At 32.7% G+C, this 144,179-nt stretch overlaps 1 protein-coding gene and 3 non-coding genes across 4 annotated transcripts; all 4 read right to left on the reverse strand.

Annotated features, from left to right (window-relative positions):
* Nucleotides 1-12,251: 12,251 nt before the first annotated feature.
* LOC149422464 (uncharacterized) lies at nucleotides 12,252-97,209 on the reverse strand. Its single transcript, XM_089633820.1, has 3 exons — nucleotides 96,563-97,209; nucleotides 28,392-28,469; nucleotides 12,252-14,412 (listed from the first exon to the last, which is right to left on the reverse strand). Exons 2-3 carry the CDS (start codon nucleotides 28,467-28,469, stop codon nucleotides 13,402-13,404), a joined length of 1,089 nt encoding a protein of 362 aa, XP_089489946.1. The 5' UTR covers nucleotides 96,563-97,209; the 3' UTR covers nucleotides 12,252-13,401.
* Nucleotides 92,602-92,720, reverse strand: LOC149422465 (5S ribosomal RNA). Its single transcript, XR_016302442.1, has one exon. It is a non-coding gene; the product is annotated as a 5S ribosomal RNA (ribosomal RNA).
* Nucleotides 93,044-93,162, reverse strand: LOC149422466 (5S ribosomal RNA). The gene has a single exon (XR_016302443.1). It is a non-coding gene; the product is annotated as a 5S ribosomal RNA (ribosomal RNA).
* Nucleotides 93,486-93,604, reverse strand: LOC149422467 (5S ribosomal RNA). The gene has a single exon (XR_016302444.1). It is a non-coding gene; the product is annotated as a 5S ribosomal RNA (ribosomal RNA).
* Nucleotides 97,210-144,179: the final 46,970 nt, after the last annotated feature.

Here is a 144,179-nt window from a genome sequence, read left to right on the forward strand (position 1 = left end):
CATTTCTAAAAACTTAATTAGTTATTAAAACAACTAAATAGAAAAACAAAAATTATTGTTTTCGTAATTTTTATGGATTAATCATGGTGTGCTGATTGAAATAAATTTTAAAATGCGCAAGTTAATTTATGGTGTGTCGATTAAAATGAATTTGAACATGCGCAAGTTAATTTCTACCAAGAATAAAGAGTTGGTTAATTATGAACTGTCGACCGATTTTAGTTCAGAGCATTTTTCCGGACAATATTGTTTTTGCGGGATTAAGGTTTGGTGTGAGATAAAGAGACTAATGAGGCCAAGGACTAAGGACCACCCAGCATCCTTGCATCGCCCACACCTCCTATCGTCGGATTCAAACACTACAAGGGGGAACATAATTAGCATTTCGTGTGAATTTTGATGTACTTGCCTTGCACCGTCCCTAATTTTATAACACACAAAAACCAACCCATACAAAAATCTACATAAGTCTAAACTCTTTTGAGAAATGTTTATAAAGTGGGAATTAAATGCAATTAATACATCTGTGATTGCCATTTGATATCTGACTATGTGACACCTGTGGGTGACTCTCATGGAAAGCTTTTAAAAGGTTACGTACCTTTTACTAATACTAACTAATTGTTTTTACGGTAGTTGAGGAGTTAAGTTCATGTGCCACGTTTTGTCCATAACTAATTTAGTACTTTTGAAAGACGAGTGCGATAACAAAACGACTTTCTAATAAATATGTTGGAATTCGAAAACAATGGATATACGCAAGGATGAGTATAAAGTCCACTTTAAATTTTATGGGAGATAATTGGGGTCTAGACCTAAGCGACCTCACAAGACTATGCGATCCGCAAAGACCAACTGCAAGGGTCAGAAGATGACTTTATTATGATTACATTTTATTAGATAACGTTAGAGGTACGCTTAGCATTTATTTTATAGCTGGAACACTTAAAATAACGTTTGATGTTGGATATCGGTGGTAAATTCACCCTGGTTACGAGATGTTTAAGAATCAACATAAAAATAACCTGACTAAATGTTGCTGAAATATTGCCGTAAGTTTTTGGATCATATCACTACATTGCGTATTTTGAATCCGTTTGATAAGGAATATAATTCAATAATAATTAGAGTTAGAGGTAATCGTGAATCAGTAATCAGTGGAAGTACTCGGTCCACATGGGGAATGAAGATATGAAGAACGATTACAGCGAGTTTCAGCCGACACTAAGCATGAATCTAAGACTCTTTGCACAATATGATTTATTAAGCAAAAAACTGAAGAGAATAAAACAACAGTCAAATGGGATGAGTTTGATGAGAAAGTATGGGAGTTTTTTTTTAATCTTTTCGGGTTTCCCGACGCGACGGGCGCTTTCAGTTTTAATATCGTCACTTATTTTAGAATCGCGTGATTAAACTAATATTTCTCTGTGACGCAGTTATTTCGTACAGAAATTCAAAAGATTTATTTTCTCGAAATTGAGGAACTCCTTAATTCTAACTTGAAGATACAGTTTTGATAAGTATACTTGGGATAAGGCAATTAAAGACAAGTATCTACATTTCATTTTTAATCTTTGTAAATGTACTGACATGACGGTCTCCGTACGGTGGTAATAGTTGAGCATTAGACGGGTCATACAAAATGGATTCATAGCAAAACACAGTGAAATACAATCGCATAGAATAGGCGATAAAGATACAAATTCAATTCAATGAAAATGTGATTGGTTGTAATGATAAACCAATGATAATGAACCAAATTTTAATAACGAACTAAACCAATACTTAACCAAAATTCAGAAGTGCCTTTTATTAAGTACAATATATAAATTGATTCAGCACTAAATTTAAACTCGTTCTAACGATTTCACCAACACACATGAGACTAGCACAGTGGCTTTTGAATATTTCAACGTAACAGTTAAATTATAAAGATTTTTTACTACCGTTTCATCTTCGCATCTAATTAGAGGCACAATAATCAGCTACGGTGTTTGGAAATCATACACAAAAACATCCTAAACTTCAATTGATGTGTGTTCATGCCAACTACTGCTCTTCTCCAATCACTGTTTACTGCACTACTTTTAGATTCTGTTCTGTATCTTTTACCATTCACATAGTCCCATAGAGGGGGATCATTTTTTAATTTAACCAACGAGATGAAGATTGTACGATAAACGATGAAGAATATTTTATTCCCGCAAAAACATGATGTCAGTATGGAGGTATCCTTTAACAGACGACTTTTTTGTGAAAATATAGCAAAATTCAAACCAAAAACATCGTTTGAAAAATCGTAAAAATTGATCTATATTTTAGACCAGCTTCAAGATGGGTTCGTTTTAAACATCAATCGGTTCGTTGAGTTAAGGTTGGCGCAATTATTCAGATTCTTTATGTAACACCCTCACCGTGCTCGAATTTCGACAGTCCTCATACGCCATAAGATATTTTGTATTTGTGTGAGTGTGTATGAGGCCTGAATATGTTGGATTGGAGCATGTCACTTGTTAAGGGGATCAGAGCGTCCAACCCATCACGGAGAGTGACCAACAAATTTCGGCTGACCAATTACCTCTCGGAATTCAATCTGTACTCTGCGCGAAGAATGGACCAGCGAACGCAGATGATACAAAGCCACAAATATAATGCTCCCAAAATTAACGCGAGATTCAACTACCGCTTTGAATATGGACCACTCCAATTTGAACTGTCCATGCAAAGCTGCCCAAAACAATTACCTCGTTAACTTGTGAATAATGGCGTTATCCGCTTATTATAGAGTGTAGGTGCTTCTTTTCGAGTTTGATAATGAGTATGCATTCAATTTTGTATTGATTATCTAAAGCAAAATTTCGTATGCATCGAACACGGTTCAAAACTTCCATTTCGTTGGCAATTTTAGTGGTGTAAGAAAGAGTTTATTGACTTTAATATTATTATTTTACTGGTGTAAGAAGTTGTCTATTCAAATTATTATTATTATTTTACTGGTATAAGGAGTTTAATCAATTTAACCCTTAAATGCATACTGTTGCAAAACGGCAACATACCGTTCAAACCACCTTTAACTCTTTGGTGTATACTTAATGCATGCCGTTTTAGAATTATCAAGTTCACGGTAATATATTTTATCGAGTGGCATCACCTTTTTTTTCTTTCGCGAATGTCAAATGTCACTTTTTCTTTAACAAAGTGAAGATTCTTGAAAATCGGTTGGAGGTTAGAATTACAGTTTGGTTTTGCTGTTATTATTTTGATTTTCTTAGGTAAGTAGATACAATAATAAAATACTTATATGTAATAACTCGTATTTTTCCGGTACACTTATTAGTTTTGAGAAATTTTTTTAGGTTTTTTATTTTTTTTTCATACGTAAATTGTTAATATTATTTTTTATTAAATACATGGTGTTGTAAATCTGCAACAATTTTTTTTTAATCAAATATCATTAAAAAATTACAAAAAAAATAAATTCTTTATATTTCCTTGCATATGCATGTAAATATCTACAAAATATATTTTTTTCCAGAAAAATTAATAAATCATGCATTTAAGGGTTAATATTTTTATTTTAGTAATGTAAGAAAGATCCTAGTCACTTATTTTAGTGGTGTAAGGAGTTTAGTCACTTTAATATTATTATTTTAGTGGTGTAAGAAGGAATCTAGTCACTTCAATATTATTATGCTGGACTGTATAATAGGCTGTATCTTTAAATTTGTATAATATATAAATATTTCTGAGAAAAATGCTTATTGCTTGTTATCGTATTAACGTGATGCGATACGTAGTTACGTATCAAGGAAAAATTTCACGTCAGCTTATTGATAGAGTAATGACATGACCTTTTTGGTACGAGAGGCGGTTAGCAGTAATTTATTGGGCTTTTGAGAAAGGCTCCTATAAATGCATGCTCCATTTTCAGGCTCAAAGCGGACGAACTTAAGCTAAGTTGAACAGTTAATCATTCTGCCAGCGCGTTTTATGCATGGTCAATTAAGGCACCCAAACTTCGCAAAGGAAATTCGCTCTTAACAAGCACGCCGCGTCGAGCCGAGTCAAGGGCTAGCGATCAAAAGGAGAAGTATTATTGCAGGAGAGTAGATATCATCGAAGATCTGATTAGCGAAAATTATATGTGGAATGAAAGAATGACATAAAACGCGACGGGCGTCCACCGTGGGATCAGAAATACGCGGATAATCTTTTCGGTAATCTAAATTGTACAAAACCGCGATCATGCGTTTGAGACAAAATGCCATGTCGTTGGCAGAGTCATTTAATCCGAGGGGGACAAGGAAATAAAACGTGAAATGTTTTAGCCATAATGGTTTCGGAGACATGTTATAGCCAAGGACAATATTCCAAATTGATTCAGACTACAAATATGCATACGGCTTATTAAAATGAATATAAAGCTCCACGTACGAAACATGTTTGTCTTAGTAAAAATGTGCAATGCGCATAAATGAACAAGTAATACCTAATTGAATATTTCTCAAGTTTCTTACTAAGCATTCGTAAACATGGCCGAATGCAGATGGGCAAGTTGTTTATTAAATTAATGTATTGCTTCTTAGTAATCTATGTTAATCTATTTTAATCGCAAAAAATAATGGAGTTCCGGTTTCTCACGTTATTATTGATTAGAGACAAATAGCTTACATAGTTTTTAATTGCGAATGTTATTCCTGTTGTAATTTGTGGCGACTAAAAACAGTAGGTGGAGTAAGCTGCGATATTTGATATCTGTTCCTTTTAATAAATAACCGTAACGTGGGATTTGAAAACGCCGAGTTACTATAGCCATCAAATTTTTATGATTTAAATTAAATATTGCCATAATTAATGACTTACACATTGCGGTGTGGTTTAGAGAAATGGCCAAAGCTTAAAAGCAAATGTGTATTAACGAGATGAAGATTGACTTGATTGAGCCATTCTCTCGGATTTAGAATACTCATCTCAAATACTTTCTTCTCGAGTGTTTATGAACAATTTGTTTCACAAGAGATGAGAGAAAATAATGAACGAAAACATGCAATAATGGTGTTTGTCTATAATCTTGTCCGTAATAATCGTAACTGTTATACTAATGGTCAGAATTCTTTTCAAAAAATACATGTGTGTAAAGGTAGCTCTTCGAATTCGAAACTGTTTAACTGTATGCTGTGGGAAGTACTGGGACTAGGTATCTGACATAGTGATGAACGTAATACGAATATCACTTACTAACAAATTTAAATGGTTGTACCTTTCAGAAATCGAAGTATTTAAAAAAAATGCCTTTTTCTTGTAAGTGGAAAGTTTCGATTGCTAAAACAGTGTAGGTAAAACCATCGACTTAAAAAAGGTTTTCTTTAAAATTGCAGACATTATTAACCCGATAATCTACTGTAAGTGCTAACTAGATATTTTGAGTCATTAATCAAATGTAATATTGCGAGAAACTAAATATTGCACATTTAATCCACTACTGTACACTATTGGCAAAGAGTGATGATTACCATAAAGCAAACGTTAATTATTTTTATATTAAAGTGTAATCAATTATAATTACTTTGTTTTCAAAACCAAATTATTTCACCGTTTTAAAATATTATAAATTCATCGAACATCTTTTATACGAACATCAACACAACTATGTTATTCTTGATCTAATATACATAAAAATATATCGTTAATCACTCTTCATTAAAAACGTGCACACTATTTAGACGAATATTCCAACATGGGTTGATAAACTAATTATTTAATTTAAGGTTATTAATTTCAATACAAACTAATAATATTTCGTTTTGTTTAAACAATTTGCAATGCGATTGTTATACGCCTATTGTGTTGGAATATGAACAATGTAATCGTTACGAGAATTCCGTACATTTTTCAAGTTCTTGCAAATGAGATATCGTGAAATTCCCAGGTAAAAGGAGATTGGCCTCATTACTTTAGTTATACATTATATTTGGACGTGTAAATAACACTTACAATCAGCCGGACCAGAAAAGCATTTATCATAAAGCTTGTAGTTAAAGTAGCAGCTTCGTTAGCTTACTCATTAGGCTTTATTGTCAAATTGTTATCCGGTGCTTTTTATGCATTTATCTCATCTTCAGAGGAAGGCTCTCAGGCATTAATGTCGGTTAGAAAACGGCTACCGTTATAAGTATGCTTATCCGGTCTAAATTCGTTGGACACAATTTGTAAGTTTGGATTAGGAAAAATATATGAATAATGCGAATAACGTGTTAAGACGGAAACCAGACCATCCTTATGTAAATAGATGGTCATCTCTGGACTAACGCTTTCATTATAGGCAAATTTGAAGAGTATTTTTGATGATATGGCACTTATAGCGGAAGAATGGAGAAATTAACGTCCGCACAGTATTCTATGAAGTGAAAATGGATGGGAGACAACGAAGATAAACCAGATCGAACGGCTAAGTGCATTAAAAAAACTTGAGTCGGGTCTTAACAAAAACCGGAAGGAAATTTGAAAAAAAAAGTAATTTTTAAAAATAAAAAATTTCTAATAAATTTATTAAATGATTTAATTGTTTCAAATATTTTGATAAGGACGTTTTAGAACTTTGTTAAAATGAAGGTGAGGTTAATACCTGAAAATATAATATTTCAAGAAAAAAAATATTGCTCGTTTGTTCTGTACAATTATTAGTGGTTTTAATCATCTTATTTCTGAGCGTTATCTAACGATATAGAACTTATAACAATGTGGGTCTATCATCGTCTACCGTCGCGTCGTGAATAACAATAATTATTATCATTGAACCGGGCACTTTATAGAATGCATCGTATAATTATTTGATTCGATTCCACAAAATAATTATCTAACGATAAAAAGCAAGATGATTTAAATGCAATACAATACGTTCAGTTCTCGATAATTTTCTAATAATTGAAGCAGATATAATCATCACACCACCGGATATAAAATGCATTCGTATAGTTATCCGTTTATTCATATTTTAGGGCCGCTCGGGAAAAAACTTTGTTTTTGAAATCTGTACAATTTGATGACGACTAACATATCTTTCATTCAGTTCTTATTATTTTTTTTTATTGTTTTATTTAATTTATTGATTGAGCAAGTCCTGTTTAAACTCAAGGGATTTTCATTTCGTTTGTCTGTAAATATGTTTACGTGTTCCGTGACTGTTCAATAATTTCTAGATGGTAGCCTTGTTGGATAGTCTGCTTTTACTCCGCCAGAGTTCACTTAAGCTGTTAAGGTGTCAAATCAGAATAATCAACATTAACAAGCAGGTATTATCCTGATACTATTAGAGATGTAATCACATCGCTCCTTAATTCAAATTGCAGGACTACGTTAGAAAAAAGCAGTAATAATAGTGAACTAGTTGTATGAGATGCAGTTGGTCCATGGAAGTAAATGTTGTGTCATCAATTATTGAGAGATGCATGAGGCTAATGCTCGGAGCTATTAGGCTTCGGGATGCAATGATTCTGTAGGCTATTTATCGCATTTATCGTACTGTTTCCATCCAGTTTAGGAGTGTAAGAGAACGGGCATTTTAAAACATCTCTAATGATATTAGTACATAATAACACGGCCAACAAAGCGCGGTACTCTTTGATTATAATGTTTGAATGCGTATTCAGGAAGGCTTAGCGGGTCACGCCGCTTCCTCTCAATCTATCTGATTTCGAAAAACATCTCTGATTTGATTGATTATTTAATCGGGTGATGAGAGAACTGAAAACATTACGCATGCGCTTTGGGAGAAGGCTACTTTAAGGCTACTTTAATGCTGCTTATGTTGCTGGAGATGTTTGCTAGGGAGATTCGACGAAGTCCATTTACTTCTGTAAGAGACCTAATCATCAGTGTCAAAAGACCTTTTCTTATATGTGAATATGCCAGATAAATTTGCAAATAGAATATTGCATTGTGAAGGTGTCCTCTTTTATAATTACTAATACTAATTTCGGTAGTGATTCTGTCTGTAACTCGAGTTAAAACTTGGATTTGATTTGTATTTAAGTGCAATTTAAAAAATTGGAACTGATTGTGGGCACAATTCGGACCAGCGATAAAGTAGGTACCAAAATTATTATATTTTTAAATTATTTCACGTGAAATGTGTTTAACTTATTTTTTTTAATTTTTTTATAGACGTAGTAATTTTTCAAGTTTGCTAATGATGTGAACAGGTGAATTTGAAAAGCAAATGAGAGTGTCTCTTGAGAATGTTTGTTTTTGAAGTTTTGAAAAAATGATCCTGTTTTATAATTAGGTACCATCCCTTATTTACTTTTTATATTGTAATAGTTCCACTTGCTTCAGACAGTTGGATTTATTATGCCGTATCGCATTTAAAAAAGATACATAACCACATAATTAAATTTTTATAGCAGATGAATTAATGTCGCAAGTTTAATGCCGACTTATGTAATATTATTAAAGTCAAATCAAAGTTTAAAATCCGCTTAAAAATCGATGCTAACGACTCATTAATTTTATTGGACATAAAAATGAACCCTTAAAGATCAAAGATAGTGACATTTTTTACAACCTGAAAATGTGATAAATTATTTTTTTTTAAATCAAAGAAAGTTTTGAAAAACAACAATAAAAAAATTATCCCAAAAAAAATTTTTTTTAGAAGATAGTTTGTAACACGTTTAGGCTCAATAAAAATTAATGATTTATAACATTTTACAAATCTGTAAAAGGCATTAAATTTTTTATGATTTCAGTTGAATTATCAAATGACGATCTGCCATTGGCACGCCTTAACAGGTAGGTTATAAGCCTTAATGATGTATACATATTTATATACCAACGTGTTAATTGCTATTGACATATGATATTCGGTCATTTAACATCCAACATATGTAAAACAGAATATTTAAGTTTTGTAGGTAGGTACTGAAATAGTTTTAAAAAACGTACTTAAGCAGTTTGAATAAATTAAAACAATTATTAATTTAAGTACCTACCTAACCCACGGCGAAGCAAATACCTACATTTGAATTTAGTTTGCTTAAATGTCTTAAAGCGTTGGTAAGCTGGTAATGAGAACTTGTGATTTTATCATAGATAATTTTTATGGTTTTTTACGATGTCGTTTAACCCTTTCAGACCGTGTGTTTATTTGAAAATATATAGATTTCAGATTTATTCCCTCGCTATCTAGAGCGAATAAAAATTGCCTTTTTTTCTTTCTCCAATTGGTGGTATAACTGGCTTTGACAAATATTTTTTAAATTTGATTTTCGCTATTAGTTCCATCGGTAGCCGTTTTTATATTTTGATATGCGATTTTTGAAACACGCCCTTGTGACGTGATGTTCTTTCAAATGATAAAAAAACACACATTCACACCAAATTTTTTAAAATAACTTCAGTAAGTTGTTTTCAAGAATCAAATATTTTTTTCCCCTGCCATTTTTAATTAAGATCTGAAAAGGTAAATTTTTTTTTATCTAGCCTTAGGTATGTTGCCATATAAGGTTTTACTGTACCTATAAACAGCCTTACTAAAAAACTTGATGTAAATATTCAGCGGCGGGTAATGCAAGAACAGTGAAAAACTTGACTTATTACCATGGCGTTTGTTTGGTTAAAACGGTCTTAAACCAGGCTCAAGGCCAGCTTTATCACACCAACGTTGAACGGGTGTGCAAGAATTTAATTAGTAAAACGGATGGTACATAATACAATGAAAACAATTATTTTGCTGTTAGGATTAATTTATAATACCCAGGTACAATACTCATGTTGACTTTGCAATCAGAAAAAAATAAATTAAGTGAAAAAAAGCCGTACGCAGGCCCTAGCGGTAATGGATTAATCCACTAGTTGATAAGTATCATTTTATTATCAATTGACTTAAGAAAGAGCAAGCAAAGTATATTGTATGTGTTCCATTAATGTGCAGTTTGCATATTTATATTTCAAGATACTAATTGTGCATCGTTTACGATTGCTAACGCAGCCATACCAGTTTAGATAATAGCATATGAATAAATCGGATATTTAATGGTACAAAGCATGTGTGCTACGGTACAGCTTACACAGCTTTATCGAACATGTCGTATGAGTCCCGTCTATTTCGTAAGAGTGTACAAAGATACTATGTACCAATATAATTTTGTAAGAAAATTACAATTTCCTTGTAGATAATTTTTTTAAATTAGCAATCCAGTATGATAAAAAGTGTTGATTTGAACAGAAAATAAAAATTAGGGATGAACGCAAATAATTACACAATTGTGTCGAGTATTTGTAAAAAGATTTTAATTTTTGTCTGTTGCAATAATTAGATTAAATTAAACAAATATCTGCATTGTTTTGATTCTTAAATGTCTTTACATTGTTGATAGCAAATTAATAAACGTGTTTTAGATGTCATAATCACTTCATTTTTAATTGTTTCATATAAAAAGAATTCGTAAAAAAAATCACAAACTCTGACCAATCATTAGCAAACATGTAAGGAATGATGGTCGATGACTTCATAAAATAAATTGTATATTATTTGGACGCATCTATGGTAAACTTTTAAATGAACATACAAAGCGTTGTTTTGGCTTTTTCTAACACTGCTGAAATCACACATTGCACCGTAAAATAAAAGGAAATATAAGCAATTTCATAGTTATTTCGCCGTAAATGGCCAAAAAAGACTCTACTTCTATCGATGTACTGTGCACTAAAAGGCACAAAAATGCCAGAAGGGTTCGGTTTACATAGAACCCTTCGTTCTATCCAGGAGTTTCAGGACAAAAGATTTAAAAAAATTGTGGTTTGAAAGAAGTAATCGATATTTTAATTTAGAGGTTTAAATATACACATCTTGGAAAATATTGCAGTCGAAAATAGCTAATATTACATAGTATTATTCACTAAAAGTTGATTGGCGGGTACTATTAAATAAAATCATTTCTTCAAAATTGATGTTCTTAGACATTGAAACTTGCAACATTGAATATGAAAAGGCTCTCTGGTTCTACAAAAAAAAACAAGCTTTGCATACAACCATGTTTGGGTTAGAAAACACACTGCACCACAATTATTGTATTCCTAATTCGTAATCCGTCTTTGAATTCATAATATTTTATAGTTTTCGATGATAATGTATTTTATATTTATGACAGCGTTAACATTTAAACAGAATAAAGTCATTTTTCCAAAACAACGGTGATGGGTGTTTTGCTGAAGCTCAGGGCCTCGATTCTCGACGAAGTCATTCCACTCGTTGTTTGAGTGGAATGACTTTAGACGTTTTGCGTATGGAAGTATTTTCCATCGACGAGACTCAAAAATAAGGACTTCGACCAATGTATATACTTTCGACGGCGATTGTGACCGGCCTGGATTGGAGAATCGATACCCAGGTGCATAAAATTACGATTGCTGATTTGTGTTCCAAATTATGGCACCAAAGTTTTTATTAGTGTTTTGGTTTAGTGTGAAATATATTTATGTGTTGACTAATGATTTTATGCGCATTATTGCAATGCGAAATCATGATCTTATTTTACTGCTGGTCTCGAATAATCGAATTCACATTTATAAATTTGCAATAAACGATAATCGTAACTGGCGCTTGACTCGGAATATTGTTCTGCCCTGCTATCCCATTAACCCGTAGATACTTTAACCCTTCAATTGCTGATGTAACTATAATTTAGATAGAAATCGAGATATAATCGATTGGTAAAACTGATCTAATTTTGGAAACGATGTTATAATGCACCACGTTAAATGATTGCAAAAAATCAATCCGTTTGAAGAAGGTGCCAACACCTTTAAGTTACGAAAATTGTGGTGTAATGTTTCATGGGACTAATATATTATTATGTATCAGTTGTGGTCCGTGACTTTTCAAATAACAAATAATGTTTAATCAATTAATAATGTCGTATTTTTAAATCTAACCATTCTATCTCACTGATAAGTCACGAACCGCCACTGTTATAAATATGTACTTTAAAAAAAAATCCGTTTGATGGTAGGAAGGTTTATGTAAGCGCATTTCCCTAGAAAATGAGTGTTATTGAATTGAAGTAACATTTTTAATTAAGGTTTTTGCTATGTTAGCTACTCAATGAAATACTTATAGTTGATTTGTTAGTTAAATTTGTAACCGCTGTTTTCAAAGGGTTAAGGCAGTTCAATTCAGTTCTCATGACTTTTGACCTCTGTTATTTGAAAATTATAATCATTTTGCGGGCGATTAGAGTCACTCCGCCAGGCAGAAGATTAGGTGACGTTTTGACAACGCGGTTGAGAATCGCCGAGGAGAAATTACATTACACAGACTAAACCTTATATTACGGTCGCTTGTTGGGAACATTGCCATCAATCACACTTTGTTAAGGCTTTGTACACAGTCATTTCTGCCAATTATTGTAAACCCTTTATTAGCTGTTCATTTTTAAACAGGAAGTTATTGAATGGACGAATCTAAAAGGAACATGTGCATTGAGGAGCTAACCCAAAAAAAACATTGTGAAACCAAGTAGGAAACATTCAATTGTTCACGATGAGATGCAATTTGACTAAACCTTTTAATCGGGTCCCATAACGAACGCAATCAACAATAAGATGCCAAAAATGCACAGTATCTATGCACTGTAAAAAATATGACAGCATCTCAAATCTGACAAATAAAACATTTTAAAAAAGAGTTGCAACAAAAGGCATCTGATATTAATCGTATGTGATATTAGCTGAGAAGAGCATTTTGTAATTTATAAGACCGAAGTTTTTGCACGGTTATTTTTTTAATTTTTCTGCATTGACGTGTAACTGCGATCTATGCTATTTGCAATGATTGTACAAGATAACTATCAATATTGACACTATACAAATAAGAGAATAGATGCTGAATGCTGACAGAGCGTAAGGTCAGACCTTACATGCATCGATCTACAAGGTGGATTAGAATGCAAGCAAAAGATGCTGACTAAATATCAGACACAACTTGTCACTCACTTCCCCCCCTGACCTTGCAGCTAGCGGGTTCAAGGAAAATATCAAAACTTTACCTGCATTGGCGTAGGCACAAGGATGTTTTTAAACTTGAAGGCAGGTAGTAACTATGAATTTATTGTATAAAATATATTATTTAAAAGTTCCTCGTTGCGCAAGATAACATGCTTGTACCTTTGAATGCCACATTAAGACATACAATATTTAGTCGATTCAATTTGAATCAAATGAATGTGAATACATTATAGTGAGTACAGTAAAATTTGAACGAATGCATAAACACATTTGATACCGATCTTACACAAATTATCATTTCCTTTACATTTAGAACACCAGTTGACGATACCTATTATTTAGTATGATTGTCTTTGAACTTTGAACATTGTACTCAGTTCGCGGTGTTAACCGTCAAACCTTGGTGGTAAGGTCCAGGGGAGCGGTCCGGTGGAGTTTTAATCTCTTCACGTCGTGTCTCGCTGAGAACAGTTCTCCCGCCCCCGTGTCATCGTGTGATCCCCCGTGTCCATCACTATCACCGTCTCCTTCTTCATCCTCGGGAGTAGCTCTTCTCTCATCGCTGGAGAAACTTCCAGACTTCATGGAGAGATCCATTGGGTTTTCTTGAATGGGTGACGATGAACTCTTCCGTGATACTGTGAGACCGCTGGCAAAATTTAACGAAGTTAACGTTAAAGGTATCGGTCTTGGTAAGTCATCAGTGGCTCTCGGGGAATCTAATTCTTCGGGGTCTAAGGATTCATTGTCTTCGTTATCGACTGGCGGGGATTTAACGCTACCACTTGAAGGGGACGATCTTTGGGACTTTAACACAGCGTCCAGATAAAATCTTTTCGTGAAGGACTCTACACTACTTTCGTTATTATTGTTATTCGTATAGCGGTTGTTATTGTTGGTGGCGGGTTTGAGTAAGCCTCTAGGAGGATAGAGAGCTGGGTGAAATCCCCCGGGAAACAACATGTGGGGAGGTGGCAAGAGAGAATGGGAAGGTGGGAAGCCAGGTAATGGGAGACCGTGGAAGGGGAGAGGCATGAACAGATCAGCAGCTGCGAGCGCTCTTCTACGGTTTTCATCATCGTTGTGGTGTGGGCTTTCTGGAGACATTCCTTTGTGGTATTCATCTAAGAGCAGATCTCTGGACTGGGCTCCTTGCTGCGGAGGGCCCTGGCCACCTCTCATCTGACTGGCTGCCTGTTGTTGCTCCTGGAGAAGGCAGTGTATCTTGAACCAATTAGACCGGCGGCCATAGCGGGAGCCGCTCTTGGACATGCCCACCAGCAGGCACTTGCGCAGGCGGCACGCTTTGCACGCGGTGCGGTTCTTCTTGTTGATGATGCACTCGCCGTTGTTCTTGCACTCCGAGATGGAGCTCAGGTTGTTGTAGGACCGGCCGAAGAAAGACTGAAACAAAATTAAATTCATTAAAATGTTGCTGTAATAATTCGTATCATTCATCCTTCTAGGCTCTCGAAATAATTAATAAAATCTGAGACGTGCAAAGTGCAGTTAGTCATTTTTTTCCTTGAAAATACGACCAAAGCGTTCAATCTTTTTGTCAATATTAAAAAGAGATTCGGTGTTTTTATTCTCATTTCGAAGTGTTTAGTTTTTAAAATACTACCTGGAAATCATTACTTAAAAAACTTATAATAATATTAATAAAATCGATATCGTAGAAAAGCAAAATGGGACGTATAAAATTTGACTTGCATACTGATTTATTTCATTTCGTATCAAACTGCATGTTATTAGCTGCGATGAGAATGTAAGTCACGATTTTAAAACGATCCCCAATGATTAATGTCGGGTTCAGTTTTTCGTTCGCCTAATAATGAAGTAATTTGTAGAGTAATTAAATCTCGAATCGTGTTATTCCATCAATTTTAAAAATACGTATTAAAATATTTTAAATTGATAGTTATTAATCAACGTCTTGACATGCATTAAAGCTTTTTACGTCCGCGCGTTTGATATATTTGGAAGTGTTCTTAAATAAGGTTTCGAGAGTAATCATTAAACCAAATACAGGTGATTAATGGTACGGGCAAATGCGAGCATTACTCTTAAAACAAATATCACGACTTGTAAATACTCAAATATATCTCACAGTGAGATTAAAACGTTTCACACTAATTATAATTACTAAAGTAATCAAGTACAATGTTCAAATAATAAAATTGAATAATTTCGAAGGTGACCCCTGCTTGAGATTTGTGGAGGAGGATTTTTTGCAATCAAGCTAGGGTCCGAGAGTCTTTTTAGACTATTATTGTTTTTTTAAGCGCCTTTAAGCAGATTTACTATGTGTTGATATGCAAATTCTTCAGGTAAAATGTTATAAGTGTTCATATTTACTTTTTATGCCCATTCTTTTTTTGTATAGAATTCCATCTGCCTAGAGTCAGTGCGAACTAAGGAATCTTTAATTGGGGAATGTTGCTATCTTAAATGAAGTAGGGGAAGGAAAAGAAGAGGAAAGAGGGAAGGTTGGATAATACCTACCTGGCTATAAAGATCTTAGAACAAACATAACTGGGGCCGCTTCAATTTTATTTCTGAATGGTTTTCTATCATCAAAGCGACACTGAAATTGTCTTTCACTTTGGAATGAAGTTCAAATAAAACTACTTACTAGGTAAATCATTTTGAAATGAACCGGATTTAAATTATTTACCCTGTCCGGGTTTCTGAACCCCCGACCTCAAGTCCGAAGTGAAAAACTTATTGCTCATTACTAAGTTGGATAATCTCTGGCGCCAGTTAAAATTTTACAGTGTTAAATATGGTAACTGCGGTTTACACGTCACGAACTGTTTAAAACTGGTGATATGATGAATACGCAAGCACGTCAGAATGGTGAAGATTTCCTCTTACATACCAGGAACGCAAAGGGGTTGAGAGGGGTGAGGGGAATGTTGCTAATGCGAACAAACAAATTACACTCCAGCGTAGATTACACACTCCACAATTAAAACAGGCGTTAACATGCCTCACTCTACTCAAATAGAACGTGTTTAGCAAACACACTATCCGCAAACACGGGCAATCTAAATAACTCAAAGCTCGCTTGGTTATCCCACTCTAGGGCAATTATCGCATCCACTTCAGACCACGCTTTCAATACTCTTCTGGCAGATTTCGCTGAAGAAAATACAGGCAAAATTAATCCTTGAATGATTTTTGTTGATTGAGTTAACGAGCGTGTTTTACCTGAACGTTTATTCTGATCACCTGTTTTCACCTTGTGAATATTTCGAAGCGCCTATAACTATACTTGTTAAGTTAAATATCACGCTTGGTAAAATTAAGAAAACATCTGTTTAAAAGGTGGGAAAAAAGGGACGTGCCGTGAATTTCATAATTTATTCGCAACGAAAGTACAATTTGCGGGTATATTCCCAATGATTTAAAAGTATTTGAGTTATTTTATGAAAGCGTGAAGGCACAGGCAAAGTAACTTCGATTTTAGACAATATTTGAGAGCGCTGCGATCGATTAAAGTGTTTTAAATGGCCTCACCGAGATAGAAAAACTCATAGGAAAACTATGTATGTATATTAAAAAAAGCTCAATTGTCCAAGTGCGTGTGTTTTATATTAATCAAGCGGTGCGGTGTTCAGGAATACGTTGTTGCTACGTTATGAAAGGAGATGATTCTAGATAATATTCCAAAACAATTTTATGATTTTGTAATTTTTATAATCTATTGCTTCGCAAAGAACACAAATTTTTACATTTCTCAAATGTATTAAAATACCCTCTTATTAGATAATAAATCAAAATAAAATTAAATAATCATCGCAGATAAAAATTATAAATAAAAAAAGAAAAACAATTCAGATATATGGTGCTGTTTTTTCCTTTGGACGTTGAAAAAACTGACAAACTTGAATGAGAAGAAAATTGAATGCTAAGAACAAATTTCAAAGACAAAGTGAGTACCTTGGTGTTACCATAGTACAGTATATTTCTTGATGATTTTGCCGCACTACATATTATTTTGCACTTAACCAAAATCTTATACCTACCAATTGACCATCAATCTTAATTTTGATAAAATCAATACATTACGGTTTCAAAGAATTTTTTTACTTCCCTATTTATTGCTCTTTTCTGGAATTTTAATAATTGGATCAACAAAAAAAACCCACTTTTAATCTCGATGTAAAACCAATATAAGAATAACGACTGTTTGGCTTTGACGAAGTTTTCCATGGTAATTAATATTATCTAATGTTGAAAATAAATTCTCAAATCCAGAACGAGAGTAGAGTTGTTTTTTAATAGAATCAGTAAATGTATGTAAAGTATATGACGAGTACATAAAAAAAAATTGGGGCTTACATTTTTTAATTAGCATTAAATAGCATTATTAATGGGTACAAGTAGTATTTTTATGTACCTAAGTGACGAAAATTGAAAAAGTTACGATAATCCACTGGATCATACCATATCTGAACTCCTATTTAAGAACTATAATGATGGTTTAAATGATATTATAAATAGATGACGCAGCGAAGCAATTATTTGTTTTGGTCTTGAACCCAGCAAAACAAGGGGTACGTTTGTAACTTTAAATGGTTCGATGTTACTAAATCTGAAATGGACAAAGAGCGAACAGATCTTTTGTGTCTTGATTTGAGATCTCTCAATGTTGAAATGACATAATTGAACTTTACATCCGTTTGGTAGGTAAATTAATTTACTTTAATTCTTATCGATACACAAATATTTAAATGAGTTTTTCAAACAATGCCGAGCGCAATTTTCCATTTCCCTCTGTTGCAACCCGGCGGGCAGGTTGCCCAAGCCGTAATAATCTCATTTCGCCAGAAACAATACGACAGTGGGTACATTGGCGCAGGAAATCGCCTTCATACTCTGAATCCGATCTTACATAAATAGTTTTTATGCCGTTTGACAATCCAATACGGGGCTCGATTCAATAATGGCATGTCTGGCGTACTTGATACTTCTTCTACTAGCGGTTGCAATTGCCGATGGGATGTCCAGGCGAAATGACATGAATTAAATATTGCACGGAGAGGCAGACCGCCATTACGGCGAGGGCATTATTTTCCTAACGAAACATTAAGTAGCTTGATGGCTGATAGCTACTGGCTTACACAATGTGTCGTCCTCGATTGAGACGATGCAGGTAGAATTGATGGACCCGCGATTCTCAACTATTCCTCCTATTGCAATAAATTAAACAATTTTAATTTTTCCTACATGTTTGACATTTTCAAAATTGTAAATGATATTTTTATTCATAATAAGTTTTATTTTATTTTAGTTATCTGTACATTCAAGTTCATAAATGACTAATTTATTATAACTTTCATAGATTCAATAAGATTTTTTCGTATTTAAGAATGCATTTAAATTATTTGTAATTCAGTTAAAAACGGGATTGCAGATTGCAGGCCCTTAAGGAATGAATTTATAGGGTTCCTTACAAACTTTTAGTAAAAGAGGAATATATTATCAAATTATTATTTACATAGTCTGAAAACTCCATCATCCGCAAAAAATAATCGAATTCCGATTATTGAACAGTATTGAATGTATTACCTAGACACGTACACAGCACATAAATTCTATATTAAAGCATTAATATCAAGATGATTGAAATCATTAACACCATTAATGTTTATTACAGCATATTATTTGAGCTAATCGTTGTTCTTAAGGTCAGAGAATTACTAATATTGTCTTCGTGTTCCGAAGGAATCTTATCAAAATCATTATGTATAATTGAACAATTGAGTGAAATGTGTTCATACAATATCATTAAAGAACAAATAAAAGTGCTTAGTTGTCATTATCCAATCAGCAAGTTCAAGTAGCCAGTACCAACAAACATCGTAGGCAGCAGGGAGCATTGATCAAAATTGTGTTATCATTTTAAACTACTCGGTAAATACGCGCTGCTGGGGGTAGATAAACTCACAAGGAAAACTTATACAGTTCACTTTGAATATTAGAGATGGCAGCACTTCCGTGAGTGTGCAAGTTTGTACCACAAACGTTAGTGCAAGAATCAAATAGATATTTTAAATTAAAAATAAAGTTTGAGAAACCAGTAAGTACAATAAGTACTTTAGCGCAACTAAATCGTCTGGTCCGAGTTGGAGCAAGTTGGCAGCAACGTTTCGATACGCGTGCCTTGCGCAACAGTATTTTGATGTCACAAACGATTATGAACTCGCATGTGTGACAATATACGTCACACTATTATAAACACATTTTTGAATGGGTTAACAGACGAATTTAACCATGACACTATTGAGATTTGATTGCGGATTTCCAAAATGTATCTTGATAGTCTTCATAATTATTTGTTTTTGCTGTTGGTATAACTGATAAAAATAAATTTATTTGGTATAAAAAATATTATATTCATGTAACCACTCGTATACGAGTTTCTGCTTTTCCGTGTGTTCTATATCTTTTATAATTTTTATCACGGTTCAGAATTTATTTCCCTTAATGAAAAGATTGAGGGAAAACGTGGAATTGGAAGACGACAGATGTCCTTGAAGTGATTTTCCACAAAAAAGGCGCTTTACAATTATTATTGACAAATCGAAGGTTCTTGACGAGTATTGAAGACACTGTTGTGAGGTGGTAGAAACTCTCAATATATCCATGGCGAAAAACCAATGTTCTGAAGAGCTATATACTTCCCAACCTTCACCTCCTTCTTCCACTCAGCCTCACTACATACCCAAATGCCATATACTTAATGGCCCTGGGCAGTTGGGCCTCTATGGTATTCACATAAAAAATTCAATTCCACGAGTGGAGAAGGCACGATTGACAACTTAGTCTGCCTCGCAAAAAATGTGTGAAAAAAACACGACAATATTTTCCAACCATATCAAAGGGATGTTCCTTATTTTAAATAAATTAGCGAACGAAAATTTTGAAATTCAAATCAATTTAGAACGAACAACGAAATCGTAAGTAAGTTTGTCAGTTTATTACCGGTAATCGGGAAAATCCATCGATTAATCGACAGTGAAACCATTTCGCTGCCAACTGGTGAAGAACGGTTACAGGTAGGTAACTGTTACCGTGACTATTGGAGCCAGTTGGAGTATATGTCACGTCAAATAAAAATAAAATTACCATCACTGGGTATGTTAATATCCCACTTCTTACGTATAGATATTTATGAGCCTGGCTGGCTGACCTATTCACCATATATGATTTAGTATCACGTCATGTGCATATTATTGTAAATCATAATGCGATCGCTTTTATGATAAATATGTAATTACAATTTCCACATTATTCTACCATATAAATAAAGTGAACGTGGATTGCAGAAGATGTCCTCTATAATTAGTTACAGAAGCGAACTAATAACAATTGAAAAAAACGTACTTGAATAAAATATGGTATTGAACGTTAAATTCTATGTCACAGTTTATTCTTGTTTTTGTTTAATCCTAGGATTGTAAATATTGTTTTTATTACAGCCAACTCTATTTAGAGAAGAAGTCAATACCTCGCCATACGTAGGTACTTAATATTTTTTTTTTTTTTTTTTTAAAGAAAGACAAACATTCCCGGGTTACGAATAACCCAACAATGTTTGAAAATCTCCTACTACCACCACAGAAAGCCGAAAATGTTGCTTGTGTTGTGATGGAGGACTTAGCCAGCCGAGGAATCGAACACGCGACGCTCGGGTGAGACCCAAGCGCTATGCCCACTCAACCACTGACCGGTCACTTAGATAAATTATTCAGAGATGATCTTTTTTAAATTGTATGTTTGTATTTACTCACCTTCGCAATTTAACTGACCTTTATGTTTCTATAAACCATTTGTATGAACCCAATAAAGTAAGCAGCCGAACGGATGTTAACCTGCATTAAGACAGTTCTTCTAGGAGCAGTTGAGACATAATTAAGAAATTAAACAATTTAGCTAATTACCTAAAATTCCGAAGGTTGTGCAGCCCTGAAAACCCAACTACTTAACAACATAACGGAATATTCCAAGGTCGTGAAAATTGCTTCAAAATTTTTATTTAAACAAGTTAGCGTGAATCACCATTGTTACGGAGGTTGCATAACGCATAATGGTCTGGTACATATCTTAAAAGCCTTATGAAACTTATTGTAAAGGCACTTTGATAATGGGGATATACGGTGTTCACGTTCCCATAAAGTTGTTTGTTCACAGTGGTTGCATTTAATGGTACCCATTTAATTTGAGATACCCGAGTTGCGATGGCGCCGGAAAGATACGGTGGCACATTTAATTCACTCTTATTTTCTGAAAACAGAACGTATATCATTTTCAGCGTTACATTGTTTTTTTGGCAGTCATTGTTATTGAAAATCTCATTGAAAAACATATCCTAGGAGAATACTGTCGTGTTGAATATGGCTAAGAAAACATTAACATTGAATAAATAATAATCTACTGATTGCATCTTTGTAAATGCGACGTAAGACTCTGATAACGGGGGTTTGCTCGACGCTCACATTTTAATTATTTATGATGAACGTATTACTAAAATCTCAAAAGTTTCTAAAGGGATCCCTATGGATTTAAATTATGTATATTTAAGATCCATAAAAACAGGACCTTAGCTTTCAAATATTTGATGTAAAACGGTTTGAAAATTCTATAAACCGTTTTTCAACTATAAAATTAGCGGTAAGCAACAAATTTTATTATTATAGACGACGAACTAGTAACTTCCCTCTAGATCCCTCTAGATACATATTATATTAATTAGAAATAATTCAAATAAATCCCACGATAAGATCGATTTCTAGGCTTGCTAGGGCAAAGTCGGCCGTAGGTCCGTTCATTAGGTCGGGCGGCGCGCCGAATATTATTTTTCACGACTTCATCACTTGTCGTTAAGATTCCCATTCTATTTTAGAGATTTGATAGGACGAATTCAACCGCAGGTTTGTCCAATACATCAGGGCCGCGCGTCGCAAGTTCTTGTGCACGGCTACTTCACTTACGTCGTTAAGATTCTGGCTTCATTTTAGGGCATTTTCTCGTCTGAATCATAGCATTAAACAAAAGAAAACATTTTCAGATTACCTATCTACTTTATAAGACAGAGTAAAGTCTATGTATATATTTATAGCTCAAAGACCGTAATCTAAATAATTCCGACTTGTGAACAATGTGCGAATCGTCTGTCCTTGAAATGGTAGCGGAAAATGCGATCATATCTCTTCGTGCTGCGTACGCAACAGAAATAAACAATCTAGAGCAGAAAATAGATAAGTGCTGAGTATAGACAAGCAGAGACTAAATGCAGGAAATAGGTTGTGAAACCGTCCTGCTTCAAGGAGCCTGAAATCGACAATGGAAATGGTTCAGAGCGCCTGTGAATCACAACGATCCATTCAGATCTATTTAATAATAACGAGATTTGTAATATTTAAATAAGTAACATTTAATGTTTTTTAAATACCCTGTTCGTTGGGACGACGTTAAAAATTTACGAATGCTACAAATTTTGACGCCCTCCATAGTTGAGGGGTGAACCTAATTGAGAAAAATTAAAAAAAAAACATGTCTAGTATTTCGATTCGAATCTTACGTGACGCCGAATGGTTTAACGTTTCTGTTAACAGGGTAAAACATGCCCCTTTGATAGCCATACTCCACTATTAGAGTGATTATTCTTATGTATGATTATTCCTATAAAAACCCACATAAGAATAATGACGTGTTAGTCATCTAGAATACATTTAAGAAAGTGGGTTCACGTGGGGGGGAAAAGATTTGTGGAATCAAACCTGAAATCTTAACCGATAAGGTTGATGTCATACGTATTTTCTTAATTCATCAAAAAAATGTTTACTTCAATTGTAAATATCTATATCTACGACTACTTATCCAAATTTGCCTCTCGTGTGTTAAGAAATAATTATTTCAATATTTTTCAGATTTCAATATTGAACTATTGCGATAATTAATCTTTCCGGGTCACTGGCTAGGGTTATTGCTAAATGTGAAACTTTTCACCTTAATTTAATTTATTCAAGGAATTATAATGAAATCATATACCTACCAAAATGGATAAGATGAAGTGATTACGCTAAATAATATTTAGCAAGATGTTCTCAAATTATTAAGACTTTCAAATTTTAATACCTCAATCATCGGTCTTAAAATCGGACTACCGAGACATTTAATCAAGAAAATTTTATTCCTACCTATTCCCGCAACCCTTCAGTACTTTCATCACTTTTGTACACTTTGCAATGTTTTCTGTGTATTTCAAATGTGCTATATACATATTACTTTTTAATTTTCCATAAAAAAATACTGTTTTAGAAACTGGTTACAATTATATTTCCGGTGTATATGCATTTAAAATAAACATTACTATTTCTAAATAATAAAATTTAAACATTAAACGTGAAAATGTTTTCAAAAACGCCAACCACATTTTTACTTATTTTTTTACTCCAATCATAGAAAAAATGAGAGAACTCGATATTTCGTAAAAAAACGGACCTTTTTTGGAGGAATTTGTAAAAAAACTGTACCCTCTTTTTATCTCGTTCATCAAATAAAAAAATAAGAAATAATTTTAAAGTTAAAACGATTGTTACGATAGCGGCGCGAATTATTAATGTAAGTATTTCCGCATAATAGAATATAAAAATACTTTTGTAAAATATGTACGCCCGAACATATATAACCCTCAAACGCTGGAGGGGTTGATTTTATAGTTTAGACGTCCATTTATTTTTTCGTAATAGTAGTTCCGGTAGTAGATAATAGAAAGTATTTTTATCACTTTTATGCATATCTCAAAGATCTATAGCTCATGATGTAGATGATTTTGCTTTAACGTTTTAATATTAACTTTTGCGTTCAACCTGAAATTTAATAAAAAAAACTGTTATATTTTTTGACGCAAGATTTCACTATTCTAGAGTTATTATTTTTTCGGTCGGTGGCTGAGTTGATATCGCGTTTGGATCCCACCCAGGCGTAGTGTGTTCAATTCCTCGGCTGGCTAAATCCTCCATCACAACACAAGCAACATTTTCCGCTTATTGTGGTGGTAGTAGGAGATTTTCAAATATTGTCAGGTTATTCGTAACCCGGTAATGTTTGACTTATTTAAAAAAAAAAAACACACGTTCGTCTCAGATATTCGAACGGATTTATAAATAGTTATTTTGGATGCGATTTTCCAAAGTTCATTAGAAAATTTCAAGAAAAATGATATCCGATAGTAATTTACATCATCAGAATGATTTCATTATATACCAAAATGTAATAACTAGCGATTTGAAAATGATGGGTTATAAATTTAAACAAATTAAAAATCAATTACTCATTTACAATACGCAAATTTTCAGTTCGATAATTTTCAAACGTAAAAAATTGGGATTGCGTTACGGTTATTTGCGTCGGAATTGCAACAGCTCAGATTATGCGGCCGTATAAAAGGAAACTTTTTGCAAGTGGAAAAACAAAACGACAGTGTAAATTCAGGAGATTTCCGACGCCAGTGCCCATTGTCTGCCCATTGAACAATACGATTAAGACCAAACAGCCACCAGACCTCGACGTCTCCCGTCCAACCGACCAAATACGCGGTCTATTAATTTCTTGAGCGAGTTGTGGCACTATTGCATCCTGCGAGCTCATTTCCATAGCATCAATAAAATTTTATAATTATTTCCTAATTTATTAAGACAAAAATTAGGACAAAAAATGGATTTAGCTTACTCATGCTAGCGATAATAAATTTATTAAATTGTTATTAAAAATATTTAGTGACTCACCGATGCGAAAATGCAGTAGGTGTTTTATAAAAAAATATATTTTATTGCTTCTGAAAATCTAGCTTTGCCTGCACTACGAAAAAATGTTTGTCGTTGTGTTTTAGATTGGTATTTTAAAAGATCGGTAAAGATTTTGTCTTATTTAGAAAATATGGCCAGAGAAAGGAAAGGAATTTATTTATTGTTTTTTTGTTTAATTCGTAGAACTCTATTTCATTTAATTTTTTTTATTTTCTTAATTATATTAATTTATTGCGACAATTATTTTATTAGTAAATCGGTAATAAATCATTTAAAATTGGGAGGGCGTAAAATAGAATCGTATAAATAAGTCGTCTAAACGTGGCTAAAACCATAGTTTGAAAATGGCCTTGAAAGCCGAAACAGCTGTAAAAATAACAAAAACCAAAAATTACTTGCTGAACTTAAAAATTATATTATTAAATTTTATTTTAAGTAAGGAACTTCTTAATAATTTTTTGAAGCAGATTATTAACAGTAAATAAAGTAGGTAATTTTGGCGTAGTGGCGTGTGTACATTTGCGTAGTACATTCGCTACTACGAGATGGAAACTACATCAAAGACGTAATGCTTGCAATGTTGCAATAAGAACGTATGAATCGGTGGGTGGAACCTTAAAGGGTTCTATAATCATTTGTGTGAAGAGAGAGACCATCTTCGAATGGACAATGGACATGTACAAATACATCTTATTTAAACAGTGTTCTTTGTAGGAGGAGGATAGAGTATTATTCTTATTTTTTAGTATTATATCGTGTGGCGTTTTCTTCGTCTTTAGCCATCGTTTCGAACAGAGTTGCAGTATCCATGATCAGGGCAGGGCAGTAAATCTCAAATCATATCTGAATGATAGAAGGATGTTTCATGCATCGTATTTTTATGAAAGAGCAGTATTATTGAGTGGGATATTTAGAGATTCATTCGACTTTCCGATGGTAATAATTTTATAGTAAGCCAAATACACATTTTTCTTAAATTTTCTAGTATTATAATATTAAAATCAATATTAAAGTAAAAGCGTATAAATAAAGTTTTATTAGAACCATAATGTATTTTCTCCACATTTTGTATTAAAAACTTCCGACAGATGAAGCAAAATAATAAACACGCTAATGGCAGATAATAACCAGAAGCTGACAACATACCGACAAGTAAATTAAAATTTAACTCCAGGTCGCTATTTAATAGAGTCACGAGATTAAATTTGCAATTTAAATGTCTTAAATTATTCAGTAATCATCAGCAAAAATCATTTTAGTTTCAATCACATTTAATTATTCAGCTAATAAAAAAACAGAAATGAATATTCAAAGATACGTATTACGGATGCAGCTAATGTACCAATCAATATAACGGATCTTGGTTTTGAGATGTAAGCGCTTAGCTCACCTTGATGACATATCTAAAATTTTGAAAATATACGCCAATTAATACAGTGGAAATATTTCTACACCTTTAGCAGATGCATGCAGATGCCACCAAAGGGAAACTCATATAAGAGGGTTGTTCAATTTATATCATCTTGTTTGTAGAAGTTAGCTCATGTTTTCATTACTTCCTGTGAAATTGTTCGAATTTCAAAATTCTCCAATGAAAATATACTTGATATAATTCGCCTAAGAGTCTAAATCTCTTATTTCCTGGGCACAGAAGATAAAAGTCTTGTATTATTTAGCGGTAACCGGGCAACTCAGGACAATGGTAATTCAACACAATTAAATACACATTTGAAAAGCGATGTTGAATCATGAAAAATGATGAGGAAATTAGGTTAAATAGGTAAGGTTAATAAACAGTTTTTTTTTCGTCACTTTTGATGACTTTATATCACTTTAAAAAAGAGTATTGATTGCCACTCTTCTGAGTTGACATATAACCAATTTAGCGACATAATTCTTCTATAATATCATAATAATAATAATAATAATAATTTTTATCCATTATTTTTTACTTAGGTTTATAAATATAAAACAAAAGTCAGTAATTGGAACCAACACATGCCTTGCCTGTTTGTGGGCAAAATAACCAAAAATAGCATATTATAAGAACAAAAATTAATAATTAAGATATTTTATACCAGTTAGTACTTATACTTAGAGTTAAACTTTAAGTCTATGTATAGGTGAAAGTAAACTACGGTAAAATAGTAAAAAATACATGAATTTATAAGAATATAATGACTTGTAGAATTCATGATTTAATGTTTTAAAATTACAACAACAATGTCCTGTGTAATGGAATTTGAGGTTATTTGTTAAACGCATAAAGTGCATTTGAAAATCAACTGTTTACTGCTGCAGTTACTTGTGTTTTTGTTACCGACCTATTGTAACGAAACGGTCCGCTTCCATTGCTCCATCTTGGAATAATTTCACTTTTGAACCCGCAACCATTACCAAAAGTATTTTATCACTAATGACCGACAGTTTAAAAGCAACGGACGTTACGGTGTTACTCTTCGCGGTCAACGGAGACAGTGTGACGCAACCTTTTTCTCAAAATACCCCTCGAAAATTCGTTACATTTGTTTTCATCGAAGAATCCTTTCTTTCAGCCCTGTAAGTCAACTAAATCTGATTGTTTCTATTTACGTAAATATCTAGTTTCTGACACATGGAAGGTAGTGGTGGAAATATTTAAAAAAAATTTACTATCTCCTTTTTATCTTAATTGTCATATTTGGCTGCTGTCGTTTAGACATAAGAATATGATTAACTTAATAATGATCTAGCAACGTTTAAAAACAAACCTGGCAAGATCTGCAGCTGTCTTTACTGTTAGTGTATTGGCATTGGTTTTTATATTATCTCGTGGATATCGTTAGAATTGTTGGTCATCTAAAGTAAAATTAATGCGAGTGGAAAGTGCGTTTATTGAAAACGTGAACCGCTGTAAAATGTGGGAGCAATAAACTTTACAAATATATTAGTTATTATGAAGCATATTGAAATGAGATTCTCGAACATTTGTAGCGAGTTCATTTAACTAAAATAACGAAATCATATTCATTTCAAATGTAATCAAAACACATTTCAAGGCTTTGGACCGATTCTTAGCACCACTGGATTCTAGCGAGATTGAGTCGTTAATTCGTTATTTGCGTGTAAACGCAAGAGGAAGACAGATTGCTTACTATTTATAGTCAATAAAGATCATCATTCGACTCTTGACATTCTGTTAGACGTTTCTTCATTTACACAAACTAGCAACTAGTACACAACGTTTTATTCCGCCGTACATCTCTTCAAATAATTATAACAAATATGTCAAGGATTCACGCGCATTAAAAAATATTCGACAAAATTTAGTGCATACTAAAATGATAATCACATGAGCAAATCAGGCTTAATTTGTAGAATGAAACTGAAAAAATGCATTGAGAAATCATCAAAGCAGCAAAGAGCAGAAAATTAAAATTTTAAATACATTTTTACTCTCTAATTTGAGAAAACTACAACATCGGCTCAAGCATTATACAGTTGCTTGCATAATTAATAGCCAGGGCGTCGATGGATTTTTATGTAAGAGAATGAACTGATCCGCCTTTTGAAAATTTTTACCTTGCATCCTTCACAGGTAAAAGCTCCGAAATGAAAACCCGCCGCTGGTTCTCCGCACACTTTACATTGTTGGTTCATCTGAAAAAATAAAATACACAATTTAGAACATTTTATAAATTGCTAGTTCATCTGAAAAAAAAACATAATTAATAGCATTTTAAAATAAAATAAAATCCGAAAACATTGAATGTTGCTAAAACAAATGATCTCCGTGTACTACATATTGTATTATATTCTATTTGTAAGTATTTGCTAATCTGTAAGCATAGCGTAACTATTCATAGATGTATGCCGATTCAAGCGGACATGCTTTTCATGAAGAAACAATTAACCTTAATCGAAGAAACAAACGTCTCCCTGCGAAGCATAAACAAGAGCATTATCTCGCAATTGTAGGATTAAGTCATAAATATCTCTGTTTGATAAAGAGGCATCCGATGAATAATCATGGGAACCTGAATGCACCGTGAATATGGACTCTGTTCCATTCGCCCGCTCATTAAAATTATTAAGCGCTCTAAGCGTACCCTTCAAACGTTAGATGCAATGTTGGTAAGCCTGTAATTGTGGGGATATGATGAATGCGGTCAGCCTCCCCTACTTAGCGAGCGGCCACGATGAATACATCATCATCTCTGATGGTTGACGTTGACTAATCTGGTTCACTTGCTGAATGGAGGCATCAATGGCTGTGTCTTGATTGTTTTGGCTTCCGAGATTCCGTCGCCCGTCGCCCGTGAATTACATGCAGCCCGAGCTAAATGACACAGCTGCCTTATAAACAGATCAGCACTGGACGTGACTTTAATATCGAGGAATGTATACAACTTCCAGCTTCCAGGCTGAATGCAACTTTATTCCCTGCCAGCTGACTGCCTTATGGAAACGCTGATCTGAGAAATTGCTTAATTTATTTATTTCATTTTCCTTAGAAGCCACGTTTTAATAAAATAATATATTCAGAAAATTTGCAACGCAAATACACCACCAAAGCCATACCTCACATTATGTTTATCCAAGAATAAAATTAAAATTGATTTAATAGAGAATACTGATTATTATTTATCAGCTTTAATATGATTGATTATTCTTGTTTTGTGGCAAAGCAACAGATACATTATTTGAATAAGACTTAGTTATATATATATACATGCTGATTATTAACACATTAACTATGGTATGTACCTACAATTTAAAAAATACACTATCCACAATAGTTATTAATACTTCTTTTCAATTTATTAATTGAATTTAAACTACTGTGTCAGAAAATTGATGTATTCAATAATTCCCACAGCGCAAAGATATTCTAAATTGATTTGGAAAAACAGCAACATCCGCTTGTAAGTTGACTTAGAAATTTGAATCCTTTTATAAATCTTAAAAAAGAAGATGTTGATAAATGTCATTGTAAAATATGTCGTTGTAATATATTTTTCAAGGCAACCACGAACTCTTGACTTGAAGATTTCGATGGTACAGCATAAATTATGCACGACAATTCTCCTCCCAATTATTTTGACAACCGTCCCACGCGGAGTGGGTTGGAGTGATTGCTGAAAGAGTCACCGACTTCTCTGTCATCTTCAGCATACTCTGAGACCAATAACATTAGCGGAGGCTACCAGAGAAGCCGAGAAGACGGAAGTCTCACACTTCTCAACTGTCACATAAATAAGATCAAGCTGATATATTGCTTTGATTAGAAACACTCACGCGAAGAAATAACACCTTTCTATTTTCGATAAAACACAGATTGTTTTCTTATTTTTTTTTTTCGAATATGGAGCGATCAAACCTACTTGACAATCAATCTGTTTTTTTTTTAAGTAACGTATTTCTCTATTTTGGAAAAGATCTCTTCTTTTTAATAAACCCACACAATTATACAATTCCCAGATAAGAAACGAATGGTTTATATATAATATCTAACACACTCACACTTCTACATATATACGCACCCACTATATATTTACTATCAGCAGTGGAAAATTTATATTTAGCGAAATTGATAATTTACCCCATGAAAAAGTACTAATATAAATTATTTTATGTTAATTGAAATAATGTTAACTGTTATATACATATTGTAAATTTCATAGAATTTCTGGATTCGTTTTCATGAAAATGCCTTGATTTTGCATTTGGATTAAAAAAAAGTACAAAAAAAAATAATATCGTAGGTAATAAAAAGAAAATCAATTTTAACAATCTAATAACTATTGATTTTTAGAGCCGTTTTGTAGTCAGGAAACAGATATGATAAATTAATAAGCACCGTCGTATTTAGTGTCAGTACAAATTGGCATGAATGGTAAACAGCTGAGCAGTTGTCAACAAGGTTTCTGAAGGAACTAAGGAATCAATGGTACAAAAAAAGTGAAGCAAAACTAATGATTGTTTCTGAATTAGAAAAAAATATTACATTCTCGATAAAATTTGGTTGAATTTCTTTTCTGAAATTCTTAACTACCTAGCAGATATTAATTACCAAATTTCGTCAAAGTTTCAATCCTTTTTTTAAGATTTTTTTCTTATTTAAAATCTTGTCTACCGTTTTGAGAATAAATGAAATTTCAAAGTTCTGTGGCTTATGATGTAATTGACATTCTAAACTATAAATGGTAGTGTTGACTCTCGACTGAGAAAACTGCATACATTTTACGACGCCAGAGCTCACCATTAGAGAGTTTTTATGGGACGCGTTATCAAATAAATACCTATCTGTTTTTAAAGATAAAATCTCGCCTGTCTAATAAAAAATACATAAAATTTACAGTAAGTACACAATAACTAACTGTCTATGAAGTTAACACAATGAAATTTGAACAATTCGTGGCACCTGCTTTGATAATGTACCGTAGTCTTAAAAACGCCTGTAGTTTCAATCTGTTAAGAGGTAAATTATACGCTTCATAATAAAATCAGGTAGTCAATATTCGACATTAAATTGGTCACGTAATTATAGGATATTACTCAGGTTGATGAGTAAATTTGATGAAGTTGAATGAAAAATAAAGGCTCTATTGACCGGCTCCGATTGATAGAGCCTTCAGGTCAATTGTAATTAAATAATCGAAGGTGTTGTGAAAAGAAAACTACTTGTCAAATCAACAAAGGTGATGATTTTCTCAAACCGTTGATCAGATTTCGACCGTATATTTTTTTATAGTTACGTTAGTAATTATTATTTCTAAACATTTATTTTTAGATTGCAGGTTACAGCTTTTTATGCCGGATCGATTTTGGATGTTGCTTAATTAATTTTTACTATGCTGCATGCTGATTTTAATAAATAAGATTATATTTCTGATTTAATACATAATAAAATAAACATGATAAATATTAGAGAAACTAGCTTAATTTGATTAAATTACTTTTTTGTATATTTGTGTTAATACCGCAAAAGAGTTCCATTTGTCAAGAGGTGGACTATGGTGTCCCCAATCCCCGAAATCCTTAAATTAAATTAATTGTGTTTTTTTTTAGAATTAGGCAATTCACCCAATAAAGAGTGTTGTGTGCCGTTAAATTTAAGAAAGATGGTTATGATTTTATGTAAATGTTTGTTGTATAAAGGTGTAAGAAATACTTCATTGTTTGAAATGATATTTACCTACCTAATAAAATCAAATCAATTGAATAGAGTTTTTACAGATGCAATGAAATACTTTATTGTTTGAAATGATATTTACCTACCTAATTAAATCAAATCAATTGAATAAAGTTTTTACAGATGCAATGAAATACTTCATTGTTTGAAATGATATTTACCTACCTAATTAAATCAAATCAATTGAATAGAGTTTTGACAGATTCAATGAAATACTTCATTGTTTGAAGTGATATTTACATACCTAATTAAATCAAATCAATTGAATACAATTTTTACTGGTCAATCGGATAAACAAGTTTTGGAAACAACATTTATGAATTATTCAGCTTATAAGGTTTGTTATGTCGTCATGATAACGTCCAATTTCCAATGCATAAAAAAAGCCGCCATTTTTCCTCCTTATTTTAAAAATCTCAAATTACACGTCTCCATTTTCTTTGTTCGCACGTGTCAACACTGAACGCGTTGAAATCAGATGATGAGATTCTGCTTAGAGTGGGAACACAGAACGCAGCAATGCAATAATGGAGATAAAATAATGCATTATACATTATACTTTATAGTATAGGTAACCGATGAATAAATGATGCAAGAAAAGAAAACGCCAATACTTGATTTGTTTTAATCTTGTATAATTTTTTTTTGTAAATAGATTTTTAATTTTGCGATTACTTCTTTTTTTAAGGAAAGACAAACATAATCGGGTTATGATGTTAGGAATAACCTGACAATATTAGAAAATATCCAAAAATATACTATCATCAAAATAAGCGAAAAAATGTTGCTTGCGTCGTGATGGATGACTTAGCCAACCGAGGAACTCAACTCACGACGCCGGGTGGAAACCAGTTGCGAAGCGAATTGTTCGAATGTGTATCATCTCTTCATCTCATCTCTCGACACACCTTCTTCCTTTTTATTAGTCTTTGTTATCATTCCTAACACCTACATCATTACTCATAATCTTCACAGACGAAATAAACAAGAGATTTTAAGAACATACCTACGTAATAGGTATATTAAACTTGTAGTAAAATGTGAATATCCAAATAAATAAATACAAACTTGTCCTTTTAGACAAACTTGTCGTAATTGACAAACTTCACCTAATAGACAAATTTGATGTTGTGAGCTAATAATTATTAAAACAATGTATTTTTTGTAATGTTTTCGCACTGCCGCCATTGAATCTGGTGATTTACGGAAACGCACCAATAAACCAGGTACTATTCCTCTTGTTGGGAACATAATAAGTTATGCACTTCGAGTACCCAGGGCCCAGTACCACCTCGCCCGCCTGTGTTATTAGCGATTGGTCGCGCGTGGTTATGAAATGTTATATTATTATTATTCCGTCCCCCGCTCTCTGGACCGAAGGCAGAATGTCAAATTACATCGAGAGTGATCTTTATTGATGATTATAATTTGCCGCCAACTGCCTGAGAACGGAATTCGGGGGGCTAAACGAAACTCTGCTCGTTTCTTGAGATGAATCAGAAGAAAAAAAGTGCCAAAAAAAATCACCCGTAAATAATTTTAGTGCTCGAAATAAAACAACTTTATTATGCTTTACAAAACAATTCCACTTTTACAACAAAACCTTAGAAAAATGTGTCATTTTTCGTCATATACCTGCATGAAAATAACATTCATTAAAATCCTTGTTTTGTTTGGCAATTGAAGCAATAGTATGATATTTTACCAAAGTGAATATTTTTATAGGTTGCGTGAATACCTCTGAAGAGTCGCAATTGTCCAAAGCCAGTGCAACTATGAAACTCCCTTTTAGGGTGTAGGGTATTTAGGGTGAAGATGAAACGAGTAAGGAAGGTAAGACGGGTATATAAAGGTTGGGAAGTACCTAGCTATTAAGTTCTAGTTACCAAACATGGATAAAACCATTCAACAATGTTTCGATTCTGAATGGTAAAAACTAATGCTCCAGGTTAAACTAACACTATATAACCTCTTTCAAGGCGATCATGCGCGTGATGTCCGCTAATGATTACATTAATGGGATAAGTTAAATGTTTTTTTAAAAAGATTATTACAAAATATCTTTCCAGGGAAGCTGTTAGTGACCTTTAACCTTAAGATACAGTATTCCTTGAACACGAGAAACTTAAGTGATCAAAAGCTAAAGTTGAAGAAATGCGTATTGGTAAATTTGGCATGTATTCAATGACCTTACCAAATTAATATAACAAAGCTCTTGGAACGACCAGATTAAAATCGTTGAAGAATCACATAAAACAGGGTGCGGTCACAAATTGATTATAATGTGTGGGAACAAAATTATCATTATTTTATTGAGCAAGAATTGACCAGGTCTATAGGTCAACCAAGTCAACAGCCAATAAGACATATCGGTTTGAATTGAATTCGGCAAATGCTGATGTAATAAATTCATAAATTAACCCAAATGTCCAAAAGAGGAACCAACCAGATTGGTCACCTCCAAAAAGTGTCCAAGAGGAACAAATGAATGGAGTTGAAAATAATATTATATCAAATTTTGAATTGGAGAAACCAGTAAGAGTGATGAGAATAAGTTAACCAACGCCCACGGATCATCGTCGCTGTGTACTGAACAGATGTAATGACATGGTATACTTAATCTCGGGTTTGCAGTAACCTGCGTTTACTCGCTTACTGTTGGACTATCTGTTCTTTCGTAAAATCTTTTTCAGAGATAAATAACTAGGCATTTTCTTGTAAATGGCATTCTGAGGCTTGTTTCCTTGTATTACTTGCGGTAATATCACATAGACCACGTACCCATCTGTAATCTTATGTAAGGTAGGTACTAGCGCAGATCCATGAAAAATTACCTAATGTCGTCGACGAAAAATAAAAAAAACAAAAATTATTGATAATTGAACCCCGGTCAACTTACTGTATGGAAGGCAACTATGATGATCATTACACCACTAATTATTGTAAGAACGGCATAATCTTTTTATACTTACTGAAAATAATAAGAATTCTCCATTTATTCATTTTAGGGCGGCTTGCACCATAAGTTAAATTTGATTTAAATATAATTTTAAACACATTATTTGATTTAAGTCGACTTGGCGTCTTGCACCACAAAATTTAATTCGTTAAATGCGTTTAAAGAACTGTCAAAGTTAAATACCCAAAAGCGGCTGTTTAACTGAGTTAAACGTGTTTAGCCCTACTCGTAAAGCAGTACTGTCAAAAATATTTAGGTTATCTCTTCGATTTCTGATTGTGTTTAAAATCTATCTCATTTTAATTTGTATTCACAATGAACATTTGGGATATGTATTCTGACGATCATGAAGAAATTATGTTATTGAAATTATAAATAACTTAAATAAATTATAATATAGTCAGAAAAGTAAACAAGAGAACAAATTTATTTGAAACACTCAGTGCCAAGAAGTTTCAAAGAATATTTCGTCTCAGTAAAGAAATGACATCAAAATGAGGTGCTCGTCACTTGGAGCTAACACTCCTTATCGAGGAGTACTTTGCAAGGTTGTAAACTTCTAATCATACCTACAGCATTCTTATAATACTTTAAAACAATATAATATGTAAAAGAAATAAAAAAAAAAACAAAATTACTCGGATAATTGTTTTATTTTTAATTCCAACAACAGAAGCTCTTTTTGTATTATTTCATCATTATGTCTATTTGCTTTAACTTTTTCTTCATAAAATAAATGAACACACTATTAAACCACACACACAATCACAAAATATTTTGACACTTCAAGTAAAATGAAACATCGTAGCTGTTTTATTTACGCGTAAATGGCGGTAAACACGCGGTAACTGTTTTACCGACGCGTTAAACGCGTTTAACTAAAATTGCCACCGAACTGCGTGGTGCAAGACGCAACTAAACGCATTTAAGTTAAATGTATTTAGGGTCTTAAATACGTTTAGTTAAATACAATTTAAGATAAAATTTGCGATAGTTGGTGCAAGTCGCCCTTAAAATGTAACGTTATCACAACTGAAATTATGTTGTTCAATTGCAATGAATTTATTTTATTTTTATTCCTATGAAGCGTTTTATACTTTGACAAAAAATATGTATTCATAATCTGTTACAACCGACAGTAAAGTTGTTAACTGTAATCGTAAACTGTTACTTCGTAGCTTACAGCACATTGATGGGCTAGTTTAAAGTCCATAATTTATTTGAATCACAAGGTGCAATTCAGCGTTTTATTATTTTTTTATGTAATAAGCAGGTAGAATAATGAATCATGATTTAATTATTCCGCAATAATTGAATGATGAGAGCTTCGTGTCCTTTAATAAAATCAAAATCGTATCCGGCACACCCTGATAAGCTTAAAAAACCTCACTGAAGTTCGCGTATAAAAACATATTGTAGATATGATTTATTGATGAGTTTAATCTGAATGCATCATATATTATTATGATTAACCTGTTTTTCGCTTTAAACGTATAAGACAATTACGAGATGGCCAATAAACTCGGTATAAGGAGGCGTCTCGAAGCACGTTCATTAAATGAAAATAATATTCAAGGTATATGTGAAAAAAATCCCGTGTCTCGTGCGAACGGAACTAGTGAGGAATATGCCAACGTGGGTGTACCGTGCAAATCAATAATTAAGCCAAGAGATGAGCGTTAACCGATAACGTTCAACAGAAGATTTTGCCGCGAAGATGTGATTATTCAATCAATGGGAACAAGAGATGTACGAGCATGAGAAATACTGCAGTTGTGGTTCATATATAGTATGGTAGCCTCACATTCGAGCTGTGTGGGTCGATTTTGGATTTTTTTCTTGGCAATTAAAATTAATGGTTAGCTTAGTGCAAGCTTAACGTTATATATAATTATAAATGAACTAATGTTGCCCGAAGACGTGTTAAATATCAGATATCGACATTATCAAGTTCTTGGGAAAGTTTGCCGGGCGCCGAACTTTTTATTAATATTTATTATATACATACGTTATATTATGTATTAACGCCGTGTTGAGAATGGTAATTGGTTATATTGTTTCGTAGTTTGTATTCGGTAGATCACGAACGAAACAGGTTCACAACTACAAAAAAATATGTATTATCGTTATTCTAGGATGATTTCTGACAATTTGACAGATTGAAAACCGAATGAAGACAATATTTTATTGCAGTTTTGGTCATAAATTGCAGCTGTATAGAATAAAAGGTTGTTTATATCAACGGAAGATTTAACGATTGTGTAAAATCAACGGATCGAATCGTAGATTCTATCATTTTTTCAGTTAAAACTGCATACCTTGTTCATGTCAGCATTCTATGTGGGGCTTAATGACAAAAGTGCCTACGTGAAATTTGTAAATAGCGTAGGAATGAAGATTGTTTCTCGATTTCTTGGCGTACAAAAAGCTGAAACAACATTTTGACTTCTATAATAGTTTGATCACTATTTCATCAATCTTGAGCCCGTGACATAGGTATTCAAAGCATTCGAATAAGTGACTTATTCCTTCTGGTAACTAAATAAAATTATCAAAAACTGACATTTTGCACTTCTGGCATTATCTCCCAGACATAAATAAAAATAGATGTAAATATAGTCTCATGTAATTTATGGCTGCTACCAGATTACCGCTGTGAATTAAACTGTGCTTACTAGGTTTTTGACTGAGATGATCTAATAATGCAGATCTGTGTCAAAATGCTCGATATTTGCGTAAAAAAGGCATTATTCCTAAAAATTTTGGTTATTTTTTGGTGTTTGTAATGGTTTTTCCCATTATTAATTTGACTCCAGGTTTTACTATCACGGCATTAGTAAGGTGATAAAAATCCGACGCCGACAAAAAGAAACTCCATAACTTAGGTTTAAAGGAATTTGATAACTTTTCGTAAATATTATATAGTAGTTATATTATATAGTAGTCAAATTGACCAGACACTTAAATACTTACGAAATTATTTCTTGAACAGATCATCATCTTCTCTAACCAATCTGGGTCCAGTAGTCAAAAGGTCTAATATAATTTTGTCACCTCAGTTTTATTTTAAATCTGTATAAATCAATTTGTTCATTGAATTTAATAGATCTCTCAGAAGGAGTTGACAAAATAAAATTATTATTATTTGATGAAGCATTAAAAACTGCATACATATTAAAATCTATGGACAGATCAGCTCGTATGAACATTTTTGAGACTAGAAGGATTCCGAATTGTCGATTTGACGTTGCACACAAATCAAATTAGCTGAAATACCCCTAGCGCAATGACGAATCAAAAATTCTGAATCATGAATAGATTTCGGATATCAATAATTTGTAAAGTCGGTTGGGGCTTGCAATGATATAGGTTTATTACGAAGCATGATTCTGTAGGTTTACTTGCAACTATTGAATCACTAAGGATTCTTTGAAAATATTGATAATAATAGTACAATCATAAAGCAGATGCCGCTTCGCCATTCACTGAATATTTTAGTATTGATTTCCAGCGTAAAAATCGGTCCCATTTTATATTCTTTGTGGATGCATTATCACGCCTTTTTATTCGCAATTTCATTGATAGTTTTATTGACTGGAATGACACATATTTTTTTTATCAATGAGATCATAAACCCAAAAAGGTTATCCTAAGCAAGGATCGCAATGTATACATTTCATTTGATTCTAAAAATTATTTTTTTAACTTGAATATATCAAAACAAATTTCTGCTGTGTTGGTCGATAACGTGCTGTTTGAAAGATTTATAATAAAAATGTTTCAGAAAACGTGATGTGCACTTCTTTTTTTATGAAACATATATCACATACTACGGCAGACCGGCAATAAATCACCGAATAATATAAATGTGATTTGTGAAGCTGAAAATATTTATAAAATATGGTAAAATATTTTTACTAAAAAAAGTCTGTTAAAAAGAAACATTAACATTTCAACATAACAATTAGCCCACACTACATAAAAATATTGTTTACAAAAATACTGCTACTCTATCGATTTAAATTTTTTTTCATTAATAATTTATTAATTTAAATAAAATAATTTTGCTACTTACATTATCGCTTGTCTGAATTACAAACAGTACGAATTTTTAGAATAAAATATTATGGAACTTTAATTTTTTTATGCAGGAATACGAATGTTCAGGAATATTTCACAATCACTTTACGCATGCACCGACGCACCGACAACTGAAATTATTATGTATGTTTTATAACATGCATGTTTGTAGGCGCATACATAGTGAATATATAGGCAATTATTGTGTAAAGCATTGGAATAATAATAATTATAACGATTTATGTAACACAGGTATGTTTGCGTCCGAGTAATTGTAGTGGAAATTACGATAAGGTAAGTAAGTACAAGAGTCTGTAACAAATGGACCTCATTGTACGTTGTTGCGTCTAGTTACACGCGTATTGTAGTGTTCCATAACATTTGATCCCCAAGCGAAGGCATCTCTGATAATTTATAATGGTAACACAACAGAATGTGATTGACTTACCTGTGTGGTTTGGTTCTTGGGTTGTTGGGTTAACGCGGAGCGATGATTCGACACTTTTCTAATACCAGGGTAAGCAATGTGGTCATAACCAAATGAACCGTGAAATCTCGATGTTATACTTAGTGGAGTTAAAGCGAGAAATGTAAAGGACGCAGACAAACATATGGAAGAAAAATAATAAGCTTTTTCTCGGATGTATTCAGATTTTGTTTCGATAGCTACAGGGTTTTCCATAGAACTGAATATTTTACTACAAGCTTATTAGGAGGACAAATTTACCAAGTTTAATAAGTATTTTATACATTTTTCCTTATACGTATATATAATATGACTCATTAATTATACAAAAAAACAAAAGGTGAAGAAAAATTGTTTCCATCAAAGAAGGCATTTCTAGTGTTTTTATCTATTTAACTTGAAATGTTAGTAAAATACATTTTCAGGTTCCTCGGTAATTTCACATATGGGATTAAGCATCTGGGACTTTCATTAAATGGTTTTTGGATAGTTTTTTGATGACTCTAATAAATGATGTACCCGGGAGTCTTCAAAGAATAAAAATTCAAAGTAAATATCTGTTATGTATAGGCTAGGTATATTAATTGCGTTATAAATTGGCGTCCGCTATATATTTGAACCATTAACGAATGATACCGTATCCCTAACATAATCTTCTTTTGTTCTAAACTTCTTTCATCGCCGTGGAGGACCAAGAACACTGCGTGTTGTAATCAGCATTAATGCTTCATCGTTTAACTTTTTGTCTGCAATTAGCCGACAATGTTAATAGTACGAATTATATTATAAATCAAACGTAAATGATACAAGATTGAATAATTGTTGAGTACAAGTGGATTAATTAACGTTGACGTGATAATCTACTACGAAAATAATTTATGGAATTCATGAATTTGAAGTTCATATCTTAATCGTTAAACTTTGTTGGAATGGTCAATCAACAAAATATTTCGTTAAACTTTGTTGGAATGGTCAATCAACAAAATATTTCATTAAACTTTGTTGGAATGGTCAATCAACAAAATATTTCATTAAACTTTGTTGGAATGGTCAATCAACAAGATATTTCTTTAAACTTTGTTAGAATGGTCAATCAACAATATATTTCTTTAAACTTTATTGGAATGTTCAATCAACAAAATATTTTGTTAAGCTTGGTTGGAATGGTCAATTAACAAGATATTTCTTTAAACTTTGTTGGAATGGTCAATCAACAAGATATTTCGTTCGATTCGTCCAAAACGTTTCGGTTTTAGAGAACCAGTTAATGTTTTTTCACTCACATATAAAATAAAATTTACAGGTATTTAATTTTAATGCAACTTTTTTTTTAGTGGCAGGTTTTGTGACATTTATGGCAGTTATGCATTTTCGCATCTACATCCTTTTATAAGTATGCATCATGTGGATATGATTTGAAATTTTCACGGCCAAAAGTATTAAAGTGATATCTTTTTAGGGTCAGGTCCGTCGTAATGCTGTCCGAAACGATAGCTAAATAAGGAAGTAGTACAACACGAAAAAATACCCCAAAAATAAGTCACCATAATGTATCATCTGGCTTACATTATTTTATGATGAAGGTAGGTATGTATTATTTATGTTGTTTTTTATGATTTACCCGCCTTAGTAAGTTTACGAATTAAGTAATCATGTAATTTCGTATAAAAATGTGTATATTACTGTTGGTTTTCAAAAAGTAAAATAAAAAAATATTAAGTAACAGTAAAAATATTTTAAAAAATTCTAAAACTCATATAATTTGGATGTAGGTTATTTACAAGCGAAACGAAGAAAATTTAAATGGCCTTAATAATAAAGCATTTCACTATTTCTACAATAGTTTCGTATTAAATTTTTTATGATCGAAAATATGATCTGCATAAAAAAAATCATGAAATGGATTTTGCATCTTCTTATGAATACTTTAAAAAAATCTAATAAAAACATTAATTTATTAAGACCTCGTAGTTTGGATTCTGTGTGTTGACGGACAGCATAAAAATATTAATTCATGAAAAAAAAAGCGGAATGGGTTTTGAGAAGTTGAGGCAAAATATCAGTAAAAATATTATGTCTAATGAGTAGTTTCACACGATTCAACGGCCCGTAAAATATGCGAGACGCGAAAACATATTTTGTGAGGAAAGTAGGCAATAAATAATAAATTTCATCGATTAATTTTATTGATTATTTAGTATTTCATCGAGCAAAAAGCATTCAGCCGAAGTGGGGATCGGATGCAGGTAAGTTTTAGAGATAATAAGTGGTGTTAGTTAGTTAGTTTTCTAGCTGTAAACGTAAGTGAGTACCATATAAAAAAAATAAGATGCCTGAATCAGGATAGATATTATTTATTTTTTTATTTAAAAAAAATAATATTTATCATTGATTCTAATATCTTTGATATACCTTCTTTGAAGATCTAGACACCGAAGTATCGTACACTCTCTTACTGTGAATTTTGGTTTTTTGATAATGGCATTTTTTATCTGAAATTTATAGGTCAACTGAAATATTTTCTGCTCCCTATTCCTATTTTAAAGAGATTTCGTTACAAGTTTCGAAACTTGGACAAGACCGAATTAAATTTAATAAAAATGAAAATTGATTCTCCCGATACGTAGGTAAATAATAACAAGCAAAAAATCATATTGACTTTCCTAATTTCAAATACTATGTGTGTGCTGGTAGAAAAAAGCGATGTCAATTGACGCCATATAATATGTCGTAAAATCATTAATCAATTCGAATTTCGAATGTTGTGAAAGTCAAATAAACGGACCCAAAGTGACAATCAGCGCCCTCGGGTCAGTGGAGGCACACTGCAGCAGACGTTTAACCTATTTATGTCATATTTGTGCCCCGCCGTCACGGACGCCCTGTCACATTTATTTTTTGTCACACCGGATCATGGGAACATGGCGCGAGATGACTTGGCACATTAATGACTTGGCACATTTTTGAACAGGGTCCGTTTCATTGTATTCTACCCATGAAGATAATTTTTTTTTTTTAATTTGAAATTTGTGATAAAATTTCAGTAGTCGCTAGGCTTTAAGCAAAAAAAAAAGTGGGCTACATGTATCTGATTTGCCTATATTTATTTATTACATTCGTTGTTATTTTGCGCAGAAAGAGTGTAGGATAAAGATGGCTCAGATCATATCCAACTAATTCTACTTTTGTCTACGGGTGAGTCCCAGAAGTTAAGCACAAATCAAGTACCAAAGGCCATACACAGGCTGTTAAAACTAGAATTTTAAGCATTTTAAAGTTTATTTGTTTGGACAAAAGAATAGACGCCGGCGATAGATAGCTTTTACGCGAAATTAAGTACCGTACCTTAGTAATTTTTTTTTTTTTTTTTTTTTTTTTTTTTAAATTTTACTTAAGTACATAAAACAGGCATGGTGCCCAAGAATTTACAAACATGGATGTTTAAAAACATAATATTAACAAAATGATAATAACAAAAATAGTAACAAAATGAATAAGCTAAATATGCAGAAGTAATATTTCTGAATCACTACACTTGTATACAATACCTATGTGGAAACCTGTAAATGGTTTAATTATTGTAACTCAATTATTATTATGCTTTTACTAATGTAAACTTTTGGTATCCCAAATAAAAAAATTAAAAAATACATTATGCATAATTTGAATTATATTAACTACCTACCGAATATGATTTTTTTATGGTAGACAACTGATATTAAATACTGTTAATTTATTAAAAATCTGGTCAAATTATTCGTATTCGTAGGCATGTTAAAAACAGGACTGCAGGCCTTTAACGAATGAATGAGTTTGTAACAAAATATCAGTCGAAAACGAATGTTTCATTAGGACGCGGACCACGTGTTCATACAAATATTGATATTGATATCGACATATCGAAAGACCATTATTTTATTAGGAAAGTGGCATACTATCACTTTTTTAACAGGATATTTTTTCTCTGTGTGTGCTTGAGTAACCCAGTAAAATAATATCGTCATTAATTATTTGCCGTAATTATGGATTCCATAATTATTTCATAAATTATAATTTTTTCATGGAGTGTTAATTTAATGATAGGCAAGTAAAATCTTACCTGTCAGGGCTGAAACTTCTTCTCCGATAGTCGCTTTTTTTCTGAACTGACTTCGTATGATATTTTTTATGCATAGCAGAAAAAAGTACTTTGTAATAACTAGAAGACTAGACTAGAGACTAGACTAGAAGTAATAACTCCCGATGCCTGAGGATCTTGCAATGATTTTCTTAATATGCTTATTAATATCTGCTTACGTTCTTAAATGAAATTTGAATTTCGGCAAAATATGGAAACTTTAAGACGGTATTTATTGTACTTATGAATATTACTGTATTATGATCATATATTTGTGAAGCTATCCATAGGTAGGTATCGAGATATTGATACAGCAGAGATCACGACACAAACGTCACTTAAATAGCATTACTATTGTCAAGTCCAAAAGCCTTACCAATATGGAAGTGACAACGATATCGCGGCGGTACCGAATTATGATTCTGGACCACGAACCCCGATCGCCGCGATAAGACGCTAACAAACAATCCATTGCGCGACTCTCCGCAATCTCATTATGGATAATTTGATGCAGATGCCATGGGAAGTGGTGGTTTGTTACCAAATTGGTCTTGGTACCGTTTGGTAGAACATTGTCAAATATCAAAGGCTTGGTGATACACAAACTCTTTGATGGTGGTCGATCGACTACTCCCTGATTTGATGAACCTTAGTTTATTGTTTCACTCAGCTTGGTTATACTTTAAAAAAAACCAGGTCGATACCGAAAGTGTCCACCACTCAAACAAACACAAATAAACACTTCCTTGAGTTCGAATTAATTTTAATAATGTGGTCTAATTAACCACCCGCAAGGACAAGCATATATAATGCACGGAAAATAAGTTTATTTTGCAACATATTCCAAGATTATTTTACATTTATATACCGTCTTATGCATGGAACAAAGAAGAAAACTTAAAGTGCTTTCTATACAAATTTGAATGGAAGCAATTGTGCCACTGACTTTCTACTTTTCGGCTCCAGACCATTTAGCACGCGGTCTATCTCTTGCCTAAAATTGTATATCGCCACAGACATAGGAATTAATAGACGAGAAGATAAAGGCGAGGGGTAAAATCAACTGTTGAAGAACGAAGGGAGTGAAGATGACTGTGATTCGTCAATAAATCAATCTGACAGTAAATAGGCATCTCGCATTATAATATCACCATTTACTTCTTAAAAGTAAAATCTGCTTTGAATGAATAGACATTTTTACATGGGAGCGCAAATTACTCGCCACGTTATGAAAAAATTTGCGAAGTCCAAATTCGGCAAAGTAAGGCAGCTTCTATATTCAGAGTCGTAGTTAGTTTCAGAGTATTTAGTTAAGACACTTTTATAAATGTTCATAATTTACTTCCCAGCAACCAACCAGCTTTGTGTTTCGCGTCCAGACGTTTCTCGATGTGATAGTAACAACTGATTCATATTATACGATGTGAATATGCTTAAAATAAAATAAAATAATGCTTATATATGGAATGTAATACGACAATTGGGTTTATTCTCTTTTTTCGCATCTATTTTTACCAGTTTTCATAGTACAAGTAAACATTTTGCCGTGTTATTTCGTAAAATGAACCGATGATGCCTCGACCATAGTTCGCACAAGAATGATGACGTCACGTTTTCAAATATCACTTGAGGCCGTACGCGAGCCCAGCCGGCTCAATGGAACCGGTATGGGGAGTGGGGATAATACGCTTTTAATCACTTAGGGCAGGTCTACCTAATATTCATATGTCTATGTATATCGCCATCACACTGTCATGATCAAGGTGAAACATAGTTTGGTATGGAAATATAGGCCCACAATGGGCTAAAATTTGGATCACGAAACAAGCACACAAGTCGTTTCTTGTGATATTCTTCATTCTATGGTCTTATAAGAAATCTTCCAGTTGGTAAACTTCTGGAGTATTTTATGTAATTAATCGTACTTATCATGTTTTCTTGGGATGTCCCCGACTGAAATTTCACTCACCGTATAATCACCTGACATTCATTTCTCCGTCCATCCACATATTATGTCTACACCACCTCAGCGTCACTGTCAACATAACTATCATTTTTTTATTCTAGAATAAATAGATCACGTGACGACATAACGATGAGATCTAAGATTAATAAGTAAATAATTTATCATTGTCTCGCATTGATCAGGCACTGATACTACGTCACACTGCACTTGCATGAATACTCTAATCCTAACAACGAACTATCATGTAAATTCGCAGTTTATGTAACACCTTGTAATAGTGACAGTGTTGGAATCGAAAACGAAAACAATACATATTCGATCATATTCTTAAAAGTCGCTACACCTGGTTTAGTAATGTACTCCGCACCTGATCGTGTGAAAAGCTAAAGATTATCGGATTAAGCCGACGTTCGTGAATAAGGTCGATAACGCTTTTGGCCCAGTTACGTGTTTGGCGCGAAAATCGTGCGATGCAATTTGAATTAAGAACATGATTCGAATCGTTTTGTTCTGAATTGAAATGAGACGCTGCAATTGGGTGACATTCAAATCGGCTGCCGATAAGTTTAATATTCAGGGTTGGTTCGTGCTAACGATTTGTAATTATTATTGTTGCCTCTCATCGGCCGGTTAAAGTTTACGTAATACCTAGCGACCGTGAATTGAGGCTCGTGGGAAGTGATCTAAATGTTTTTTCAACTCACGAATTGTTACAATAAACAAACCTACGGGGTTAAGCCAATACGGCGAAGATTTATAAATCGTAATTGCTAATGTTGCTCGATCAAATGTAACACTGACCTTCAGTTAATGAATGCAAACAACATCATCCTGTTCTGAAAGTGTTAGCATGTTAAATGTTGTATCTGCCTATTTTTAATAATGTTGTTAACGTTTTTTCTTGTACTCGAATTTTTATTCACTATGACCCTTATCTATATAATAACATCTTCTCTCAATCACAACCGAGCTATGTATATCAACACAATTACTTAACTTGTTTCGCACAACATTAAAAGTAATGACTGTTCGAACAATGATTTTATTTAAGCAAAACATAAACATAAAGCCAAGCCTTTTGTTGCCGTTGGACAAAATGCAAATAAGATATCCTTTCCGTAACTTAATAAATAAGTCAATAATTATAAAGTTTTAAGACCAAAAAGCAAAAGACCGTGCCATAAAAAAGAACACGATCATATTGTAGCACATTAATTGAATTTATATTAGCATAGCTTAAGTATTTTGAGTCTTCATTTCTTGTTAGCATTCGCAGATGAAAATAAAAGAAAACGAGCATAACACATGACATCATACCCGTTTTATCCACCAGCATTGTGATATTAATAAACATTGAGAAAATTATGTTTATGAATATACAAAGATGAACACATTTTATTTGTACGAATGAGATGAACTGATAATGGAGCCAGCCTTTGCATCCATTTGTAAATAAATAATAGATACCATTAGAGTTGTGATGTTGGTTTATCATTTAATTGAACAACATGTTTTCAACAATGCACTTAAATTAAATTATTATACTCGTTCCGAGAGTTGCAAAGAGCATTCGCGAGAACGTTGAGGGGAATTTAATAAGCCCAACCTTAAGTTGACAAACAGTGGTTGCTTCTGACGTTTTGTGGTAGCGAGATGAGATAAAAAAATATACATATTTTCAATTCTTAGAAGTAACAAAGTAGCCATAGACGTGTAGATTTTAAAACACTAAGAACGTGGCTTTTTTCATCTTAAATACTCTTCTATAAAAAATAATTCTGTTTTTGTCACAACATTATAAATATTTTTTTTTACTTTTTGCAGAATTACGTGATAAAAAGACAACAGCCGACACTGTTTATAAAATAAATCATGTTTTATAATGTCGATTTGAAGAAAGGAGACAGAAGACAGCAACTGATTTTTTTAAGCGTTGCAACGCTGTGTGCAACGATGCAATTTTTTGCAAAGGTTACAATGAATTTATTTCATTGATTTTCGACTTTCCCATCTACAATTCAATATAAAATAGCACTGATTGATTGATCATCGTAACTTATTGAATACGTAAATGTCTACCGGCTTACTGTATCCGCATTACGAAGTTACTAAAATGATTTTCAGAAATTAATAAAACATGAATACCTACCTGAAAGTTCATATAATCTAAGGGTTGTTTCACCCCCAGATTCTGAACAGTAAAGCTTAATTATCAAAAAATTTAATCATTAAATAGGATCGATGATATTCTAATATGTGTAATTAAAATTAACACGTACAGGGAAAATACTAAAAAGCTGTTGGTGTCGTATTATTTATCAAGATGAGTGTCAAACGTATTACTGCTGATAATCTGTGACCAGTAAAGAGCAGCACATTACAAAGTGCAGTATCTATGACTCTGAGAAGAGGAGAGTGCAATATCAGTTTGTGTTTTGTATCTGCAGAGGATGAAGAAGCAAATGCACCTTGTTTTCAAAACAGACCTACCTAATGATTTTGTAAGCCACGTAAGCCAAGATGGCCCAACATTAATTTTTGCATTATTGTTTGTTTATTTTCTCTACTTCTTATACATAATATAATAGCAATATTAATTAAGCACGAAATACACATGTACAAATTTGAATCAGATACACCTGCACCCGAGGACAATCATTTTTTAAAATATTTATAGCTGAAGGTTTTGGTGACACTTACAGTAGACTCAAAGCGATTCGAAAAACAGATCGACAAGAATACAGGACCGACGAGAACTAAAATCACCTTTCAAACCCAGAATCATAAAAAAAATCTATTAGATTAGCTAAAAAAGTTACTTTTTTCCATGGGCTGTTACACTGGTTGGCTCGTATTTATGCGTTACCCACGTGATGAAATTATAAGGACTGCTAGAATTACATACATATGGATGAAATAATATTTAGAGAGGATTGCACCTACTGGAATTACACACGCTAAAAAACTAAAAAAAAAATAAATACATATATTTTTTTAAATTTGTTAAGCACCCACATAAATCCACAAAAATTTGAACCAATTAAGAAAAAAATGGTGTAATTAATTAAAATAATGTGCAATTCCGTACGTGTGCAATTCATGGAGTGTGATATTGATACGCGAAATTCACGGCCGTGTAATTACGTCTTGACATTGTATTTATGTAGGTTCATCAATAAAGACACTTGCTACATAGTCTCTAAAGAATCTTATATCCATGACTATGAATTACTATGAGCGACGCATTGCAAAGTGCAATATCTATGAGTCTGAATACTGGAATCAATTTACAATCCTGCCCAGTGCGCCTCATTACCGTTTTCATATTTATCCAAAAGATCATCTTTCAGTTTATCTCCCCTGACATCTCGCTACTCTCACGCTCGACTATCTCTGCATCATGTTACATCCATAACGACCAGTTCTGGACCAAAAAGATGCATTTCATTAATCGATTTAATAAATCAAAGCAAATTTTCTACTCATTCTAATAAAATTAAATGTTTACGTAAAGACAGTCTCTCTCATGATATAAGAGAAGGCTTATGTATGACTGAGACGTTGTTAACAAGGCGATTTATAAAGAGGGTTGTTCGGGATAAAAATGCATTATTATTATTTTTTAACCATACATAAAGTATAATGTTGAAAAATTGAAATTTAGTGAAATTATTCGTTAAAAAATGTTAATTTGGTGTGCAGTATAATAAACCATGGATGACTAATTGTTTTTTTTTCAGATATACCTAATTATCAGGTGCCAAACAAATTCAACTCCGTAAATTTATATACCTAAAATTTTATTTAAGATTTAAAGATAAGCTGTAATAATAGATACCTATTATATGTATAAACTTTTTTTATATTTCTATGAAAATTATGAAAGCTTTACAAAAAACGTAAATTAAAAGGTCGTCTTTAAAAATGCTACGTGGAGGGGATTTTGATTAATTTATGTCGATTATTTATTTTTCTTACAGCCATAAAATACAATAACTTTTATAAACCCACTAGTGTGTCTACTCGATATGTTATGAAAGTCTGGAGTTAGTATAAATCTAAGGACGGGTTTAAATTCCGTGAAATAACCCATAAGTAGAAACGTTATGTGACTGGGATTTATTATTATGATTTCATTTTTATGCATTCGGCATTCAAAACTATTTTATATTTTATTATATTTATATGGTAGTTAAGCGAAACATTTTTTATAAATAATTATTATTAACAAACAAATAATTTTATTGCTAAAGTTGATTATGAATAAAAAGTTTTCTCATTTTCCTAGAAAGCATTATTCTTTATAGTTTATTAAAAATCACCGGTACGCCTTTCAAATTGTAGTGGCTGATTTGCATTACAAAAAGAGAAAATATACATATTTGTTGAATCCGAACCACCCGTGAACCGCGCTAAGGGTTTGTTCTGCCTCTGCCAACAGAACAGCGGGACACAACATATTCTCAGCCATTTTAATTAAAATACATCCACTTCCCGCTGAAATTATTAAAGGCGCGTAGACACTTTTCGTCTGCTCATGACAATCTGGCTAGAACTTAATTGGAAGCAGAAACGTCTGAAATACCCACTTGTTATACAGTATTATTTTACTAGTGAGTGCTAAAAGCTCAAGCTCATACGCGAAGTCTCTCGTATTGCAGGCATTAAATTTACACTGCTTTATTTTACTTAAAAACATATCCAATAAAGGCAATACAAAAGGTATTTTACTATAATATCTACATGCCCGAACTTGAACAATATTTTTATTACATTTAAGCCTGTGACAGACTACGCTATGTTTTTGTGGCCTGGCCTATTTCAGCATATCGCTGGTGATACATTCCCATTAGTAGCATATGGCGAGCGATAGAGAAGCCGTGATGCACATAGCGTAATATGTCGCCTACTTTACACATAAATTTTTCAAAGCTGCACAGCTCATGATTTCTAATAAATAAGATTGTTTTTTAAGAATCTTTATTTCTGTTATTTCTATTTACCTACAATACAATAACTTAACTTAAGTTGATTTAAACCATTTTTCATTTGAAATGTTAAAAAAATTCCATGTAGGTGGTACCTACCCACTCACTTACCATAATAATTTACCCCACAATGCGTATTTTTTTAATTAAATTTTTATTTAATGATATTTAGAAGGTAAGTTTATACAATAACATAATAATAAAGTATTTCAGATAAAATGTTTATATTAAATAAAATAACAGTGAAATGTAATTGAATAAACCGATATACTTTCTTTTATATCATTATTATGAGTGTGATGGTTGGGGAGAGTTCATATTAAGATATCTAGAATAATATTACCAGAATTCAAAAAAATCTCAATTTCACTAACAGACCAAATAAATTATAATAAATAAATAAAAAAAGTCGTTAAAAATGCATTGAGGTTCATAATAATTGAAAAATAATGTCCTATAATCTCGCGTATTTCCGCATATAAAAGATCCCTGTTTTCGGCGTTCGGCCAACATAAAGAAATATATACCTTATAAATGTTTGAATAATTTATAACCAAATGAGACCGAATCTCAAATTTTAGTACATTTAAATAGCTCTCGTGCAAATAATTTGATGTTTTCCGATAACATATTGAATTTATTAATCGATGAGATCTGTATTCATTTTTTACGAATGACAAGATAAAATTCGTCTAAGAAACCAATGAATAATTTGACGTTTTGTGGAAATTGGGTATAAACGGCTGAGCTTTGAAGAACTGTTAGAAACAATTAGCATTTTTATTGGATATTTGGTTCATCATTAGCTTTATGTCTCCAAATAATGATCGTGTCTCGAACTATAAATTATTTGTTTTATTCAGTTCCTGGTAGGTGCCTTGCCTATTTTCCTATATATTAACAAAAACGCTTCTACATAGTTTCTAAATAAGTAATTATTTCATTCTGCATTTATTTGGTTCATGAAATTTTATAGGAATGTCAAATGGGAATCAATTTATTTTGCACATCTTAATTTTAATAATGTAAAACAAATCATTTAAATATACGATAGTACTACCAATAATAATACTATTGTCAACGAAAACTTAGGACTTCAAGTACAAAAAATATATACAGGGTGTATCGGCACGTACCCGACAAACTCAGCTATTCCTTAGCACATTTGGAGTAAAAAATGTTATGGGCACTTTGCTGTCTGGTAACATTTTTTTTTAATAAAAAAATTACTATTCGTATTTTCACCACATGTCACACTGTTTTATCCTTTGCCAAAGTTTGAAAACCCACCTGGCAATATTTTATTCGAGTTTCGTTGAAAAATATACGTACGTACCTACATTAGCGCGCTTTTACAATCACAACGAAATGGCATGGCACCATTAGTCTCATTTTTAGCTATTATTATTTAGTGTGTATGAAAGAGCGAACACGCTTTTTGACACACTTGCTAATAACAGCTGTTGAACACGAGAAACAATGCCAATGACAGTGACGGAGTGTGGATTTTTAAATCATTTTTTGTTTTAAATTGAAAAAAAATGTTACCGGACAGCAAAGTGCCCATAACATTTTTTACTCCAAATGTACTAAGGAAAAGCTGGTTAAAGTTTGTCGGATACGTGCCGATACACCCTGTATATATGTATTGTCTAAGTGAAATTTAACATAGTTGAAGTTCTTTCTGCTTACTAAATTATTTATTGTGTTTTTTTAAATAAATTGTAAATTTCACAAGTGTCGTTGTAGTCTTAGGACAAGTTGTTTCAGAGAGTTTGAACTATTCTTCAAATATCAAAGTTAATATTCAAGTTCTGTGAAAGATTTTTTCCGCTCTGACAAGCAACTAGCATATAATGATATAATAACAGAACTTGCATAAGACTTTCACAGAACCCGAAAATGAACGTTGAAATATAATTAATTTTTCAAATTCTGTGAATCTACCCATCCTTAGTATTTATGTAGTGAATGTAGTATGTTAAAAGAAGTTAAATTAGGAAGGTAGGTACCTATAACTCAAAAATATTAGCATTTAAAATATGTCGGGAATACACGTATCTATAATGAAATATAAATGTTTTATAAATATAGAATTATGTTTCCTAATTATTTAAAACAATACACCTTATTTAAAGTCGCTTTTAGAAAGATCCTGATCGTTCTTTTGCTGAGCTTTTAGTTTGTGGGTTTGCGACTACCTACCGTTCGACGTCCGTAAACTTATGAGCTGTATTTTGAGAATCATAAAATCAAAGCTGTTTCCCAGATTGTCATCGGATACAAATGGGCAAATTAATAAGCACGCGCGTCTCTCCGTGTTTCCAAACAAATTGGCATGATAAAATAAAAATACGACGGCTCACAATTAAAACTCCATAAATAACCGGCTTCATAATAATAATTTGTGGACTTTTTGCAGTCCGATCGCATCTCGGTGACGCGTAGCACTTTAATATGCAAGTTATTGCACCAAGTCGGCGATATTTCGTCCGATTATTAGCCCATTTGCACGGAGGACATTTTAACACTTGCAGTATTGATTATCATCCTTCGCCGAATAAAGCCTTTATGGCAAAGGTACAGGTGTTGGAAATAGGATATTTATTTGAGCAAATGTGAGCACTGGCCGTTACAGCTGCAATGTTGATTCAATCCAAATCATTAAGGTTCATTCTAAAATATCAATATTGATAAGCAATGTTTAACACCAGTGGGGTGCAATGAGTATATCAAGGCTGAAAAGAAAACCCAAAAATGAATTTTAAAAACGCGACAAATTTTTGAACAAAATTTATTTTTTTGCTAATCAACTTGTACGTTCATTTTTTCAGTTGACCACAATAAAGATGCATTCAACGAACAATTGATATGCGAACTTGAAAACCTACATATTCGTAGAGCAATGTATGCCACTGGTCAATCAATATAAACAATCACTTATTGAGTAATATAAAACTGTGGTACAATTATTAATCATGATTCGATTTCTCTTTTTGGCACGAGGAGACAGAATTACTAGATATAGACTCAGATATTTTTTGAACTGTGAAATTTATTGAAAAAAATATGTCACCATGTTGTAAAAGGTGACAAAAATTTGATTGGAAACTGAAAAGAGTATGCTTGCCTCAGATATTTCAGATTGAAAAACCATTTAAATTTTATGATATCAAAGCTCAGCTTTTGCGAGTTTTTAGTGATTCTTTGAAAGTAGATCTTCTGCTTTACTCATAGTTGAAATTATTAATATTTTACAATCATTTTCCATGATTTCAAAAATATTAGATAATGTGAAATCTTGAACGATTGTGCTAATCATCTCTGCTTCAGTCCGATTTTGCACTCGAAGCGTATCGGACGCGCAATCTCGATGAAGACTAAAGAAACCAAAAGGTTATTTGTATTATTGGCCTAGTGGCCCCTGACCTGCGGCGCGCCTGCTCGCTGCAAATTAGAGTTCAAATCCCGACACTCGCAGCAGTACGTGAAGATATGAAATGTGTGCAGATATTCAAATTGTGCGCAGTTATTTGTATAAGAAGTAAGGAATTATACAGATATTGTAATAATTGAACACTGCCATTACGGTATCTCACGGTTGAAGCAATAAATAATTGGTACTACCTACTAGCTTTATTCCAAATTGGTTTTTAATATCATAAATTTAAGGGGGAAATGAGGAGATACTATTATATAATGATCATTTTTAAAGATTTTTAGATCTTTCCAATAAAAAAATTAATTAAAATAACTCCTGTCACATTTTAAATAAACAAAAATTGCGAATAGTGTGTGAAAAATACTGTAACGCTGTCAAAGAGCATAAGTTTTTGAGGACTGAAAATTTTGAAAACATCAGTATTTTAAACAAACTTATTTCGGTTGTCGGTGCATGGGTGCATGATTAGTATTAATCATATCAGACAAGCGATAAAGTAGGTACCAAAATTATTCTTTACTTAAAATATGTATTTTTTGTTTACGTGTTAGACAAATATTTTTTTAATGAAGTTCGTAATTTTTCAAGCCTACAAATATTAGAAAGGTAATTTCTTCTTTTGAAAGGTATTAACCCCAGGGCATTTTTTTTAAAATAAATGCTTTCAATTTTATATATCCTACAATCACGGGATATCGCTATTTTTAAATAACACCACAACAATTATATACGATTATCATTCTAAATCGGATTTTCCAAAGCAGAAATAAGACATTTTCATTAACCAAAATGGAGGGTTGTAATTTTTCTACATTTTTATTTGAATTACCCTTCATATTATCACCCTTCAAAAATATATTGATTGGAGCACATTTTCCCATTTGTCATGTTCACATTGTTGTAAAAGTGAATTATCTATATTTTTGTAATCAGTGTCATTAAATGTAGTATGAAATTTAGGTACCTGCACACATACTAAACAAACTGAAGAATATTCCATTCTGAGTAGGTCCTTAACATTAATCAGAGTAATTTTAACGAAGCGCCACTCAATAGTGTGCATAGTGCCATGTAATATCTGCCCATTTCGCAAAATCATATTATAATATCATGCATTTTCTCTGGTGTCAAATGCTTACATTCCATTTCTGAAATAGCTCGTGTCGTCCCGTCCCTATTTCGAATTATACCTGTTCGAATTATTAACTTCTTCCGATCAAACTGAGAAATTGTACGTAGTTTATACCTACGCCATCTTTGAGCTGTATATTATTTAGTAGACATTGGAACGTAGCGTTATTTACAACGTTAATGTTATAATTAATCATAAATTACCATATGCTCGTGTAACGTGGTAAGGAAGTACATAATAAGTATAAAAGTGTACATATATTTTATATTAGTTAATATGATTTACGTAATGTTTTATGATTTGACTTCACACGTTATTTGTTTAAAAATTAAAATCATTCTCAATTAAGACCACGACTACCTGATTATATTATCTAAATACTAAAAGTTTATTAAATTACGCCACATCTAAGTAAACTTCAGATTAGCGCTACTCGCCAAGTAGCGTATTTTAACTGTATCACCAACACTCAGTAACACTACGCGTCAAATGTCTCTACTGCATCGATCAACTAACATTTTTTTCTTTACTGCCTTTATGTTAATACTGCGATTTAAGTTACTTGACGAGTAGTCAACTAGTTTACGCAGAGAAAGTGGATTATCCCCTAAATAACATTGGCTATATTAGTAAAATTAAAAGCCTATAGTTCTTTTTTTATTTCTAAAGTAAGAACCCACCGTACGTTTCTAAATATATGTATGGAGTTTTTATTGCAATTTACGATAATTTTCTGAATCATAAACTTTATGAAGATACAATTTGTTAAGTTAAACAGAACATAAACAAGTAAACGTATTCTTTTGAGTCTACTTTCTTTATATTTAAGGTCAGGTCAGGTGAGGGTCATCTGACCTCATGCACCCATTTCAGTACCTAACCAGCTACCCATTAATATTTTATACATACCAACACCTTTTAGCGATGAAATTTCTTCACATCATTAAATTTTTATTTAAGTAGGTACCCGACTTAACCTTTTTTGCAATTCAGAATTCCACGTTTCCAATTTTATGGGAATTCCGGCAGTTATGATTTCTGTGAGAGAAATTCGAGTGATAATGACAAGCGTTATCCACCTGCACAGGTTAAATGGCTTACTGCACGGTGTCAAAAGGTCGAACTATTTGAATGACGTAAAGTTCTAAAGACAGGCTAAAATTTTATACCTTGTGAAGATAATATATAGACAAGCATATAAAGAATAACGGAAGAAGTACTTGAGGGCGAGTGTCGTGATCCAAATATTTGCCTAATCGAGGCTTTAATTTTCAAAACAAAACTGTGTTTACGAAAATCAAATGTGATTGAGATCTACGATGTCAGGCGAGTGTAAGCGAAACGGCGTGCTGGACTATTAGACAAAATGAAACATTTATTTTCATGTAAATTTACATGGAAGGCATTTTTATTGATTTTCTTTATTCCATGATTTTAAACATGATGGTAACGCCTCCTAACCTCAAATGGTTTTTAAAATTTGTAACAGTGCTTTTAATAGGTATCAAAGTGCGTCGATACGTTGAAAAATATATATTCATGAATAATAATAGAGTTTTTGTTTCTTAAAAATTGTGGCAGTGAACCAAAACAAACAAACAAAAAAGCCAAACGTAAGAGAAGCCGACCGCTTTAAGGTAGTTTGGTAAATTGTCTTAAGAGAAGGCTTTTTAAATTCATTATCAGTAGGAACTCATAACTTTTAATAATAATTACAGATATTAAATCAATACATGAAAGACAAGAATAGTTTTCCTCGCCACGATGTGAAAAATAGAGAAGCATAAAAACTAAGAAAACCACCGTAAAATCTGTTCAGAGTAATGGCTTTCTAAGAACGTTCTTTGGCAGATGTACCACAGCTGTAATTCATTCTCCTTATGTGAAATGAGACATGTACGCTAGTTATCTCCCGGGTGCGAGGTGCATTCACAACATTGTAGGCTAACCTATAGCCGTCCCAACGAAGGAAAGACGTTACTCATCTTCAATGACACACATATAAGTGATGTTTTCACAGACAAGCTGGAAAATAGCGATTTTAAGGTTCTCTATTGTTAACCATCTCGACGGGTAATAAACGCGGAATAATTCTAAACAATGTGTTAGAAATAATACAATGTTGAAGTATTCCTACGAGTATCCGCGGTTTATGTTTTCGTTTCTGTGAATGCAAGAACTTTATACCTTTTCGAGTAATTGGCATAAACGCAAATGCATTTTGCGCATCGTTGTTTTTATGGACATGACTTCAGGGACATCTACGTGTCATAGATAATCATACACTCTACTTTATATATCTGCTGAATTCTTCCTCATAAAAACAACACAGCTAAGAGAATCCTTGAAAAAATGAATGCATGAATCTATATTAATTAAGAAGCATTTTTTTTGTGAATTTAATAATGATAAATGCATTCATATCCCTTAAAAAATGATGCGCGACTTGTGAGTCACAGTTCTTTTGCCACTATTGCATCGATTATTATTATAATTCTGAACAAAAGCATCGTGATTTTGGATAAATGTGTTACTGAATTTCCGTAATGCACTGCAGTTGCATTGCAATAACCGATGATAAAAAACAAAATTAAAGATGGTTAATTCGGTTCTCGTTGTGCGAATGAATAGCGATTTCCTTGTATGTGACCGTTCATTAACTCATGCTGCCTACACTTCCCATAATTATGACGTCAAGGATCGTGATAATTGTGGCATTGCGCCTCCTAAACTTATCATGATCGTCTCTCAGCTATATTAAACCGTGTCGATAGTATTGAAGAATCTGTGGAATACTAGGTGGATAGGTCAATAATTATTATTGCACTAAGAACAACAGATTGAATAGGATTGATTTCAAACGAAGTGAAGTTTACCTTTCGGAACTGCGTAATATCTTGCTAAACGTAGGTATATTATATTAATATATGGATGATTTGTATGGCGCCGTTTTGGTGATAAATCACTTCAAGGGCGCTGTAAAAATATATCATACATTTCTACAATGCCCTATCTTATTACAAACTACAGACTAGACAAACTCTTATCAATTTATGACTAACAACACCGGTTCGTCGATCACTAATACAAAATTATATGTACAAGACATTTAACCAATGTACGGAACGCTGCGTTAGAATGTAAATACATTATTATTTATTTATATTGTGTACATGCAGATAATATATGAGACCATACTTACCTGGGAAGTCACTTGACATTAACGCTTTATTTATTCTTCATTATAGAATTTTAGAGACAGTTTGCACGCAAAGAACATAATTGAGAACACATGTAATTGGAAATACCATCATTAATTCTGGTATTTATTTTAGTAACACATTTACGTTCTTTAATGAGCGTGTTTAGGAAAAGAAAACCAAATACGTATTATGTTGGGCCGTACAAAAGTCCATGGATATGGTTAGAATTTATCTTCCTAAATGTGATTCGTCTATGGCTTCACTAAATCTAAATCAATCTAAATCCACTAAGGCAAGTGCGATTAAAATATATTTCAGGCAATACAAGAATGCTACTGTCAGGTAGTATTATCTCAAAATACCGTGGTATAATTTTTTCCAGTTTTGTTTAGAATCAATTCATGAAAAAATACACAATTTTTTTACACCAGTCATTTATTTATGTGGGTTCTTTGGCATACGGAAATATCAAAAGACAACAAAGTATCCGTGATACAACAGAACACAAATAATGGCTATAGTTTTCAGCGGGAGTCCAAAAACCAAACAGAACAGCAAGTGTATTTTTTCAACAGTGGGCAGATAAAAAAAAGTGATTTTAGCATTTGAATTGAATTAAAGAATATTAAAACTAGGTATATTTTTGCAGACAATTACTCTACATTGTATATTTTGTTTTCAATGGAGGATAATCGTGAATACTCTTATTTCCTATGTAGTTTCGATGTAAAGCACGCAGCGCAGTCAGATCATGTAACCGAAGCGCGGTTGAAGGTTAATAAAATCCACCTTATTCTGTGAACAGCCTGCTCCATAAATTAACAAAGGTTATCAGTGATCACAGCCTCTTCACTATGTTAGATTGATTAACTGTGCTTCCGCGGTCAATTCGATGAGGAGCAGGTTTACCTTCATAATTCGTCCTTCTGATTTAACAAACCACTTACAACTAAATTGGTAACGATGACCGCACGTTCCGTTTGATCGTGATGCATGAAGTCCTATGACGCATTTGTGAGGGTCAGATCCTATGTATATCAAAGTAAATCGTATTATGTACAGATTACGTGTTTATTTATTCGTGTACGACTCGTCGAAGTTTCTTTTTAAAGCATGTGTTACATTTTTTGGTGGATTGAAATACAACACAAAAAATAGAATTATGATTCAATGATTGTACACCGCCAAGGTTCAGATATTATAACATTTTTTTTGATTCTGATTACAAACACGTGTATTTTTTTTCCGAAGTTGAATATATTATTGTGATATCTCTTCGTAGCATAAAGTATCAGCAATTACAGAACAGTATTGTACAAAGTGCAAGTAAGTAGGAACAAATAAACTGATATCGATTCGTGTAGATAATTAGTACTTAGCGAAACATCATTTTATATTGTATTAATCCATCTTAGATTAGTTGTACCTTTGAAACATCAACATCTAACTACAAGTAGACCACTTGTAATTGAAATGTCAATTTCTCAAGACTTATGCACATAGTTTGGATGCAAACAAATGGCTTCTTGTGAAACGTTGATAAATCATTTTCCATACATCTGCAATTGCCTCATATTTCATGCAATTCACTCTCGCAACGGGAATATTTTTATCCCCGGAGATCGGTGGATCAGGGAGACAGCTCTTCTATTTCAATAAATGAACCAACAGGAGTACATTTTCTTATAAATTAATAATTTCATTACGACATATGCTGTGCTACGTAATAAAATGACTACTTAAAGTAAAATAGCTTCATACTAATCTAACATCATAATAAATTTTACTAGTAGTTACTACTTCCCAAACAGTCTTAGCAAAGCAAACCATATGGCGTAAGATTTTCAGACATTTTAATTGATATTTCTAAGCTCCATAGCACATGATGAAAATAGTTTTCATTCAGAAATGTTGTGCGGAATGTTTATGTAACAAATTTTCCAATGCCAGAGCTCACTGTTCGAGAATTTTTGCAGCGTTTAAAATGTAAAAATATTCGAAAAATAATTATCAATTTTTTTTACGTCCGATGTACGTAAAAAAATTATGGTAAAACTTTTATGAATCTGTGAATCTTTTTTTACAGTTAATATTTATATCATATTCAGTTACGTTACGCATTCTAAGACCCCTTATGGAGATTTAATCATAAAGGTCATATTAAACCTGTGACCTTTACAAAATTTAGCCAGTTAAGGAATTAAGGCTTTAAATGATAATTAATTCATAGCACGCGCTTAGACATTTAAAACAGGTGAGAAAGTAAAACGCTTTATTGGATTCAAATAATCTCTTTTGATATTATTTATTAACGGAGAGGTGTGTGGATTTATTGACCGCGTCATCTCTGTAGATTCAATCGATTAAACAGATTTAGTTACGGCGTAAATCACAAAGTTATAATGTAACGTATTATTTTATGAGAAATTATTTAATCTTGGCATATCATTAAACTAAAACATAACTAGTTTTACTAATTGTTTGTCAATGGGGTGAGTGAGAAAAGTTGCAGCGAGATTTTTGTACAAGCTTACATGCAAAATATATTATCATTTTTTTTTAAATTTTATAAATTCCCAGATGAAAGCTTCGCAAAAGTATTAAAATCATTTGTAAAATCTTCCGACATAAAACATCAAAAAGTTTTATTTTATGTCCGTTTAGTAGCCAAGTGTGCAACTACTTTGGATTCACACCCATTCACACTAATAATAATAAAATTAGGTGGTTATTCAATTCATTGGGATTAACTTACTGAAGCTTATAAACCTCATCGTGATATTTATTAACTAAAAAATATGCCAAGGAAATAAGGAAATAATTAAAATTAATGTACAAAATTTAAAAAAAATTGAGGTGGGAGACGCCAGTCCCTGTAAGACTACTAGGGGATTTATTTATTTATTTATACTGGGTTTCACAGATGATCACACTTACGTGAGAACAATCCACTTATAAAAACTCAGTTATTGTACAAATACAAAAATAGAAAAGATTAATAATAAATACTAATTAATAAACAAGGGATCTGGTTGAGTTGCGACCGTTAGATATCTTTATATTTTCTACGTTTTTTTGAAGTGAAGTCAGGATCGACACGAAAATGCGGGTACCCCCACCACCGCTCACCGTTCACTGTCCCTCTCTCACCATATGCGCTTGTTGAGGTGGGGGAGCCGCTCACGAACGTTCTCTCTCTTCTCTTCTTTCCTCTCTCTCAGACACCAGCGAACTGCGCCACGCCAAGCATCAGCTGCTTGGTTAGTATACTGCGTCGTGAGTGTAATACGAGTGAAATACGTAATTGATTGTGGTTCATACGGTTTGGTACAGAATTTCAGTGTTAAAAATGAGTAGTGACGAGATAGAGGTGATGAACACATCAGTGGCACAAGAGGAAATATCCTATCAAATCCATGCTTCGTCGTTGAATTATTTAACCTCTAATTTTCAAACTAACCTAAGAGAGAAAATAGAGATGATGAAATGAAAATAGAGAGAGAGGAATACTAGAAGTTTCACTTCTGTCTTGCGTAGGCTTGACACACCCACTTTTTTTTTTTAAAAACGCAAACATTCCCGGATTACGAATAATCTGACAATTATTGAAAATATCCTACTACCACCACAGTAGGTGAAAAATGTTCCTTGTGTTGTGATAGAGGACTTAGCCAGCCGAGGAATTGAATACACTATGCCTTGGTGGGACCCAAACGCGATGCCAACTCAACCACTGAACGGTCTTTCTTTTATATTTTTATTGAGTTGGTGAAGTTATCTGTTTCAAAGAATAGTGTTTTTTGTAATCCGGAATGTATGCCTCTATTTACAATACTAATTTTTAATTTTGATTTTATTTACTGTTTAAAATCTTACATTTCGTTGCACTCTACTATTTATAAACGAAAATTATTATGCATCTTTCACATTCTTCTTTTGCCCTCCTCTAACGGAAGTTGGTTATCGAAACAACGTCTGGAAAATGCACTCGCGCGAGTTACGTAGATTAAATATTGGAAATATTTTGTATATATTGGAAATATTATTAAAATTAAAAAATTAGATTTCTACTACAATTTTAATAACAACTATCTCTTTGAACATAATATGTATTCTAGATATTCCACGGGCCTTTAATAAGGTGGTGTTTTTTCAGCACTGCCGTAATAAATAACGAGCAAAATATTCCCATGGAAGTGTTCCAACTAACACAATGTATTTTCAATAAAAAGGTTGAATTTATGTTTGAGTACACCGGAAATCGAACCTGTGACCTCACGACCAAATGGCAGGCGCTCTACCTATAAACCATTCAGTTCACTAGCGTTCCAAATACACCTACAATCTTTTAGTTACCAATTTAATGAGACAGGTGGTTTCTATTTTTGGATTATATAAACTGTCTTCCGTTGATTCACGTATCTAATTCAAACTCTTCACTTAACTAGGTAGGTACCGATTAGCAGCATACTTATTTATTGCTATGCTTACGAAGGTTACTCGAATTACCTCTCTCCTTTAATGTACAATCTAATTATCCTAACATATAAGCAAATCATGTGCGATATGGCAAATATTATGTAAACCATGGGCATTCAGATAAAAGAGGAGCTAATTGGAGAAAAGGGAACAAATCAACTTGCAAGGAGTTCCCGCGTTCGGTGATTCGTCCATAAATGAATCTGACATTATACAGGCAACTCGCATTTTAATATCACCATTCGGTTATCGAAAATAAATCTACTTACGAATTACTAGCCCTTTTGACAATGGTACTATTTAGTTTCACCACAGTTTTACTTGAAGAAATGTTTTTTAATTTTTTTTTTATTTGACACCTCAAAAGAGCGCCCCTGTCTGTACAGTGTAAAGGCGATGGAGTTATGTCACCACCGCGTTGGGCAGCATTGTGAGTCGGGAAAATGTGTTATAATTTACCCACCTCACTCAATTTTAGCGTTACTATACCAGGCGATTCCTTTAAGAACGAACATTCAGATCCTGTGCAGAAAAGTCCCACAATGGACAGGAAATTCCTTTAAGAACGAACATTCATATCCCGTGCAGAAAAGTCCCACAATGGACAGGGCTGCGATCCTTTGCCTTACTTTTCTGCCAATGGTCTGGATATTTCTTCATCTCTTCGGTGGTCAATGTACGACCGATGTCATAGCTTATTCAAAAATTCTTGAACTCTCCTGGTGCCAAAAATCTGGTCACGTGGTTTGCCTCCAACTTGTCGAAATGATACCCAGATTTCATGTTATGGCAAGTCTTTTAATTTGGATGTCTGTGACTTGAACATCAAAAAATCGCCAATTATATGAAACTCTACTTATTGATGATGAGCGAAAAATTTATTGATAATTGAAGAAATCAAACGATCTAGATATTATTACGCGCTATATGTCCCTGTGAACAATTTACCTGTCTACAAAATTGTACTTTCGTGTTTTGTAACATCGTAACCCAAGTCGTGGATTCATAATTCGTGAATCATGCATACTTATACCAAAATGTAAAGCAAATGTTAATTTTTAACGATTAATTATAGAGTTTTTATGCAGAAGGTTGGTCAATTATCGTTAAATAAGAAGAACGATATATTTATATATTACAGACACGAACATAATATATTATTTATCATTTTTGTAAATGAGAAAAAATCTAATAAAGTTGTTGTAATCACAAAAAGAAATAGAAAATTTTGAAAAACTGCAAAAAAAACTTTTGCTAGCATTATAAGAGGTTTTGTGTGATCTTTTTTTACTTCTTAATCTTCACACTAATAGGATGGTAAATGTTCGTGTGTGTTAGACGAAGTTTATTTTCAGTTATTGAAAAAATAGAGCTTATATTTGGAGTTGAAGCAACGCATAGTCATTAAGTTTAATATGCATTGATGAAGCTCGCCCTGACTCACACGAGGGTATCTCACATTAAGTTAATTCATATCTCACGAATTTGAAGAGCACTACACTTTTAATTGGCCAATCGACGCCCCTCAAACGCAGTACCAGACAATTTATTATAATCCTCGTGCCTTTTAGCCATACAAAATATCCATTCCTATCATTGTTGGCATCAACACTTTCAGCACCTCACTTTTGTTTCCACATATTGAGCTTATTATGCTTACCCTAGAGAATTATTTGCAATTTTTTTGGTTCATAATTAAAAAAACTAATTTGAATTTAATGATTTTTTGGCCTTTAGCAGTTCTTTTTAAATAGTAAGTTTAAAAAAAACTAGCAGTAATGCATTGTTTTATTTAAAAAAAATGTTTAACGTTTATGGATACCAAACCAAGCGAGACTGCGTAAACAGGATCTGTCACTATATTCGCAGTAATTATTGCGGGAACAAGGATTTACTTATTTACTAAATAGAAGAAGAACATAATGTGTAAAAAAAAATCCAAATGAGGTCTTGTTTAAGCAATACAATTTTGGAATACCAAGAAAATATGTTTATATTTACGTATAAAAAATGTAACTAACATCAGATAAAGATAAGGTACACCGTAAATGATTATGGGTAGGCATATAATAATTGAAGTATATTTCAAGTCTAAATGAGAATTGTATAACAAGATTGCAATTTAGCAGAAAAAAGACACCAAATTTTATAAAAAAATATCCTCAAAAGAGATAAGCATAATACAGGTCTATTTGTTTTACAAAATCAATAAATATCAATTTCGTACTTCATGTTCCGGAGGAAGAACACTGGTACTGGAAGGGTTTTAAATCAACCTACAGTTTGAGCGAAAACAAATACATTTTAACTGGTCCTATAAATAAACATTTATCTTTTATTTGGTTTCATTATTATTATTATTTTTTTTTTCACTGTACATGACAGGTCTACATACAAACACAACACACACATCTTAGTAGGTAAAAACCATGTGTTTCGTACTCTGATTTATTTCATTTCCTTTTCTCTCAATTCTATATAACATTTAATTAATTCGTAAAACATTAAATCCTACACAGAAATATATTTACAACGTCAATAAATTACACGGTATATTTAGAAAATTAAGATGTAAGTCAGATTGAACTACAGTAAATCAGGTGACATGAAGTGTTGCTGAAATCCAATACTAGGACAAACCATTAATTTATAGAATGCATCAGATAAGGCTAAGTTAGTGTTAAAAAAAATTACAAGTTTATTGAACATGACTGAGATTTATGTTTTTTCGGTATTATCGTTGGAATCGCCTCACTCACCGGACGAATAGACGATCACTTCGAATTCTATAAATTAGATACGTATGTATACATCGCAGAGAACACTGATCAAAGATCACAATTAGAAAGTTTAAATGCAGTGAAAGAATTTTTTGAATAAATTCAATATAAAAGGCAAGTTTGCTATTTGAAATTTTGTTAAAACACTTGTAATGTAGCACTAAACGGTTCCATGATAACTCAACACAGTGACAATTCAACACACTTTTAAAAAGTGTTATAAAGTCATTAGAAACGATGAATTTTTTTTTAATCTAACCTAACCTAACCTGCATAACCCAGTTAATCAAGTTTTTGTTTCATCCCTTTCCATTACTTAATATAACTTTTTAAAGATGTGATGAAGTATCATTGTGATGATTTATCTGGTTACCTTCACATTCATACATCGTCTCATACATACTATTCTATTGTTCTGGCTCTTGACAAGGCCCGACTCAATTATCTGATTCCTCGGTTGTACCCGACTTCTGCTACCATTCACATTTGCATCGTATTTTCTCCTTTCACTCCTTTCTCCGCTCATTTGCTCTACATGCCCAAACCATCCAAGCGTACCTTTCTTGATCTTACTCATTATGCTTAAATCAGCCTTGCACTCTTTGCGGATCTCCACATTACGATTACGATGCAGAGATAATGGGTTAAATATTCTTCGGGCGTCCCCGACTTCTTCTACGATTCAAATAACTGTATACACACTCCTGGCTCTAATTAGAACAAATATATTTTCAGCGATATAGGTCGACTACTTTTCGAGTTGTTCGAGCGCAAACATAAGCTCGTGGAATTTTCATGCATTAAAATAAGTAATATTTTTTTGTCTGTATCATTTTGTCAGGTTGTATAATTCAACTGTTATGATTATGGTTTTAGATCAACGGCAATCATTGGCGACTTGGTGGGTACTTGCTGTTATAATTTAGTATTGCATCTCGATTTAAAAACCGTTATCACTCACTCGCTTGTTAACGGCGCGTTTAACGGACTAAGCACCAAAGTTAAAAAAACCAGATAAATAATATTGTTAATGCTTAAAAGCTGTTATTCATGTGTGAATATTTCCCTGCGTTATTAATGTGAACTGAGAAATGCGTTTTGAGTTACCCGAAAGAGAACGTTTTAAAAATCGATATCATTACATTGAATAATGAGGCACGTCTGTAATTTTTCTTATGGGAACATTGGCCAGCTCATCAAAATATTAATCTTCGTGCTTCGTCTTTTTAGGGCAAAGTGCTCGCCCACCGCTCACTAGAAGGACGCCTAAATGTTACAATTAATAAAACAACCAATTTATCATCTTCCTAACGTGGCGCCACCGTCACAGGTACTTAAATCTCTCAATTAACTTCAAAACCTAATATTACATCATTTTAAATTTACCTAATCCATGTGATTAAGTTTTACATAGTCATTAGCATCATGTTTTGGATGCTGAACGTTTATTTTGTCTACCGAATTTGTTATATTAGGCGAATGATTTTGAAACAAAATAATAATATCGCAGGTTATTTTTTTAATGATGCTTTGATTTCAGAATTTTTTTAAACAAATTCAATTCAAAAATATGATTGCATGTAGGCGCTTCGGAAGCGTTCACCGCTATTTTTAGATCATCGAAGTTTGCTTTTTTAAGTTTTGTGTTTGTACAATCTTGATAACGAAATAATTTTCAGACTTCTTCCTATGTATGCAGATACAATAAATAAATAAATGACACTTCATAAACATAATGTTCAATCACCTAACATGGAGTGATTGATATATTGGTATATTAACAATACAAATAGCAAAAAAAAACTAAGTGAACTTGTAAAGAGAACTCAAATAAATCTGTTATTTTGTTAGGGCAAACAGTATCCCACTCATCTCAGGTAAGAACCGACCTTGCTTAGATGTCAAATGACGTCATTCAAGAAAAAGAGTTTTTTTCTGATTTATGATAGGAAAATAAACAAATATAATATCACAGCGAACTTGGTTTATTGCGGAGGACAATTAATGTCACATGTGATACGAGGTATACGAACAATACATAATCAAATGCGAAGTTTATTAGATCAAGTCGCCTGACTTTGTAAGAGAGTGACTTTAATAGCGAGCTATTTATTGACATGCGGAGTAATTAAAAATCTGGCATGTCAAAGACGAGAAAATATGATTCTAAGATAACATCACCAGTAAGTTTATTTATTATGATTGTTAACTTTTTTAGATCTGCTAGATATAATTATTCTTACACGTGACATGTGTTTTGCCATAAGAAGAAAATATGAAGTAAAACAAAATTTACTTAGGCTAACTTTTTTACTTCAGTGAAAAGTTTTTTGATGTAGAGTTATAAACGAACCATTTAAATTGAAATTTATAAGATAGTAGGAAATGTTTGTTTGTAAAGTCATTTGATAATATGGTGAAAATAATGGATAAAATAATTGTGTCGTAAGTTTTCGACTTCAAGTAAATTGTGAAAAATTGCATTGTTTACTATATTATTTACCCTATCTAAGGAAAGTTGTATTCAAGACTGTTACAGTATTCGTATGTTACTAATTTCGAAGTTTTTATTTTGATAAATTTTAAAAAATTCACTCAATCGAGATAGGTAGCAAAGACAATTACCATGCTGCAAAGTGTTTTAATTTTGAAATAGTTCCAAATACCCGTTTAGAGTAATGCCAATCGGTTCTCTTTGTAACTCTAACCTTGGTACAGGTAAAATGCACCGACCTCCAATGAAGAACACAATAGAATCTTTAGAGTATATCGCAAACAAATTGTTGCACAAGCTGCTTATTTCTAGTGCATTCATTTCTTAAATTGATGGCTGAGCTTGAACAATCCTACAATGCGGCGAGTGGCCCCAACAATTCCATACAAATATTATGAACTACTGTCTGTTTATGAGTTTATGTGATTAGTGCCGAGGGTCGCCATTATTTGAGAAGATGAATTAAAGCGATTGTGATTATGTTTTTTTTTAATATTTCAAGGTGTAAATTTAGGTTTTAAAAAATTATTTTGATAATGATGACGTGGAATGATCGACGGAATCAATTGAAAAAAATATGAGAGTATAAAAGGTGTCAGGAAACTAGTTGTAGGTACAAATGGGAAACTGGTAAATCTACATAGAATTGGCAGTCGATTTTGTAGTATAATTATATTTTGTAGTAAATTGAGGTCGAAGTTTATTATTTTTTGAGAATTTCAAAAAACAGTCGCTTAGGGTTACTATCACCTGTTTATTATATTTTAAAATGCTTTGCAGCGTAGACCGGACTTCAACAGTTTTTAAACCCTTTAGCGGTTTTCCCCTTTAAAAAAAATTAAATAGCTCAGTTGATTTTTTTGTAAATTTTGCGTTCTCTACGTTCTATATGTGATGTAGATTCATCAGTTTACCGCTTTGTACACGTTGGCACGCATGGTGTCTGGAAATTAGTGGTATTCTGTATATTTAATTATTATATATATTATACGTATATAAATAATAATTTTATTTCACCCACGTTATTTGATTGATATTGAAGAATTGATTGATATTAGAATGAAAACCGGTCTCTATTCATTTTTTTTTTAAATTTACTCAATATCCATTCAAAATGATACCTACCTACTTCAATTATTTTGAGAAGGCTTAGTGAGGTTCCAAACACATGTATGTTCACGAAATTTCCTAAATGAAGAAACATCCGTACTTATGTTTAAAAGTGTTCTTTATTTTATCAAACGAAAACATTTTAAGGTACTTCAGGTAACGCTCTTGTGATTCGTGACCTTAAGTCAAAGTAACGTAATGTAATTTATTTGATTAGCCACTTAATCACAACATGTTTGCATACTAAATACTTGTCGATATGTAGACTGAGCTTTCGGTGAAATAAACCGTGACAATTTTCGTGCAGGCCAAATTGAAAATTTAACGAGTTTTTTTTTCGATGATGTATCGACCACGCCTGATCGAAGACGTTTATTTTCAACTTGCAACAAATCTTCTCATTTATTACAAACAAAATTAAGAAACATGAAAAATTATTTTGCTTAAATAATATGACGCGCATAATATATAATCACATGGATTTACTTAATCTCCAAATACATAAGTATTTTTAAGTAGTGACCGAAAGTATCTACAGATTCGTTTCGTTTTCTTTCTAATTGAAATTTGCATTCAAATATATTTTTATACAACATTACTATAAATATTTGTTTTTTTTTTTATTTTTATTGTTCATCTCAGTTAACAACTTGGTTAATGGTAGAATACATCTAACTTCAGTTTAACAAGAGTCGCGTGGGGTAACCGTACGCGGTAAGAAAGTATACGCGACGATGTTTGCGATAAATTCATGCATGATTATACACGCACTTATTCCTCAATTCCGCTTAGGGTCGCCTTGAATCAAAAGTTTTGCTGAAATCCAATCGTGTGTACAGTGAGTCCCAATTAAAAAAAATAATACGTACGTTTCTTTCTTACCATGGTTTCCTTATTTTTTTCACCTCTGTAACCGATGGGTGCTATTGTGTAACTAATTGTGTCAGAACGGTATGATCCACGACAATTTTTAGTAAAACAGTATTAGTTTCTCGGGTGTTCGTATGTTTTTTTAATTTTTTTTGTGATGAGGTAAGTGTGCGCAGGTAAACATACACATGTGGGTGCGTACACTTATAATTTCACAATATATTTTTTTTAAACATATTTATATCTCATCTCATGTTAAATATTCCGCGAGTAAGAAAGCAGAGTGCGAACACTTACTATATTTACTTGTATATGTTTCAGGTGTTTTCAATCGACATTAATGTAAACTTATCTTATAAACCGAGTGAGCTTTTTTGTGAGATACCATAATCAACCACATTACTACACAAAAAAAGAATACAATATCTAAAGCTTGTTAAAATTATAATATTCTAATGTAAACATTGCGTACTGCGGTTACCTCACGGAGGAGATTTTTCTGGAAGAGAATCTCTGTGTTCACTGTTTTTAATATGCTAAGCCTAAACATGTCGTATCTATGCATGATTTTAATTTAAGTGGGTACATTTACTTACATCTGCCTTTATCTGTTTTTCAACCGAAATTGATCAATCATTTCTTAGTTACTATAATTTCGATGTTTTTTTTCCATCTGAAGATTTCTTTTGCTGTACAAACATTTTTGAGAATCATCTCAAGATAGGAGAAAAAATGAGTGACGCCTGAACATTTTTGACACATTGAAATGATAAAATCATATTTAAGTATAAGTTAGCAGTCGTGATTTATAACAAATTAAAAGCATACAGACCCAAATATGTCGACAATTGCATGTTTTTTATAGAAAGAGATAGTAAGAGATTGAAGAAACATTAAGATACGGCGAAACACAGTTCTCAGAGAGGTGTTGAACAAACCGGCAAAAATCATTTCGTGTACAATTTACTCCATTTTATATAAATCACGTCGGTGATGGGCCGAAATTATCCAAAATTAGACACATTATTTTGGAAGCTACAAGAAATATGCTTTTCTCTCTTTTTTGCACGTGAACCACGGTATTAAAGTGGGATGTCTGGTGATTTGTGAAGGTTACTTTAAAAGAGATCGCCTCCGTGGGAAAATGATCATTACGCTAAGTATGGCCAAGGGCGACGATTGAAATGTTTCATTACTTTACTAGTGTCTTAGAAGTTTTCATATAAACATAATAATCATTATAAATTTGGGTTACTTAACAAGAAATGAACAAAAAATAACAAATTAATATATTGTGAAAATAGATGATTGGGTTAATCTTAGCATTATGAAAAAACTGCAATTTGAGCTATCTCACTCGTTTGAAATCGTCAATCCTTATTTTTATTTCTAAAAATATTATATAATATAATGGCCGTAAGATTTATCAGTTAAGAAAATGACCTATTTACCAATAATTTACCTTTGAACGCCGAAACAGTTGGAAAGTGTGGTTTAACACACCAACCGCAAAACTATAAATAAAGTGAATTGACCGATATACATATTATGCTCTATCGTAAATATCATTTTATAATTGCGAAAACAGCTTACTTTAATTAAATTACCTGAATGCCAAGTTAATAATCATAATTTCTTATATTTTATCTTATGATCGAATGTGACGAATCGCAGGAAAATGGAATTAACAAATTATTCTTAAAAAAAATAAAAATAATGGATACATGAATCATATAGGTAGGGTATTGAAAATAGTATTTAATTCATCCATTTAATATCTGCTGAAACTTGAAACATCACAACAACACTTTTTGATGGTACATAATAAATGAAATTATATCTATCATGCCGTGATGTATGTTTCTTCACGGAACACGGTCAATTTGGTACAAATGAGATCAAAGTTTACTTAATAATAAGCCTTAAACGTATCGCGTGATGACAGAATTATCTCGGACACGGCGGAGGCTGCATTAGAGGAAAACCACTAAATCTCGTAATTGTAAACTAAACATTCGACAACATCGGGTGGTCCCCAAGACGGATGCATTTTTTGCATGTACACAATTTACAGTGGTTTTAAAATGTTTCCAAAATAGCAAAAACTATTCCAAAATAAGCGAAATTTCATAAAAGGTTTTCTCATTGAGGAAAAATATCTCAAAAGAAACAATATTTCATACATGTTTTTTTATGTAATTCATCAAGAAGTTGAGGACCACGTAGAGAAAACTTCTTACGCTGTTCTGACAATGGGTGCTTTATATCACTGAGATGAGTGTGACTGATTAATAAATCACATTTCCGATGTGTCTAATCGAAGATGACCAAGTTGAAAGTAGATGAGAATTACTCTTTCAGGTATTTTTTTCACCGCTAAACAAAACTATGTGTTCGCCGTATTTCCTTTGCTTCATAAAAATTAAATTGCCATCAGACAGCTGTACGCTTTTCGTGAAAAAAACTGACAAAAATTATGTTTTTGTATGAATGTGCACTTACTGGCAGTTTCTCACATCCAATCATTAAAATAGTAAATACTAAAAGTGACTTCTTTTATTACTAATATTGAATTATTTATGTGCACCTTTGAAGACATTTCGCTTCAAGTTCGTTTACCTATTAACGTCGTAATCTTGTTTAGGATGAAGGTAGTTGTTTAAAGCTAAAAGTTTGTAATGCGTGTTTAAAATCTGTGCTTAGTAAGCTTGGCACGCTCTGATAATGGAGAATTTGCCGCGGTGAGATTTGATCTCGATTTTTCCGAATATTAACCAAGCATCCTACCCAATCCAGCCTTAACAAGTACTCATAGTTCGCAGGTTGAATTGATTGCTAAATTTCGGAATTTTGGATTAGATACGAAAAGTTTATTTCATATCACACAGTTTATTGCATTATCCGCAGTGATTAGCGAATATAAGAAACGCCTAGAATATTTCAAATTGTTTCCAATTAAAATGATCGTCGCGCGTCGTGATAAAGGTTTTTTTTTTAAAGAAAGACAAACATTTCCGGGTTAATAATAACCTGACAATATTTGAAAATTTCCTACTACCACAACAGTAAGCTGAAAATGTTGCTTGTATTGTGATGATGGACTTAGCCAGACGAGGAATTGAACACACTACGCCTGGGTGGGACCCAAACGCGATGTCAACTCGGCCACCGACCGGTCAGGTGACACAACATTTATTTTCAAAATTGTAAAAAATCACGTAGGATATTTCTTCTTGGCCACAATCAAAACGATACAATTAATATCAACGACCGAATCTTTCCACATTGCTTTCCAAATAACCAATTTTATATTCTTTTAACGTGCGAATATGTCGACTATATTATAATATCCACTGTGTTGGCAAGATTCTAAACATAGTTAGCGATAGTCACCAGAACTCTCGAATCTCTTGTTTTCGCTTGACCCTGAACTTTATATTTTTTCGTTGTTGTTATTTTGCACCCCAAATAATCATTTTTTATTTTTACTTATTGTTGTACACCGTTATAAGGCCGTCGGCTCTGAGCCAAATGGGGCGGACGCTTGGTTATAGTAAAAACTTCAAGGGGGCTGTAGTATTAGGTGTTTTATCAACGCCTGTCTCTTTGCGCCTGCACAGAACCGGCCCTATCTGATGTTTGTATTAATATTAAAAAATAGAGCCCTTTTGAGAGTCCTGAAGGAGTAACCATCTGTTACTCATATTATAGGACGGTTAAGCGGTGGATAACCTCCAGTGACGTTTGTATTATAAATTTAATTAAATAATTTTTCCACAACTCGAAAATAATAACAACCTTTGTTAAGATTCATGACACAATTGTTACCTACCGCGAATTAAAGGCAAATGAATCAAAACAGCGCAACGTCAAAAAAATGTAAAACGAAATGAACTGCCTAACAATAATCAGTATAATAATAGCTCAACAAAGGTATACATTTATTCGGTGGACGCTCACTTCAGTTCTCAGTCAAGGACGCTGATGATGACGCTAATTCTCCATGGCAAATCTTCCAGCATGCCTTCTGTCACACGATCAGTCTTGTATAATTTGCGTGATTATTACGTTTTATTGTAGAATATTAACGTATTTTCATGACGAACGAGTTATTGGATTGAAACAAAACAATTTACCAGTACTAGCGTACCTGTGAGGAAAAGCAGTTTTTTTAGTGAATCAATACATAAAATATCGTCTATATTTATAGACGTGAATCTTCAATCCTCAAAGTACGTAGTATTGCGATCACTTTTTTTTGCAGGACATTTATATATTTTTAAAATCCTAAAAATATGGTCTCTGGGAAATTAAATTTTCACGAACACAAATGTTAATGGACTATATTGAACTTATTTAAATAGCGTTAGTAGGTAACTACTTCCAAAAAAAACGAAACTCTTTTGTTTACTTAAATATTTTTCGATATGGCAACCATTTACGTATCGAGTTTCGCGTAAGGAGGTTGCGGTTTAGAATCATTGCTGTATCATAGCATTTGTGATATTGATTGTTTAGTTAGTTGGCCCTTAAAAATGGCCTTTCAGCTAAGCAACATTGATTAATGAACAATTTTCACGAAATAAGGTAGGAACATATCTATTTGAACATCATAAATGATTTGATTAACCTTAAGGTTAATTAAGATAAAAATCAGCACATTTTCAACATTGCATTGTGTGCGAGTATTTATTCGTTAAAAATAATGTTATCATAACTTTATAAAATAACCTTTTGTGTCGCTTGTATCTCACGTTTATTTGACAATGGAAATATTTGAGCACAAGCTTCATACATTATTGTATGCTCAGTTCGTCCATCGCAAAGTCAACAATCATGATTTGAAAACATGAAAAAGTTGACCAAGAGTTAGAAATATTATCTGCAATTTTGTACGAGGTCGAACCATGTCGCCAAACGTTTGCTTTACAACTTGGTTTACAGGAAAAACTGGTGATGAGTATTTTTTTAAGAAAGGAAATATGAAAACTGATATAACACACTACAACATTGCGGAAGAATTTAATTAATTAATTTTATCACTTTGAAAATGAATGACCGACCACCTATGAAAATGAATGAACACCTTCAAAAAAATCATTTCTTCAATGTTCTAAATTCATCACTATTCTGAATGTAGGTTCAGTAAATTAAAAGTTCCTTAGGAAGGCCTTCGTTCGATCAATACTGTTATTGATAGGTAGTAGGTATCTATTTTTTACTATCTTAACTTATTTAACTGAATATCTTACTATCTGCAAATCTTTGTAATCTTGGTATCAGAAAATCTTAGTATCAGCCAATCTTTGTACCAGCTTATCAAGCAATCATTTTCTGGATAACAAAGTTAGATAAAAACCTAAAAAGATTCAACAATCTAATTCAAGGTGTTTGATTCAATTGCCTTCAAAGCGAGAAAATCTCTGCAGAGTAAACTACAAATCTCTTTTCCGAATTTTGATCCTTTTTGGTGACTTTGAAACTTCGTTTGCCAGCACAGTTCCATTTTTGACAATGTCTTTTCGTTTTATCCAACATTCAGAACATAACTGTTCCCCTTTATAGTTTAGTATTGCGAGAGTGCATAAATTCACACCGTTGTGTATTTACGTATGACGCAAACGCCAGACTGGACTAAGCACTTGGTCACTTTTGTAGTACGACCGTCAAGTTTACATAGCATCTGTCATCTTTCAGATGACCCGAATAGTATTAGGTGTTAGCTCTTAGAGCATTCTGCTTTATGAAGAGGGATAAAAAATGATTGTGTAAACTATGTTAATGCAAGTGTACGCTTTGACGATATACATATATGTGTGTAATTAATTCTATGTTTTGGTTGTGGTTTCGTGGAAACTAGAAAGTATGAGGGTCTATAGTTCAAATCGTGTTTGAAGCAGAATTAAAAATGCATCAACTGTTTTTGCCAAAAAAGAACAATTAAAAATCGTCACCGAAAAACTAAGATAAAATGAAAATATTCATTACACAAAGCTTCCGGAATGGCACAGAAGACTGCAACTGTGTAAATGCTTTATATTAAGTAAGAGTTATGTCAGATTGTGTCATGATTGTTTAGTGACGCTTCAAATATAATACATTTTTACACACACTACCTATATTTTAACATGTACTACCTATATTTTAACATGTAATACCTATATATCAACAAATTTTAGAGATATTTTAACATGTACCACCTATATTTTCATCTATATTAAAACTTAATTTTTCGGGCACTTAGATATTTTACTTCAATATCGAATCCGTAACCTTATGAACCAGGTATAAGGTATTTTCACCCCCTGTGAGTCTACGAATGAAAAATACATATTTTTCAATGAGGAAATTTCTGAAAAAAAAACTCAAAAATTACGGAGGAAGGATAAAAATAAAGTCGGTGTTAAGTTTTATGTTCGATCGTCGATTTCTGCTTAAGTACTATTTATTTTAATTAATAAAATCGAGTTTGTCATAAAATCCATTTTTAATCCGTGCACGCGCCTTTATATCTATGGCACACCATCATGTTTTTCCGAGCATCAAAGTCTACATTTTTTCCTTTAATCTTTTTATAACTAAAACGAAGATAAAAAAAACTTATAATCATATTTCCAGGCTTCTTTTTCAAGCAGATTATTCATCGATTGCCGGTGAGATTTTTTTGCCCATTAAATTTTTCATTTTTTACTCTACACGAGGCTTTTTTTATAAAATTGACATTATCTGGTATAACATAAATACATTAAATTTGAAGTTATTCTGAGTTTGTTCGATGGGTATGTTTTGTCAATGGTTTGAACAGATACCTGTGTATTTCTCTCTCGACTTTCTATCTAACGTATGATTTGTTTACATTAGTGCCTGTACCTTTAACATCACATGTCATTAAAGCTCACACATATTCATTGTTCACGAAATGAGAGGTTAATTAACGTATTGTTTGAGTGATGTGCTCGTAGGTATTTGATTTTGTTCAGAGGCATTCAAAGTAGGTACCTTCTACTGTAAAGTACAGATAATTTCGAATAGTAAAACGAATTAGGTACAGGTAACAGGTAAATAATTTTAAAGAAACCACTGTTTGTGGAGTGGATGGATCCAAAATAATTTGTTTTTTATAGTAATTTTATTTTTTAAGGAAGCTGAGGAATGAAATAATTAAAACATAAAATGAACTTTGTCGAATTGAATCGCCAGTCTAAATTGAATTGCTAAGCGTCGCTATGCACTCTATATCTTGGGGAATTTTTGGCGTAAGAAGGAACTGCGGGTAGGTCTTTCAAACAAGTTCAAACATTTTAAGTGTCTTTTTAAAAATGATTACCTGCGTGTAACATACGGTTTTTTAAAATGCTTTGTTTTAAAACCAAAAAGGCACAATCAACATACTACTTAAAGCATTCAAGTTGTGGAAAATGAGGATATTCAATGGTCGACTTTGAATTCATTCACATTTAAGGTTTTATTTTTGTTCGCCAAACCTGTACTGTATTTGTTTAACTAGACATGTTAATTATATTGATCATGAGGATGTCGGATTTTTACTTTAGACGTATGAAAAAGGACTGGAGGATGACTTTTGGCAGAAGATCACCAGAAAAAACGTTGAAAATTGATGATTGACAAGTAAAGGGATAAATATTTATTTTTCGGAATAACTTTATTGAGTAAAACCTCAAATTGTAATATTTAAATATTGAAGACAATATTAGTGATTTTTAAACGAAAATCTGAAACAGAAAAATCAGAAAAGGAAACGGTCACATCTGGGACTCGAACCCAGGACCCTTGTCTTTCCGGGACAATGCTCTACCAAATGAAGACAATGTTGGTATTTCTTATTCGAAGTATGATACAGTTAAAAGTGACCGAGGGGAATAGGGTCCCATTAGCGCAGTTGGTAGAGCATTGTCCCGGAAAGACAAGGGTCCTGGGTTCGAGTCCCAGATGTGACCGTTTCCTTTTCTGATTTTTCTGTTTCAGATTTTCGTTTAAAAATCACTAATATTGTCTTCAATATTTAAAGGGATAAACCTGATAACGCCCATAAAAATACTAACCATAACACATTTTTGCACTTCGTAAAAATTGAACCCTAAACCTCGTATTACGAAGACTTTCACCAATATAAACTACCCGAACACATAATTTGTGAATATAATTTTGTTATAAAGCGAAATACTAAAATGTAGGAATAATGTAAGAAATGAAATTTTGTTTGTTTAATTTTAAGCTTTACAACCTCTGAAATGCGTTATTGTGATATTCAGAAACAATTTACTGACCACATAACAATGGAGATAATCAAGTTACATTTTACATTGTGTCGACGGATCCTTTCGAAGACTGTGGGAATCGTAATTCGTCAGTCCATTTAAAATCGTTATTTACTCTGATTCATGATCTGACATCAATAATATTTTTATGATACTTCAATTAAATCATTAGTTCGCATAATATATGTCATTAAAAACAGTTTACAGTATCTGTAATATAAAAATATTATTTTTTCAATTACTTACTAGTGCAGACTCGTGGAAAATCACGGGATATTATAATTGTACGAAAGTATTTATAAAAATATTTTCCCCAGGATCAGGATCTGTTACACATAAAAAAACAAATATTCAATAAAGAATAATCAAATAATTTTTGTATCTACCTATACTTATCAGTTCGAATTTTGAAAACGAAAAGTTCATTGAATTAGAATAATTTTACGCAGGAATACAATTACAAATCACACACCCATGTACTGACAGCCGAATTAAGTATGATTATTAAAGTACTTTTGATGAAAATTTGGAATTTTGAAGGAATAGTAGATGAAAATCAACGGCAGTTTCCTTCTGAATGATTTGTGTAGGCGAGAATCTTAGAATTCCGTGATAACAAATAAACTTCACAATAACACTATCTCATCAACACTGCCACCTTAACGTGAACAGGTATTTGAACGCAGGAAAAACCGATGGCAGATTGTCTGCGATATAAAACTTTTATTGTCCATTCCATAGTAAACAAAAAATATCCGTACGAACTTATACGGGGAAAATTTACTGAAATAAAATGGATTGAAAGATTTTCCAACAAACTTTCCTTAAAACACGAATGTGTTATCCCGACGTCAGAAGGCGCGTTCAAAAAAAATCTAATCCCTTTTTAACAGGATTTTAATACATCAGGAATGCTTATTGAGTGTTCATTTTATTAATTACAGAATAATCTAAAACACATTTGTTAGGTACTTTTTTATAATCTTTCTGCTATCACCATTCTGTCACAAACATGTACATTTAAAGAGTGCTTAAACGCCCGTGCCTAATGTGATAAATATCATAACAATATTTAGAGTTGATTTGTCGGAACCATCGGCTATTATCGCGTTAGCCACCCGGCCTGATACACATTCCTCACCTGATAGTTCACACGGGCTATTTGATGTCTATGAGCATCGGGACCCACGCCTCGACTAACCTAACCAATCTTGACACCTTTGTCAAATAAAGTAAGACCACCGAAAGACAAAGAATTTTTAAAATATTATTTCTGATTTTATCATGTTATATTGGAATTTGAAAATCTAAAACAACCTAACATTAGACCACTATAAGTAATTTGCGATCACTGAAGAACGGAGAAAATACTTTTGAACACCACTAATTTAATTTATTTCAAGCAATCTGTATGTAGGTAGTAAGTACCACACGTATGTAGATCAAAAGTCCAGTTATATTCAATTTTTCAATTAAGTCCTAAACCCTGTATCTAAATTTCGCCAATAAAAAATTAGATAATGTTAATTAAGTGTTAATCTCAAGTGACCTACCAGGTAAGTATTGTACTGTATATTTTCTCCATAAATAGTTAAGTAATAACACTGTAGAAATGTATTATAAGTTTGTACAGCGCCCTTGAGGTGTTTTTGCACAAAAACGGCGCTATAAAAGTCATCCAGGTATTATTATTATTATAACTATACACAATACGAGATCTAGAATAGATGATTTCTGACCACTGGGCGATAATTTAAATTTATTGATAAAATTTGCACGCATCGTCTATCCTTGAAGATATAAAAGCTAGAACTTTAGATGGGAGGTTGCGAGACTGATTCCTGTTCAGCTTCAAAAAATGAATCGTTTCGTTTAATATACATTGTACAATTATACATTGGCGTCATCTGAACTGCGTCAGTTCAGAATCTTACAAAAATGTATACAAACAGGACATAGAAAAATTAAATGCTTCTATTTTAGATTTCATAGGTAGGAAAAAAACCATTCATAAAAATCTCTAATCTTCTTTTATGGACGTGACCTTTTTGGTGCAGTGCAAACATCTGCCCTCAGAACTAAACACCATCTAGCTCAGTCGTAATTCGTGCATCGGAGGCGTTTTCTCAACAGAAGTTTGTGCGCGTAATTGCTCTACGAAACTGGACCAATTCTCAGTAGACACTCGAGGAAGGCAGTTGATTATCTGAATTGACCACAATTTAGTACAATAATATTTAGTGCAGTCATTGATGACGTAATAAGGATATTGATCTGAATGTAACTGTGGAAATTACTAACTAAATTTTTTTATTGAATGTTATGCTTAATCGATCGATTTTTTTTTCCATAGATTTCTTTCTCACGGTTTTTATCATGGCATAGGTTATTACTCAAGGACGTTAGTGATATAATATTGAGAAGGTTGTAGTCAGTGCATTTGTTTTTTTTATTATTCAAAGAAGTATTTGTAAATTACGGAGTAAACGAGCAATATTTTTTATCCGAAAAATAGATACTTTCAGATCACAGAATTACATTGCTCCGCAAGTATATTTTACTTGTGCAAAATCGAACCCCTAACTTTCAAATGCATGAACCACCAATACGTTTCCAAAAGCCGCAAAATATTTTGTAACTAATAAAGAAATATCACTGATGTGATATGTTTTATACCTACTTAGACGTAACGTATTGAATGCTGTTGAAATGAGATCCCTGAGGCGTATGTGTGGTAAAACCATGTATGATCGTGTGAGGAATGTGGATATCCGCAAAGAGTGCAAGGCTGATGTAAGCGTAATGAGTAAGATCAAGAAAGGGACGCTTAGATGGTTTGGGCATGTAGAGCGAATGAGCGAAGAAAGGAGTGTAAGGAGAATATACGATGCAAAAGTGAATGGTAGCAGAAGTCGGGGACGCCCGAGGAAGACATGGCACGACCAAGTGAATCAGATACTTGAGTCGGGCCATGTCAAGAGTCAGAACAATAGAAGAGTATGTATGAGACGATGTATGAATGTGAATGAGGCAAGGAGTGTGTGCCAAGACCGAGTTGTTTGGCGGTCCGTCCTCTCTGCCTACCCCTGCGGGGAAACGGCGTGATGGTTAGTTAGTTAGTTAGTTAGTTATCAATAAACAAACGAACCACAAAAAGAACAATAAAAACATTAAGTATCCCGATATTGCTGGTACCCTTACTTCAAAACGTTTGTATCCCACGTGTTTTATTCTCAGATTTGGCACGGTGACCAACTCATCATTTCCTAACTGCGTAAATATTTCATCCAAATTAACATCTGTTAACACCGTCCCATGGCTTTGACCACTCTACATAGGTAATAATATATCGGCACCATGTGAAAAGATTGGTGTGAAGACAGTCTTCTAACCTGCCTAATAGTATAGTACGCGACACGTAATTTGGTTCGGGTTATTCTTTAATGAAGCCGACGGAATCCAGAGCCGTCTCTCGAATATCAATTTGATTTCCTTGAATTTTAAGAATTTAGATTTTTAAAAATTTGAGATCCATGTTCTTTATCGTTTTGTGGCACACAGTTTTAAATAAGGTCATTAATATTATCCACCCCCTGAATGACTCTTGTTTGACAAAAAATAATTTACTAATTTCACAACTCCATCTGTCGTGGAAAGTGGTAATTTTAGTAAAAAAACAACGTGTTCCCTTTTCAATTTGTTTATTTTCAGCTGGATTTCTTGCTAGCCTGCCACGATTTTCTCGCTTCGTCAATATACCATTCTGAAGATGCCCGTGTTAGGGAAATGCTAGTCCAGTCAAAATTGATCAAAACGTATATTTAGCCTTGCTATTCAACTATTGGTTATGATAGTTTTTGATTTGACTACAATTTGGTTTATTTTACTGCCTATCATGAACGATTTTTTAAACATATTTGGGGAAGACGTTATGAATAATCCTACCAAGCCGTTATATTATCAATTTAATTAATAACAATGTATTTCTCCAACCCATTCGTTCCTGGATGGATTTATTGAAGGCGCTCATGTATTTCGATTCTTGGCATTGTCGTTTTTTATAGTGGCTGAACTGACTCCTATCTGGGATCGGTGTTGAACGGGTCAGAGGTCATCACGAGGAAACCTTGGGGCGTGGCATTTTAGAAGGATGGGGGTCAAAATTGTGAGCAGTGGCAGAGAAAAGGCTAAGGGAGTGAAACATCTGATATTACTTCCAATTGGAACAAAGAGAGAGAGAAACTCATGTCAGAAAATACGTTCTTCTCTAGGAAATGAACGCCTTTTGGAAGCAAGCATTAATTAATTTAGCTGAAGCAGATAAATACATTCATTATAAAACTTGTAAAAAACTTAAATTGAAAGAAAAGTGTTATACGGAATTGAAATATGTTTGAAACCTTCATGGTAAAAACGAAGACGTTTTAATATTGTATCAATACATTACGGATTTTTTATTCAACTTTGTCATTATTTTCATACCGCTTTACAATATCAATAGCTTTCAGGAAGTAAATCCAAACCTCCCTCTATATCGTTGCTTTGGTTTCCTATGTGCAGAGTTTATTTCTATGTCCCTTGTTTAGTCATGGTTGCGTTTCGTAGATCGGAAGTTACTTAGTACCATTGTGAATTACTACAATTAAATATGGAAACATTTGTATACTGACTGAAAAGTTCTAGTCCTTAGTTTTAAACCTATCTTCTATCTATCTTACAGGGGACGTTTTTTAGATCAATGGTCAATCTCAGAAAACTTCTAAAAACATCCTAATGCAGAAGTTAAAGACATCATATATGGATGCTGATTTTAGTAGTACTTACCTTTAAACCTAAACGAGAACGTGAATAACACTTGACAACGTTGCGAGATAAGTAACCACAAAAATCTAGCAATGACACCTTTCTTTAGGTTAAATTTGTATTTATGTAACGAAGTTCTCGTGTGAGTTAACATCACACAAATAGTCAAATTGTCACATTCGTTTTCACTTGAAAGTGTGATATTTCAGACGGAGATTGTGATTAAAAATGAATACACATCTGCGTGTCATAATTATATTACGTAATCAAGGGATTATGATCCCCGTATGTTGGTTTTTAAAATTACAAAGTTTTTTTAGAAAAGTACCCATGGCCTTACTATAATGACTATTCATGTAATTCGGAATCATAATACATAATATCTAAACATTAAAATTTTCCAGTACCTTTTACACCCGGTTAACATAAATGAGATCTTGGTGGTTTGTTTTCCTAAAAAATATACTTTAATTTTCAACTTTTAGAATGAATTTTCGATTTCGAGAATTCGCGTTCCTGATTCATTGGTTTTTTCATAATCATTTTAATGTGCTAATGAAACCTTTTAATCAAAAACCATATTTTAATTTTTATGTTTCATTACGGCGTACAATAAATAACTTCACGGGATATATTAAACAACAGTGCCTCTTGCCGCCCATTAATAAGCATGTAATTTTGCATACCTACAATTAAAATGCATGGTATTATTATTACCAATCTGAGATCGATTCCCTAACGAAATTTAATAATACTATAAAATAAATATTCCACATGAACATGACTCCAATTTAACGCGTTATATTGCAATTCGTTCGAACAATAATAACCATTTAATATTGTTTCGCTTTGATTATTTTTCAGTTGCAACGGAAATGCAACAACAAATCTTCTGATTTATTTATTATTCAATAAATAAAATAATTAAAAAAATCCTAAATGTCAATATTTTTTTATTTGTTTACAAATTAAAACAAAGAAAAAATGTTAAGTTATGTTGAAACCGTAAATTAAAAGATTTTTTTCCAGAATATTCATAAAAAATAACCATTTCGGCAATTTGCAATTCAAAAATAAATTTGAAATTAACATAAATTTACTTAATACTTCCCCACCTTCCTATTTCTCACATTATTCTCTTCCTCACTACCCTAAGGCAAATTATATTCCGTAATATATCAGATAGACAAAAGGATGATGAGGTGAGTAAGCAGAATACGCTATTTGAAGAAAAACAAACAAATTTTAGTGTTAATTTTTCTAAAGCTTTAATCAATCATCTAATCTTTTCTGTAGATTTTTCTAATGTTTGCCTCCGTCCCTGCATGAGCTATACAACAAAACTCTGCGTGTGGTATCAAGTGTGATTTTATAATTATTGGGTACTCGCTTGAACACTTTGAACGTATAATTTGTGTCTTCCAGTAGAAATTCTATTGTTTGATATTTCGATCAATTTTAATTAAACGAAAAAAATAATTTCATTAACGGTTGTAATAAACGTAAAAATATTTTAAAAAACTAAGACGGATACACGAGTACTTGGAATGCGTAGCTAATTTCAAACCAAACATAGTAGGGATACATATTATTTATAAATACAAAATGGACATAAAATAAATTTTTCATCTGTGGCAATGTCAATACCAAATGCTATTGGTATTTTTTCTTAACGCTTCATTAAATGTTGTTTGGCAAACTATTTTGAAGGCAATTTCAAATCTAGTTTTAAGGAAATATTTACTTTTGTAAACCGTCCATGAGATGATACTAATAAAAACAGCGCTTTAAAAGTTGGTCAAGTATAATTATTACTAAGTACCTACTTACCCATATCTAGATCCAGTTAGAATAAAACCAACATAGGTGATGCAAGAACCCATTAGAGCTTTTTGAAATCTGAAACTCAAGTGGACTTTCGAGTGAAAAACCATCAGGTTCGTCGTACTCGCGCGTTCATTTTTGACCTCAAATCTGTAAATAAGTCAACAAGACAGTTCCCACATACAAAAAACACGCTCACTAAATAACACGAAACAGCATTTTGAAATTCCGAATAAGTCTTTTCCGCGACCACAACTAGATGGGTGGGTCGAATGTCAACAGAATAAACAAAACACTTCAGAATTCGACCAAGTATCGGCGTTTTCTATATAGGCATACCGCTGATAGATGCATTCTAAAGTCTCCCTCATTCCCAAAAACTTTACATTTATTAGAAAGAGATGGTATAACGGAGTTCTCAACGGCAGGACTATACATGATGAGAGTTGAGCTTGAAATTTTGGAAATGCTGTTTGAACTGTGTTACCACGATTTCAGTAGTCATTAATCACGAGTGATAGTCGATTAAGTCAATATGACTTATTTAAAAGTCGTTTGATGTTCTGCCGGTATTTAAGTATTTGGATTTCAAATTATTAATCGTGTACAAACAAAAATAATATGCGTAGGTAGTGCCCATAAGTACAAGACTGATAAACCTACTGATCACTACTAAATATTTATAGTTCTTAAAATTTTCATAAATTTGAAGTATTTTGTTGATCGGTGGGTTTCTAGACAACCTTATGGATAACCAATATCAATGGAATTTTAAATATTCTTACTGGTAGAAAAATTGTTAAAAACTCACCATTTTCTAGAACATCATTCACCATGGAAATTGTTCTACTTGAATTATGGAATTATGACTACTATTGAATATTGCTAATTTATTAAGACTCTCTTCAAATTATTCGTAATCTGATTAAAAACGAGATTGCATGCCCTTAACAAATTAATTGATAGGTTTCCTAATAAACTTTTAAAGAAAGCGGTTGTATTATCAGTATTATCACGATGGCGGAAAACGTGTTCTTAAAAATCCTAATATTTCCGCATTTGGTCATTTGTATATTATTAATGCAAATGTAGGTGTATGAACGCACACATACATGAATTTATTAAAAGTTTATCAGGAAAGTGTTAGAAGTCTCGTTTTTAACCGGATTACACGTAATTTGAAGATATTTAAAAAACTATCACAATTCATTTTTCTCCGTGTAGCACTATAAATATTCATAAAATAAATTAATATTTGCCCACTATTATTTATCTTTTACGATTTTATGTCCGGGTTAAGTAAAGTTAATTTAATAATAATTTTAATAGATTTTAGTTAATTTTAATTTTAATTACTTAAGTTAGTTTAAACTTAAACGTAAGCACCATGGTAGGCTCATAAGTGACATAAAATAAATTTACCGACCTTAAAGTTAGAACCACGATAAATTCTTTGCTAGATTAACATTTTCACTTCTAACATAGCTCGTTTTATTACTTACTTGTTGAAATATAATTTCAGAATAATGCATAGTAAACATAATCATTTAAACTGAACCTAATAATTATTACTTTAAAATAACACAACAATGTGACCTCTGATGCCTACCAATAAATTACAAATTCCATTACAAACTAACGCTTAAGGCGAAGCACTACGTCGTGTAATATTTTAAATTGAGCCGTTATCAATAACAACCCTTACGTAGATGGCGATAAGGTTTAAATTCCCGCTTAACACCATCCGCCTGTTTTTATTTATGCAAGAAAAAAACATTGCCAACAATTGCCTTTTTTTTATTTCAGGCATAAATATTTTTTTTTCGATCATTTTATAAATAACTTAATTTGCCACATTATACAATAAAATTATAACCGAAAATAGGTTTGTAAGTAGGAGATTTTGAACTTTAAAGCAGTTTTCATAGGCCTTTACATTATTTTTTTCTGGGCTTATAAAAAGACTTATCTAAAAAATACTCGATTTTTTCAAAGGTCAAGATGTATTCTACTTGCAGTATTTAATTAAAGCATCTGAAACATTTCTAGGCGAACAAATTTTCAAACCAAAAACACATGATTTTGCATTACTATGTATGGCATCGCCTTAAACAATATCCTCGTAATTTTAGGCACAGATTGAAGAATTTATTAACGAAGTTGAAAATTTCTACGAATGTTACATCATAATCATAAAATAATTGTAGCATTTTTCAGTATTTCAACTGCGCAAGCTGATTTTAAATTAATTTAAATGGCCTGTAATTTTTAGCGGAATCGTTGATTGAACAAATGAGCTCGAACAAGCTTCCTATTTCAGAAAGCAGGTTTGAAGGCATTACCTATATTATTATCTTTATCCGTAAAAAAGCGCCACCGAATTATCTCGATGTCAAATATTTATAAAACACTCGGACCGGAGGCAAAAGTGCTCTCAGAAAAACCCGGTTTTTGCTTTGTCGTACTTAGATGTACGTCCTTAATGATACGTTAAAAGTAGGTATAACCAACATATCTCATATTTTTGTTTTTTCGTTTCACATTATTTACTTTAATTTTAAGCACAATCTATCCGTTAATCTATTTATCTATATTAGTAAAAATGTTTTTTTTTGTATTAGGCAATTCACCCTAAAGAGAGTGCTTTGTGAGTAAAAATGTAAATGTTCGTTTGTTCAAAATCTCCGAAAGTTTGACACAACCTTCCATTCAAATACGCGTGTATTTTTAAATACCTATTTTAAATAGATGTCACCTGTGATAGGTAAAAACATGCTTTCTTTGAAAAGAAGCGCCATCTGTTGGACAAACATGTTTTTTTAATAGCGCCATCTGTTGGACGTAAAAGCAACACGGGCTCTTGTTTCTCTATCTGCATAGATAGACGAAGCCACAGTAACGCGTAGCGGGGTACAGCCAGTAAATAATAATAATGTAACCTGAAGTTTGCAACTATATTCCAACCTCAAATAAATATTGAATTTTGCCTATAACCTTTAAAAATAAATTTTTACTAATAACTAAATGTAATAATTACATACAAAATAAAAATAAAAAAAATTGCATTTGACTATCTGAAATTCCCAGCGTTGTCCGGAATCAAGGCAGAGTTTTTCAGAATTGAATAAAGACAGTTTTTTAACCTTTTTACTTTACTATTTTTTGTTGTTTTGTCAAGTGCGCAAAATTTCACCATGGGTTTCGGAATCAAAACTGTAGATTTGTATGAAAATCAAATCTTTCCGCCCTTTCGTCATTATTTTTTAAAAATTAGTCAGATATATTTCCTCATACGAAAATGTGATTAACAGCATTTAATTGTAGTACCTACTATCAAAATTTTCTCTATTAAAAAACAGAAAAAAAATAGCCAGGGTCTGTGTAATAGTTTTTTTTTGTATCAATAAATCACAAAAAATAATATAATGCGCATGAAATGTTATATTAAGCAATGAGGTGTTTCAATATTTTTTGCGATTTTGCAGATTAAAAGTAAGCAGTAGCAGATTTTTTTCCAATGCTTTTCTTTATGTGATGAAATACGTTTTTTCCTACCGCATAATATAAAATATTAATCAGAAATGAATAAAAAAACTTAATATTTATTTGTTTGTGCTATAACAACAGAAAAGCCAGCACACATACTTATCGAAGTATAATGCTAGAGCCATGGGAAAAATTCTCATTAGAATCCCACGCAAATGGTGAATTGGAGCTATTGTTAATTTTCAATTTAAAATGCATAACCTTAACTTAGATGCCAAAATAATGGTTGGATACTTGCTTATTTCAATGGTTATTGTTATTGCGCAAACACGGCATGATATAATAAGAACTAGGTAACATACTACGCGAGGACAAATCATGTATAAAATGGAACATTAATTACGAGAGTGCAATTATTATCCATTATATTATCTACGAATAAGGATACCCGGTGATAAGTGGTTTTGGAAAAGCTTAAGAAATATGCGTTTAGTGCTTTAAATTGTAGATAGATGGTTAATATGAGAAGCGCGTAGCACAAAGCTATTTATTATTCTATAAAGTATATCAACAATAAAAAAATAAGCAATTTATCTCACAAGGGTAGTGCTGATGTCAAGTGTTAAGATAAACAGCTTTCAAATTTAAAATATTATAAACAGTGAAATTGTATAAACCTTATTGTAAAATTAAAAAGAAATTTATGTTCCAAAATAAATGTCACACCGCAATAACTCAAGCTACACATTATATATTTGGTACAGCTACTTTGGAAATGAAAGATTATGTTTAAATACATAGGGACGTTTCATCGTCTGTTAAATCTGCAGGAAAATGGCGTGATAATTAAATAGAAACGGAACTATTAGATACCTATTAATTACGAGTTCTTATTAGAAAATTATGCCAATTTTCAACTATTTTACTTTCATCTATCGCTCTAGTTCGATTTTCTAAACCTTGATATATCTTGGATTCATGTCGCTTCTATGCTAGTATTATTTTTAAGAAGCAATTTTGAATCTTTAAAAACTCCTTGATTTATACGACCACATAAATATGATGCTGTCATAAACATTACGTTCGATTAAACCTTCCAACAAGAAAATGCATTCACCATAAATATAATTAAATACTGCGTATGGTTGAAGCAAGGCTCAAATCCCTTTCTTCCTAGTCCTGGCGTATAACAGTGCGTTAAGATAAAGCCTGCATTTATCTTAATGTAATGCATGTGAAATCATAGCGAATTATCCGAATGGGCAGAATGCCCGTTTTATTGAACCTACTTGTACCCATAATATTACTGTGTTTAGATAATGTAATTCCTTAGTTCGGTGCATAAATGCGCGGTCAAGAGCGAAACCCACGCCCGAGGTACCGCAGGAACTATAGGTCAATGATGTGGGATGATACTGGTTCTTCGTTCTTCCCTTGGGATTTGTGACACCTTCATCACGCCTTTTATTCGAATAAGTCAGTAGGTTTATATTTACCTGTAATGAATGAAGGGAAATATTAAAATAGGAACATCCATGACATGGTAAATTATTGTTATACGACAGACTTTTTTACGAATTATAAGCTTTAACATGGGCATCAGCAATATTGAAGATGATGAGCTTTGAAGATTAGAATATTGATTATATATTCCTATACGATCCAAATAAATGTAGGATGATCATATTTCTTGAGAAATTTCGATTTAATTCCTTCACATAATCAGTAGGTAATACAGTTTAATATTTTCATCTTTGCTGAAAATTTGTGGTGCCTTATCAATATAATGATTTGAAAACAATTAAAAACTTTTATCCACTTTTTTTATATATGACCGTTACTGGTTTGAGATTATCGCAGCCATCTTCAGACTAGTAATTTAATTAACTAATTTTTTAATTTAGCGGTATTAGGGGTGATAAACAATAATTTCATTTAGGTTACATTAACAATTTTTTTTTAATAGATCAGTAATATGTAACTTACCTCTCTCCAGAGTAAAATATTGCGTCTCCTTTCTTATAACGTTAGACAATGATTTAGATTGGGATGTTCTTACGCTTTTCGTGAGTACCTACTGCAGAAATAAATATATTATGTTTTTAAATTAATGAAGATCATGCATTTATTATTTTGAAAGAAGTACTTTTACAAGTCGTGTACATAATAAGCTGAAGAGTTTCATAATATTATCGATTTATTAATGAATTAATTACATCTACTAAAATGATGAAAAATTTGATAATAATGTATAATCCTGCCTAAAACTAAAAAAGAGTCTCGCAATGCCTCGCTTATGTTATCCAGTAAATGTTAATTTATTAATCTAGAAAAACAGATAAAATTGTATTTCAATCTCTTAGAAATAATTTGATTAATATTTAAACACCGATTACGGACTTACTTTGAAACTAGACACATCATTAGATGATATTCAAAGAGCTTTATACATTCACAATGGCCCCGATTTCAATATAAACAAAAGTCATATTCATGTGCTTCATTTCACCGAATTAGTATCAGTTTTATTCCGAGGCGTATACTCAGTCTAATTTGAAACTAATTGGAGTTAATGCGATGTTGAAAGCTCGGGATAAGGCAGATCTCTCGTGTTGTACGGGAGATGTGCATATCGAAAGGCAATTTGCATAACTTTTTACGTGTATTACGATGGGAATCGTCTGCGCTAAAAGGTCAAACGCAGGCCCTAGGAATTCAAAGACCTGAGTACTTCGTTTGTTGGAAAAACGATGCAATAAAATAGGGATAGTATGTAAAAATGTTGGTGTTTATTTCATTTAAAAATTCTTTTGATCCGGTATCGATCAAAGAATGTATTTATTTTAGCAACTAACTAACTTTTAGATAAATCATATTATATAAACCTATTTTGAAACAATGCCAACATTTTACTTAATTTGTGAAGGTCAAATTATTAGTCGTTATTAATTTTAATATGACTTAATTATTATTATTTGATAATTTTTACAAGTGTTATAATGACATGTGCTATTTAATGTTCCAAAGAGCTGACTTATTTTTAATAAAAACTATAAATGTTTACGTGATTAGAAAACATGTTCCTGATTATTCCATGCTTTGATTATTAATGTAAAACAATAACAATATGTGCGTCATTATGATTTATGATACCACTACTAGATAATACCTACCCTGTGGATATACTTTTATATATAACTACATATTATGTGCAATGTGACTGAGCCATGTAAAAGTCAAATAAGGCACCTATAAATAATAATAATAATAGACTTAATAATAAGGTACCGAAATTCACAGTAATCGTTAAAAATCGTCAAATATTAGCGCAGTGTTGTTAGTGTAGTAAAAAAAATGTTTTTTGAAGGTTTGACAATTTATTAGGTGAGTATTTTTCATACCTTAATATTTTACTAACCTGTAAGGGGATTTTATTTGTATATCGAGATAAGAATACTCACCCATACGTGTAAGTTATAACATATAATTTATAGCAAATGTTACTTCCGTATAACAAATATAATTATAGCAAATGTTACGATGCACTGCAACATTAACTCGTGTTGGAGCTAAGATTTAGAAATATTTCACTATTTTTGATTAACAAAAAACTTTTTCGAAAATCGTATTGTACTACTTGTGGTCCAGGGGATGCAAATTTAAGATAGCAGAAAACTACCTAAATCTAACAATTATTGTAAAAATTATAAGTTTTTGAAGTGAAACTTCTTTACCCGCGTCATGCAATTTCGAGTACCGGAGTAAAACCAACTCATGACCGAAACGAAAATGCGGGACCGATTAAAGTTCATTTGATCTAGTCAAAGTTTTGAAGTAAAATATAAATGCTTCTTAGCTCATCTCGACAACTGGCGTTGGTGGTGTAATGGTCAGCGTAGTTGCTTTCCAAGCAGTTGATCCGAGTTCGATTCTCGGCCATCGCACATTATTTTTTTGTTTTTAACGCCTTTTTTTTTTTCAATGGTTGACCATAATATCAATCCACTAAGTAATATTTTAGGCCTGTAGCATACTTGAAAAGTTAAAGAATGATATAAAATTTTTTATGATGTTAACGATAAAAAAATAAAAAAAAACATAAAATTACCATAAAAAATGGGCCAACGGCACGCGGTGTTCCCAAGCGGTCACCCATCCAAGTACTGACCGCGCCCAATGTTGCTTAACTTCGGTGATCGGACGAGAACCGGTGTGTTCAACATGGTATGGTCGTTGGCAAACGCTAAACAATATTAATTTCTATTCTACCTGCCAATAAATATATGAAAATTAGTATAAAAAAGCCCTAATAATACTGAAAACATTAGCAAGGTGTGTGCGACGTTGATAAAAATAATCATTACATACGCGCTTGAAAAAGATCGTAATTACATCCATAACTTTGCAGGAATTTTTTTTTTCAATGGTTGACCATAATATCAATCCACTAAGTAATATTTTAGGCCTGTAGCATACTTGAAAAGTTAAAGAATTTTATGATATTATTAATGATAGTAATGATAAAAAAATAAAAAAAAACATGAAATTACCATAAAAAATGGGCCAACGGCACGCGGTGTTCCCAAGCGGTCACCCATCCAAGTACTGACCGCGCCCAATGTTGCTTAACTTCGGTGATCGGACGAGAACCGGTGTGTTCAACATGGTATGGTCGTTGGCAAACGCTAAACAATATTAATTTCTATTCTACCTGCCAATAAATATATGAAAATTAGTATAAAAAAGCCCTAATAATACTGAAAACATTAGCAAGGTGTGTGCGACGTTGATAAAAATAATCATTACATACGCGCTTGAAAAAGATCGTAATTACATCCATAACTTTGCAGGAATTTTTTTTTTCAATGGTTGACCATAATATCAATCCACTAAGTAATATTTTAGGCCTGTAGCATACTTGAAAAGTTAAAGAATTTTATGATATTATTAATGATAGTAACGATAAAAAAATAAAAAAAAACATGAAATTACCATAAAAAATGGGCCAACGGCACGCGGTGTTCCCAAGCGGTCACCCATCCAAGTACTGACCGCGCCCAATGTTGCTTAACTTCGGTGATCGGACGAGAACCGGTGTGTTCAACATGGTATGGTCGTTGGCAAACGCTAAACAATATTAATTTCTACTCTACCTGCCAATAAATATATGAAAATTAGTATAAAAAAGCCCTAATAATACTGAAAACATTAGCAAGGTGTATGCGACGTTGATAAAAATAATCATTACATACGCGCTTGAAAAAGATCGTAATTACATCCATAACTTTGCAGGAATTTTTTGAAGTGAAACTTCTTTACGCGCGTCATGCAATTTCGAGGACCGGAGTAAAACCGACTCATGACCGTGACGAAAAAACGGGATCATTTCGCTATAGGAGCCTAGCTAATATTATATACCTAGTTTAACTCACTCTCCTAACTCATCTTCGCTGTCTACAGGCAGAGCGCACGACTGTGGTCGTGAAGAACCGAGGTTCGATCCCCGCTTTAACTATTTTTTTTTTTCTTTTTTTATAACTTTTAATTTTTTTTATCACATGCTACTTATAAATATGTCAATAGACAGAAAAAAAGAGAGAATGAAATGAAAAGAGAGAGAGAGAAGAATACTAGAAGTTTCACTTCTGTCTTGCGTAGGCTTGACACACCCATTTTTTCTTTATTAGTAATATTATATAGTTTTAAACCGTTTAAAGCACCGTTGGTAATTGTTATAATTATTGTATCTAGGCTAGTTAGTGTCTCGGTTTTATGTGATTATAACACTATCAGTTACTTAAAGCCTGGTTAATGCAAATTGGATATTGTCAGGTGAGGCTATTTCATTTACAATTATCAGATAACCACGGAATTAACCGTTTATATGGCCGTCGATTAATGTAAATGGCGTCGATGTGAACTTTAAAATAAAGTCACATTTTTTTAATAATAGAAAGGAATAATTTCATGGTATGGCGTTTCATAAAGAGACAAACATTTGCACAGAAACAAAAATTCACACGTTCTCTGAACGTGCGAGAATTACCACGTATATTTTCGTTATAAAGTGTCAAAAACGTGAAGAATTTATAGATTAGTATCAATATCTATGTAGAAATAGCTATCGAAGAACTTATAGTTGTTGATATTATTGTGATTTCGGTAGTACCTACATGATTTTTTGTGAGTTCAATATTTTGCAAAAACACGGTTTGTGCAAAACAAGCATTAGTGAAGATTGTGACGAATCATATCAAATTATATGTAGATAGATAGGTGCAAAAACATGATAAAATAATTTCCAAAATGTGTCTATGATTTTCTCAATCCTCTTTCCGTACTTTGCAAATTAAAACAAATTGAAAGTTATCATCGGTATTTTACATTTTTGGTTCGTGTTATTAAATAATTTTCTATCATCAAATTCTATAAATCAATTCAATGCATTTCTCTACGATACCTACTATTAGTAATAATTATAGTATATTAGTGATAGTTTTTTTTTTAATTATTTAAATCTTAAAAACACGTTGCAGTTTTTTTAAATTTTAAAATACATTTATATTTCAAAACTTTTTTAAATGTCAAAGGAATTTTTATCTGTAAATTCAAATTTCATTAATAATAATAATTATGTAAAGCGCGGTTTTTGTGAAAAATCACCCCAAGAGCGCCTTATAAAATTGTAAGTAGTATAGGTAATAAATTTTTCAGTTGCTTAGTAACTAAGAAACGTTTAATTTTATAACACCATTAAATCGGATTATGTTTCATAAAATGTCTTTTTTCATGATTATAACTAGGTATGATTCCTATATCAATTTATTTTTTTTACTAAGCACTTTCCTCAATAACTGTATATTATTATTCATGATTTTAAATGATTTCGTTTGTTAACCTAGGTAAAAAAACCCTTCTTAGAAAATAACTGCCTTTTTTCCTAACTATGCATATGGAATGTTCCTGGAACGGAAGGATTCTATATCTGTTTTAACAAATTTCTATTTCCTTTCTACCTGCAAGTAATTAGTTAGCACCTTTGTCAAATACTCAACTAACCCTTATTTAAGCGGGTTAATAAAGCAGTAATGTCTTCGCACCCTGAATAATGAAAAGGATTTAATGGACGGGGTAATCGCTCTGAGGTAAATCCGTTGTTACTTTTGCGGTCATGGTTTTGTTGTCTCCAAGCTTCACTCGATAAGGTGTACCTACGTATATTATTAATTTTGTAGAATGAACAAAAGGGTCATGTAGTAAACTTGCTTTGAATTTTACCTTTACATTCATAGAGATGATATTATGAGTCCATGTTACTAGTTTACTTCTTGTAAAACATAAGGTATCATCGTTGTTTAGAATAATAAGTTTTTTAGCAGTAGTAGTAGGTCTTGAATAGGATTGCCTATTCTTGTAAGCGGTTGAACGATGGATTTAAGCAATTTTCATTTAAAGCTGAAATGATTAGAGACATGTCTGCCTTGCATGAACTCAACTTCTACCAATGCTTGTCCTGGCAATGTTAGAGAAGTTTCATATTTTTATGAATGGTGGTTAATTTTTATTCGGACCAGTTATTATAAACTTCATATTACCTGTGTATTTGTGTAAAAGTGCATTAGTCAATAATACTAAACATTGGAAGGAGTTTAAATGTTGTACCATACTAAAGGTTTGTCGTACGTAACATGCGCAATTTTTAAGCATTGAAATACCTATTAATAAAATGAATCACGTAGTTACAAAAGTAACGTTTTTAGAACAGATATCTCAAAATATATGTATGAAAGGAGGTAAGTGATAGTAAGTTAATTTCTTGTGAAGTTGTAAAAACTAAAACAACTTTGTAGGAGGTATTCTTAGTAGGAAGTATCGACGTTTTGCTTTACAACCGTATGTTCTAAATGCACGCCAATTTTTTGCAAGTAGAAAATAACTGTAACCCCTAAAGTAAAAGCAATAATTTTTTATTATATATAATGATACAATATCTATAATTTATCTTATAATTCATTATAATTACAAAATACGCCGAAGAAATGAATTTCCTCAAAACGATATACGTTAGGATTGTTCTTACCTTGACTGTGCGTTGATGTTTCTTCGACTGGAGAAATATTTTCCCGCGTAAGTTTCAGCTTACCCGACAGGACTTATGGGATTGCACTTTTCATGTCCACACTTTTCAGGAAACTTTTAAAGTTGATAATTGTCACTTGTTAGTCACCTTTTAATTCACTATTTCATGAAATAAATGTCAATTATTCGTCTCACTTTGGAACTTTATTACTGTCATAATTTATTTGCGTCAACACTTTTTACTGTTTGTAAATGTAAAAAATATTCTGATAGTTTATTTATTATCCTGTTGTACAACACTTTTTGCTATAAAATAATAAACTTTTGTCAATCGAGCACTTTTATTGGTTTTAAACAAAAAAAATCACAAATTTGCAAATATTCTTCGAAAATTCTAAGGCGCTTCAAAAGGCCTTATAAAAAATTTATTTGTCACGTCTTATTATCCTTTTAGAAAACACGCGCGAAAATAATATTTGAATAAGAACAACAACCCGTTAGCGCGAATAAAGGCGATATAAATCAACGTCCGATAACGGTTATCGTTTTATAAACAAGTCGAAAGTAAAGCTGAGCGCCGGTTGTCGTTGTACCGCCGCGACGGATGACCTCTGAACTGCCCGCGAAGCCTCTACCACTGTCCCACTATAGTACGCCACGACAGTCCGATGCTCCTAGTCATAAGGCCCGGACCGGAATGGGGCAACTATGCCTAGCAAGCACTCCGGAGGTGGCACTTGACAGTGTGCCTTATGGTAGGAGCGCCAAACCAAATAACTGCTAGCACAAATAACGTTAAATCTAATAATAAGCGAAAATGGACTTAGCAACTGCCTGAGTTATGATTTCTAATCGTTGGAACGGTTGAAACCTTTCTGCAAGGTGTTCATAAACTAATCTGAATACAACCAGCCCCCGGCTCGGGCATTACCGAAACCTTAGGAGGCGGGGCCACTAGCACAGCCTACACGCACCTATCTCGCTCTATCGCTGGGGACATTTCTGCTCTCTCGTTCTAATAATCCAGGTAACAATGATCGGTAAATCACATACCGTACGGAGTGAAGAGGTGATTCTCCTCCTCGCTCGCTCTCGCGGTCTGACGGTAAGCACGTGCGACCGGTTCGCGCTGATTGATTTGAAATATCTATGTTTTCCGTAACATTTGGGACGAGCGCGCGCCCGCTTGGGGTCATACATTTTTTGCCCATTTATTAGTGTTTTATTGCTAATGGAACGTCTAATTTGAATATTGTTCGCTACATATATTTTTCCGCCTTTAAAAAGTGGCAAAAGCAGGTGGTTCGCGACGTTCAAGGAAATGAATTCTAAAAGCGCGGTGATGTATGTAATGGCTGTGAATTTTAATTTTGACTTTTGTTCAGAATTATGGAGATTATGCTAATTTGGGAGTGAGCTTCGAGATAAGAAGATGGATATTTGCTATAATTGTAAGAAACACCTGACTTATTGAACAACAAAAAGTAATTCTTTTAATTTATTTAAAACAGCTCGTAATAAAGTTGTCATTTGGACCGGACATTGAATCTTGCTTCATCGGATAACACAGCAGTCTTTACGCCATTTAATGAATGAAATTTTATAATTCACCTAATACATTATTATCATTTTTCCGTGTGACATTTTGTCCCACCTAGGCACACATAGTTCTTTCCATCAATGACATTATCGATTTATTGAAGCAGAAAGTTGAGAGGCAAACCGCTTATATTTCAATGAAGAGGTCAGACAAAAGACTCCCGTTTGAAGAAAAAATATGCACGTTTGATCGTTACTTCAAGTTTTAATTTGTCTATCTTTTTCCATAGTGTTACAGTCTACGTGTTTGACTTTGACTCAAGAGGTTGTGAGTTCACCACAGAAGTATATTGACACGTCTTTTTTTACATTAATTTATATTGGTGCTGCCAATCTTCGCATTGTATTGATAATTGCGAAGCGCAATGGACGACGTTAGAAAAATAACTTTACAACTTTCGTAAGGAACATTGATTTGTAATTAAATATTAACTGCACCTCTTTCACGTTTCTGGTTAGGTACTTATTTATGATTTCGACACAATACATTCTACGGGCGATTTCTAATTAATAAAATCTTTTTACTGTGACACACATTTGGCACTATAATAACTTAGAGGTGGTGATATTTAAAAGGCTTGTCGAGCCTTGGAATTTCTTATATTATGTGTACAGTATTTAAATTATTAATTTAACACACCATCACGGGCAATAATCGTAAATAATCGAAAGAAGAGACATTATTCACAATCTAGATCCATTCTTTGTAGATTTTCAGTATGTTGGCTTAAATTTTTGCTGTAGCTAAAGATGTTCCATCCAACTTTTAGTAAATAAACAACATTTTAATGATAATTCCTATTATTCCGAATAATTTTATTGAGACTGGAACATATTCGTAGCATCGCTCTGGAATCGGTTTAAAATAGTATTTGGGCTCCCATGCTATTGCAGTGCTTCCACAATACTTTCCGAAGGCTAGTTCTGCATCTTCACCTTTTTATCTCTCTCTATCTCGCTCCCTGATGATACCGGGTTATGGTCTCAAGAAAAACTTGGATGGATAAGTTTAGTGTAATCTCACTATTTTAAGCTTTGTTTTGTATAAAAAGATCTATTAATCGGAAATGGAAGCAATTCAACTTATATGTTTTATTTGTTCTTATCAATCTATTGTATGTACCTACAAGAAAAAAACTACACTGGAGTGCATTTTTATTGAATCACTAGCGCAGACCCTCGAAAAATCACGTGATATTATTATTGTAGGATTTGTAAAAAACAAATTTTGCCTCAGGATCATTAAATTTCAAAAAACATTGTCAATTTAATATACCTACGACCAGAAACTTTACTTTTAGATGAACACCGTTAGTAAACATGAAAAATTACGAGATTTGTCATAAATTTAAACAAAAGAAAAAAACATTTCAAATATACAATAATTTTGTGATTGATTTGAATGAAATAATTTTGATACTTACTTTATCGCTTGTCTGAATTGTTTCAACAATCAGTTCCAGTTTTGAAATGATAGTTTATTTCTAATCAAATCCAAGTTATAGAGCTCATTGAACTGGAAGTACATAAAAGATGACAACCGAAGTTAGTATTTTTAATTATTACGTTAATATTAAATAGCCAGTGTACCTGCTTCCCAAACTATCTCCCCTTATTTCCTTCAGCCGCAAAGTATTAACAAATTAGGATCACTAAGGGCAGTAATACTCTTGCATGGCGTCACATAGAATGTATATTTCATTTTCCAACATTTTGACCTACTTCATATTATAGCATCTCGTAAGCCGAAGATACACATCCTAGTATCTCGCTCAAAAGTATCCCAGTAGCGGCCTTCGGTGTGCGAGTATCGTGTACCATGTAGCTTCAGATGCTCGCATGCTAGTAGTAGCTCGTATGCCATTCAATCGCACGGCTTTTGATTTTTCGTGTGTCAATGGCACGGGGTATGAAGAAGGGTGATTGATGGGGGAGGCACAGTTAGTCAGAACGCGCGCTCCCAGTAGCTAACAGAGTGAACAAGTGCGACCTGCGTGGGCTGTTTTGTTGCATTTTTGCAAGTTGATATCTTTGCGACCGGAATGGCTCGGTTGAGCGAAGAAAAGTCTCGGAATTTTATAAAATAAATTAAGCACTCTTGCAGTTACCAGTGCTTTTGGAATACAGGTTCGCCGCTTTACAAAAATAAAATTGCAGTTCGTTTATCATTTCTTCCGGGACTTTCATCTCAGCCAGCTAGCGCGCAAAACTAGGGATGTGAGTACCTAGCATACCTGTTTCCAGCGTGCTTATACTAATATACAAGCATGCGAGTAGTTGCATTGATATACAAGCATGAAGGACTCGCCTAAAGCATGCTTTTTTACTGACATGTGGCGACACGCGGTCTTAAGTTAGGTGTTAGAAAGCACGAATATGCAACAATCGGGCATATTACAAACTTCAAATATCATAATGGGAACCTACATTTGCCAGTATCTAAAGTATGTACAAACCAATAAAAACTAGTTTTTTAATGGAGGTCTTTTTAATAAAATTTTGATTTTTTTAATGTTTAGGTAAATATATGTTTGATTGTAAAAGAGACAGAAATGGGTTAGAACGAGTATGTATTGTGTCACTTTTTTGTTATGTGAATACCGCACAAGGGTCCCAACTACTCCCGACCATTTGGAGCCAGTTATAGTATGGCGTCCCCAATTTGGTTATCTTGAGGCTGAAAGGAAAGGAACGAGATAGGGAAGAGGAAGGAGATCTGTTCATCAAACATGGTCAAAGCCATTTCAAGCAACGTTTCAATTCTGAATGGCGGTCTTACACCAGGGCGATACTGATAGTATCTTTCACTCTCGAATGTAACGCAAGAGTACTATATTTTATTTTAGAGTTGTTAAATAACACCAATTAATCAGTAAAATTTACTTGCGCTCACCGGGATTTGAACCTTTGACCTTCAGCTTGCCAGTCGAGAGTCTTACCCCTCGACCACGGAGGCAGTCAGTGACTATATTAGTTTCCATTCCTATCTACATGGAAGACATTTCTAGCTTGTAATTTATTTAAAAAATATCTAGGTGATACTGGTTAGTAGGTAGGTACCTACTTACGTAGTAATTTATTATTATTTTCTTTAAATGTATATTTTGGCGTTTAAAAATCTTTTTTTCTCTTCATTTATTGCTTTTGGAATACACGTATTAAAATGAAATTAGTACTAAAAACGATTCTGTATAAACTGATCGTTTCAAAATGTGTGGTGGGAATGATAGCGTTTTTTTTTTAAAATTAATCCCAAGGAGATGTGCCTGCCTACATTTCTACATTCAATGAATTTTCAGATGTGAGTCACTAAAATAAAAAAAAACTAAAAAAAGGATATTTTAAAAATATTATTTTTCTTTGAAAGCATTCATTTTCAAAACATAATTGAAAAATTTGCCCTTTTTTGCGTTGGAATTTTTACTCTAAAACTGGATTCCTACAACATATCTTTAAAAAATACCATCCGTGCAAAAAAACCTGACCTACACAGATTTTAAAGAACACTGACCATTATTAGGTAGGGCGTATTTTAGGTTCACTTTATGGAACATACTATTTATGTTTATGCAATAGGGAGTATATCCCGGCCCTTTGAGGATACCGCCTGGTAGTAAAATTTGTACCGTTACTAACTTCAGATTACGCAAAATAACTGTGCCAAAATTAGGGGCCTTAAATGGAGCAACAGTTATACTGACGACCTTCAACTAGTTTTGTCGAACGGGAAAAAAAGGTTTTATAACTTTTTATGACTGCTGGCGGTAGCAGGCCTAACGGGCGCTTCCTAGAATTAAAATTCATGGTGATCATAAGTGCACGAATGCTGCAAAATAAAACAAATGCGTACAAACGATCTTAGCGATTAATAATAATAACAAAATTCACAAATTAGGTACACATTTTTTTATATTTTGAATATAGGTACACATCAGATGTTAAGGAAACAAAAAAAAATATACTCATATCACAAACACAGTATTTTTTGGTACCTCATGAACTAATTTGACATTTAACTGTCGTAAGTAGGTAAATAGGTACGATAATAAGTAGGTAGGATCTCTTGGAAGTTACACCCTGAGCAGTTGTTTTCTAACATTGCTTTAGAATTATTACCATTTTTAATTCTTTACAGAATTATATATATTTTTTAAATCGTGTTAGTCCACAGCTAGCAGTCTACAGCGGAGTGCTGCTACCTACCCTGATGTATGGCAGTGAGGCATAGAACAGACAAAAGAAGGATGAAAGTAGAATTAATGCTATCTGAACTTGACCGATGAGGCGAATGTGTGGTAAAACCATGTATGATCATGTGAAATATGTGGAGATTGGAAATGTAAGGCTGCTGTAGGCGTAATGAGTAATCCTAAGTTTACGTATGCGAGCCGAACTGCCGAACTGAACCTCAAATTATGGGAAAGGAACAAAGTAACTGCAAATGGCGCTAAAAGCCAATTGCAGTGTCTTCGTTCCTTTCCCGTAATTCGTGGCTCGGTTCGCGTTTCTGTTCAGTGCCATAAGAGTGCGAAAGCGATAAGTACAAAGAGTACAAATAATGTCAGGAAAGTAAGTCAAATACGTTCCTCAACACCCTGCATATTTTTTTTTTTTTTTTTATTGTACAACAGAACTTTAATTCCAGTTACAGTATAATTTTACATACAGTACAATTTTACATCATATCAGCATTTGGGTAAGTGACTCTTCAATAATTGTTTTAGGTCATTTAGAGAACAGTCATTTACATCCAAATTCTTTGCTAGTTCGTTCAACAGCACCACTCCCCTCGTCATGCTATGCTTTGTCAGGACGTCGGTTTTGCCTTTTGGTACTCTGAATAAATAAGCCTCAAATGAAATTTGAAAACGTGACGTCATCATTCTTGTGCGAACTATGGTCGAGGCATCATCGGTTCATTTTACGAAATAACACGGCAAAATGTTGACTTGTACTATGAAAACTTGTAAAAATAGATGTGAAAAAGAGAATAAACCCAATTGTCGTATTACATTCCATATATAAGCATTATTTTACTTTATTTTAAGCATATTCACATCGTATAATATGAATCAGTTGTTACTATCACATCGAAAAACGTCTGGACGCGAAACACAAAGCTGGTTGGTTGCTGGGAAGTAAATTATGAACATTTATAAAAGTGTCTTAACTAAATACTCTGAAACTAACTACGACTCTGCAAACAGAAGAAATTTACTTTGCCGAATTTGGACTTCGCAAATTAGTTCATAACGTGGCGAGTAATTTGCGCTCCCATGTAAAAATGTCTATTCATTTAAAAGCAGATTTTACTTTTAAGAACTAAATGGTGATATTATAATGCGAGATGCCTATTTACTGTCAGATTGATTTATTGACGAATCACAGTCAGCTTAACCCCCTTCGTTCTTCAACAGTTGATTTTACCCCTCGCCATTATCTTCTCGTCTATTAATTCCTACTAGCAGTTAAAAACCCGCTCCGCGGGTTTTTTTCTGCTAGGCCCTGCGGGCGGCACTTGATTGGGCTTCGCCCAGTTTAAGTGATACTAACAACAGTTACATTTAATAGGTAGATATTAGGTCATTCACAGAGAGAGGGTGAGTATATATTGTTAAAACACGGAACAGGAAGGCGTTTAGGCATAATAATAATGACAGTTGTTCGGGTAAAACTTTACCTTTCCCGAATAATTGCCTAAATGGCTAAAGGTAAATTAATATAGGTAAATATTCGGAATCGCTGGACACGGAAAATAGGAAATATTTTTAAATAATACCTTCTGATTTACCTTAATTACTATAAAAGGAATCGAACAGCATTTGGGAAAATTTTAATTTTAGCTTTTTAATTTTTAATTACGTAAAATGAAAATTCGCTTTCGCTGTATGGGATGACAGCCTGAATAATTTCTGTTGATAACATTTTCTTTTGTAGGTATTCCTGAAATGAGCGGCTAGAGACAATTGAAAAACGTAAATTAAAAAAATATAATGTAATACAATATTCCGGCAAAATAGTGCCTACTTAGCACAAATGATTTATTTGACTATTATTTTATTTAACCTCACCTATAATAACCTAACCTAACCTATAATAATCCAGCCTAACCTATAATAATCCAACCTAACCTAAAATAATCCAACCTAACCTATAATAATCTAACCTGACCTAAGCTTACCTCACCTATAATAATCCAACCTAACCTAACCTATATCCTAACCTAACCTATAATAATCCAATCTAGCCTAACCTAACCTAACCTAACCAAACCAATCCTAACCTAACCTATCCTAACCTAACCTAACCTATACAAATCCAACCTAACCTATAATAACCCAACCTAACCTAACCCATAATAACCCAAACTAACGTTACCTAACCTAACATAACCTGACTTATCCTAACCCATAATAATCCAACTTAATCTAACCTTACCTATAAACTAACTTGATAAATAATATAATAATAACATAGAATTTATATAGCGCAGTTTTGTGTTGTTTCACTTCAAGTGCGCTTAACTATAATAAACTTAAAAATAAAATTTCCTATTGTGTTCCTTTAAAAAAAAATTAATTACATAAAATGAAATAAAGAATAAACGGTTTACACAAAAAGAACTATACTAATCCAACCTAATCTAACCTAATCTAGCATAACCCAACCTAACCTATCCTAACCTATAATAACCTTTTTTTAAATATTTCCTTACTTGTAAAAGAAACCAAAATACCAAAATAATATTTGCATAGAGTAAATTATGGTAAAAATTCTAGACACTCATATCAGGAATACCAAAAAAAGAAAATGTCATCAATAGAAATTATTCCGGCTGTCATCCAATACAACGAAAGCAAATTTTAATTTTACGTGATTAAAAATTAAAATGCTAAAATTCCCGAATGCATTCAGATTCCTTCTATATTAATTAAGGTAAATCCAAAGGTTTTACTTAAAAATATTTCGTATTATCCTTGTCCAGCGTTTCCGAATAATACCTTAATATATATTATATAAATATTTATACCTGGCAAAATGATTGTTTTATTATACATATAAGTACATGTCAGATAAGAGATTTGTTGGCTAATTTTACAATCAACGAAGCGTTTCTATCTTCCGATTGTCTTTCATGTTATTTTATTGGGTTGGCAGTGCCTATACTTTCGCGTATATCATATCGGTGTTCTGTCAAAATAATGCGAAATTATTATTTACGTAAATAATATTAAATATCAATATTTTTCAAAATCGTACATGCAAAGAGTTGTTGTTTATTGTCATTAAGTTGAATCAAATGTTTGTTTTAGAAACGATGACATTGCAAAGTTTAAATAAACTTCCAGAAGAAATCTTTTTATTTTGCATATTTAAATATTCGCGCCAGCCCCTTGGTTCGTTCTTTCACCGCCAGAGGAGCGCTCTGTCGGCTATCTTTGACGCGGTGGCCATGCGTATATATCGGCCATGTTGAATGAACGCGTGCTTTTTCGTCAAACGTCAAACGTAATCACGTAATTGTGGATAATTTTCACTGTAATGTAATTAATCCAATGGATCATGAACTATCTAAAACATATTTTCTTCGATATTATCCAAAAATTGTATGAGCAGAAACGATATATTTGAATAAATATCGTATTACATGTGGCGATTCTATTTCAGTATGAAATCGTGTCTTAATCTTTAAAGTCTTATTTAAACACAATTTGAATTTGACCAATCACAGGGCCTACATCGTCCAGACGCTGGGACAATAATACTATTAGATGTCTGTGACTACAACCCCTTCCAGTCAAAGATCTGCTGCTATAGTAAAATGAGTTAAATTTTAAGTTGTAAACTATCTATATTATAATGGTACTCATATGAATAATGTAAGATGATTAATAACATACCTACAACCATGTAAAGAACATCGATTTCCTGTTTAATTTATCATTGAACCCTCCACATTTAGTTTCAAAGTCAAATGCTTTTCCCACCAACCTTCCCGGCTTCAGTCCGTCAAACTGCCAAAATAACCGAAAAAAAAAATTTGCACGTTTTGAAGCACAATCAATAATTATTTATTTATTGACTAAATGTCAAAGGTCAATAATCTATCATAGTCTCCTGGAATGCTGTAATTTGGCAGCTTGTCAGCGGGTTCCAATTATTAGAATCCTAATGACTTGTGTGAATTTAATAATATTATGTGTGATTATTATTAGATTTTTAATGACTCGTGCGAATTTAGCATTAAAATGCTTGACGGTGATCAATTTAAAAATAAATATATGTATATACAAATAACCTCTGATGACCTATCCACCTTCAGGCGGTAAATTATTTTGTAGAAAATAAAAGAATGAACCAATGTAATTATAAATAACTAATAAGTTATTTTAAAATGGTAATATCCTCACCTACTTCACCCGGTCAGAATTAAAATTTTATGGGTTTTCATTGTAATTAAAACAAATTATTTATTTGATTTTTTTTAATCTCTATCAGGATTGTAGAAGAAAGAAGTAGAGTTTTAAAATCAGTAAATATTATTTTATAAGGACTCAGATTTATCGTCACTATGATTCTGCTTACTATTTTTAAAACTACCTTCATTTGTGAATTAGCCCTTCATTTCGTGATTCAATATTCTCAAAATGTGACTTGGTAGGGGGTAAAAAGTGAATATGTAATCATCGCTTATGTTTTATTTATTCTTGATAAAATTCACTTTTTCATTTCACTTCTGGAGGCTACTGCTCGAAATTTAAATCAGATTCTCCTTACTCCATCGATTTCACGAGTTTTCATGAAGTAAGAAAGTGGGAAGGAACAGAAAAAAATCATGTTTCTCCTGATGTTCAGCTTGAACTTTTTCATGCGTTCTAAATTGAAATATTGTAAAAATACAATGGATATTCGTAATTTACACAGTTAGAAGCTATACAATGACAACACTTGTAAAATTAAGACGCATTTGCTGGGCAATGCGGAGATAATATAATATGCTGATTATATATGAGTATTGCTGGATTTGCTGACTGTATAATGGGTAATGCAAATATTAGCAGATTGGAATACAATAAATTTACAAGGCACTACGAGGGTTGTAGCCCCTAAAATGGTAATGTTAGCAGTGCTAGGTAGAAGTTTAATATTTGCACAAGCTTGAATTTTTCCACAGGAAAAGAGGTTGTTTTTACGACCCTTCTTGCATTTACCAGCACAGTTGTGGAATGCCTAGCCAGCCTTTGCGTTTTCTCCATCCTTTAATATATATATTTTTTAATTTTTATTTTTTTATTTATTTTACGCCCAGAGGGCTTTTACATGGTTGGTAGTATACATAATTTTAATTTGACAGATACTTTAAAAGTTACAAAAAAAAAATATTACATTTGATAAAAGCTATGCAACAAGTTATACAAACACAAGAAACAAAAACAGAAAATTACAGCTATTTGTAGGTTTACATGATGTGTTTAGGAGTATTGATGAAATAAATGTTTTAAATGATCCACAAAACTTGCCAAGTTGGTATTGAATATGTCAACATCACCCAAGTAATGATTTCCCATGGTGTGAAGTCGTTGTATCGAAGAGTGGGCAATGTAGTTACGCTTATGTGTGCTGCTGTAGAATATTGTATTTTGTCGTGTTGTGACTGTGGGTGTATGTATGTTTATAAGTTGCAGGAGTTCACAACAGTCGAATTTAGAGTTAAGTATTTTGAATAAGAACGTTAAATCGTTTATTTTACGTCTATCTTCTAATGTATGTATTTTTAGAGTATTTAATAAGAAATTGTATTTTAAGTCTTCGACAGGGATATTTAATTTAAAATTTATAAAACGTAGAAATTTTTTTTGTATTCGCTCAATGTTGTTAATGTGAATTTTGTAAGATGGAGACCAAACTACTGAGTTATATTCAATTAGACTTCTTACTAGAGATACGTATAATAGTTTAATGGCTTGTAAAGAATTAAAGTTTTTAGTTGTTCTTAATACGAAGCCTAGTGTTTTCATACCTTTGTTCACAATTTGATAGACATGATTGGTGAAACTTAGTTTTTCGTCCAAAATAATTCCAAGATCTCTCATTTCCGTGACTCTTTCTAAAGCTATGTTATTGATGGAATATTCGAATAAAACAGGATTTTTGTTTCTGAAGAAAGTCAAGGTTTTGCACTTTAGTACATTTAAAAATAAATTATTTTGAACGCACCAATCTCTAAACTTACTAATATTTGACTGTAGTATATGGCAATGATTTATATCAGTTATTTTCTTGTATAGTTTGATGTCATCTGCAAAGAGCAATACCTTTACATCGTTGAAGCAATTGGTTATATCATTGATGAAAATGAGGAACAAAACCGGGCCAAGATGATCTTGCGGTAGGCCACTGGTAGCCCGGAAAGCTTTCGACATCCAAGATTTTATTTTAACGAACAGTTTACGATTTGACAAATAGCTACTAAACCATTTTAGCATGTTATCCCTTATTCCTAGAGCAATTAGTTTTGGGATTAGTAGTTTATGGGATACTTTGTCGAATGCCTTAGAAAAGTCTGTATATATACAGTCGACTTGTTTATTTTCTGCAAATGATTGTATAATGAAGTTTTGAAATACCGTTAAGTTAGTTGCGGTGGATCCTCCTTTGATAAAACCGTGCTGTTTTTGATTAATTAATTTTATTAATTTGGGATAGATTTCATCAAGACCAATGATTCAAAAAGCTCTGGCAGTACTGACTGTATACAAATGGGGCGATAATTAGCTATGTCAGTATCGTCTGCTTTTTTGTAGATCGGTGTAATGAAGCTAGATTTCCAGCGGTCTGGAAAATGTCCAAGGGACAAGGGACGGTTAAATAGTAATGTGAGTGGTTTAGATAATGTATTAGAGCATTTTTTGAGGAATATTGGTGGAATGTTGTCTGGGCCAGCGATCTTTTCAGGAATATCTTAACCCATTTCTTAAAAATATCCACCACATGATTTCCGCAAAGATAACACAGACCCTGGGGGAAAATTTTTGCTATATGCAATAGAATTCGTCCTTCAACAGGATTAATACTATAGATCTTATCGAATTACTTTATATTCCTTTCTACCCGCAACGTGATACGTGGCTCCGCATCTGCAGAGCGAAATGCTTGTTTTTGAGTAGTGGCTTGGACATCGATGTTCGCCGGACGGTAGCTGGTAGCTGGTAGCTGTGGGTCGTGAAGGCACGATTGGGCGAGTGAATAAATTGAGGATGGTGTCGCGTGTCGTCGCTTGGCCCTCGAGGTTAAACGTATTTCTAGCATTTAGCCCCGTGTTGCAAATGCGCCCGAGCTAATGCTGTGATAACTTGTCATACCGCAAGAAAGTCGGGTGTTGTTTATCACAAGACGCTTTGGAGATACCTACCTACCTAGGTACTCACCACATGAGAGTACCTCGATTTATTGAAGCAATGGTAAGGGAACTACTCTCCACGATCTCAATCACATAACATTTAACTAAGAAATTATTGTAATGATTGCATTGTCATATATTAGGTAAGTACCCATGCATAACTGAAAATAAACTATTCTTAAGGATTTAACTAAAATGTTACAAACCGTTCTCAGGTCAACCGCTCCAATACTCCAGAAAAAATCTTTGAGAGATATAAAGAAGTAAATTATCATAGCACAGTTTTGTGACAATTCACCTCAAGTACGAAGATACTAGTTAAATAAAGATAGAAACCTAAATTTATCTACTTGAATAAATAACATTTAAAAACTTATAACTTCAGTTTAACAGTCTCAATGTGGCTTAACCACAGTTTTATAATAGCCTTGAATGCCGAAACTTGAGAGGCGGGTATGGTTACCACCGCCCCGGGAACCATTTGTCCCCAAGTTGTTCACTACATTTGTTGACTTAGCAGGGTGCCCGTGTTCATGGGGTTACCAGGGTTTGTTCAGGTCTTGGTCGCGGATACGACTGCCCATCAACTGTGTGTTGGGACGAATCGGGAGAGGTCGGATGAGGGAAACCTGTGAACTCTCCAATCGACTCATCCTACCTATCGCCTTGAACCGCAAAAAACTCACTGATATGAAATATTATTATTTTATTAAAAATCTGGTCAAATTAATCGTTTTACTGTTAAAAACTGGACTAGAAGCCTATAACAAATGATTTAACAAAATTTAAAAAAAAAAATAGTAAAAGTAAAGCACGAATTTGTTATGTGTTATGAAGACACGTGTTCTTCGAAATAATAATATTTTCGCATTTGGTCCATTATATTTATTCGGACAAGGTCACCTTTCGTTGAACACGTATATAGTAACATTATTATCATGTAGTCACATTTTGAAGATTATGTTCCATATTCACATTTTTAACAGTATCAGTCATATTTCCGCTACCCTTGGACACACTGACCCCCCAGGTTCCCCGCCCCCTCATACCCTTTCATTTCCCTATCTTCTTTCCTTAAAAAGAGCCTCAAAACAGCATCCTCAAAGATAACATAGTACCTGACGGAAATTATTTTGCCTCAGGACCTCTTGCTGTCTATATTGAAAGTAATCAATCACTCTTAAAAATAATTCTTTAAATTTAAAAAAAGATGTGAGGGGAGAAATTGCATTATAATAGAATAAGGAAAGTAGGGACGCCTGATGATGTGCCTTGTATGCATCGGGTCAAACAAATGTCCTACAAAATAGTAGCCCAAGGTTGAACAATATCAGAAGTTAGGTATAATATGATGTATTGGTAATTAACTATTGCTACTAACGGTGGTTAGGTAGACTAGCTTTGTTATATCATGTCCGTATTATTCCGAGATTAGTAAATCAAATTACCGCATTAGCGCTTAATTAGACAGAGGCATTATTTATAGATTATGAACTATTCTGGCCCCCAGCGAAAGTCATTGATATTCGGCAATAACAAATAGAAGACGAATATTCAAGTACATTCGTCAGCTTTCGAATTCAAAATAATTATAAAATTTTACTAACGGTGCGCCCTGTAATATATTGGTAAATTTTGTGTTATATAAAGAGTATGGGAGTAGAATAGACAGAAGAAACATGGTAAATCATGTTATTGAATACTGATATCTATGATATTTGATTAGCTAAGGTATTTTAAAAGTGACATTCACATTCGTCGTCAGTCGTCAGTATGTCAGTTATGGAAACCATATTTCTAACGAATATAAAACCAACTCTGGAATTCCACAGGGATCAAACCTATGACCTCTTCTCTTTATTTTATTCATTAACGACATTGGCAAGACCACTCAAAATATCTAAGTCCGGTTCATTCCATTCTTCTGCAGGGTAAATACTCTGAACTGAATAAATTAGCCTTTAAAATAGTGTTGAGAATCTCATGAAAGAAGTATTTCAAATGTCCCATACAAACTTGCAGAACGTATTTGTCCCACCTCGTTTGTATTACTAAAAATGAAGTGGTTGGGTGGTTGGTTTATTGGCACTACATTTCGTGTATGCAAAATTTTTGTACCAGAGCCGTGAGGTGAGACATTAATAATACATCTTGAATGAGAGCCTCCAACACTTCAGATCAAATATATTACTCTCGTCGTACTGGATCCTAAAACAATATAAAATCATAGCGGCGTAGCTATACCTAACATATGGGAGGGGGTTGACTAGAGATAGCAGGGGGTGGTGGTAAAAGTGTAGGTGGAATTTTTCTTTATTATGTGAATACCGCGCAAGAGTCCCAACTGCTCCTATTGTAGAAGGAAGGTGGTTGAGTTCGAAGAGGTGCGGGGTGAGTGGGGTGGTAATTATTATTATTATTATATAAACACAGCGCAAGAGTCCCAACTGATTCAACGGCATGGAGCCAGTTGTGAGACGCTGCACTATTCACACAACAATGTATGACGTTTATCATATTTAGTTTATGCAAGAATAAACATACCATCCAATCCCGTATTCAACCTTATTTCTAAAAGAATGCTCAATTTCAACACATTGCCGAAAAATATTTTTGGGCAAACATCTTTTAAGTTTTTCTCTGGAACTATACTTAATCCACCTATGTTGAAATATATTAACTTAAATGCACTTACAAGTTTACTCGTGGGAGATACCATGAACTTTTTTTATGCTCCGAAAGGGAGGGCTTCTGCCCAACGGAAAGCGATAATCAACAAAGCGACTCAACTGCTTAACAATTCTGCACTGACCGTCGACATTATCAACGTCACTTACAGAGAGCCACAAAACTTCTTTTAATGTGAAACTACACAAGATTCCCAACTGTTTGGAGCCAGTGAGGCTATGACAGAGGTGACATGTCAAGGAATAGTAAAGCTGCCCCCATGACCTTTTAGTAATAAGTAATATTTTCCGTAATATATTAGTGCATAACAGCTTTAGGGAGAACATGAATAAATAAATAAATAACTTTAATAAATTAAAAAGTATACTCTCAGCTCTTTCTGGAATGGTAGATACTGCCAGTAGCATCCTTGTAAAAGGTCATCATTCGCAATCAACATTTTGCAAGAAATGATTTTATATGTATTTTGGTTTCTTTTTTAGTTTGAATGCCGCACAACAGTCCCAACTGTCTGGAGCCAGTGATACCATGATATACCCAAATGAAGTATATTATGAGGCTGAAGGTAGTCTGGAAGGGAGGGATATGGAGACCTGGATATTCAGATCTGGTCAAAAAACACTAAAAAAGCCATTCCAAGCTACATTTAAATTTTAAATGGTGGTCTTACACAATGAAGATAGAGTATATTCCACCCTGGAACGTGCCACAAATATACTACTTTTATATATTATTTTAATTGAATACGTTGGGAAATTAAACAAATTTTTCATATGAAATTTACTTGCGCACGCCGGGTTTTGGAGCTCCGACCTCCAGATTGCTAGTTGAGAGTCATATCCCTCGACCGATTAGTATCTCTGAATAACCCACGCTTCCGCTTTACGCGAATGGCGTAAAAATGTTGTTCGGTTACACACGGAAAAAAAATCGAACTATCGACTATGCGTAAAGGTCCCCAATGTGTTTTTTTCTTGACTTGATTGTGCTTTGACTTAATAATAACAGTTAGAATAATTGTAAGAGTGGTTTTTACCATTGATTATGACCGATTCGGTTGCAGGTGTCCAAGGAATGCCATCCGTGAAATGAAAGCGGCGAGCGTTAGAGATTAATATCTAATTAGCCGATGATCGAGACAGATTATTGCTTCAAATGGCGGAATGTTACCCCACATTCTATACATTAATTAGTCTTGGCGCCAGGGTAATAGCCTGTGCTAACTTAATTAAACAAATTATTGTTGACATAATTACAAATATTGTGGAAAACTTCGACGTGCTTCAGAAAGGCACCGACAAACCAAGGCAACATAGAAGTAGGTATAATACGGTTACATCATTTTTTGATCGGACCATGTTTATTGACAAGTTTATTAAATACTAAAAGTTTTTAATGTAAATTATACTTCAATAGTGAGCAATCTCTGAAGATGGATGAATGGATTAGGAGTTGGACAAAGGTTGCCGACTTTACAGTCTTAATCTTCGCACTCCAAATAGATTATTCTAGGCACGAACACGTTGGAATTCGCTTTGGATCAGATGATGTCCTTGGCTGGGAAAAAGAAACAGAGTTCACTGGCGAATGAGATTGGCTACAAAGATTCAGAAAAACTCTAGAAATTTGCGGGAGACCTTTGTCCATATTGTCTACCTTCTGGACAGTGCACACTTGATTTCGAAAAGCTTGTATAATAGAGATAAGAATTTATTTATTAAAAATTTGGGGGAAGGTTTATTTATATCTATATAATGTAATATATGCGTTTACGGCATATTTACCATATTTGAGAACAAAAATTTTCATTTGGGATGATTGTTGATCGATAAAAGTGCATATCTCAAATTATAAATATCCATAAGAACTAAATAACAAATCTACGTTTTGGATCTATCCCACATAATAAAACAACGTTGTCATTTCATCCAGACTAATAATTTTTTTTGGATAAAAGCTGTAGTTTTTCTAGTAGAACGTACTTCTGCACAAATATCCGACTCTTGAGACCCGAACAGTTGATCCCAGGACAGTCTATTCCTTGGATACTTGATCCCTCGGACTAAGACTTAATCTCTCTAAGGATTTTTTCCGGTATACTTCCTCCCTGTTAACGTATGCGGAGAAAATACACTGTAGTATAACAAAAGTCGATATACACACACATATCTGCAGGCGTCTTAGGTGAAAATCCTTCAGAGAAATATTTTTGCTAACAATAATGTCTTGTCCCGTGTAAGATTATGCAGAGAAGATATACCTATAGCTGAATTAAAAATATATGAAATATTGATATGTGCGTTGGCTTAGTTGGGTCTGTATTGATATATTTACAGAACTAGAATAAAACCTTCACAGAACTTGAAAATCAACATTGGAATTTTAAGAATTGTTTATATTTTTTAAAACAACCCGTCCTCTGTGTCTCTGAAAGGACCTCATTGTCTCAGATAGGATGAAAAGCCGAAAAATCAAAAATTTACAAGTGTTAAAAATTTAGAAACTTACAACTAAAAAGTTTGTAATGGAACAAAAATTGGAAACTCTAATATATGTAACTATCCCGAACCAACTGAATATATAAATATAACATATTTTTCTACTCGCCAGTATAACTGCTCTGCATACCGTTTAGAAGACACTTAGATATTATGTTATACGTAGGTAGGTATATCTTATTTTCCGTAAGCCGACTGAACATATTATAAGTATTTTGTATTTTGTTATACTTCTTCGGGGACACGGCATTATTGTTGGCAAACATATTTTGTACAGTGGATTCCCACTTAAAATACATAAGAATATCGACTTTTGTTGCACGGCTGTAATTCCAGGGAGGATGAACAACAGAAATAATCCATTGAAGGATCAAGTTTCCGAAAGAGCAACTGGCAAAGGGATCAACTGTTCGGGGATCAACTGTCCGGAGGGATCAATGTCGGGGGATCAAAACGTCATGGAAACCAAATGTCTGCATTTTGTAAAAACTGTTAGCGTGTACAGTTTTACAGTTGTAGGTGTAATGTACATCAGTATGTATGACGTTCGTATTTGGTTCTATCGACAAACTATACAAAACATAGATACCCACACACACACGTTACCAACAAAGCAGCATACGTACATGCATCGACATGAAATTAATAATTTTAATCATGTTGTTTCCGATTGTTGTAATAATAATAATAATTATGATTCTCGAGTTGAGAAACAAACTGTGTGCGGTATCTACCTAGAAATGTGTGGCACGCGCATACTCACGACACATCGCGTGCTAATGGCATGACATATTCAATTCACTTTGAACTCTCCGGCCCAACTATATCCATGAAATATTCAACAAGCCCCAATCAATTTAAACAGTTTCCAACAATTGAATGAAACTGCCAGCACAGGCAGTTTGCTACTGTTCTCCGACACGATACTTAATAACGACGCCTATAAATTTATAATTTATGCATTTAATAGTGTTATCATGCAAATGTATGCACGTTTCGAGGTGTTAATAACCTTATCGGAAAATAACACTTTTATGAATGAATAGGGGAGTTATTTTGATGTTATTGTATTATGTTGTAAGATTATTGAAAAATAGTGTTAAAAAAAGACAAAATATGGGATGTCCAAGGTGAATATATGTGGAAGACAAAGCATGGATCAGATTTTTTTTCTCTGCATTATGCTTATGCTCACTGAAAAGTTTCCGGACGAAAATAAAAATTCGTCAAACTATTTTTGTTTCTTTGAAACCATAGTTAGGGATGTTTACTTTTATGAATAAATTTTTATTAAGTAGATTTTTATTAAATTACCTTGACCTTTAAAAACTTTTGAAAGTTATATCCATAAATGAAATATATCATTGAAAAATAAGATAATACTAATAAATCTAAATAAAACATGAAACAGAACAAGACACAGAAAAATTAAAACCTTAACGGGACGACTAGAGATTCTGTGTTCGATTCCCAGTTGAAACCGTTACCTGTTTATTTTTATGTGTGTTGTTCTGTTTCATGTTTCGTTAAGATTTATAAGTATTATCTTCTTCTTCAATGATAAAGTCTTTTGACTTTTTATAGGTCAATTGTCAAAACCTATTATTTATCAGTCAACTCTCAAGAATATACAAAATTAGGAACAAGAGAATCTTGGTCTAATATCGATTAAGATAAAAAGTATTGCACTTTTCTACAGCAACCAAAACTCGATTTCACATTTTTTTTAAATTCGTAAATCTCCAAAAGTATTGAAATTTTCGAAGTCTGTCTAGCTGGAACATATGGCATTTCATATGTCTGTAAATTTGTTTGTTACGTTCTGGTTCCGGTTCAGGATGATTGCCGTTTTAATGGCTAAATAAAGATTGTTTTATAAAATGGGATAAATAATATATTATTACGTATATTAATATAATATATAAAAAAGCTTAAATTTCAGTAGTCAAAAGAATTTTCTTTTTAGTCTTAAGTGTGTAAGCCAGTTTTAAATATTTTTTGGGCTTTTGATGCATTTCTGAAGGTAAAAAAATGGCTATCCGAAAAAATTACAGCTACATAACAATAACCACATTCAATATACTATAATTTATGATTTTACGATATATGTTTCAGAACCTAAAAAAATAAGTATTTTACTTGGTTGCGTTCAAAAACAGTTTTGAAGGTTTTTCTCAATTACCGAAGCAAAATCTCCCGGCAGACCGGAATAGACTTGATCGTATTTTAGATAAAATGTCCTACTTATGAGTTGATTCAATTGTTTTCTGAACGGTATCTGATCATCTTTGTTCTTGTATAAATTTAACATTGTTAAAATGATTCCACACCTTTGAAGTAAGTGTGTATTGAAATGATAATTGAGCAAGGTTTCACGGAAGCCTTGGTCAAAAGAAAATATTACATAATTTAAAAATATACATATTGCTTGGTTTATGGTAGTTCTTAATAAAATAATTATTCAGCAATAATTGTCTCGAGTTCCAAATCTTAATATATATATATATATCACGTGTCACTGTGTTCTTACACGCTAATCCCCGAAACCGCTCAACAGATTTAAATGATATTTTGAGAATGTGTATGGTTGGTTCCAGCTTGAAACATAAGATATTTTGGACTCCAAAGGTGGATAGGAAAACATTTTTAAATACAATTTTTCAACGTTTTTTTTTCAGCTTTATCATAAAAAAATACACGTATCCACAAATATTAACTTCTCTGAACTCCCCCCACCCCTCAATCTTTGCGATTTTAATTTGTCGTATTTCATTTTTATCTATACATATTGCCAAAAGAAGGATTGACAAAATTTTCGCCAAATCGCACTACATAAAATTAAAATTCATTAATGTAATTTAAAACGAAAATATTATTTATAATTGAGATTATTTACCTCATTTAATTTTTATCCAGTTTCAATTAAGAATTTGCATTATATTTGATAAACTTGAATATGAGATTAATAAAAAATTAAATACAAAATGTATATCGAAAATGTTTTCTATGGCAAGCTGTCACATTGTGAAAGACATATACTTCAAAGTAGTTTTAATTTATTTTCTCATTTTTACTTATTTTATATGGCACTGAACAATAATCACAATTTTCTGAAATGATCGATATAAATGAAACGTCAAAATAATATATACGATGGATGTGACTTGCACATGTATTCTGTGTATGTCAAATGCATCAGATATCTAACAACATCGACAACAGATAAAAGGCGGTCTAAATAAAATTAGGTCTTTATAAAATGCGGTATACATAGAAGGCAGTCTGCGACGGCAGGACAACGTCTGCCCGAACCTACTAGTTCATTAATAAATATGCCTACTAATTTTGGTTGTGGAGATATTTTAATGAATTCTAGAACGGATTTCTTTCGAATGTGAGTGTCATTTAAAAAACTGCAACAACTTGTTTGAATATATTCAGCTAAGCGATAAAGTACCTACCTATCTATATAATATGTGAAAAGAAAATTATTTTATTTGTCATTTTCAAAAACGGAACCGATTTGTTGATAATTCAGTAATTAATAAAAGCAAAATTTAAAACACTTTTCATCATGATTGCATGATGTTTTTTTTTCATAATAAGGAACATGAGTGAAAAATAAAATGGCCTAGTGGCACTTAAACCGCTACCACACTTGCTACAAACAATTTCAAAAGAATTTAAGATTCTTAGAAATTTGGCAAAATATTAAAATTGGTTTATTAATTGGTTTTTCTTTCCGACCGAGTACATGTAGGTATGACGTCACGTGTATCCCGTCAGATTTAGATAGTTTTGGCGGGCTTTGAAAAATGCAAATTTTGAAAATTATTTTAAGCATTAAATCGACCTTTATAAAACAAATACTGTTATTTAAGTGAGAAGTTGAGTAAAATTAAATTCCAATAGACTTCCAATTAGATGCATTATTACCGCCATACATCAGTGTATCATAATTAACATGTTGTAGTATATATATATATATTTTAGTCCATTAGCATCGCTCTTTGTTAATAAATAATTAATAAAAAATGTTCATGTAACTTTATAATAACGTACCACAGTATTTAAAAATGCATGATGCACGTACCTTCTGGTAAAATTAATGAACTAACGAGAAATATTTTCATTGTCTTGAGTTCGAAAAATCTTGCAAGCTGCAGTAAAAACATCCACAAAAGTTAAAGAACAATGTGTTTAAATTATTGATAATAATTGCTCATTGTGAAAATCACCCTATTCACAAGATGTCGTATTGTAATGCTACATGAATGGGCAATATACCTACTACCTACCTTCTGGTTTAAATCAACCGGCGATCAGAGGTTAGGAATAAAATTATATGCATAGAAAACGCGTGAGTTTAAAAAACGGAAAACTGGCACACATACAAAAATAAAAACAAGAGTTTAATAATAATAATTGTTCAGTTTCTGTTGTCGGCGTCGGTACTAACGAGAAAAGTGAGGCAGCGGTACCGGGTAGTCCGTGAGAATCGGTCCGCGGCCTTGCCAAGCTTCCACCCATTGTATATAGTACGGTCGGATTGACATTACAATGTGCAGCGTAACATTAGCGACTTTTCTTGCACAACCGTTGCACGGCGCGCTGTAGGTTGTGCTCTCGTTTTCTGTGCCACTTGAACTATATTTCTTCTGAAGAGCGTGAGGCACGCGCCGGTGGCTCCCTTATGTAACTGTTGTGAGAGTGCATTTTGTGTGCATGACGTCACTGTGCAGATTCTGCTCTCGTTTCAATGTCATTAAACAAGTGCGATGTACGCGCTTACGAAACAAGAATAGTTTGAGTGCATTCAGTCAGAGATCTAGGAGGTTTTGATTCCGTCCGTGCGTGTGACGTCACAGTGCAGAGCCTGATTTAGTTTCTGGGCCCTTTAATAATGGCTTCCTTACGTAACTCTTATGAGAGTGAATTTGGCGCGTGCATGGCGTCACTCTGATGCTTTAATAGTACATAACTGTCTTCCATAAAATGTCTTCCATATCACCAGCAGAGAGGCTGAAGAGCGCAAAAGATCTTGTAAAAGTTTGTAGCAAAACTTTAATTTCTAACATTTTGTCAAAGGAGCAAAAGACCTCCCTTTCTGAGGCAATGACAGAAATGTTGAAACACATTGAGGCATTGGTCCTAGAATACAAGCCACCAACATCTAAAGATGATGAGGGACTCGAAAAATTATTCCGATCATTATCTAAAATTGAAAAAACGTTGAAGATCTTAAATTAAATATGGTATCTAAGTCGTATGCTGAAATTACGAGAAATAATATAATTCATGAAGAACCAACAAAATGCAAGAAACACGAACCGATCGTCATTATAAAGCCGAAAGATAAAGATCAAAAAAATACGGTTACAAAGGATGAAATAAAACAAAACATTGATCCTGTTAATTTTGGTGTCACCGGAATTAGAAACTTTAAACAAGGGGCAGTAATAGTAGAGTGTAACGATGTTGCTGCAACAAAAAAGATGGAAGAACAAATAATATCAAAAATGGGAAAAAATTATGATGTGAATACACCAAAACCTAAGAATCCCAAACTTAAAATTATTGGTTTATCGGATAAATACACTCCGGAAGAAATTGTATCCAAAATTAAGATGCAAAATGATTACCTTGAAACACTTGATAGTAAAATTGATATTAAATTTATAAAAGAAATTAAAACCAAACGAGGAGACATTAACTACACCATTTTCATGGAAGTTGATGGTAAAACATACAATAGAATGTTACAAGAAGGAAAAGTAAATATTGGTTGGGATAGATGTCGGGTGTTCGACAACATCTCACTTCTAAAATGTTACAAGTGCAAAGGCTACATGCACAAGGCACAAGACTGCAGAAGTGAAAAAGCATGCACTCGATGTTCCGGAACACATGACAACGACAACGAATGCTGTCAAAGAGACATCCAATGCATTAACTGAAAAAAATTAATGATCGATTAAAATTACAACTGCCAACTGACCATTTTGCTTGGAGTGATGAATGTTCAGTGCACGTGAGAAAAGTTGAAGCGGAAAAAAAGAAAAATGATTTTTTATGTCACTAAAGACCTGCTCTAAGGTAAACAGTAACATAAAAATATTTTCGAACAACAAATTAGAAACCGAAGAGATCTTGTACTTTAATATACAAAGCTTGCCTGCACACCATGAAGAGTTACAAATTTTACTCGAAGAACGAAAACCTCAAATGATCATGCTCAGTGAAACGCATGTCACAGAAGAAATAGAAGAAGTTGAAATAAAATTTACGAACTATAAGGTAATAAGATGTAATTCGAATAGTCGGCATACAGGCGGAGTAATAATGTTACTGAAAGATAATATAAATTTTGAAACAATTTCTAACGAAAATCACAAAAAATGTACCTGGATCTTATCAATAAAAATTAAGAAAGGATTTAGACCAGGAGTATACTGCGTAATTTATCACTCCCCAAATGCCAGTAAAAGTGACTTTATAAATTATTTTGAAAACTGGTGTTCAAATTTTTTAAAAGAAACTGATCTCAATATAATTATTGGAGACTTTAATATAAACATGAAATGCGAAACAGATTTTTATACAAAGAAAATGAAAAGCATCATCAACATTACAGGAATGAAACAGTTGGTCAAAGAATACACTAGGATAACACAATCAACCTGTACACTCATAGATCTTGTTTTATCAAATGATTATGAACTAAATGTAAAAATATTAGATACACCTAAAATAACAGATCATAGCATCATTAATATAGTGATGGCAAAAAATAAAAACATCAAAAATATCGAAAAAGTTATTAAAAGAAGAAACCTGAAAATATACGATAAGAGTAAAATGATTCAAGAATTATTGATTCAAGATTGGAAAGATGTAAATAACTTAGATTTTCACAAAAAAAGGTGAAACTATAATAACCAATATGACTGATGCAATAAATAAAATAATGCCTGAACAACGTATAGTAATTAAAACCAATAATCAATAGTATTCCAAAAAACTAAGACAAATGCAATATGAACGAGATACTTCTTATAAAATAGCAAAAATTACAAAGGATAACGAACATTGGAATAGATTTAAAACAATTCGAAACAAGTACTCAAAACTTATAAAGGATACAAAAATGAACATTTCATCAACAAAATTCAACGGGAAAGGGGAGATCCAACGAAAATGTGGAAAACACTCAAGTCAATGATGAAAAATAAATGTGAAGATGTGGAAAAAGATATCATATTCCCATCCGAATTGGATGGCGAAAACAACATGGCTGATAAGTTTAATAAATATTTTGTGACAAGTATAGAAGAAATTAACAAAAATATCCCAATCCTAGAAGAAGAAGAAATTTTCAATTTTGAAGAAAAAACTTGCGAATTAAAGTTTAAGAAAATAGACGGCCAGAAACTCCAAAGAATACTGTCCAAAATCAAATCAAAGCCCAGCAAAGATGGGATCACTATTCAAATATTAGAACATGCATTACCTGTAATAGGAGAAGAGTTTCTTAGTTTAATAAACGAATCGTTAGAAACAGGGAAGTTTCCTGAATCACGGAAAACGTCTATGGTGATACCGATTCCAAAGATTTCGAACACAAAAAAATGTGAAGACTTTCGACCTGTAAATATGTTACCAAAATATGAGCAAGTGATGGAATACATAATTAAATCTCAACTTGAAGAATACTTGGAAAATAATAGCATCCTTTGTGACGAACAATCTGGATTTAGGAACAATAATTCATGTGAAACAGCGTTAAATTTAGTAATTGATGATTGGAAGGAAGATATAGATAAAGAATTGCATATTGTTGCGGTGTTTTTAGATTTTCAGAGAGCTTTTGAAACAATAGATAGAAAAAGAGTTATTAAAAAAATATGGAATAAAAGGGAAAGAACTGGAATGGTTTAAAAACTACTTAAGCAACAGACAACAAACAACAAAGATAAAAAACAATATATCAAATCCTATTGAAAATAAGCTGGGTGTACCGCAAGGATCTGTATTGGGTCCGATATTGTGTATACTCTACATAAATGATATGGTAAAAATATTAAAACATTGCAAAATAAGACTGTTTGCAGACGACGCACTAATTTATATTGCAGAAGATAATTATGAGAAAGCAATCAAAAAGATAAATAGTGACTTAGAAACATTGTCAAAATGGCTCAAACTAAATAAATTAAAACTAAATGTAAATAAGACAAAATACATGCATATAGGCAGAACAAATACACATGAGGAACCAAATGTTTCTATAAATGGAGAAATCATAAAAAAAGTGGAAGAAATTAAATATCTAGGTGTTATTATAGACTCAAAATTGAACTTCTCAAAAAATGCAGACTATACAATTAAAAAAATTGCAAAAAAAATATCATTTCTTGGTAGAATCAGAAACAAAGTAAATAAAGAAACATGCCAGATAATATACAATACAATTATATCACCACACTTTAATTACTGTTCAAGTATTCTTTTTCTCTTCAATAAAGAGAAAAAGAAAAAAATGCAAATACTTCAAAATAAAGCAATGCGAATAATACTTAAGCGCAACATATACACACGGATAAGAGACATGTTAAAGGAGCTGAATATTTTGACGGCGAAGCAAACTGTGTATTTGAATGTACTTATTTTTATACATAAAATTAACTTAGGGATGATGTCTAAGGAACTGAAAAGAAAAATAAATTACAATAACGAGATACACGGACACGGGACGAGAAATTCTAAGCAAATTAGATTGCCAACAAGAAAAAAAACAAGCACCCAAGAATCTATATATATAATAAATATATCTTATCTATCTCAATTATTAATGTTTCTTTCTTTGTGACTTTATTGAAATATTTAAAGAAAGATTATGTTTGCCAAACAATGTACATGTTTATATGTTTATAAAACTATTAGCACACACGAAGATGTGAGCTGACTTAAGATTAATAAATAAAAAATAACTGCTGATTCGGTACAATTTGCAAGTGCGCCCCTCTATTGAATTTGGCAGCCAACCCTCGTCTGTATCCCCAAAATACTTAAAACCCCTTAACTCCGTGCAGAAACGGGCACCCTGTTTGATATATTCCTTTTTTATTTTTATTTTAAAATAATCTTAAAAATCCGATTTTAATCTCGAGGGCACATGTGGAAATGTTGTCTTTCTACACGGAGAAAACATACTGATATGAAATATTGTCAATTTATTAAAAATCAGAAAATTATTAATTTTCCTGTTAAAAACGGGACTAGGGACCTATAACAAATAAAATGACAAATTTCATAAAAAAAACTATCAGTAAAGCACAAAGATATTAGAAGAACGAGATGTGCTATGAGCAGTTCATACTGTGTGGAATTGTTATGCCCAGTGTCGCCGGTTTTGTTCACCAATACTACTGCACACCTTCGCTTACGCCAAGTTATCCGCACTAATACAGAGAACAGATTTCTGTGCGTACACGTCCCGATAGTATTCAAAGTACCCTAATTAGGTAGTACTCTGCCTACGGTCCGGCGGCCAACATAGCATATCTCGTTCTTCTAATATCTTTGGTAAAGCACGAATATATATGAGGATGTCTGAAGATGTGTACTTCAAAATAATAATATTTTCGCATTTCGTCCATAATACCGGTCAATTGCTTAAAACACGTGTTTAGATATACCCTTAATGACAAATATTTTATTTTATACTAAGAATCCTGATAAAAAATCCGTACTCATTTTTCTCAGAGTACTTGTATTAAAATATAGGAGCTCTGAAGAACTAGCGTCATTGATCCCTTCGGCGCCGGTGCATGGTCGGGAAACACACCAAACACGTGCCCAACATTCGTAGGTACATGGTTGATATTTTTGTCTCGTGGGGACGGGTTATTTTTAACACTCGAAAGTCAAACGATTTGCTGCCTTATGTCTTACCTCAAAAAAGCTTTCCACACAACAACTCCAAAGATGACATAGGCCTTAAAATAAATTCTTTTCCCGAGGGCATGTGTGGATTTAAAAACAAAAATAGTGTCTAGTCTTGTTTCAATGACCTTATTAGATTACATAGTGCGTTGATGCGCCGACAAGTAGCCGGTAATATTTGTCACGTAAATGTTGTGCTTACAATAATTTCGACGAGAGTAGAGTGCATTTTGTGGTGCGAGTGGCTCCATATTCCAAAACCCTTTTGTGTTATCATTTGAATGTCAAATAATTATAAGCCATAATTATTTGTTATCCTTTATGCCATGCATAAAACTTTGTCTTATAAACATTAGTTTATCATTAATAAAAAATAATAATTTGAATGTCAAATGAAAAGTGATTAGTACGCACCGATGGATTCATTGTGTAACTTTTCTTGGAGTATATTTAGTACGTGCAGGACGCCAGGAGTCATCTTAAAAGATTGAAAGCGTGTTTGTGTCTTGCATTTTTTCCAGCTTTTCAGGTTCGGCGAGATCTTACATTACCCAATTATCTAAATAGGTTCAAGAGTACGAATTCATGAGACGCGTACTTATGTTCCTCATTTCGCAAAGCCTCGACGCTTTTATCAAGGGACTATAGCAAGAGTACATAGTGCGTGCACGTGGCCACTTTGAGAAGAGTACTGTCTCGTTATAAATACCTAATCGTTATCAGTGTTACTTGAACTACATTATTTGATCTGAAGTATTACAAGAGCGTGAAGCACGCTGTGTTTTTATGCAACTCAGGTAATTACGATAACAGTAGCAACAAGAATAGAATTTAAGTGTTCACTTGACATTACTGACCGCACGAAGTTTAGAGATGGTATTATTTTCCTGATAAAATCTGTCAGCTGATAATTGAACGATAAGGATAATTTGGATGATATTATTTGAAAATATTTTGAATTTAAATGCATGTTGTTTAATTGCATTATTTAAGTTATATCAGTTTGTTTAAGTTATCTCAATTATTCATTTGGGAGGCCGGTAGGTAAAGGTACAGTCGCCTCGGAACCATTGATTGGACAGTCAAAATTTCTGTCATAGGTCTCCTCAATAGGATCGCCAAGTTTGGTGATTTAGCAGGAGTTCCCGGGTTAAGATTTGTCAAGGTCGTGGCGGTGGATGCATCTGCCTACGAGCCATAAATATGCCCAGTTGCCCTAAGAAAAATTATTTTCCTGAGGTCCTCCTGTGTGGAGTTATTGTAAAAAATACTACTGTTGTTAGATTTGAGTTTTAATTGTTGTTATTAAAGGAAAAAACTACCTCACTTATAATAATTTAATATTTTTCATTTTCCAAACACCAACATTTTTATTTTACGTTTTTCAGAATTAACTAAAAAATAATAAAAAGTCTCACATTTTAATCTAAATAAACTGAAAAACCTCACATATTTGCATATGTGGGGATAGGCAATATACCATAGAAAAAAAGAACACAAGAACTGAGGACGTGTTTCGTAAGGCACTTCTAGTGTTATTCTTTATTCAATGCTATGGAATTGGACAAACATATTCGATGTGCCTATGTGTTATGTTTACGTATTAAGTCGGTTCTTATTACGATAACCTTAGCTAGTTAACCATAGCATAACCTTTACATACGGTGATTGTTCCTCTTCATCTCTTCCAGAGAACTGGTCTGCAAATCACCCCTAAAGATTGCCCCCATCAGATTCTTGCAAATGTGCAGTATCTCAAACGTGCAACTAAAAGTTCATCACGGGGCAATTTGCTGATCCGCGCTATGAACGCCCGGCCCGACAGCCTGCATTGTAATGACGTTACAAAAAGCCAAAGTACACAAAGATAAAATAATTTTATTATGCAAAATAAACAATGCATAGTTAGAACGGAACGGGAACATAATTATGCGAGATTAGGCGCAAGCTCAAATTGCCTGTAATATTGAATATACTTGGGTCACGAACTTTTGTATTGTGTGTTGTAGCATATTGTGCCGTACGTTCTAGCGCAGTTTCCCTTTTTACCGATTCGGCCCATTGTTATCACGCAATACGTGAAAACGAGGTCCTTAAGCACGTGTGAAGAAATGCTTTTTGTTCGCCGCGATTCAATGGAAAATCCGCCGGGCACAATATTTTTAATGGCGACCTGATTAGTTTTTCGAATAAAGTATTTTTCTTGTCGCATTGTATTTACAATAATAAAATGATTGTGCGTTCGCGAAGATAATTCATGTCTGTGGGTGTACATTTTACTTACATGTACACACGTTAAATCACATTAATTAGCTGACACGTTGGTCACAAAAAAAGTTTACGCAATTCGGATGATTCAAAATACTCGCTGTTGAGAATGCGTCGTTTGTTAACTTGAAATTCAAGATATTTATCTTTTGACATGCGTGGTCAAATTGCTTTGAAAAAAAAATAATGATTGCGTTTTGTGGACAGTTAACTATTACATAAAAATTGTTTTAAATTTATCGGCATAATGTTGGGATAATAATACAAAGCAGAGTAGAAGGGAAACTAGATATGTAATATAATTTGTATACCCTGGTGTAATGTGTTGGCGATTATTTTGATCTTAAAAATAGCTTCAGAAAAGACAAAAAAAACTTCTTAACAACTTGTGGTGATATGTAAGTAATATACATTTAAAAAAAACATGAAAAAGGTTAACGGATTTTTCAGACTCTACGTTACGATTTTATTCACGTGAACGGTAACACCATTGGTCTTTCGTATGTAAAATTATACGCGGTGCATTTTATTGTACCAAAGTATGCATTATTATATGAAGTAATTTGGCACCGTTAGTTGATAGAGATATAAAATTAGTAATAACTTTATTACAATTGCGCCTCAAGTCTATCAATCCGCCTCATCTCGGTTTGCTTTCATCATTGAAGATAGGCGTATCTACATAACGACTACAACAATCAGGCTTACTCAAATCATCAAAACAGGGGGCTTTATAAATACAAGCAGAAGAAAAAAGGTAATAATTAGATTTTTTATTAACTACTTCCATTTTATGGAGAAAAACAAATAGAGCTGTAGTGCCCCGATACAAGCCTTTAAGCCGAGAGGCATTTATTTATCCGGCACCTGAATTGAAACACCGTCTCTTAAAAGACTACAATACTCGTACGAGCTCGTCTTATAAAATTACTAAAGTCAACACAGTTTTAATAGATTTATGTGTTAATTTTGATGATGTCTTCCCCCAAGTGCTTCTTCTTAATAATTTAAGTTACAAAAACTACTCCCAATGAAGTAACTAGCAGTTCTGTGAATATTAGAACTCGCGTAATGCTGATTAATCCGATTTGACAGTGCGTAACGCTCGTGTGCACTCTGGTGACGTAAAAAGGTACTATCCAACACGGCTATCATCTTGACGGGATTGACCGAACATGGAACACACAAACACATTTACAGACAGATAAAATGCAAAGCGCTCTATATAAAGAGGTAATTATTGAGAACTTATGTGTCGCTGTGCGAGTATACCTTCCACATATATATGAAATTCAATATTGTTTTCCTGTAAAGGGTTTGTAATCTATTCAAGACTACGGTTTACTACATTTTAGTACGTGTGTAGCTTCTCACAAGTCTTGACAGTTTTTCTTAGATTTTTTTGAAATGTTGAATTAACTTAACAATAAACAACATTCAGCTATCATAATACGGTCGTGTGCTTAAATTGGTGGTCGCTAGATCTGATTAATATGCATACGAAAAATAGAAATGAATAATAAAAATCATGGACAAAATAACCGGAAATTTTCACAAAAATCGCGAAAACGAGATTTGTTTAGTTTTTAATTCGATTTACTGGGATAAATTTTGAAGGTCATACCTATCAATAATATATTTAATTATTGGAGAAGATAATACTGATAAAAGTTTAAAAGAGTCCCAGAAAATATTATTATGTTGGTGGGTATATAACCTTTAAACGTTATTCCAATAAATTGAATATTCATTGTAGACTTGTAGAAAAGTTAATAGATGTCAAAAAGAATAAAAATCGGATAGATAAATAATATCCCAGATACTACCTAGTTTACAAACAAATTTTTTTAAATTAAAAAAAAAATATATTTTCTTTTTATTTAACGGCAATTGTTTTTTTAAGTGGTGTAGTTTGTTTTCAGTCCTCCTCACTAGTTATTCCTGTTCCGAGGCGGACTGCAGGTTGTTGTATGTGTGTTGATCATGATTTCCTCTTTTTCTAATTTGTTGGTTCCCACAAAAAATAAAATAAATAAAGAAAAAGTATTTAGGTTTATTGTCTGTAGTTTGCGTTGGGGTTACTTAATAAATGTAATGATTTCCTCATCTTCATGTTTAGTTAGCCATAATTTGATGTCTTTTTTAAACTTTTCTATATCCATGGTGTTTTTAATTTCAATAGGGCATTTTATATTTTTAGCGTCGAAATAGTGGTTTTTCTGGCCGAAAGATGTATTTAATTTTGGAATGTTTGGTAGATTCGAGGATTTCGTCCTTGTAGTGTAGGTGTGTTGTTCAGCAATGTACTCATATTTTTCTTTAAAATTGAGTAGTGCATTTTTTGAGTACAGTTTTATAATGCTGAACACGTTAATTAAATTTAATTAAATTTCTTTTGATGGAGTTTTTATGGGTAATTTGAGGATTATTTTTACTATTACTTTTTGTGTTTTAACGAGCTGCGAAGGTTTGAGGTAGATCCCCATCCAATAATTCAATATTCCAGACTTGATTAGCAAAGAGCATAGTAGACTTTATATAGATCATTTTTATTTTTTATATTGCGTACGTTTCTAAAGTAGTACACGAGCATAGTAAGTTTCTTTGTAATGCTATTTATATGAGTGTCCCATCGAAGATTTTCATCGATTTCAACGCCGTGATATTTTATGTTTCTGGAGTGTGTTATGGTGGGGCAGTGACATGATTGCGTTAAGTTTTTTCCTTGACAATCATGTATTTTGAGAGCATAATCCTCAGTTGGTTGTCCTCTGGCCGTTATAAAAAATGTTCAGAATTTCGTTTTGTTGAAATTTAGTGTTAGTGAGTTTTGTTTAAGCGTGTAGAACTTTGCAATCATACAAAAATAGCAGCCAAAAGTGAAAAGGAAAATGGGACTATTAGATAAAAATAGCGAAAAATAATCAGGTCTCAATGGCTGAGTGGTTAAAAGCAATGTTCCAGTATTACAGAGATCCTGGGTTTGATTCCTAGTTGCGTCCGTTATCTTTTTGTGTTTTGTGTCATTCATTAGCACTTTTTTAATCAAAAAACAAAAATGGTTTTATAATTTGATTGGTATGCTTTATCTCAAAATCATCGCCATCGAGAGATTATTAGGGGTGCTGATTCACACCATATCCGGCTGACCCCAGCACTGGCTGAAGGAAGAAGGCACCACGGGTTCGATGAGAGCTTCTCCTCCCCTCGCCTTTGGCCGCGCCGAAACATAACCTCCGACCCCGGCATAGGCTGCGCGGTCCGGGCTACGGTTGTACGGTCGGCCAGCTCTACACTCTCCACTCTCCATGGCGCGCAATATGGAACGAATCTGTAATTAACGGTTGCATGGCCGAGGCAGTACGTGCGCCGTTCTCAAATCGCCCCGCACGTCAAAGCTGGGAACCACCTCGCAACAAATTTACAACAATACGGTTTACTCATTGATTTTTTTAAACTAATAGTTCTGTTAACTGCCTACCTCGCGTCCAAAAAAGTACGTTTCAATTTTCCTCTTAAATCATTAGACTTGTAAGTAGGCACATACCTGAATACTTAATTACAATGCATACATTTTATGTAACATTTAAAAAAAAAATTGCTAAAATTGTAGAATTTATAGCCTTTTGCGTAATAAGCGTGCAGCAGAATTCGACAAGTTTATCAAAATAACAAACAAGGAATTGTAAAATTTGTCCAAATAAACGTCACTATCTCAGTGACAATTATTATTTGAAACCTTCATCAAGCAGTCCAAATAAACACGACGTTTTCAAATTTGTCAAAATAATCTTTACTAAACTCTTGAAATAAAAACTGTAGGTCCATACAAATTTATAGACAAATAAAATGCAAAACGGTCGAATAAAAACTTTTTTTTTTGGTAATTAGAAATATTGCTGTTTACTGTAGGTGAGATGTTCAATGGGCTTTTTACCGTGGCGAGTGTGCCCGAACGAAATCTCTTCATTATCCTATCGCGCAGTTATCGCTTGGATTAATATTTTTTTATGATTTATTTAATCAGTTGTTTTGTTACATTTGTATTTTACAGTGTATTACAAAACTGATTAGTACTCAATTTGATTGTAAGAATCTCTCATTTTTACAATTTTTCAATAAACAAAGGCATTATCATTCATTTTTTTTGTTTTCTAACAAATAAATTTAAATAATTCATTGATACGATGCATTATACTAAAAATTGATCGTGTAGTCGCTGCATTAACCCATTGACAAGACCCCATTAAACCATTACCCTCTTTGCGATGATTGCTTACGGCGTATTTTTCGAGGGGGGTGCAAAAGATTCGTTCTTTTCAGAAATTTGCAAATCAGTTGACAGGCAAAATTATCAACAAAAAAACGTATTAACATTACTGAATAAAGTATGGTTTGCAGTTAGAGGTGGTAGTCGTGTTGGATACTACCTTTTTATACCGTCAGATTTCGCATGGGCGTGAATCTTACTGAAGAGCCGTCAAATCGGATAATCAATATTATGATACCTTACTGCATGAAGAATCTTTGAAAAGAAATTGTCATTAAGATATTGATATTTCTCTAGACATATTTTATAAGTTCTTATTTGAATTTCATAAAATATGAGTGGTTTACAAATTAAGTATTTATGTAACTACTTACAAATCTCATGATTTCAGAGGAAATAATGAAATAAAAAAAATAGAAACATTTTTGGACGCGAGATCTACTGTTCACAGAGTAACTAGTATAATCTCTTAGTTAATTGTATGATAGACGACCCATCACTTCGATAAAGCATAAGGTGTAAGCTATCGCATCTTGTAACAATATACCATCTCAATGTGCCTCTTCTAGGTAGTCTAAATAACCCAAAACTATATTGTTCCCACCTTGGGAATAAGCTTTCAGACTATTTGATCCATTTTTCCCCCACCATACATGGAATTGATTCCTTTTTGCTAATTCAACCTTTAGAAGTTGTGTTGGATAAGTAGGGATGGGGCCTCCATGTCCGCTATTCATTTCCAAAGCATTCAAATTTGACTTTGGAGTATGCACCAGTCGTGAGAATGCACTTTGCGCTTTGAAAAATAGCGTCAGCGCCACATTACGTTTGATGTATGAGATCATGCGACTTTTTGTACTCACCGGCGTGGTATGCAGATGGTATATGATCATCGTTTCGATGTCGAGATTTATGGGATTGTGGGAATTGTAAGTATTATTATCTGTAAAACTTGCCAAATAAGAAATGATTTGTTTTTTTCGTATCTATTATGAAGAAAATGTTACTTATTGTTTGGAAATTTACAAAATTCCAAATTAATATTAATTCATTATGCCTGCTAAACTGTTACACACCTGTCTGAGCTTTTGTTTCATGAAATGTGCACAGCTTGTCTTTCGTATGGAAAGTATTTTAGCTCTTAATTAGTCAACATCACGAGCAATTCAATATTAACGTAAAGAAATATTTAAAATTAGGCAATATTCCAAATAAAATGTCTTATTTTTAAATTGTTCATTACAAAAAAAAGATTCTGCTAAAATCGTAAAAAATCCGCTGAATATGACCTTCAACCTAATCTGATTGAGAGCTGAACTTTTTTATATTATAAGAAAAGAGATATAATTTATGTTGTACGATGACAAGTTTTTAGTAATTTTCTGAACAAGTTAAACTAGATAGTAGTTCTGGGAACACTAAGCAGTAGGCCTCGCGTCCAATGTTTTTAATTTTCTTTATTTAATAATTCAAACCAAAATCTCATCTGAAATCATAAGATTTGTAACTGGGTACTTAAATACGCATTAGCTTGATTATAAACTTCATATTTTAGGTATTTAAAAAAAATTAAAGTAAGAAATTACACAATTTGTCCAAAGAAACTTCTCTACCTCAATGACAATTATTTTTTAATCTTTCTTTAGGCAGGTACGAATCAACCATAATATTGTAAAAACATGAATAAAAAAGAAAAGATAAATAAAACAATTTCAGATTTGAAAATATGATCTTTACCGATTTATGAAAACGGCCACCATCTTGAAACGGAAATGGAACGTACAAAGAAATTTACACGAAGACGAAATGCAGCGGTCAACATATTACAGGTCGATGTTTCACCGAATATTTTATTTTGCGTAATAAAATAATTAAATAATATTTTTTTTGCATAATTAAAAGGCCAATTACCGGTTTTTATTAGAGGATGCATTGTTTTAGGTAAATTGATGATTTAGGAAATTCAAAAATATTTTTTAACTGCTCTAATTATGTAAGTACCGTACAATTCTAATTTATTTCAATCTTAAATGTTGATACAAATAATTATTGGGCATTGAAAAAGCAATTAATCGCTGTAATTTTCCTTATAATTAATAAAAAGCCGCACACCTACCACAAAGTTCGAAAGCTCCAGAAAAAAGGCGGATACTAACAAATTTATTTTATATACCCCGTGTCGCCTTAATTAAGATAGAGTGTATTGGCAACAGTAACACCCATAATAATACAAAAATCACAGTAATTATCCATCGTAATTATAACTCTTAGTACAGCCGAAAAGAGCGTGGATCGTGAATGTTAAAATTCAATAGATTACCTAAGCTTGATTTAACTAATTAAAGTATCGTACACTATTAAAAAAAATCAGAACACTATGTTCAAATATAAGGGGCACTTTCAACAACACTGCAAAAAATATCATGAGTTATGGTATAGCACATTTTTAAAAAGTGGTTTTGTTTTGCTTACCTTTTTATCGAGTTAATTTCAATGTAGTTGCATTAAAAGCACGTATTAGGAAGAACATGCACGATGAATCACAAAACCGTATCATATTTGGGATCGATATATAAATTAAATTAATATAAATATTTTTTATCGTTGAAATCCCAACACAAATTTCTCACTTCGGACCAAGAACGTGCTCTATTAGTTGTTATTGCCTGAGATTCTAATCAAAACCACGATACTATTTGGAGGCGTTACCGATATTCAGCTTTTATGGTCGGTCAGATTAATTAAGCCATTTCTTCTTTCCTTGTACTGCATGGGAGATCATCGGGAAGTTTAGCTGTTAATTCCGAGCTTTTAAGTCTTATATATCTTATTTATAAACCGAATTACTTTGCTGATAAAGCTAATGTGTATCAATACGTTGAAAGTTCAAGTACTTGCATTGTGTCGGCCTTTGAAACTCATCTGTGCGCTTTACGTAGCTCACGTACGTAAACCTAGGTGGTCTTAGCCACCAACGAATTTTAACATGCAACTACCTTTATAAGCAGGTAACATTAGAAAATAACCAACATTTTTCAGTAACATGGCTTAGTTGTATATTAATAATATTATTGACTCAGGGAAGTCATGTTTGTTACGTTTCGGTTCCGGTTCAAGATGGTAGTCGTATTGAATACTACCTTTTTATCCCACAAGAGTTTTGCCGTTGAGATGGTGAGATTTATTTAGACAAATATTGTATATTTCTTTATTTGTATGAACGTATTACAAAAATCTGATTTTAGAGGGATTCCTCGGGAAGTTACTAATTCATCGTCTAGAAAAAATAAAATCTGGTGCTTACCGCTAATTTTATAGTTGAAAAAACGTTTTATAAAATTTTCAATTTTACATAAAATATTTTAATGGCGGGGTCCAGATTTTGATAATCTTAAATAGAAATAAGATTGTAGGTTTTAGTAATACGTTGATCAGAAATAATTAAAATCTGAGCGTCGAGCAAACCCCCTTTGCTAGAGTCATATGTCGCCTTGTTCAGTGATTTTAGAGGTGTCGTAAGGAATATTAAATTATATGCTGCGTACTTAATTTCTTTATATTATTTTATTTCCTAATAGTCAATTATAATTATCATAATCAGTTGTATGTACTATTATTATTCGCAAGATATCGTTGCAAGGTGTGCTGGCAGTGTTTTGTGTGTGTTGATTCGGATCGATGTAATATGGTGTATGTTTGATAATTTACGGCGAGAAGGGATTGTGCAATATTAATTGCTAGACTCGAGCAGAGCTCACGGAGACACCTGGGTCAAGGGGCGCGGGCCTAAGCATTGCCACGTTTTTCAATGAAGGCTTCGTCACAATCAAACCCAGACGGGAAACCATTCACTTGTGAAAATTTTTGGCATAACAAAATATGGCACAATAAACGATAAAATAAAAAAAATAAAGATTTTTAAAAATTTATTACCTACTCAGGCTTTTTGTGTTTATTTCACAAATTCCAGGTAGACTTTTTCTAGTTTAATTTTGTTTTTGATTTTTTTTCTTTTGTTCTATTTTTTCTTGTTTTCTAGATTTCTTTTAGAGAACTGAATTACATACTTTTGTTTTAATAGGTAGATACTTTATATTGTATTGGTTTAAACAAAGTTTATCATTTAAAACAAACAGTAATTTTATATTCACCACGTTCAAAAAGGATCGCCATGTTTCAAAACCAATGGTTTCTTCATTAGAATAACGTATAATAAGTATAATGTACAAAGTTATTTTTATTATTTTAATTAAAACGGCTCCACAAAGTCATTTTGCAATTATTGAGTTAAACTATACTAAAGTAAACTATGTAAATTATGTTAATTTAATTCTATATGTAAAACACGTGATAATAATTATACCTAATAATAAATAAATATAAAAGTGAACTTTTTTGTTTTTTTTTATGCAGTAATACAATTTTTTTATGCAGGAATTATATTTATTTTTTACGCCACATCTCGGATCTATAAAAATAAGTTTATTTCTGAATAAAATTGTGAAAACAGTTATAATTTATGAACATATTTTTTAAAAACATTACTTTTGTAGATCAAATTTTTAAAAATGGAAAATATCCTGTATCAAATACCCTATAATATTAATAATACCTGCGACTTCTGAAATTTTCCATACATTATGATGGCAGGATGCTTTACTTGCGCCTCATGGCGGCTGATTTGCTCTTAAATATTTTAATGGATTTTTATGAATAAATTTAATAAATTATATATTATCCATACGACATTACGGTTTTTTTTGCTCATACACAAAAAAAATTAAAACAGCTATTCCGTCATTGATGGTTCGGAAAAGTAATAAAATACTTTTCAAGTGTACCTAGTAATGTTTTATATTTGAATATTATAAATATCAAAATATTTAGTAATAAATTCAGAACAAAAAAAATACCTACGTATTGAAAAACCCGGCCCAGGCATGCTTACCGTATGCGAATGTGTACTTGCTTTTAATTCTGAGTTCAATTCCTTGACCCGTGGACGCCCGTCGTCGCTCTATTCCCGGTTTGTTAAAACCGTACAACTTTGTTCTCCGAGATGATCATGATAAAATGTTTATCTAGATTAACGTCACAGTAACTTCATGCTGTTTTTAAATGCGGATGGCGGATTCTCGGCCGTGTGAAGCGCATGAACGCAAATGGGTGGGTGACTTGCAGACGTGACGCGAAATGGCACGAGATGTGGCACAAGATGTGGGGGTAAACGATCAAATTTCTCGAATTTGACGGAAGACTATTTATTGAGAAGAACCTGAATATTTTAGGCTTGCTCTTGTATTCGTTCTTATCATGAAATATTTTAGGAATAGTGCCAATCAACTAACCAAGTATTAATTTTTAATTCATACTCAGACGTCCGACATCTCAACTTGGACGTATGTACCTACACCAAACATCTTATTTTTCTTATGGTACGAGGCGGCATACTGGTACTAATAGTCGTACGATCATTCTCATCTGGGAGCCGTATCGGGGAAGCCGTAGCGGGTGAGCCGTACCGGTGAGAACAGTATTCTTATTGCTCATACGCTCTAGTTCACGGCTCTCGTTCAATTGCGCCGTCATTCAATTTTCCCACTCTTAAAAATTAGTTATGACCCATCGCTACTATTGTCAATATAAAATGATTATTTAAAAAGTTGATAAGTACTAGTATCGCAACAGGGGTTCAATCGAACATGATACTTAGTGCACTTTTATTTACGTTATAACATCGTTTCTACATTAATATTTTACAATGTTTTTTATATCATTGAACAATAAAAAAACGACATAACAAATTTTAACCAAATAAAAAAATACATTGCAGTATAATATAAGAAGTAGGTTAAACATGGAATGGGTATCAATACTAACAATAAGAGAAAGTGATGTTATTCAAATGTATTGCTTGTTATACTGCATATTTTAAACATAACTTGAACATAACAAAAACGTGAAAAAAATGATAGAACATTTAGAATATTCAAATTCTATGATCACTTATAATTTTTATCACTTTCTCACTAGTAAAAATAAGTCCTTTTTCTCAGTGGCGTTTAGCAAGAAGATCGCTATTGGATAATTAGAATTCCAATTGTGCAAGTGTAAATACTCTTTATATCGCTCTTGTGAAAGACCACCATTCAGATTTGAAACTTTGTTTAAAATAGCTCTGGTGACCAGATCTGAAAAGCAACGTACTCTCCACTTTTCCCGACTTATCTCCTTCCCCTCTCCACTACCTTTAGCCTCACAACTTAAACCAATTGTGGATGCCATATGATGCCATCTCATTGGCTCCAGACAGATTGGACTCTTGTGCGGAATACACATAAAAAATGAAGTCATGTTGATGATGACCACCGTTGTTGAATGTATCAGGCGGAATAAAGAAAAAAAAATCAAATGTATTTTATTTTATCTCCGTATCCCCCCGGAATCATCGAGCTTATTATTAAGGCGATGCACTACGTATTTTTTATTAATGCAAAATCATGTGTTTTTGGTTTGAAAATTTGGTCGCTTAGAAATGTTTCAGATGCTTTAAATAAATACCGCGAGTATAATATAGTTTAGCCTTTGAAATAACCGAGTAATTTTTACACACATCTTTTTATAAGCCCAGAAAAAAAAATTATAAGGCCTATGAAAACTGCTTTAAAGTTCAAAATTTCCTACTTACGAACCCATTTTCGGTTATTGTTTTATTGTATTTTTTATTTTATTTTTATTATTTATACCCGCTAAACTGCCAAAGCAGTTTGTAACCAGGTCAGTTTAACAATAGTAATATATTACTAAAGCATTAAATAATGTGGCAAATTAAGTTATTTATAAAATGATCGAAAAAATTTAAATATTTATGCCTGAGCATTCACAAAATAAAATAAAAGGCAATTTTTGGCAATGTTTTTTTCTTGCCTAAATCAAAACATCTGGATGGTGTTAAGCGGGAATTTAAGCCTTATCGCCATCTATGTAAAGAGTGTTGTTGATGGCGGCTCGATTCAAAATATTACACGACGTAGTGAATCGCTTTAACTAGATCTTTAATACACGTACTAAAGTAGATACTTCATGTCCACCCTCTTTTACTTCTTACATCATTTCCTGGTTCCACATCACAACATTTTCCAATTAATGCTGCCATAGTCCAACTGTTGTTAGGTACTAGAAAAAAATTTGTGATAAAGAAGTGTCAATAGAAAAATTTGCATTTCATGGATCGCGGCGAAAAATTCTCAAAGGATTCATAAAAAATTTGCGTCATTAATTCTGAAAGGATCGACATTGCCCTTCCGATATAAAATAGCTATGCTTGCATATTTCTTCATCAATAAAACTTAATGCACGGGATATACGTGTTTTCACACATAAAAGCACGCAACAAGATGCGTCCCGGAGATAGTGATGCGATTACCTGGCGCCACTACCGATGGAATATGTTAAGGAAATATCGACATCAGCTAAGTGTTATCTGTTGATTACACTTAAAGTGGACTTAATGAGCTAGCAAACATAGACAATAAATATCCTTTAAGGCAGAATTAAGAATTACCTACGCCCATTTATATCGATTTACCAGTTCAAGATACGCACAAATCCGAAAAATGACTTTCAAAGTTATAAGTACAAGGTACAGCAAAACAGATGTTTCCATATCAACAACACGTTCGGAGTGATAACTATCACACTATTGAGAGTTTTCTATTGAAGTACATGCCTACCTACGCACATTAAAGTGTGATAGCCTTATAATATTATTTTTTGGAAAGCTGCTGTGTAATCAATTTTTTACAGTTGAAAAGATTATTTTTATCGTAGAATAGGTGATCAACTGCCAAGATGGTAGATGGAGTACCCACGACCAAACCAAACCAGCCTCTCCCGATCTGGCACACCACGCAGTTGGTGGGCAGGCGCATCCTGAACACACCTTACCGGATGATAACGACAAGAGAGTAAACTCAATAAGTGAAGCTTATTTTAGTGATATTTGAGCAAGAAATCGAAAGGAATTTATCTTTTCGTTAGTATTTAGAAACTAAACAAACTTTGTGAAAAGTCAACAAATGCGTTACAAATATATTTTTTAATTATACAGGAAAGACTGAATGTACCTAACCAACCCAATTTCGTTTTCATATTTTCGTACAAAAGAGTGCATCTATATTGGAACCTCCAATGCAAACACATAAATAAAGATATTTATTTATTAAATACAATATTAGCGATTCTCAAGCGAAAATTTGAACAGAAAAATCATAAAAAATAAGGTCGCATCTAGGATTTGCACCCATGTGACCGTATTTTTTTCAGATTTTTTTTAAAATTATTACAATTTGAGGTTTTACTCATTAAATTATTCCAAAAAATAAATTCAAATATTTTATTGAATATTTTCTTCTATTTCTATCTTTTAAAAGCTATTTAAAAAATCAACAGGTGGAAATTTTTTAATACTTAATTAATAATTTAAAAAAAGCCAAAGGTGTTTTTAGTTGTAATAGTATAAAGGTGTCTATGGAATTACCCATTTCACAATTTATTATAATATACCTACCCACCCGTAGAGGAATCATAGGTCAGATATAATAAAGGTCAGGTAATTACAACCAGTCTTGTGGTCAATTATGATTACGTGATTCTAGTTTACACGTCAGTAAGACACATAACTAACTGTCTGTGGAATGGTTCATTTATTCACGTCTACAGACTCATTGAGATTTCTCAGTATCTACAAAGTACGTGCTTGAGTTTTGACCAGTAGATAAATTAGATTGGTTGAGTGTAAAAGCTCTATTTTTACAGTGAACTTACAACCCCACCAAAATACGGAAAACATTAGCAAAATATTTGTCAGAAGTGGTGGCATATAATAAATAAAATATATTATGGATGTGTTTTGTCACTGAACCTTGCGTCCATTATGTTTGATCGATATTTCATTCGTAGATGCAGGGAAAACCATTACATAATAATTATTTGCATTGTGTGAGTCTATTTAAATGGGATTTGTTTTCAGAATTATATGACTCGCTGGAAATAATTTATGATTTGTTTGTAATGATTATTTTACTATCATATTATATTGCTTTATAACAACCAACGTCACATCATAATCTGCTAATCAGAGCTGGATATATGAAAGGGGACGTACTTTTTCTAACCCTCTCAGACCATGTGAAATCCCTGTATTAGATAATACATACATAGATTTGAGGTTTTTTTCCTCACAAACAAAACTTTTCTGTTTTATATTTTCCAATTTCGAGTATATATATATATGTATTGTGGCTTTGCACTCTATTTTTTATTACATTTAAGCTACTAGTTTATACGATAGCTATTTTTACATTTTGAAAGATAATTTTTGTGTTTAATCTCAATCGAATTTTTTCGGACGGTTTGTTTCACGGAATTTGAAAAATTCACCAAATTTCAAAGATTATTTTAAAATTCTGTAAAGGTTCTCTTATTATATAATTACTAACCAGTTGCTTCACAAAACTGAAATCATATCTGAATTTGAATAGAACCTTCACTGAACTTGAAAATCAACTTCATAAATCGAACTTCGAAAAACGTCCAAAACTTCGAAATTTGACGAATTGTTCAAATTCAGTGAAACAACCCGCCCTTGATACCAACGCCATAAATAAACCATTTTCAATAAAGTACATTCAATACTTACAAGTATACTAGTAATGATTGAAAATATATTATTTTATATCCTTTTTGTACCTACATTCCGTACAGTTAAATAGATCCGCCAAAACTATTACTAACTTCATGTAATCTAGATTCAAGTGAGTGCTTGAAATGCTGATCCATGGCATTGTTACATTTAAAAATGATTTTGAACGAGTAGCTCTCGTACGTATATGAAATTCAATGAGGTTAAGTAAATCAGGTCTGTCTATACTGTCATTTACAATTTTGACCATAAATACTTTTAAGTCGTATATAATCTTTTGATCTTGAGAGTTTTAATATATTTAATTATCTCGCCATGTTTATGCTATCAATAATTAATTGATTTGTCAAATGACAAAAAAAAGAAAATATTTTTAGTGAGAAAGGGACAACAATCTATATCAAATTATTATAAGCATTAATTACTCGTTTGTTAGTTTTAAAGGAAATTTTAAAATGTTTGATTATTTTGTATGTAGCAATATTTTCTACGCTACTGAAAAAAAAACATTGAAAATTTTCAAATCACTCTACCAATTATCAAATATGTTCTACTATTGCTAGTTTTATTTGTAGTCTGATAGGGCCAAAGATTAAATGGTTCCGAAAAACTAAACCCTCATCTCTATCTATCTTTTTTTCATTTTTAAAAAAATATTTTTTAATGTTTTTTTATGCGAAAAATTTGGATGCTTTATTTTTTTATGTGATGATTTTTTTTTATCTTATAATAAGAGTTGATTTATATTTATCTTTACTTATGTACCTATGTAACAATCCTCAGACACGATCATAAAATATAATTATTGTAAAAGCCAAATTTTCAAATAATACAGGATAAAAAAAGATGCAATAAAAAAACCAAAAATGTTGTTATTCAGAAGTGATATACTATAAAATAATTGAAATATACTCATTACAGATAGGTATCGTGAAAGATATTAAATTGAATTTAAAGAGTTATTAAAAATAAATAACAAAAAATATAACCACGAATAAAATTTCAACATTAAAAGATATTCAAATAAGTTTCATTCTGTGTTTCAATTTATTTAGATATTATGATCCGTATAAAATGTGAACATATACATTTTTTACTGTTAATCTCTACAAAATACACGGTGAAAAACGGTTCGTTACTTGTCTATGAATTCTTTATGGTATTTAAAAATTATTTTCACTCTATTATGTTTATTTCATATTCAGTGACTCTATTATTACAAAGTACAACTGCGATTTTACAAGCTCTATAAATATGAAGACCTTGCCTCAAAACCTAAGGAAATAAAATTAACAACCCGCGTAAAATTCACTGATAAATTTGTTCCGAAAGAATTTGTGCAAAATTTGTCTACGGTTGATAAGTTTGCTTCAATTGTGTTAGCAGCAGTAGCAACTTCACGGGCAATTAGCCTTGTACCCGTTAACAAGCGCAGGAAAGACAATCATATGGTACTGCTAAAGTGTATTGTTGCAATTAACAGTCGGTTCAAATAAAAAGAAAAATACACCTTGTGAAATATGTCTATTAATAATTGAATATCCGTGAATTATGCTGTTTTACGCGCTCTTGATCAAACTGGTTCATCGTTTGTTTATGCATGTATGTACAACGTACGTTATTATTATTTATTACGTACGTAAGACACTTGAATTTTGCACAACAAATTGTGGCGTTGATGGTTAGATGGTCATTAAACATATCGCTGTATGAAAAACCACATTGCACTAATTACATTTTTATAGAACACGAGGATTTTTTGTTTTCAATTCTAGGAAGAGAGTGTACTCCATAAATTCTAGTTCAATGAGTCACAAGTCCACGGAATCAATGAAACTATGGTAATCTCAACTCTTGGGAATATTGTAAGGCTCTTGTTAGTGTGGGAGTAGAATTGAGAAATTGGGAAATACTTCTATTATAAGCTATTCTCTTCTGAGCACTGAATATATAATAATCCATTTTAGGCAAAGTTTTGTTTCTGAAAGGTGGTCGCTAATCAGAGCGATAAAGATTTTGGTAAAGTTGCAGATGTACCTATATAAATTATAAGTATTTTTTGTTTGTCCTCTCCAGGTTTTGAACCTGCCACCTCTAAGGAGTATCAGAATGTGCCCGAAACACTTTAACCAGTGCAGCGATTCCCGATTAAATTTAAAGTAAAAAAATAGGTGTCATTTTGCTGCACGATGACATTTTTTTCTATTAAAATAAAACTTTTTTTAGCGCATCACGGATACGGACTCCCTTTCGTTCCAGCAGCACCGTACAGACTTTACGGAGCGCGTATCACGTGATACGTTGCAACGTGTGATAGTAAAAATATTTTGTTCTGAATCTAAAAAAATGACATCTACATTTATTTAACTACAAATATGAGAAGATAATTGAACTTAAATAATTTTTGTGAAACTGTAAAATGTACATATTTTTAGTATATTTTTTGTTGCTATTGCAAGTATCTGAACAAATGATGTCTAGTCTACGCCTTTTATAAAAAAAAACCCAAGCTTCCAATTACAGATCAAATAAAAAAATCATAACGGTGGAACATAAGTCAAATGTATTATATTCACTAATGTATTTCTTTGTTTAGCATCCCTTATAAAATTGTGTTAGATTTAATCCATGTGTCCAATTGGATTACCACGTACGACCGAAGTGAATTGAATCACATTGCCCCCGAGCCGTTACAGTTCCTTTGTGAATTTTTGATTCCGGCGAATTCGTTACCCGCCGCCTAAAATTGAAACATCAAATAATTGTAAAGAAGTTAAAGACAACCGTGTCACGTGATTTGATAAACAAATAGATGGAATTATATGAATGGTTAAAACGTAACGACTTTATTGCAAACATTTTTTATCAATGAGCGATTATTTAGGCGTTCCAGCTTTAATGCGATTTTAGGTAGCACAAAAAATATCCTTTCTAAAGCAGTGCGGTCCTGAACGTAAGATATTCTAATTTATTAAATGATAAATATTAATAGCCTAATAAAGTGATTATTTTGGGAAACTATAATCTTTGAAGGAATCAGATGATGTACAGATTGCTCATTTGATCACTTTGAGAGACTAACATCGTGGAGGAGCGAGAGGATATGGAGGTTGATAGTGTTTGACCATTCGAAGCTGGTTATTTAAGATAACTTTCTTTTAGATTAGCTCTACGCAGGAAGTCCTGAGGAAAATAATTTCCCTCGGGGCCAATGCCATCTTTGGGGATGCTATATGGAGGGTCCTT

This window comes from Hesperophylax consimilis, chromosome 7, assembly GCF_061612785.1.
Source record: "Hesperophylax consimilis isolate HC1 chromosome 7, BYU_Hcon_1.0, whole genome shotgun sequence".
Taxonomy (NCBI): Eukaryota; Metazoa; Arthropoda; class Insecta; order Trichoptera; family Limnephilidae; genus Hesperophylax; species Hesperophylax consimilis.

What these genes read in the sequence shown, in the direction of transcription:
- LOC149422464 (XM_089633820.1), bottom strand. Translation starts at nt 28,469, where the DNA reads ATGAACCAACAATGTAAAGTGTGCGGAGAACCAGCGGCGGGTTTTCAT. An exon ending in TTACCTGTGAAGGATGCAAG is followed by an intron (nt 14,413 to 28,391) that starts GTAAAAATTTTC and finishes ATTTTGTTTCAG; the next exon opens with TCTTTCTTCGGCCGGTCCTA.